The 118,814-nt window shown below is 37.3% G+C and overlaps 26 protein-coding genes, 2 long non-coding RNA genes and 1 pseudogene across 39 annotated transcripts; 13 read left to right on the top strand and 16 right to left on the bottom strand.

Annotated features, from left to right (window-relative positions):
• The first annotated feature begins 607 nt into the window (after positions 1 to 607).
• On the top strand, positions 608 to 1,523 carry LOC103861552 (zinc finger A20 and AN1 domain-containing stress-associated protein 10). The gene has a single exon (XM_009139270.3). The coding sequence runs from the start codon at positions 667 to 669 to the stop codon at positions 1,060 to 1,062; it is 396 nt and encodes a 131-aa protein (XP_009137518.1). The 5' UTR covers positions 608 to 666; the 3' UTR covers positions 1,063 to 1,523.
• Positions 1,280 to 3,295, bottom strand: LOC103861553 (ATP-dependent Clp protease ATP-binding subunit CLPT1, chloroplastic). Its single transcript, XM_009139272.3, has 6 exons — positions 3,002 to 3,295; positions 2,861 to 2,896; positions 2,677 to 2,786; positions 1,839 to 2,018; positions 1,614 to 1,741; positions 1,280 to 1,539 (listed from the first exon to the last, which is right to left on the bottom strand). The coding sequence occupies exons 1-6, from the start codon at positions 3,208 to 3,210 to the stop codon at positions 1,495 to 1,497; spliced, it is 708 nt and encodes a 235-aa protein (XP_009137520.1). The 5' UTR covers positions 3,211 to 3,295; the 3' UTR covers positions 1,280 to 1,494.
• A 938-nt stretch (positions 3,296 to 4,233) lies between these two features.
• Positions 4,234 to 6,414, top strand: LOC103861551 (annotated as a pseudogene).
• On the bottom strand, positions 6,398 to 10,580 carry LOC103861550 (protein trichome birefringence-like 18). Of its 3 annotated transcripts, none has more exons than XR_004456150.1 (4): positions 10,028 to 10,580; positions 7,752 to 8,026; positions 6,729 to 7,682; positions 6,398 to 6,613 (listed from the first exon to the last, which is right to left on the bottom strand). XR_004456150.1 is itself a non-coding variant. In XM_033287087.1 (3 exons), the coding sequence occupies exons 1-3, from the start codon at positions 10,518 to 10,520 to the stop codon at positions 6,861 to 6,863; spliced, it is 1,590 nt and encodes a 529-aa protein (XP_033142978.1). In that variant the 5' UTR covers positions 10,521 to 10,580; the 3' UTR covers positions 6,615 to 6,860. The 3 variants fall into 3 exon arrangements, 1 of the variants encoding a protein (XP_033142978.1); XR_004456151.1 differs by having other exon boundaries at positions 6,477 to 6,609; XM_033287087.1 differs by lacking the exon at positions 6,398 to 6,613 and having other exon boundaries at positions 6,615 to 7,682.
• Positions 10,581 to 11,001: 421 nt separating this feature from the next.
• Positions 11,002 to 13,714, top strand: LOC103861548 (peptidyl-prolyl cis-trans isomerase FKBP53). Its single transcript, XM_009139268.3, has 11 exons — positions 11,002 to 11,141; positions 11,227 to 11,300; positions 11,364 to 11,617; positions 11,700 to 11,842; positions 12,013 to 12,298; positions 12,405 to 12,575; positions 12,763 to 12,946; positions 13,034 to 13,115; positions 13,199 to 13,240; positions 13,334 to 13,382; positions 13,459 to 13,714. The coding sequence occupies exons 1-11, from the start codon at positions 11,129 to 11,131 to the stop codon at positions 13,538 to 13,540; spliced, it is 1,380 nt and encodes a 459-aa protein (XP_009137516.1). The 5' UTR covers positions 11,002 to 11,128; the 3' UTR covers positions 13,541 to 13,714.
• A 678-nt stretch (positions 13,715 to 14,392) lies between these two features.
• LOC103861547 lies at positions 14,393 to 18,514 on the bottom strand. 2 transcript variants are annotated; one of them, XM_009139267.3, is made up of 4 exons: positions 18,243 to 18,514; positions 15,088 to 15,555; positions 14,795 to 15,008; positions 14,393 to 14,715 (listed from the first exon to the last, which is right to left on the bottom strand). In XM_009139267.3, exons 1-4 carry the CDS (start codon positions 18,279 to 18,281, stop codon positions 14,621 to 14,623), a joined length of 816 nt encoding a protein of 271 aa, XP_009137515.1. In that variant the 5' UTR covers positions 18,282 to 18,514; the 3' UTR covers positions 14,393 to 14,620. The 2 variants fall into 2 exon arrangements, with proteins under 2 accessions (XP_009137515.1, XP_033142990.1); XM_033287099.1 differs by lacking the exon at positions 18,243 to 18,514 and adding an exon at positions 16,355 to 16,461.
• Positions 18,515 to 18,766: 252 nt separating this feature from the next.
• Positions 18,767 to 22,322, bottom strand: LOC103861546 (AT-hook motif nuclear-localized protein 3). The gene is made up of 5 exons (XM_009139266.3): positions 20,245 to 22,322; positions 19,898 to 19,992; positions 19,696 to 19,827; positions 19,459 to 19,620; positions 18,767 to 19,385 (listed from the first exon to the last, which is right to left on the bottom strand). Exons 1-5 carry the CDS (start codon positions 20,663 to 20,665, stop codon positions 19,005 to 19,007), a joined length of 1,191 nt encoding a protein of 396 aa, XP_009137514.1. The 5' UTR covers positions 20,666 to 22,322; the 3' UTR covers positions 18,767 to 19,004.
• Positions 22,323 to 34,265: 11,943 nt separating this feature from the next.
• Positions 34,266 to 36,033, top strand: LOC103861544 (uncharacterized protein C227.17c). Its single transcript, XM_009139265.3, has 3 exons — positions 34,266 to 34,487; positions 35,195 to 35,313; positions 35,633 to 36,033. Exons 1-3 carry the CDS (start codon positions 34,403 to 34,405, stop codon positions 35,753 to 35,755), a joined length of 327 nt encoding a protein of 108 aa, XP_009137513.1. The 5' UTR covers positions 34,266 to 34,402; the 3' UTR covers positions 35,756 to 36,033.
• A 130-nt stretch (positions 36,034 to 36,163) lies between these two features.
• LOC103861543 (protein SRG1) lies at positions 36,164 to 37,729 on the bottom strand. Its single transcript, XM_009139264.3, has 4 exons — positions 37,392 to 37,729; positions 37,071 to 37,318; positions 36,657 to 36,987; positions 36,164 to 36,582 (listed from the first exon to the last, which is right to left on the bottom strand). The coding sequence occupies exons 1-4, from the start codon at positions 37,647 to 37,649 to the stop codon at positions 36,340 to 36,342; spliced, it is 1,080 nt and encodes a 359-aa protein (XP_009137512.1). The 5' UTR covers positions 37,650 to 37,729; the 3' UTR covers positions 36,164 to 36,339.
• Positions 37,730 to 38,128: 399 nt separating this feature from the next.
• LOC103861773 lies at positions 38,129 to 39,016 on the bottom strand. The gene has a single exon (XM_009139478.2). It carries the CDS (start codon positions 39,014 to 39,016, stop codon positions 38,129 to 38,131), a length of 888 nt encoding a protein of 295 aa, XP_009137726.2.
• Positions 39,017 to 40,668: 1,652 nt separating this feature from the next.
• Positions 40,669 to 44,103, top strand: LOC103861542. Its single transcript, XM_009139263.3, is given in 14 exon segments — positions 40,669 to 41,012; positions 41,098 to 41,231; positions 41,288 to 41,437; positions 41,515 to 41,626; positions 41,707 to 41,986; positions 42,062 to 42,275; positions 42,350 to 42,439; positions 42,518 to 42,773; positions 42,873 to 42,985; positions 43,082 to 43,180; positions 43,257 to 43,304; positions 43,405 to 43,515; positions 43,610 to 43,792; positions 43,794 to 44,103. Coding segments are annotated over 14 exon segments (2,070 nt in total). The 5' UTR covers positions 40,669 to 40,774; the 3' UTR covers positions 43,836 to 44,103.
• A 1,390-nt stretch (positions 44,104 to 45,493) lies between these two features.
• LOC103861541 (pectinesterase inhibitor 7) lies at positions 45,494 to 46,483 on the top strand. The gene has a single exon (XM_009139260.3). The coding sequence runs from the start codon at positions 45,640 to 45,642 to the stop codon at positions 46,243 to 46,245; it is 606 nt and encodes a 201-aa protein (XP_009137508.1). The 5' UTR covers positions 45,494 to 45,639; the 3' UTR covers positions 46,246 to 46,483.
• On the bottom strand, positions 46,223 to 50,202 carry LOC103861540 (pectinesterase inhibitor 4-like). The gene has a single exon (XM_033287131.1). The coding sequence runs from the start codon at positions 48,770 to 48,772 to the stop codon at positions 48,173 to 48,175; it is 600 nt and encodes a 199-aa protein (XP_033143022.1). The 5' UTR covers positions 48,773 to 50,202; the 3' UTR covers positions 46,223 to 48,172.
• Positions 50,203 to 52,622: 2,420 nt separating this feature from the next.
• LOC117132534 lies at positions 52,623 to 54,026 on the top strand. Its single transcript, XM_033287128.1, has 2 exons — positions 52,623 to 52,706; positions 53,097 to 54,026. The coding sequence occupies exon 2, from the start codon at positions 53,100 to 53,102 to the stop codon at positions 53,799 to 53,801; it is 702 nt and encodes a 233-aa protein (XP_033143019.1). The 5' UTR covers positions 52,623 to 52,706; positions 53,097 to 53,099; the 3' UTR covers positions 53,802 to 54,026.
• Positions 54,027 to 54,409: 383 nt separating this feature from the next.
• On the bottom strand, positions 54,410 to 56,611 carry LOC103849309. Its single transcript, XM_033287419.1, has 2 exons — positions 56,462 to 56,611; positions 54,410 to 56,320 (listed from the first exon to the last, which is right to left on the bottom strand). The coding sequence occupies exons 1-2, from the start codon at positions 56,609 to 56,611 to the stop codon at positions 54,410 to 54,412; spliced, it is 2,061 nt and encodes a 686-aa protein (XP_033143310.1).
• A 3,666-nt stretch (positions 56,612 to 60,277) lies between these two features.
• On the bottom strand, positions 60,278 to 64,717 carry LOC103861538 (E3 ubiquitin protein ligase RIN2). 2 transcript variants are annotated; one of them, XM_009139258.3, is made up of 13 exons: positions 64,423 to 64,717; positions 63,717 to 64,027; positions 63,192 to 63,269; positions 62,845 to 62,931; positions 62,620 to 62,741; positions 62,410 to 62,506; positions 62,202 to 62,307; positions 61,971 to 62,128; positions 61,739 to 61,876; positions 61,597 to 61,664; positions 61,295 to 61,513; positions 60,799 to 61,159; positions 60,278 to 60,667 (listed from the first exon to the last, which is right to left on the bottom strand). In XM_009139258.3, exons 2-13 carry the CDS (start codon positions 63,942 to 63,944, stop codon positions 60,611 to 60,613), a joined length of 1,719 nt encoding a protein of 572 aa, XP_009137506.1. In that variant the 5' UTR covers positions 63,945 to 64,027; positions 64,423 to 64,717; the 3' UTR covers positions 60,278 to 60,610. The 2 variants fall into 2 exon arrangements, with proteins under 2 accessions (XP_009137506.1, XP_009137505.1); XM_009139257.3 differs by having other exon boundaries at positions 64,459 to 64,676.
• A 281-nt stretch (positions 64,718 to 64,998) lies between these two features.
• On the top strand, positions 64,999 to 65,492 carry LOC103861537. Its single transcript, XM_009139256.3, has one exon. The coding sequence runs from the start codon at positions 65,136 to 65,138 to the stop codon at positions 65,304 to 65,306; it is 171 nt and encodes a 56-aa protein (XP_009137504.1). The 5' UTR covers positions 64,999 to 65,135; the 3' UTR covers positions 65,307 to 65,492.
• A 266-nt stretch (positions 65,493 to 65,758) lies between these two features.
• On the bottom strand, positions 65,759 to 67,148 carry LOC103861536 (GLABROUS1 enhancer-binding protein-like). The gene has a single exon (XM_009139255.3). It carries the CDS (start codon positions 67,010 to 67,012, stop codon positions 65,912 to 65,914), a length of 1,101 nt encoding a protein of 366 aa, XP_009137503.1. The 5' UTR covers positions 67,013 to 67,148; the 3' UTR covers positions 65,759 to 65,911.
• Positions 67,149 to 67,394: 246 nt separating this feature from the next.
• On the top strand, positions 67,395 to 71,712 carry LOC103861535 (QWRF motif-containing protein 7-like). 3 transcript variants are annotated; one of them, XR_004456156.1, is made up of 6 exons: positions 67,395 to 69,070; positions 69,167 to 69,403; positions 69,526 to 69,615; positions 69,709 to 69,819; positions 69,950 to 70,260; positions 70,372 to 71,712. XR_004456156.1 is itself a non-coding variant. In XM_033287093.1 (5 exons), the coding sequence occupies exons 1-5, from the start codon at positions 68,384 to 68,386 to the stop codon at positions 70,019 to 70,021; spliced, it is 1,194 nt and encodes a 397-aa protein (XP_033142984.1). In that variant the 5' UTR covers positions 67,395 to 68,383; the 3' UTR covers positions 70,022 to 71,712. The 3 variants fall into 3 exon arrangements, 2 of the variants coding, with proteins under 2 accessions (XP_033142984.1, XP_033142983.1); XM_033287093.1 differs by having other exon boundaries at positions 69,712 to 69,819; positions 69,950 to 71,712; XM_033287092.1 differs by having other exon boundaries at positions 69,950 to 71,712.
• Positions 71,713 to 71,956: 244 nt separating this feature from the next.
• On the bottom strand, positions 71,957 to 73,640 carry LOC103861534. Of its 4 annotated transcripts, none has more exons than XR_631566.3 (3): positions 72,913 to 73,640; positions 72,721 to 72,845; positions 71,957 to 72,567 (listed from the first exon to the last, which is right to left on the bottom strand). It is a non-coding gene; the product is annotated as an uncharacterized LOC103861534 (long non-coding RNA). The 4 variants fall into 4 exon arrangements; XR_631567.3 differs by having other exon boundaries at positions 73,235 to 73,639; XR_004456160.1 differs by having other exon boundaries at positions 71,957 to 72,351; positions 72,423 to 72,567; positions 72,721 to 73,637.
• Positions 73,641 to 74,870: 1,230 nt separating this feature from the next.
• LOC103861533 (U-box domain-containing protein 35-like) lies at positions 74,871 to 79,476 on the top strand. The gene is made up of 8 exons (XM_033287418.1): positions 74,871 to 75,060; positions 75,158 to 75,279; positions 75,495 to 75,616; positions 75,696 to 75,856; positions 75,949 to 76,307; positions 76,380 to 76,481; positions 76,542 to 76,979; positions 77,579 to 79,476. The coding sequence occupies exons 1-8, from the start codon at positions 74,871 to 74,873 to the stop codon at positions 78,392 to 78,394; spliced, it is 2,310 nt and encodes a 769-aa protein (XP_033143309.1). The 3' UTR covers positions 78,395 to 79,476.
• Positions 79,299 to 81,351, bottom strand: LOC103861532 (oleosin 18.5 kDa-like). Its single transcript, XM_009139251.3, has 2 exons — positions 80,932 to 81,351; positions 79,299 to 79,793 (listed from the first exon to the last, which is right to left on the bottom strand). Exons 1-2 carry the CDS (start codon positions 81,297 to 81,299, stop codon positions 79,607 to 79,609), a joined length of 555 nt encoding a protein of 184 aa, XP_009137499.1. The 5' UTR covers positions 81,300 to 81,351; the 3' UTR covers positions 79,299 to 79,606.
• A 1,829-nt stretch (positions 81,352 to 83,180) lies between these two features.
• On the top strand, positions 83,181 to 84,537 carry LOC103861530 (peptide methionine sulfoxide reductase A4, chloroplastic). The gene is made up of 2 exons (XM_009139249.3): positions 83,181 to 83,823; positions 84,062 to 84,537. Exons 1-2 carry the CDS (start codon positions 83,311 to 83,313, stop codon positions 84,311 to 84,313), a joined length of 765 nt encoding a protein of 254 aa, XP_009137497.1. The 5' UTR covers positions 83,181 to 83,310; the 3' UTR covers positions 84,314 to 84,537.
• Positions 84,512 to 92,149, bottom strand: LOC103861531 (ATP-dependent DNA helicase SRS2-like protein At4g25120). The gene is made up of 29 exons (XM_009139250.3): positions 91,908 to 92,149; positions 91,000 to 91,786; positions 90,878 to 90,919; positions 90,597 to 90,760; positions 90,016 to 90,229; positions 89,846 to 89,902; positions 89,657 to 89,762; positions 89,438 to 89,571; positions 89,284 to 89,358; positions 89,031 to 89,156; positions 88,824 to 88,955; positions 88,643 to 88,726; positions 88,363 to 88,476; positions 88,135 to 88,235; positions 87,726 to 87,792; positions 87,554 to 87,604; positions 87,135 to 87,212; positions 86,834 to 87,040; positions 86,682 to 86,720; positions 86,472 to 86,543; positions 86,283 to 86,369; positions 86,161 to 86,211; positions 85,869 to 86,074; positions 85,683 to 85,776; positions 85,525 to 85,575; positions 85,288 to 85,350; positions 85,130 to 85,189; positions 84,988 to 85,050; positions 84,512 to 84,885 (listed from the first exon to the last, which is right to left on the bottom strand). Exons 1-29 carry the CDS (start codon positions 92,039 to 92,041, stop codon positions 84,796 to 84,798), a joined length of 3,549 nt encoding a protein of 1,182 aa, XP_009137498.1. The 5' UTR covers positions 92,042 to 92,149; the 3' UTR covers positions 84,512 to 84,795.
• Positions 92,150 to 94,005: 1,856 nt separating this feature from the next.
• Positions 94,006 to 100,118, top strand: LOC103861528 (putative respiratory burst oxidase homolog protein G). Of its 2 annotated transcripts, none has more exons than XM_009139248.3 (11): positions 94,006 to 95,060; positions 95,153 to 95,309; positions 95,406 to 95,454; positions 95,742 to 95,855; positions 95,947 to 96,378; positions 96,598 to 96,990; positions 97,076 to 97,287; positions 97,371 to 97,473; positions 97,577 to 97,632; positions 98,126 to 98,655; positions 98,809 to 100,118. In XM_009139248.3, exons 1-11 carry the CDS (start codon positions 94,727 to 94,729, stop codon positions 98,916 to 98,918), a joined length of 2,490 nt encoding a protein of 829 aa, XP_009137496.2. In that variant the 5' UTR covers positions 94,006 to 94,726; the 3' UTR covers positions 98,919 to 100,118. The 2 variants fall into 2 exon arrangements, with proteins under 2 accessions (XP_009137496.2, XP_033145004.1); XM_033289113.1 differs by having other exon boundaries at positions 97,371 to 97,526; positions 97,579 to 97,632.
• LOC117133069 lies at positions 99,733 to 102,002 on the bottom strand. Its single transcript, XR_004456908.1, has 2 exons — positions 101,906 to 102,002; positions 99,733 to 100,353 (listed from the first exon to the last, which is right to left on the bottom strand). It is a non-coding gene; the product is annotated as an uncharacterized LOC117133069 (long non-coding RNA).
• Positions 102,003 to 104,776: 2,774 nt separating this feature from the next.
• Positions 104,777 to 110,535, top strand: LOC103861526 (putative respiratory burst oxidase homolog protein G). The gene is made up of 11 exons (XM_009139245.3): positions 104,777 to 105,185; positions 105,277 to 105,433; positions 105,595 to 105,643; positions 105,937 to 106,050; positions 106,135 to 106,560; positions 107,869 to 108,261; positions 108,347 to 108,558; positions 108,638 to 108,740; positions 108,835 to 108,890; positions 109,133 to 109,659; positions 109,806 to 110,535. Exons 1-11 carry the CDS (start codon positions 104,831 to 104,833, stop codon positions 109,913 to 109,915), a joined length of 2,502 nt encoding a protein of 833 aa, XP_009137493.2. The 5' UTR covers positions 104,777 to 104,830; the 3' UTR covers positions 109,916 to 110,535.
• LOC103861527 (magnesium protoporphyrin IX methyltransferase, chloroplastic) lies at positions 110,244 to 111,687 on the bottom strand. Its single transcript, XM_009139247.3, has 2 exons — positions 111,064 to 111,687; positions 110,244 to 110,719 (listed from the first exon to the last, which is right to left on the bottom strand). The coding sequence occupies exons 1-2, from the start codon at positions 111,616 to 111,618 to the stop codon at positions 110,336 to 110,338; spliced, it is 939 nt and encodes a 312-aa protein (XP_009137495.2). The 5' UTR covers positions 111,619 to 111,687; the 3' UTR covers positions 110,244 to 110,335.
• A 526-nt stretch (positions 111,688 to 112,213) lies between these two features.
• LOC103861525 (acyl carrier protein 4, chloroplastic) lies at positions 112,214 to 113,425 on the bottom strand. Of its 2 annotated transcripts, none has more exons than XM_033289112.1 (4): positions 113,166 to 113,425; positions 112,960 to 113,046; positions 112,745 to 112,867; positions 112,214 to 112,637 (listed from the first exon to the last, which is right to left on the bottom strand). In XM_033289112.1, exons 1-4 carry the CDS (start codon positions 113,232 to 113,234, stop codon positions 112,557 to 112,559), a joined length of 360 nt encoding a protein of 119 aa, XP_033145003.1. In that variant the 5' UTR covers positions 113,235 to 113,425; the 3' UTR covers positions 112,214 to 112,556. The 2 variants fall into 2 exon arrangements, with proteins under 2 accessions (XP_033145003.1, XP_009137492.1); XM_009139244.3 differs by having other exon boundaries at positions 112,217 to 112,591; positions 113,166 to 113,424.
• Between the last annotated feature and the right edge of the window lie 5,389 nt (positions 113,426 to 118,814).

Below are 118,814 nucleotides of genomic sequence, written 5' to 3'. Positions count from 1 at the left end.
TAATGTTACGTCGCTTTTGACTGACATAAGAGAGATCATTTAATTAGTAACGTTAAATGGGAGATTAAAGAGGTGGTGGTGGCATTCACGTGGGGAGGCCGTGGGGTAATCAAAGATCACCATGTGGAATTTGTCTAATTAGGTTACTTAATTTAATTAATTACTAACATATTCAAAACGGCACGCAACGTTTATTGTATTTGAGAAAACAGACCGACTTCTCAGAAACCACACGGAACCTGCTGTTATTTTTTCCAGCTTTCGTCTTCATTAGATTTAAAAACTTTGTTTATTGCTAAAATCTAATTGGATAATTGTATTACGTGTGTATTTACTTTCTCCTTAAAAAAAAAAACTTAAAGTCAACACTATTTTAAAGTCAACTTTATGCTGTTCGAAGATAAAACACGCCTTCTTATGAATTTTCCTTTTTTGCGTCAACTCTCTTAACGGATCTTTCCCCCTTTTTTTTTATAAAAGAGAATGTCCACAAGAAAGGCAAGCACTAATAATTTACTTATCAGATTACATACCAAAAACGGAAACTTAACATTTGAATGCACAACTGAAATCCTCTATATATATAGGACTAGTAGAATCACTCACAGAACACACAATTGAATTGCCAACTAGAAGAACAAGAAGAGAAGAATTATTTTTGAGAAGATGATGCATGCCAACGAAACAGAAGCATTACCGTGCGCTGGAGGTTGTGGACTCTTCGGGACACGAACGAACAATAATCTCTGCTCCCTTTGCTACAAAAAGAGTGTTCTTGAACAGTTGGCCACTCTCAAACTTGAGTCCAAGCCCGAGCCATCAACAGTTCCCACGAGAAGTCCAACAGTTGCCGTACAAGAACCGGTTAGAAAACATAGATGCGAAACGTGTCATAGGAAAATAGGGATGACAGGATTCAGCTGCAGATGCGGACACATGTTTTGTGGGTCACATCGGTATCCCGAGGAGCATTCTTGTCCTTTTGATTACAAACAATCTGGACGCCTCGCATTGGCCAAGCAGTTGCCTTTGACTAGAGCTGAGAAGTTGCATAGGTTTTAGTCATAGTTTGTCTTAGATATTGAAAACAAAATTTGTTGTTATTTTTAAATCTTTAAATGATCAGTATACACTTTTTTATTTCCAAGATTCCGAGATCCAACTAGAAAAGCTGAATCGAAGTTGTCCTTTTTTGTTCAAGTAGCAAAAAAATGTCATAAAGTAGCCAACGGGAAAATAAACTAAAAATTTGTATTTAATAGAAATAACATAAACCAGACCGGGAAGCAAAAGCAACTGAATTATATTTTGGAGTTGTGAAGAACTTGTGATAAGATGCACAATAGCTGTATAATGCAAAAATAAATAAAACTTAAACAACCAAATACTGAAATGCTAATAAAGAGTGAGACTGGTTTGTCTTGAATCAGGAGTTGGTTTTTGCTACTCCATACAGTTGCATAAGCTTTGCTGATTGTAATAAAACCTCCATCACTATTGACTTTGTTTCTTGAAGCTCAAATCTACATCTTCATTCATCTGAAACCAAACCAAAACACTTCAACACATGCCACTTAGCATAAGCCCTCCTTATTCAGGTATTCAAAACTTACCGCTTCAGCAACTTGTTTGGCTTTATCTTCGTTAAACCCGAGCGCCTCCAAAATCTGGCGGCCTGCTGAGTCCTTTTGAGACCAAACCCCAAGAAGCAAGTAGGCAGTGGTTAGTTCCCCATCCACACCTGTGACAAATCAGTTTTTTTCAGTTGGCTAATAATGGATGGGAAACAAACAGAAAGGTATTTAGAAAATGATTAAGATGGTGTTGTTAATGCACACCAGATTTCTTCTTCTCATCAATAGCCCAGTCAACGGCCTTGCGAGCGGGTTCGGTTAGAGGAGGATGCTCAGGGCTGAAGAAGTACATATCTGATTTCCCTAGCAGCTTTATAATCTCATCTCTCACCTTAAAAAGTGTGATTCCATTCGCCCTCAGGAACTTAGCAGCTGTACTAGTACCTGAAATGAAAAACAGACAACAACAAGGATAGCAAACATCAGTTAAACACAGAATCCAATCCAAAACGATTTACCATCACTATCTTTTGACCAACAGAAACAAAAAAAATAAAATGATTCTACCCTCCCTTGTTTTTTAAGCACGATCAAACAGCATCCACAACTGAATTTGTAAGAGTTTCCGTTTTTCTATGGTTAAGAAACAAAAAGGATAGAAGCAAAACCTCTCTTCCCACATGTATATAGGACCAAGACCAAACAAGCCTACGCTCCGACTCAGTTAGTCGGCTGAACTCAAGCAAAAAGCGAGTGGCATACAACTCTTTCTGATACGGATCTTTCAAAACTAAATTAAAGACTTTTTTTCAGTCAACCAACATAAGGCATTCCACAGCTCAAGCTATTATGATCAAGAAACACAATGACAGAAGCAAATATATATCAAACAACCAACGATAAGAAGCCTTGCTTATACATATGCTTGGATTAAGAAAAAAAAGCACACAATGAGGACGAGAAATCTTCACTAGCATTGTTACTTACGATTCATCCAAAGAAAAAACGTAAGCTTCACCAAGAAGCCACAAACTAAAAAGTAGAAGACACAGCAAATAGAACAAGCTGAAGCAAACATGGGTCTGGCTGGAAACACACAAACCTTCGACCAAAATTCCCATGAGAATGGCTTCGCTTCCGGTAGTTGGATACTTGAGCTTCCTAGCCTCCAATTCCCCCATCGCCAGTGATTTTATCGCTCTCGCCGACCATCTAACATCAAAACGGATAAACCACTCAACAATTCAGAAAAAAAAAACATAGAGGAAGCTCTCAAAGAGACTCACTTTGGGATCTTGTCCGAAGAACCATTCTCCGGCTGCCTGCAAGAAAATCCAACATAACAAACAACCTTAAGCTTCCACTTTCATTGTGTGAACAAAACAACACCACAGAAACTATAATTGCCTGTCAAATCAAAAACTCACGCAGTTGGGACGCTAAAGACCGTGCTGGCCGACGTCAAGCACCGGTGCTTCTTGGAGACGAAGTGGCGGCGCGACGGTTGTGTCACCAGAAGCTTCTTACCTAGCAGAGACGGAGGAGGAATCAGGGAAGAAGAAGGCGAGGGAGATGCACTCCGCCGCGAAACGACGACCGTCATAGGGATAAAGGAAAGCGTGTACGACGAAGCCATTTTCACTCCGACAAGAAGACAAAAGCCTTTTGGGTGAGAGCTTAGCGATGATCTTTCTTTACTCAGCAGCTACTTGTGTCTTCTTTGCACATCAACCCCCAAATCCATACAATAATTTTTATTTTTAGTCCAAGTTTTACACAATTAAAATAGAAGCACATACTTTTACTAAAATTCAATTTTACCCCGTCATCAATGAATTTAAAGACACACAAGCGAACCTAAAAACGTATAGTGGAACAATTAGGGTCCTAATACTAACCCTCACCGTGGTGGTACAAATCTACAAGTGAGACTTCATACTTCACTAATCAAGAATCAGTTGAACAGGTACAAAATCCTGTAATATCCTCTGGTAGATATATGTATCATTTGGACAAATGGGTTCCATAGAGTTAGAAGTCTCTTGGTTGTGTTCTTGAGCAACAATGGTTTTGTTGCAAAGTAGTTGAGAAAGGACATGTAATTTTCCTCATTGCTATGTACTTTACTACTTATTGATGGATATAAAATTCTATTCCTTAGACTATATTTGTGAAGTGATTTATACACATGTTCTCACTACAATCATTATCGATGAAAAAAAAAGATGACATGACACTTAAAATAGAAGACATGAATTTAGAAAAGAGTGACATGATATCATATTAATTGTGAGATGTAAAATTTTCTTATAAAAGTTTAAAGTTTTTTGCAAGGATTTTAAATATGATAATAAAAATAACTCATATATCATCATTAATGTCAATTTTCCATATAAATATTTATTTATGGTAAACTATTAAATATATTAATAATTCATATATCACAATTAAAATAATAATAGATATGTATATATGTATCTCACATTAATAAAAATAAACTAAATAAAGTAACACTAAATCAAAAAAAAATTTGATAGCTAAATATTTAAACATTATTTAAATTTATCTATTCATCTTCATCATTTAAATTAACAAAAAGATTTTTCAGTTTAACTAAAACAAACAAAGTCTCAAATTTATTAGAATTTATATTTATATGTAAATATATATATATATATATTGAAAATAAATAATCATTAAACACAATAATATAATTAAAACTATTTTTATAAAATCTAATTTTATCTTTATTAAAATTTAAATAAAATCAAATTTAAATACGTTATACCAAATCAAAAGAAATAAGATTACAAAAATACGTTTATGATTTTTTATAACTATTGAAGTTAAAATATAAATTAATAATGTTGAAATATAAATCAAAATTTTATTTTGAAATAAAAAATGTTATGTTAAAAATTACTATATATTTGAATGGATACAAGATTCTATTACTGGTGATATAACACCTTAACTTAACTTAACTTGTGAAAGCCTGGCCTATTTTAATTTAAACCCATATCATATGTTATATATAATCTAGGGTTTCTTGGATCCTCTGCTGAGAAACTTATTAACTTTAATTTTATTTGATTAGGATCAAAACTCTTCTGACCATCCTGCTCGTGAATCATCCCATCTCCTTGCTGTTCTGGTCAAATCTTCTCATCTTAGAAGTTTCCGTAAGGGACAACAAGGGCTAGCTCCAAACAAACAACTGTGAGTTTTGTTGTGTTCACCATAACTGTTGTTTTATTTTTCCTTTCTCCAGTACGGTTTATGAACCCCTTAGGTTTCTCCAATATGCAGACTTACCGTAGACTAGTTTCTACATGGACGACAACATCAGTCATCTTCCGGATGACTTGCTCTTGCGAATATTGTCACTCAACAAGACAAAACTTGTTATGGCCACAAGTCTTTTGTCCAAAAGATGGCGTTCTCTTTGGAGTTTAGTTCCAGGACTTAAATACGTCGACGACACCAATCGCGATGCTGATTACGAGCGCTTCATGCAGTTTGTTGACAGGTCTTTCCTATCAAACAAGGTACCAGTTCTAGAACATTTGCATCTGAATCTTGGCCATGCCTGTCCCTTTGTAGATATTGGACTATGGATCAAGCTTGCACTTAGTCGCCATGTGCGTGAGCTGCATATTCATATACGTTCCTCCAAAAAAGGGTCTCTTACTTTGCCGAGTAGTCTATATACCTCTGAAACACTTCACAGTTTGACACTCATCAAGTGCGTTTCTCTGGATGTTCCTGTCCACGTTCGTCTCCCCCGTCTCTCAAAACTCTGAGCCTTAAGTTTGTCACCTACTCCGCAAACACGTCTCTACAAAGACTTTTATACGGTTGTCCAAATCTTGAAGCATTGTCTGTGGAACATCGTTCCGAAGACTCACCAATGGATGTCACTGTCGTCCTGCCTTCCTTACAAAGGCTACATATGTCCAACAACAAAACACATGGGACGTATGTGCTAAACGTCCCTTCTTTGAAGTACCTTAAATGTAGTGGGATGGCAAGTAGTAACCTCCTTCAAATTAAAAACATGCCTGAGCTGGTAACGGCACATTTTATCTTCTGTGGTACCCACAAGTTTCTGAAAGCTCTCACTTCTGTCCGTCGTCTTAAGCTATGGATAACCCCTCCACAGGTAAATATATCAAACTATAGAAAAAACATCTAAATCGTCCTGTCAGTATATTTATTTATAGAGTATTACTTATGTAGCTGCATATGAAACAGGTTATGAATCCTTCTGGTATGATCTTCAACCAGCTTGTCCATCTAGACTTGTGTTTATTTAGGGAAGGGTGGTGGGATCTACTTATTTGTATGCTCCAAGGATCTCCCAAAACTACGATTTCTCAAACTCATTAATGTATGTGTTCTCTTTAAATACATTTTTTGTCCGGTTTAAGTTTTTCCAATATTGTGTCTTTGTCGGATGAATAATGTTGTTGATTTGTTATATATGTCCATGGTCTTAAAATCTTGATTGCGGCGACATATTCAGTAACTCTGGCAGAAAAATCCCAACTGGTTGGAAGCTGCCCAGTTCTGTTCCAGAGTGTTTACTGCACAGTCTTGAGGCTTTTGAGTGGTTCGGGTACAGAGGAAGACATGGAGATAAAGAGATGGCAGCTTATGTACTTGAGAATGCTACTTGTTTAAAGACGGCTACATTCTATCCAAAATCAACTCACCTGGGAAAGAGGAACCGAATGATCGAGTTGGCATCTAAGCTTTTTGACTGAAAAATCATAACACACATTTTAATGTTCTTGATCTCTCTTCTTATACAACTCTCTTTCTGTCTTTCAAAATACGACTAAATAATAAATATATATTAGGGAGAATACATTATACATATATTTGTGCATGTGGCGTTCATAGCAATAATCATGTTGAGCTGTAATGGATTAAGATAGATTCAGTCTCAGTTACCAAAAGCTTCGGACCAGAATCTCTCCCGAGACTGACTCGGTCTAGAGATGAGATCATCGGAGGAACCAAAATCTAAGGCCTGCCTTTCAAATAGAATCACAGACTTTTATTAATATTCAAATTTATGTAATGAAATAAAAAGACACAAGCTAACCCAAAAAAAGTACATAGTGGAACGAGTAGGGTCCTAATACTAACCTTCACCGTGGTGGTGGACATGTGGTACAAATCTACAAGTGAGACTTCATAGCTGGTTTATATCACTAATCAAGAATCAGATTAGTACGTGTAAGATCCTGTAATATTCTCTCCCTTGAGTTCAAAACCAAATCAAGATGATGAGTCTCTCATTTTCTTGCCCTCAAAGTCTCTCCTTATGAGCTCCAAAACCATCTCGTTCCATATATCGACCGGTCCCGGCATGCACCAGTGCAAGCAATCCTGAGGCGGAGGTCGTCCATCAGGTCCCCTTTTAGTGATCTTGTTTGGGTCGAGACTCCTGTACGGCCCCGGATGACCATCATGGCGATACCCGAAAGCCTCTGTAATATCCATCAGCTTTAACTTCACCTTTGAGCTATCCTCAACTCCATCCACTGCTCGGTTAAACCCTGTCGCTTGCTTCTCGTGCATTATCTCCGTGAACCCGTTTTTCACTAGCTTCCCGGGTAGAATAGGTTCTTCTTTCCCCGTGCATGAGCCTCCTGTGTTCCAAGCACCACCCTCGTAGTGATCAGGCGACCATGTTCTCACGATGGTCAACCCTGTGAAGTTCTGGTGCGTAGCTATGGACTTTAGGATTGTTTCTACTGAGATTCCGAATGCTTCCACGTTATTGACTTTCATGGGCTTTGATTTGTCTGGCCACCACAACTGCCCTCCAACGATCTCGCCCTTTGATATGTAGACAGACTGCTTTGCAAACCAGTGACCTGATGACAGGACTACCACGTCGAAACTCGGAAGAGCTTCTATGATGCGCTCATCAGGAACGTCCAGGTTAAGTTTAATGACACCTTCAGGAGCATAGTCGAATTTTTCGTTGAACTGATGGACAAGCCAAGATGACCAGATACGGACAATCGTCACCGATGTTGAGTTGAAAAACCATCTCTGCATCTTTTTATTCCCACGATTCTCCGGTGTTTCGACCTGAAAACATCAATCTACGTTAATATAGTACAAACAGTTTCATGAAGGAAACAAAGGTTTGAATCTTGCCTGCCAAAGAAGACACAACATGGACTCCATCTGATTTCGAGCTACTGAATCACCTATATAGGCCAATGTCTTGCCTCTCATTAGCTCGAGAAATTTCTTGGCATCAAACCGAGGAAGGTCACACTGTGACGGTTTCCATCTCCAGTTCTCATATCCCTTATCAGGTCTTCCGTTGCCCTGGCAGTTCTGCATCTGCGTCAGGACGGGGCAAGAGTTGTTCGTGTACAGAGGTCCTCCCGGATCATAAAACCAGCTACCTTGATACAAATCACACTCTACAAGCAATCCAAAGTAGGAGTGATCAACAAATTAACAACAGAATAAGAAAACATGGAACAGCTAAAATACTGAGAAGCAGGGAACTGAAGTGTAACTATCAAGTGAAACTGACATGAACAAAAGCTATGAAAATGCTTTTTTTCATTCCTATTCACCAAACCAGAGAGAGAATTCTCAACAAAATGCCCAAGCAAAGCCTAGAGCATCCACCTTCTAAAACAATATATATGCGAATACATCCTTTCAAGCTAATTGCTCTCTCACCAACTCCACTCAAAACAACTCTAATCATCTACAGTCAATCCTAAGGCTATATACAGTAGACTTATAGCTAACCACCTCTTTAATAAGCTTATCAGACACTTAAGCAATTTTCCATAACTCAACGAATGCCATTATTCTTTGTTTCTTGAAAACAAGCACTTTAGGTAAATGGAAACAGTACCTGTTATTAGACTACATTCCAAAAGCCCAAATCTATATTATGAAAGTCCATAAGCCCAAGTGTTTTAGGGTTCTAAGCTAGCAGTGACTATATATATTGTTGTTATGAAAGTCTTGTAAGCAACCTTGCTGCTCATAGAAGCAGCCTCCATTAAAGACTTTATGAAATCAAACATTTGTTTTAGTTCTTGAAGACAAACACAAAGCTTCTCCCTTTCTTTATTTCTTTGCACAATAAAGCTCTTTGAGCTATGTCTTTCTCTCTTTAGTTTGTGTCTCAATAAGTTCTTCTAAAACACAAATCTCTCTTATTCTCAAATGTTATCATGGTATCAGAGCACCAGGGAGTAGATCTTTGGATCTATGGGTTCTTTCTTTCACAAGCTTTCAACATACGACAGTTTCTACACTAAAGCTTCAAACTTTCCAAGTTTTCTCGTTTCAAGCAGTCAAACAAGACAGGGCTCGTCAACTACAAGCTTCGTTCAGAAAAAAAGTTGAAGACATCAACGACTGAATATGAAGAGAATCCGACAACAGCAACAACATATGAAGAGGTGAAGAAGGTTTCTGTAGAAGATGTTCCAGAAGTTGTCTCTCAGTGAAAACCCATGTCTGCAAATCAGCTATGTGGTGGTGAGAGCAACGTCCATTCAAAGAAAATCAGAGATTGTGGAAGGTAACGCATCTGGTTTCTCTTCTAAGACAGAAACTGAAGTAGTTTGTTGAGTTGTTGGCATGGCTTGAGAAAAAAAAAAAAAAAAAAAAAAAAAAAAAAGAAGGGGTTTTAGTGGGGTATAGAATCATGAAGCAAAATGAATTAGGATATACTTTGGTTTGATTATGCTGGGTTTGTGGCTTATAGATTCTGGTCTAGCTGAATGCACACAAGATGTTTGCTAAAATGCCAAAGAGAACAATTGATTGTCAAAGTGCCGTGGTTTGGTTTTTGATGGGAGAGAGTGAGTGAAGGTTTATAATTTGTGGGAAGCAAGTTCTCTAAGCCAAGAGATAGCTTAGTTGAGTTAGGAGGAAAAGAAAACCCCAACTCATTGTGAGACAAATAGGTCAAAAGAACCTGAAGATGTTCTCACACTAATGTCTAGTCCAAACTTTAGAGTAATCTCAGCCTACTGCATATGGTTCCTTGACTGCTCATGCTCCTGCCATCCTCATTTGCGGTTCAAACTTGGTTTCTTAGCTTCACCCGACACCAAGTTTGCGGGGGGATATTAGACTACATTCCAAAAGCCCAAATCTATATTATGAAAGTCCATAAGCCCAAGTGTTTTAGGGTTCTAAGCTAGCAGTGACTATATATATTGTTGTTATGAAAGTCTTGTAAGCAACCTTGCTGCTCATAGAAGCAGCCTCCATTAAAGACTTTATGAAATCAAACATTTGTTTTAGTTCTTGAAGACAAACACAAAGCTTCTCCCTTTCTTTATTTCTTTGCACAATAAAGCTCTTTGAGCTATGTCTTTCTCTCTTTAGTTTGTGTCTCAATAAGTTCTTCTAAAACACAAATCTCTCTTATTCTCAAATGTTATCACCTGTTTCTGCTGAAGTAGTTTCAGAGGCATCATGTGAAGGAGATGATACAATTGGAGTGTCTCCAGCCTTGGAAACATTGGTTTCACCTTCACCTGATCCAACACCAGTCGTACTCGTATCCAAAGAAGACACTGTATCCCCTTTCTCTTGCTGCATCAAAGGTTTCTCCAAATCTGGCGGTGATATATCTGAACTAACAAGATCGGGAGAGCCTGAGCTAGACTGAGAAGTCAGGTTCTTATCTGACTTATAGATGTCGTCGTTACTCGTGTAAAGGCCTTGTACGGTATTGTTGCTCAAAGACGAAGGGATCTCAACTTGTTGAGGATTCGCATTGCCATAAAACACCCCACTAACTGAGGAACTGATTGGATCAAGCACCAATCCGAAAACAAAGAAGGATACCAATCCCCCTACAGCAATCGCAACTGTAGACACCTTCCGAGGAAATCCAGCAACCAAAATGGAAACTTCATGAGAACCCAAAGCCATGGAAGAAACAGAGCTTATAAGTGATAAGCCACTATCAACAACATTCTTCGAAATGATTTCGCCTTCTTCAGGATCTGGAAACCTGTGGAACCAGCTCAGATTCAGTATATTGCATTACGTATTCACCATCAGGGAATCAAAACAAAGACTAACTAATTCACGAAACAAAGAGAATCATCTATTAAACCTTGAAAACTCAAGGAGGACTTTCTTTTTGCCTTAGTATGCTTGTCGTCAAGCGAGCTCAGAGATTGAGAGATTCTCAGAAGAGTGAGTGATGATGGATAACAAATTTTCGAAATTTAATTTAATGAAATGATTATATAATAATAATCTGTGTGTTTCTTCTTCTGCGATCGCATCGGCTGGTTGGAGTACGAAACCAATAAATTTTAGTTTGACACCTCATTTGGGCCTCTACTGAAGCCCACGAAGGCCCAACCCAATAACCGAGAACGGTTACGAATTTTCTCGACTAACCGAGATCTCATCCTCTCATAAATAAAGAAGAGTCTGCAAAAACCCTCTCCCCTCCTTCTCTAGGGTTTTAGTCTCTTCTTCCTCTCAAACAAGTCAGCCGTCTCAATTCCAACGACTTTGAGCTCAAAATGGTGTTCTGGGGTTAGTCTATGCCCCTATAATATCTAATCTCCTCGCCGTTTCTTTGATTGGTTCTGATTGTGTGTTCAATCTCAACTTTTCGCAGGAATCGAAGTGAAGCCTGGGAAGCCTCAAGCTTACAATCCCGAAAACGAGCAAGGGACGCTACACCTCACCCAGGTATATAGCATTGTGTGTATAGCTCGTTGAGACTAGTTTATAACTGTAATTGCTACGATACAGGCAACTCTAGGTGCTGGTTTAGGCAAAGAGAAGAGTGTGATCCAATGCTCCATAGGAGGAAACGCACCTGTTTACTTGTGTTCGTTGTTGCCTAACAAATCCGAATGTTGCCCTCTGAATCTTGAGTTTGACGATAACGACGAGGCGGTTGAGTTCTCCGTGACTGGTGACAGAAGCATCCACCTTTCTGGATTCTTGCAGGCTTATGATGAGGAGGAGGAGGAGTGTGGGGTGGATGATTATGAAGATGATTCGTATCCTTTCTTGTTTTTTTTTTGGTTTGTGTAATTCATCTGCTTAATAGTCTTTTAAAGTTTTCGTTGCGACGTTTGTTAGAGATGGTATTGATATTGGTGACACTGAGTCTGGAGAGTCTGAGTTTGATAGTGAAGAGGATGAGGATCATATGGATGAATTTGAGGATTTCATTGATCACAATCTTGATATGTATCGGCAATCTTCTGTCCCAAACAGTGGAGGTACTTTTTCTATTGAAGTATGTTTAAAGTGTTGTTCTTGTCTTATACCTGCATGATTTCAAAACGATATTGATAAAAGTGATGTAGCTTTACAGCTTAAAACGTGTTGCTTGATTTTTGTTTTTTTTTTTCTTGTAATGGTGAAACTAATTGAATTGTATTTTTGCTAGTTGTAATTGAGGAGATAGAAGATGAGGAGAAGCCCGCCACAGATGATAAGACAAAGCGGTCCAAGAAGAAGAGTAAAGCTAGCAAAGATGAGAGCGCAAATAAGCAAATCGTTGTCAAGGAGAGCGCCCATGCTCCAGTTCTGGAAAGCGAAGATGAAGATGGTTTACCTATTCTTAAAGAGAAAACACCTGAAACAGAGAAGAAGTCTGCTGCGAAGATGGACGTAGATGATGTCGAACAAGGTAGCAACAAAAAACGCAAGGCCAAGGCTCCTGAGCAAGAAAGGTACCCTTCTCTTTGATCTCTGACGCTTAGGCATATTGTACATAATACATATCATATGTTAGCAAGTATTGTAGGAATATTAAGTTGTTTCTATAATTTATTTTAGTGTAAACAAGAACAAAAAGAAGAAAAATCAGAAAGAGAAGAAGAATGAGGAAAGTGCCTCGAAAGGGGAAGCTGATGAAAAAGCTGAGACGGAAGATGTGCTGAAAAAGGAGGAGACGAGCCAAAGTTCTTCAAACCCAAAAGCTCAAAATGGAGCTGCTAACAATGCCATGTGAGAATTCTTATATCTTTAGTTGAGAATATAACGCATACATGTCGTTTGTCTTAATATATTAGAAATTTGAGTTATTATTCATATAATCATTTTGTCACAAAGTAAAGAAGGCTTTGTGTCATGTATACAACGGTTCTTTCAGACCTTTCTCATCTAACAAATTTCTATACTTGTGGAATTGCAGGAGTGAAAACTCCAAGACTCCAGTTGAATCTGCTGAGAAGAAAAAGAAAAAGAAAAAGAAGTCAAATGAGGAAGCTAAAGAAGAGAGCAAAGCTATTTCTAGTAGGACATACCCAAATGGACTCGTTGTTGAGGAGATACGCATGGGCAAACCCAACGGCAAGAAAGCTACTCCTGGAAAGCAGGTATACCTATAATCATGATTGTATGATATTATGTGATTACTGCTTTCCTAGATTTTTTAGACCTCATTCTAGCGTCTCTGAGTGCAGGTTAGTGTCTGCTACACAGGAAAACTTCAGAAGAATGGGGAGGTCTTCGATTCCAATAAAAATGGTTTTAAGTTCCGTCTAGGTTGGTATTTTAATTAAGATGCAAAAGAAATTAGTCGAGAATTACAGTCTTGTGATACTTATTCGTTTGTTGTAAACATGTAGGTGTTGGACAGGTCATTAAGGGATGGGATGTTGGTGTTAACGGTAACCTTAATATCTAACTGGTTTTTTTCACTTTGTTCAAAATGGTGCATCATGTGGTTTTTGATCTTTAAGTTTTTGTTTTGAATTCCACAGGAATGAGGATTGGTGACAAAAGAAAGCTTACAATTCCACCATCAATGGGGTAAATAAATCTTGTTCCTACTGAGCTTGTTTTCTTGATTGTGTCTAAAACCTTTTTGATGGGATGTGGTTCACAGGTACGGTGCTAAGGGTGCTGGTGGCGATATTCCTCCTAATGCTTGGTTGACGTTTGACGTCGAACTGTTGGATGTTAAGTAAAACCTCCCTGAGTTCGTAGATACCTTTAAAGTGGGGTTGGAATCCAAAAATTGAATTTTCTCAAAATGATTTGTGTTTTTTTTTTGACAAGGCTATAACGTTTGTTTTAAGTTGTCTTAGTATTGTTATTCTACTCAGAATTGATGTCAATTAGTTGCTCCATCCTTTGCTTTTTTTTTTCCTTGCTTGAAAAACCAAATTGATTCCGTGCTAAACATGATCTTTAATAAGAAACGAACTTACCCAACATTAGTTGTGTACAAACGTACAAGTATATCTGATTTATCATTTGCTGCATTTTCCTGCACTTTATAGCTATATACTTAGTCTGTACGATCATGACACCATGTGCAAACACCATAGTCTATTTTTGATCAATAGACATCAATTGACTATGGTGCTATCAGAAATGACTTTGACCAGACTAGTTTCTTGTGCTACAAGTCCTTCTGACAGTATTAATAGCATCTTTTGACTGTTTTTTTCTTTCAAATTAATAACTACTATATTTTACAAGTAAAATTGATGATACGTATACGTCACAATCGTTCTCTGTCGCAAGAACAGTACTCGCATTTGCTTTCTGGTCAGACCTCTGATTTCTAAAAACCACAGTTTAAACTTTTGAAACTTAGGTTTTCCTTCGCCGGCTTGTTCACAATTTCAAGTGATCTTTGGATCTGCATTTGCTAATATTCAATATAAATGGTTGTTTTGAACTTGTCATTTCTCTCTTTCGGTATTGTCTAAGTTAGTGTGTGTAGTTTGCGAATGAAACTATAAGTTTTTTTTTTTTTTTGAACAAAAAAAAAAAAAAAAAAAAAAAAAAACTATAAGCTTTTTATGACAAGGTTAATCTAATGTTCATCAACGATTCAAGCTTTTTAGAGCCAACGGGTGCAAGAATCAGGATGTTCTACAAGAGCTTTTCAGCATAGATAGTAAGAGTTTCAAAACAAGGACTAAAACAAGTGATACCCTTAAAGGGTTTACATAGTTATCTACCGAACCATTTTAAGAGATAACGAAACCACACATAGTTTTCAAATGTTTGCTAAGCCACAAAAGCTAGTTATCCGTTTAACCTTGATTCTCTGGAACAGATGGATCTAAGTTGTGGTCTCGAATAGCAGAAGTGACCTTCTTAAGTATCTTTTGCCACTCTGTTTCTTTTCCTGTTTAAATTTTCACTAATAGTTAACATAAAATTTTTTTAAGACAAACAAAAAACAATGTGATGAATTTTATAATTACCTTGGGGAGCTTCTCCAAGAAGCTGCCTCCTAGCTTCTTTCAAGAAAGTGACAACTTTCGGCTTCATTCGTTTATCTTCCTGAACAAGACAAATGTCACCAACTTTTGCAGACGTAACATTGTTAACGAAAGGACCTTGGTTCCAGTATAGTTTGTAATCACATCCACACACTTCGTTCCCTTCCTCGTCCACACCATGCTTCTCCCTCGACACCTACACCAAAAAAACAAAAACATAGAATAATCTCAAGTCTCAAAACTAAAAGGCGTTTTCAAGGTTTGGGGTTTCTCACGTTAACGACGATGGCGTCGTAGAACTTGACTTCCCCGGCGACGGAAGGACACGTGGCGCAGACCTTCGTGCCTTGCGCGAGCGTCGCGCACTCGGTGTCTTGCATCTGAACGGAGCAAGCACGGAACCTCTCTTCGAACTTTTTTAACTCGTCGGAGTTCTTGAAATCGTCCGGCGAGTACACCTCGTCGTACTCGAAGGAGAAGCCGTTGAAGGTGACCACCAGAGAGTCGCACAATTCCCACACGTCCACACCGTACCATGCCTCGTCCTCCGGTGACCGGAACTCAATCTCCGGCCAGTTTTCGTTAGCCGCGTCGTCGTCGGAGAAATCGGCGATGATGAACGTCGGACTTCCACTCTCGTCAGACATTGTTGTTACTCTTGGTGACTGGTGGTGGTGGGATGTTGAGAGATGAGAGACGATGTCAATGCAGCTGCTGCTACTTTTAAAGACCCAAAAGTAGTTCTGTAATAAAAAATTGTCAATTTCTTTTTCAAACCATTCTTCGGTAGATAAAATGTTTAAAGTTACGTTTTTGTTCCTGTTTTCACTTTAGATGTTTAAAACCCTAGTGATTTTGTAAGAGATAAACGCCTCAAAAATTACAAAACTCAACTACAAAAAAATATTAAGTATCTTTAAAATAGAAAATGTCCGTTTGTGTATTTTGTTAAGTTATTTATGACGTGTTTATTGTTTGTATAGAAAAAATGGTCAAATAAATGATTAGAAGAATCCGTAAATGCCTCAGCTTCCAAGTTTAGCAGCTTAGAGAGCAATTCAAATGGGAGTTTTCTTTACCAATGGAATTATCAACTTTCAATTAAGTATGTATATACTATAACAATTATTATTTAATTAAGAGTATTTTAAAAAATTTAGAAACTCAATCAATAATATATCAAATGAGATATTATTGATTAGATTCCCAAAAAAAAATTAAGATGTTCACCTATTAATTTATAATATTTTTATATATTTTTATATCTTTTAATATAACATTTGATTAGATACTCCCAATAAAATGTTCTAACAACATTATCGAATAAATGAGGTGTGTGATTATGGATTTTAAAATTTTAATGATGTACCGCTTAAGACCTTTCAGTTAAAAAAAAAACTGAAGAAATGTAGAAAAGGCAGCACCAAAAATAAGATTCACAGCACATGTTAGATGCAAAGGGATAACGTCTAACGTTGGACCTTTGTTCCTCATTAATTATAGAGTCGAGTTGGTTCTAGTATAGGTTTAGGAGATCCCCACCTGAGGATCTTATTCGTGGACGTTGGACATGTCACTTCTATCTAGCAAAAGAAAAGCTAGATTTTGTGCTTACAAATACCTCTAGAGATTTTTTCTTTTCCTTTTTTTTCAAAAGGATGTACTTAAGATAGATGAGATGTTTGCTCATGTCTTCTTGATTATTTGAAATTGCTGGTGAATCGAATATAAATCTAGAGGCCATTACTTTTTTATAAAGATTATTTAGAGATTGTCTAACATTAGACCAATTATCTAATGATAATCTATTTCCTATGTTGAAAACTAAAATGTTTGTTCATGTGTGTGTTTTCTGTTTAATGTGTGTTTGTTTTTTATGTTTTAATAATACGCATTTGTTTCTTTCTGTTTTAATAATGTGTGTTTGTTAAAAAAAAAAAAAAATGTGTGTTTGTTTTACTTTTTTAATGTGTATATATTTCTGTTTTAATAATGTTGGTTTTTATGCAATCCGTGATATTTAGCTTTTGTGTGAAAATCCAAATGTTATATATTAGTATCTATATTAACTTAATGTTCGTTTAGAGTAAAGAAATTTCTTTTTTTTCACTAAAAAATTAATGGCTAAAATCGCAACAAACCAAAAGATACAAGAAGAAGTCCAAAGGCTCAGCCAAATAGCACGATAGAAAAAAACCAAAGAAGTCTAAAATGGCCCAAACCAAAAAAAAAAATCCAGAAGAAAGCGGTGTTTGCTTCATCGGGAAAACACGTGTTATACGTCGAAGCTAGGAAGGGACACGCGTCGCCGAGACACCACACGTCTTCATGGTCGAAAAATCATCGCCGGAGCATCTCTACGACATCCACCGGATACACCGGAAACATTACACTTAAGAGAAAAACCGTCGGGACGACTTCTAGAAAGGAGATGAGCCAAACGTCACAACCAAGACATCGAAGCACCAACAACTGGAAAACATCAATCGACAGAAGCCGAGAGTAAATCCATCAATCGGAGCCACACAAAGACGCCAAGCTGAAGCCATATCCTCTGCTTATAACAAGGTTTCAGTCCAAACACCGACACAGAAACCAATTCTCTTAATAATGAACTCAGACATCTTTAAAGATAAAGAGAAGAGGGAAGATGTAAAAACCCAATCCAAAGGAAGGAGAAAAACATCAGAATCTTAGGAATTGAAACCGAAAGAAATCTGAAGCGGATGAGAAGAGATCTGGATGAACCGGAGATAAAGCCACTATCTTCACCGAAGAGAAAGGTGGAGATGGCGGAGCCAAGTGTCGGTAACTCTACCGGAAGGAAAGGTAAGTCACCGGAGCTAAAAGTCAGCCAAGCGATGTTGAGAAAGCCACTGATGCCAGAAAAGGAGCCCAATCACGGGTTGACGACGCTGGTTAGTACACGGCGGAACTATCTCTGAAAGATATAGATAGATAGAAGAGAGAGAGAAGCTCTGGAGTAGAGAAATTTCAACTACTCATTTTTTTTTATAAATGGAGTCTCATTTTTTTTTTTTTTTTTTTTGGAGTCTCATTTTTCATAGTTGTATTCCAGTGATATTGTAACGACACACGTCTTCTTGATAAAGACAAAAACAAGTCCAGATATGCATAGACCAGTGCATGTAGAAAGAGAAATTGAACTCATAATTAGTCAACCCTAAAACCTAGATCAAATAAACGAAAAAGACTACGGTCGGACAATACACCAAAAGCCGAAGGTTTGTATCAATCGCCTTTACAATCACTCAAAAGTTGCAGAAAGAATGAACACATCAATTTTTTTTTAAAACATCCTAGATTTGAACTGATGTTGTATTATTTACCAGTGACACAAATATACCATAACCAAACTCAATTTCTCGGATAACTAATGTATACGACAATCTTACACAAAAGTTCATACCTGATATCGTTCTAGTGATGTAATTTGTCCAGAGTCCATCGCAAGACCGAGCTTGGAGTTTAGAAAAAAACATCACAAACAAAAAAATCAATCACTTATAGAAAAAAAATAAGAGAATAACATGGAAGTTAATGAGATGACAAAATAAATATTGATCGAGTTAGTGGGAAGTTAGTTACCACGATGACTTCCATTATATTCAACGAATGTTTTAACTTAAACAGATGTATAATCTAATAACTTCAGTGTGGAATTTTGATATTATTTTCGTTCTATGAAGATTGTAGTTTTAGAGTTTTCACACACCTTATAATTTAAGTTATAATTCCGAAAATAATTATATTTTAATAAATAATATTTTTAAAAAAATTATTTTATGCTTGTCATATAAAATAGATTTAAAACTATAAAATTACATTCAAAACAAAAAAAATATTATTTTTGTGAAATAAATTTTTTTTTTTAAAGAATTAGCATCTTCAGAAAAATGGAGTAGATAATACGACAGAAACACATACATCTACTTGAAACATTAACTGGAAAAACAAAGTAAGAACTGTTTTGAAGGAAGAGAGTTTTTGAAATCGTAAGTTTGTTTTCTAACATGGATACTACAACAAGCACAAGAGGATAGAGAGCCTAATGATAGCCAGCTTCTAAACATTCTCTGTTAACAAAAAAAAAAAAATCAACATCAACTTGAAAACCCATCCATCACCCCTAACAAATCTCTGAAAAAGAAACAGCAAAGATTCATCATCATCAGCTCGGAATCTCGTTGTCTGATTGGCTATCACCTCCAAACTCTCCGTCCTCATCACCTTCTAACTCATTGTCATCCTCTTCACCTTCTCCCTCCTCATGTCCTCCATCTCCTGGCATGGAAGAGAAAGGCTCCTTGACGTGGTTAACCGAGTTTGTGTAGTAACTGTGAACCGCGTTCGCTGTGTTCTCATGCTGATACGAAGGAGTTGGTGCAGCTATGGCGACAGAGTTGTTGAGCCTCTCGAATCTCGCCTTCCGTTCTTCAGCAGTGAAGTTAAAGGAGATGGAAGATGGTTGAGACCCGAATCTTTGCCGTCTTTCTTTTGCTAGCTGCAGCTGTGACTGCTCCTGACCCGCTATAAATGTCCCGACCATCACCTGAGTAATAAAAGTCGATGTCAAAAACACAAGAATGATACCACAACAAGATGTGGAAACATGAACCATTTACCTGGACAGGACCAGCAGCAAGAAAGAGACCAGCGAGTCCTCCACCAAAGACACGACCGTCTGGTCCTGCGAGACATACACTCATACCACCAGCTCTACTTCGAGTTCCTCCGGAGTCGTTTTGCATAAACGAACCCGTCAAAGAGAGAATCTCAAAACGACCCTGATCACACAATACAAACACAGTTGAAGCAAAACTTTTTTTTTAAGTGTGTATGAGAAGACGGAAGAAGTAGACCTCGTAAGTTAGGGTACCACCGGATGTAGTAGATTGACGCAGCGTAACATTGGAGATGGGACCGTTAGCTGAGAGGATGCATATAGCACGAGAACCTTGCTGAGAGAATGTCATTATCTTCATCGTCACATCCTGCACACATCCATGCGTGTGAGCTCCAGTGCCTAAAGACTATGTGACTATTGAAAACAAAAACACATACCTCTCCAGCGTTTACTGTGAGCACATACGGTGTAAAGTTTGCTCCCGCAAAATCTGCAGCGGCAGCAACTCCTGCACCTGTCAAATTGGTAACAACTGAAACAAAACAAGTCAAAATCAAACTTGAGACAATATATACACACACATAGACAATATAAAATGAGATGTTATTGATCCAATACTTTTTTTCACTACCTTATGACCTCTGACTCAAAAGTTCACTTCTTATTCATACAAGTCAAAACAAGCATAGATCCATATGAGTCACATAACTAACTAAGCTGCTACATTTCTAACTCTGAACAGACAACCATCGAAGGTTCCAAAGAGTTTAGACATTATTATTACCAGGACTCCTGTCGAACTGGAACATCTGGGACTTCTTGAGCCACCGACTAGACCTGCCACGTCCTCTTCCTCGCTTCCTAGGAGGAAACTCCGACGACAAAGGAACAGAGGAGGAGATTGGCATCGGAGAGAGAGTCACCGCGAGAGTCCCGTCGGGGTTATACTTTCTCGGCCTTCCCCTCTTCTTTTTCTGCTCGGAGGAGCCGGTCTCCGCCGCCGGCATTGTTAAGCTGAACTGAGGAGCCGCATTCTCCACAGCCGCGGCGGCGGAGGAAGAAGAAGTGATGGGTGGGGCGGAAAAGGGGTTCGGGTTATCGGGTCGTGGTGGGTCCATCGGGTAAGAAGAAGCAGCAGCTTCATGTTGTTGTTGTTGGTTCAGACCGAAGCTGGTGACGTTGTTGGTTCCTTCTCTCTCCTCCATTCGGACATAAAGATTTGGGAGAGATTCCGACAAAAGAGTATGGCCCAGACAGAACAAAAGAATCCCTCAGATCCCCTCTGAATCTTGGTGATCACGAAAGATTCAAGCTTGTTTTTTTTTGTACAAGCTCGATAAAGTTTTAAGATTTAGAGATAAGAGTGAAAATGAAAGGTGAAGTCTTTTGAGGGACTGAGCAGGGAAGAGATCAGTAGAAGCTACGAAAGAGATACAAACAGAGCTGAGCTTCCATGTGAGGATTCAATCTTAATTTCAGAAAGTTTGATCTAAAACATCGATAACTATAATCAAAAAAGTAAGATCTGATTTTTATTTTCTAGAGGGTGGTTTAAGTTTGGGGAGAAATTTCTTATGGTGAAGGTGAAATTAGGGTTTTGGGAATAAATAATAAATAAAAAATGGAATAAACCATATGGATATTATAATTTTATAATCAAGAAAAAGAAAAGAGATTGAAAACTGCAGATTTTAATAATATAAATGGGTATATATATTAAAAATCACGACTTGATTCGAAAACTAATTACATGGTTAAGTGAATGGTTTGGTATTTTTTCATTTCCCTTCAGTCAACTAATGGTTTTGAACTTACTTAAATTGAAATATTTTAAATTTGTGATGAATTAGAAAATAGGTAAAAATCACGACTTTATTCGGAAATTAATTACCTGGTTAAGTGAATAGTTTGTATTTGACATTTTTGTTCACGCACCTAATGGGTTTATATTTTTTTATTTGGGATAATATTGAAAATATGGAAAAGGCTGTAAAGCAAAACAGGAAACGTAACGTTTGAGCCATGCCAAATTGCCTTTTTTATTTTTCTAGTCTACACTCTACAGTAACATTACAGATATACATCTCTTTTGGTCTAATCTGGTTGACTGAGAACATACAAAACTTTGACTAATATTCCTCCCTAACTACCACAACTCTGTGTGGGCCTCTCCGGTGCTTTTTCTGAAATCCACGGTCTGGGCTTTGTCAGAATCCATTTTCACATGTCTAATAGTACATCATCGCACGTTTGACCTAGTTTTGAGAATTGTTATGTCACATAGATGACGACGGTATGCAAAAAGAGGGCCTATCCTCGAATGTTTTGCTAAGGAGGCGCTCATATGAACTAATGAACAGATTACATTATGAGTTGACCAAAAAAATACATTGTCATCATTGTATTTGCCAAGTAAGTATTTCTTAGATTTAATCTGTTGATCAAGTCTTCAATGTATTTGCCAAATAATTATTCTCAGCTTTAATCTATATATGAGATGTAAAAAGTTTTAAAATATAGTTTAACTTGTCCAATATTGTTGATAAAAAAATTAATCAATAGTTTGCTCTGTATAATACTGTGTTTGATTGCTAATATCACCATTGTTAATTAACAATCACAAAACGATATCAAAATCGTTTGATCCATTTTTTTTTGTATAGGTAATTTTTTTTCATTTTTTAATAATAATGTTTTTTTTTCCGCTAAAGCTTTATCCATTCGGGGAAGATGTTAATTTTTAATAATAGTTATTCCCATCATTTTTAACCTTTAGAAAATTTGTATCGTTTTTAGTATTAGTGAAAAATTCTCTAACGATCAAATTTTTCAGTTATAATTAATTAATTAATTTCTATCAGTTTTTTTATTATGAGCTCACAGAAATCTGTAAAAAAATTAAATGTATATATCTTATTACATAAAGAAGAAGGCAACTCTCTTTTTAGGCTGCCAGCGCAACAAATAGATGAAGTAATATTCGACACGTGTCCATTTAATTGAAAACGCACAGTTTCATTAACGGAAGCAGCAGAAGTGGGCCGTGTTATGTGTGTGGGCTTTATGTTTTGTCATGAAACCCATCCTGATAGCAAGTGACTAAGCTTCTCAACCCGCGTGTGCTCAGAATGTAGGGTTCATTATGTTTTTTCTTCTCCTCCGTTCGAAAGCTTGAGATGCTGGTGTCAATTGGATTGATCGGGATGATTAAGTGTTGTTTCGTCTCCTCTTCTTCTCCATTGGGACGTTAGAGTCTGAATTGATTCACTGCCATTAACAAGGTTCTTAACTCATTCGACCCACATCGACCACGATCTCTCATTCAATGCATCTCCCCTCTCTTCTAGGCGGTGCATCTAGAGCTATAAAGGTACGACTCCATACCGTAAACATAATCCTCACAAAACCTAATAACAATTGAAACTTCTTATTGCAGTGTAATGGTGAATGGATCTCTCTTCCTTGGTGATTCGAAGGCTGTGCGGTGCCAGGTGATCGGTGTTCTTCCTCCGTCGAGGTTCGACTTATGAGGTTTTGGGAAGCCATGAACGTCAAACGCGGTCGAAAGCTTATGGGTGTGGACATGATCCTCCTCGACGCCGAGGTAATTTCGGTGGAAAACTTATAAACATCATGTGCTTAAAAACAAAGGTTGTGTTAAAGTCGGAATAAACAGTCTTTTGATTCAACAATATTTCTTAACACATTCCGAAGATGTTTTTCATGCGTTTGATGATTTTTTTATGTTCATGTATTTATTATCAAATTATTATGTTATGTTCATGTATTGATTATCAAATTATTGTTTCTACAGCTTTCATTATGTTCAGAGCATCACACTGTCTCAGGAGGACTTTAAGTCGCTGAGTAAGAGAGCTCCAGTATTCCATAAGTTGGCGGAAAGAAAGTAGAGGAAACAGCGTTGAGAATTCTTGCAGAGACTGCGGCCAATATGTCTATTGAATCCTCACGGCAGAGACATATCCACAACAAATTGGAGAAACTGTATGAAAGAAAGTGCTTTTACTGAATCTAAGGGAATCTTTAATAGATAAGAATGAAGTGGAATGGTGTTCTCTTTATTATCCCCGGGAGAGAAACCCTTTTGATGTATCATTTCTTTTCAAGTTTAGACAACTCAGAAATTTGTGTTCTAAAGAAGGTTTTGTGGTCTGAGATTAGAGGCATGCTATGTTCTATAATGTGAAAAAACTAGGTTGTTCCTGGAAATTGGATAAACGCTATTTAGGTTGGTTTATTTTGTCTCCTTTTGATTGTGATAGCTGAGGATATTTACGCACCGTTCCTATTCTCCCTGATGGAATAATCTCCAGGTTATACGTTTGTGTGTTGTTGTTTTGTGCCATATGAATACTCTCTTCTTTTTAATGAATGTTCTCCAATCTTTTGATCCATATATGTTGTTTTTTTGTGTACTTTTTCTATAGTCAACGATCATAGCTTTTCTTCAAAACTTCAATAAAGAATGCATCCAATTTCCCAGACAATCAAAGTAAAAAGGGTTTCGAGAATCAAAGTTTTTTATACTCGATATCAGACATTTATTTCTATTGTGTAATTTAATACAATTAGGGAAGAAAATGCATTGAGATTGACTCATGGTTAATTTATACTAATATATTTTTAAGGTTTTACGAAATTGATACATTTTGTAAAGATGAATTTCTCATAAGGATGTAGTTACCCGTTTCTATAACAACACATTAGGAGTTTAATAACTGAGAAAATTTAATCAAAAAAATATGAACTTCCCTCAACAAGTTCTTAAATTTAATCTCTCATCTATCGAAGGCCTCAAGTTCGAGTTCGCTCAAAGTGTAACTAGACAAGGAGGAAAGTAGAAGAGCAGCATTCATTGCTCAAAGAACTTGTATGAAGTCTACCTGACTTGAATGGATCAAATTTTGCACTACTTATTACAAGTTATAACTTCACTAAACTCATCGAGCAATTTTTTCAAAACTAATTCTAAATATTACTATAGTTAAACTAAAACAAACATTTAAATAAAGCAAAATACTAATCTCCTATAAATTTTTTAATATTATTATGTTTATGATTTTTAAAATAAATAGACAACTTTTTTTAATAAAAAAATGAAAATTTTAATTTCAGTTAAAAAATAAGTTAAACATTTTAAGTAATTTATATTATTTGTTTATTCGTTTACCCGCCCGTAGGGCGGGACTACCCTAGTTATTAACTGAATTACTGAATAAAAATGCGATGCTTATCCATTTATTTTTATTTTGACAAGAGCACAATTATCTCTATAATCATTTGGGTGTATATACATAGATAAAGTGGTAATTAGGTAGATGGTTGTTTTTCAAAAGTATTTACAGAATCATGCAATGAGAGTATGTGAAATTACGACTCCACAACAACGTAGAGAGTAATAATCAAAAGAAGGTGAAGATACGATGAGGAAGATGATGTATACGAACTGCAACTTTGTTTATTGTTCAGATTTTCCTGATTTTCACAATTGGAAGATGAAAACAATTTAGAAAAATACCCTTTATCAGCAGAAAAGTAAAATAAACCAAAAATAAACTGTCACAAGTTGGGTCTCGATACATAGCTAATCTGGCTTGTGATAATAATTCTTGCGATTCGTTAGGTATTTGGTTCGATCGAGAAGTGTTGATTCGATCTTGCGTGGAAGAGAAGTAAAAGAGAATCTAGCTAATGAACACGACGAGATGTTATCCAGTTCGGACGCAAACCGCGATCCTACGTCTGGCCGAGGATCTCCTCGGAATTCACTAAGCTCAGTGAACAAACGCCGCCGTAACACTCACCGGAAAACCCCAAGAAAACAGAGAACTCTCACCCCCGTAGATTCCTCTCTAATCTCCCTAGTTTTCTCTCGTCTATCTCTTTTCTCTCTCACCGTGTTTCCCAAGCTCACCGCTCTCACACTCGACTCGATTACAACTTGTCACACGTCGAAGATAACAACCTCTAACGGCCTCTCCGCGTGGACTAATCTGTAACAACCTTTACAGACTTTTAAAGAAGAAGAACGAAGACTCGAACGACGACGTTTTACATTAAACATAAACCGACTTCTAAACCGAAATCGAATGTCTAATCATCAGACCCGGTTTCATACCGAAACCTTCTGGTTCTCCTGGAGTCTTTCAACCAATACTTCAACAAACTCCACCTTGGTTGTAAGACGACCAAACTGAGCTTAGATGAACTCCGATCCTCGTGTTTTTCCTCTGCTCCTCAGGCAGAGACTCCGAGTAGGCTTAACAGGTTTTTAAACCTACCTACTGGAGGAGTCTTGGTGAACACGTCTGCAGGATTTTCACTAGTATGAACCTTCAAAACCTGCAGCTTACCATCTTCAACATTCTCTCTTAAGAAGCCTAGCTTTGTAGCCATGTGCTTCGTCCTTTCATGGTGAACATTGTTCTTCGCTAAAGCTAGAGCACTTTGCGAATCACAAAACAGCTCCATAAGTTCTTGTTTGTAGCCAAACTCTGAACTCAGACCCTTCAACCATATAGCTTCTTTTCCCGCTTCAGTCATGGATAAGAACTCAGCTTCTGTGGTCGATAAGGCCACTACAGCTTGAAGGTTTGACTTCCAACTGATAGCTCCACCACTTGAAACAAACGTGTAACCTGATATAGACCTTCTCTTGTCTAAATCACCAGCATAATCAGAGTCGCAAAAGCCATATAGCCGGAACTCTGATCCTTTCTTGAACTTCAAGCATACATCAGTGCTTCCTTTAACATACCTCAAAATTTATTTTACTGCTTCCCAGTGTTCCTTTAATGGATTACTCATGAATCTGCTCACGAGACCAACAGCATAGGCAAGATCAGGTCTTGTACCGATCATACCATACATCAAACTTCCAACAGCATTACAGTATGGGATTGAATCGTCACATGCTTCACCGGCTTTAAGATCTTCTTCAGTTGCCGCTTTTAGTTTGAAATGACTTCCTATTGGAGTGTTCACAGACTTAGCACTCTCCATGTTGTAAGTCCTTAGAACCTTCTTCATATAGTCAGCTTGAGACAGTTTCAGGGTTCCATGAGCTCTATCTCGGATGATATCAATACCCAATATCTTCCTCGCTTCTCCTAAATCCTTCATTTCAAACCGAGAGTTCAGCTGATCCTTCAGAGCCTGTATCTGCTTCTTGTCTTTGCACGCCACTAACATATCATCGACGTACAAGAGCAGATAGATTTTCCCATCCGTAGTATACTTTATGTATACACACTGATCATGACAACTCCTCTGAAAACCAATCTCTTTCATGAACTGATCAAACTTTTGATTCCACTGTCTAGGACTCTGCTTCAATCCATAAAGAGACTTTCTCAACAAACACACCCAGTGTTCCTTTCCCTCAACTTCATAACCTTCAGGTTGGCTCATATATATTTCTTCTTCAAGGTCTCCGTGTAGAAATGCAGTTTTCACATCTAATTGTTCAAGCTCAAGATCTTCATTTACCACAATCGACATCAAGTATCTTATAGACACATGCTTAACAACTGGTGAGAAAATTTCATTGTAGTCTACACCTTCCTTTTGAGCATAACCTTTTGCTACCAGACGAGACTTGTATCTCGGTTTCCTCAACTCCATGAATCCCAGGCTTGCGTTTGTAAATCCATTTACATCCTATCACTGCTCTTCCTTTAGGTTTCTTCACTAAATCCCACGTATGGTTCTTGTTCAAAGAATCCATTTCATCATCAGAAGCCATAATCCACTTCTTCTTTTGTGGATCTTTCATAGCTGACTTGTAGTCAATCGGCTCCACACAATCACCATCTTCAGACACATACATTGCCAGATATACGTAGTCATCAAGTTTCTTCGGATGCTTTACTTCTCTACGGATTCTATCTCTGGCAAGTTGGTAAGAGTGTGGGTCATGACTTTCTGACGCTTCTCCTGTGTCATCGACACTCTCAGTTTGGGATTCTGATAGTACATCTCCACCCGAGTCATCATCCAGTTCACTTTCAGAGAGAACTAAATCCAAGAACATAGTGTTCTTCTCCTTCTTCTCTACTGAAACCTTTTCAAGATCTTTGTAACACTCTTCCTCATTGAATGTTACATTTCTGCTCACAACCGCTCTCTTATCCTCCAAAGACCACACTTTGTAGCCTTTAACTCCCCCAGGATAGCCAATGAAGATTCCCTTCTTGGCTCTAGGTTGTAGCTTTCCACTATCTGAATGATAGTAACATACGCAGCCAAATCTTCTCAGATGATCTAACTTTGGGACTGATTTAGACCAAACCTCTTCAGGTACTTTGTCACCAATCCCCGAGGCAGGAGATCTGTTTATCACATACACTGCTGTGTTAACCGTTTCAGCCCAAAACACCTTAGGTAAGCCACTCTCATTCAAAATGCTTCTCACTCTTTCAAGAATTGTTCTGTTCATTCTCTCCACAACACCGTTCTGTTGTGGAGTGTATGGAATGGTTTTATGTCTACCAATTCCATTCTCTGAGCAGAACTCATCAAACTCTTTGTTGCAGAACTCCAAACCGTTGTCAGTCCTTAGCTTCTTCACTTTTAAACCTGTTTGATTCTCGACTAGCAACTTCCATTCCACAAACTTCTCAAAAGCTTGATCTTTTGTCTTTAAGAAAAATACCCACACCTTTCTTGAGTAATCATCTATCAGACTCAAGAAGTAATGACATTTTCCAAGAGACGCAAGAACAGACGGTGATCCCCAAAAGTCTGCATGTATATAACCAAGGCAAACATCACTCGTGTGTTTACCAGTCGCAAAACTTACACGATGAGCTTTCCCAAGAATACAACTTTCGCAGAACTTGATGCTTGATACATTTGATTTGTCTAAGTATCCTTTCTTTATCAGTACATCCATTCCCTTCTGACCTATGTGTCCCAGTCTGCTATGCCAGAGATGCGTCTCATCTTGTACACTCACTGCATTCACTTCTCCTCTGTGACTATTTCCCTGTAAGTAGTACAGATTGCCTTCTCTAGTAGCTTTAAGAACTGTTCTGCATCCCTTCTTTACTCTGAGGACTCCATTTTCAGAGACAAATGTGCATCCATTACTCTCAAGAGCTCCAAGTGATATCAGGTTTCTTGAAAACTGAGGCACATATCTGACATTTTTCACTGAGATGTATTGACCCTCTGCCGTCTTCAAGGTTACAGTACCAATACCTTGTACTGATGATAAGCTGTTATTAGCCATCCTTACGGAACCTCCAGCACCTTCATCTAACTCAGTAAACAGGTCCTTTCTAGGTGTCATGTGAAATGTGCACCCAGTATCCAAAATCCAAATCTCATTGAAGTCTACTGTTGTTGCCAAGTTTGCTTCTGTAACAACTAACGACTCAATGTAGTCAACCCCGGTAACAGACGAAGATTCTCCAGACTCAGAGGTTTTTTCTTTTCCCTTATGACTACTTCTCTTAGGACAGTCTCTCTTGAAATGTCCCTCTTCGCCACACACCCAACAAGTTGGATTATTCCCTTTACCTTTTGACTTTGATCTGGACTTATCTTTGAACTTGTTCTGACCTTGAGTACGCTTGGTACTTCTCCCTCTAAAGCTTGAGCTAGAGTATAACACTTCTCCTTGATTCTTATTTCCTTTTCCATTCACACTGAATTCAAGCTGTTTTGAATGAATCGAGTTCATCACCTCATCCATAGTTACCATCTCTTTCCCATATCTCAAAGTATCTCTCAGTTGATCAAACTGCTTTGGCAGCGACATCAGCAGCAGTATAGCTTGATCTTCATCCGAGACTTCCACCATGACGTTTCCCAAATCAGTTATGATTCTTAGGAACTCATCAATGTTGCTCTCTATGGATATAGACTCATTCATTTTGAAACCATATAGTTTCTGCTTTAGGTACATACGGTTAGGCAGCGATAATGACATGTACTGAGCATCCAGAACCTTGAGCATTCCAGCAGCAGTCTTCTCCTTCAGGATCTTTCTCAAGATAGTATCAGTAACATTCATGATGATCGTGCTTCGTACCTTCCGTTGCTTCTCTGCAATCAGCGGATCAGGTTTCTTGGGTGATTCCGAATCAGTATCCCCGTCTTTGACTGATGGATCTTTCAGCTTGGATTCAGTTTTCCTCAGCTCTTCTTCCTGACTTTGAAGAGCATCTGTCAGACCTAGAAGATCGAGATTTGCCAGTAATCTCTCTCTCCACATGTTGTAATCAACCACTCCATCGAACTTCTCCATCTTGATCTTCGCGGACGTCATCGCGAGATCTGAGTTCGAATAGTACCAGATCTTCCACCACTCCTTCTTCGATCTGAACCAGTTACCAGAGAACCTGGCTCTGATACCACTTCTTGCGATTCGTTAGGTATTTGGTTCGATCGAGAAGTGTTGATTCGATCTTGCGTGGAAGAGAAGTAAAAGAGAATCTAGCTAATGAACACGACGAGATGTTATCCAGTTCGGACGCAAACCGCGATCCTACGTCTGGCCGAGGATCTCCTCGGAATTCACTAAGCTCAGTGAACAAACGCCGCCGTAACACTCACCGGAAAACCCCAAGAAAACAGAGAACTCTCACCCCCGTAGATTCCTCTCTAATCTCTCTAGTTTTCTCTCGTCTATCTCTTTTCTCTCTCACCGTGTTTCCCAAGCTCACCGCTCTCACACTCGACTCGATTACAACTTGTCACACGTCGAAGATAACAACCTCTAACGGCCTCTCTGCGTGGACTAATTTGTAACAACCTTTACAGACTTTTAAAGAAGAAGAACGAAGACTCGAACGACGACGTTTTACATTAAACATAAACCGACTTCTAAACCGAAATTGACTGTCTAATCATCAGACCCGGTTTCATGCCGAAACCTTCTGGTTCTCCTGGAGTCTTTCAACCAATACTTCAACAATAATATCTAGATATATATATCAATTTTTATAAATGTACTTTGAATGCCAATTGAAAAAGGGAAATTGGGGGCTATAGACATGAAAAAAATGATAATTCACACACTGGTGGTTTTACCTAACAGATATATAGACGGCGTCATATATACATAATAATACTATGCTACCCTTCTCAATTAACCGGCTAACCTTCTATCTCATAAAAAAAAATTTATTGTTCTAAGTTACTCGTGTCTTCTTCCCTTCCACACAACTTCTCCTTCTCACTTTCTTCATCGGGTGTTTCTGGAATTCTAAAACACCCTGCTGTTTATCTCCTCCTACGGCTTGCCTCTCACTGCACTCAAGTTTTCATCTCCGTCGTCTTCCCTTCTAATCGGCTTAGTTTTTACGGGCGTCGGTGGTTCGGTTTTGCGCGATGGTCTCGGCGGAGGGGAGTAACACCGCCGGCATCTCCAACTTGACAGAGTATCAGGTTTCTCAGATCTTTGACAACGATGTAAGTTCTTTCTCTTTCTCCTTTGTCTTTGTTTTTCTGATTTTATTTTAGATCTTGGCAAAATTAGGGGTTTTAATTGTTAAATCTGTATCATCATTTCTGTTGTAAACCAACAATTCTTCCGGTTACGAAATTCCGGCGTAGCATATCAGACTTTTTCAAATCAATATAGGGTTCGAGTTTTTCCGGGTTGCGTGAAGGTTTCTTAAATTTGAATTGTTTCATGTAGATGATGCAATCTATCTGGTATAGTAATCTATACGAAGATGTATAGAATATCATTGTTGAGATTTGGCTTGTCAGTACACATAATATGAAATTTTAGATATATTTCTATTTTGAATGTAATAGTATTCGTATCCAAATCAACCATTCCATGTAGGATAGTATCGGTTGTGATAATGTTTGATTTGTTTCGCTTTGTGTTTGGGGGTGCTTCAGACTGATGTCGTTAATCTACTTTATGCTTCATTTGGGCTTTTTGTCTTTGTTGTCCATAGTTCATGGTGTAGAAATATCGAATATTTTGTGGAATGCAATCTGCAACACATATATGTTAAGTCTATTACCGTATCTGTATATTTCGCCTGATGCGTCTCATATTAAGTGGAATAGTATTCGGTTCATCATATTTCATTCCACATGGAATGGTACATTCACATGATATACTGTTCCAGTCAGTTGTCGGTTCTTACTCACTTTACCTCATTATTCATTTCTATATTGCATATTACATTGTGAACCATCTTCACTCTTTGACTCTATTGCTTTTTGTTCTTCAGGTTTTGTATGGACGAATTAGAGCTTCCAAGTAGATTGTTTGAGACACGCTGCGAACCCACTGGCAAGAAAAGGCTGCAAACCCAATGGTAGGTGGGTTTAAGTTCCCCAATAGTTGGATTGCCAATTGATTAGGGTTTATATTTCCCTACTTTGGGTTTAGTTTTTTCTTTCACATGTTATCTTACCATTCCCATTACATTTGTATTTCATATTGCTCCATCCTTGCTGAACTATGGCAAAAGTAGCCTTGAAATTATGATGAATAAGGCAAATATGTACATAACAATACACCACATATCTAGTAATGGATTGTGTTTTATGTTTTCTTGCGGGGTTCAGTGTTTAATTTCAAGTGTTCTCTTACCATCCCCATTACATTTATATTGTATGTAAAATACTCTTATATGGAATATGAAAAATAGAAAATAACATAGTTTATATTATATGGAAAAAAAATTGTACGTGAGCTTCTCCCTACGTTTCCTATTACCAACGGATTTGGGGTTGCTTTGCCAATGGATTGGGGTTTATATTTCTCTAACTTGGGTTTAGTGTTTACTTCCAAATGATGTCTACTCATTCCTCTTAGCTTTGTATTGCATGTTGCCCAGTTGTGGATGAAATATACCTAGCATAGCATTTTAAAAAGGAATGTGTCTATAGGAAATTAACTGTCCTCGTAATGGACGGTGTAAATGTGTACGTAACACTATAACACATATCTAGTACTGTGATTGGGGTTTATATTTCCCTAGCTTGGGTTTAGTGTTGACTTTCAGGTGTTCTCTTGCCATCTTCCTTAATTTTAAATTTTATGAGTTTCTTCAGATGGACTTACATTGATAAATAGATGGAGTACAACATTTATTGATACAACTACTAATTTACACCACTTGTTTAACTTTATACAGTAAAAATATCTTTACTAACTCTACCTATTTATGTGGCTTCCTCCTACTCCTTAATATGGAGTAGCTGTAAGCCATTATTGGATATTTATTCCATTAATTATGTCACTGTATCTCCCCAACCATAGAAGTCATTGTCTTTGTTAGTGATTATATTGGTAAATTACATTCTAAGTTTATATTATATATTGTTCATGTGGCATGGAACGCACACTCATATAAATTTGATGGTTTGTTTCATGCTGTTGCATTCCAAGGGTTTTGGTTGACCATGCCCAAGCCTGACGTCGACGTTATTATATTAGAAATACCCCACGCTATATGTACCCGCCTCCTCATCCAACCCCATGTACCGTACTTTCTAACTCCCACGCAACTCTAGCTATGATATTGTTTTATACCATATGGAATAGTTCGTCTGTACAATAAATAGTAACAGCTGATTTTGCCTATCTGAAGTTGACAACATGAGTATTTGGCTTTATTTGGGTAAAGTACTACGTACTTTCCTTGTATCATACACATTTCAACTGTACCCAAAGTATTTACATGCTCTTTCAATTGTAACTACATTTATAGGGATACTATTCCCTTTATACTATGTAGTATAGACCTTCTGTAACTGCTATATAATACACTTGTTTCATCGTTGTCAATTCGCCGTTTGTTTCTGGTAAACTTATGATTCTTATCTACTCCTATATCTACATCTCCTTCCATAATGTGTTGAATACATCTCAGTTACGCGCTCCGTAAGTTTTTGTGATTGTCACGGTAAGACACAAACCCACCACGTAGTTTACTTTGTAATATAGAACTGGGAACCTGTTACTTTAAAGGGCATAACCGGATGGGAGGAAGCACAAAAGTCTGACAATGAAATATGTCAAAATCATCGCTACTTCCTTAATCTATCCCCAGAAAATGGTTATTTGGCCAATTAGCCCATTGAAAAAGTTAGGGTGGATTGAATGAGGTCTCTGAAAAAAAACAGTCATTTATTCAGAGAACATGCACGACCAATGAGGAACAAGAGAGACAAGAGAAAAAGAAATAAAAATGGTTATTTATTAATGGAAGAGGCAGAGAATTCCACAATCAAACGAAGAAGAAGAGGGATCAAAGTAAGAGAAATAGAAAAAAAAAAAAAGATACATGGCTTGTGTAGACCCAAGTTTACCTGAAGGGCTAAGTTTGGGTTTTATGAAAAAAGTACAGTGCTTTTCCATATACCTAATTAAACTTCTTTCTATAGTTATGGCGTGCAAATATTCTTATCTCTAACCGCATGATAAACCAAGAAAACTCACTAAAATGTAGCAAAATCGATTTACTTTAGAAAACTAAAATGTAGCAAAAACATTATTTGTCTTCTTTGTGCTTGTTTCGAAATAATAATAATAATAATAATAATAATCGATTTACTTTAGAAAGCTAAAATGTAGCAAATAAATTATTTGTCTTCTTTGTGCCTCAATATATACACACATAGACAGTATTTTTTTTAACTCGTTTAGTTGTGATACAGTTTAATAAAGGGGTTATTGTGTATAATTTTCACAATTCATATAACTTTTTTAGATCTATCAACTCTTAAAATTTACAAATTCTATACAAATTCAATTCTCAATAACCCCTTAAAATGTAGCAAAATCGATGTTCTTTAAATTATTTGTCTTCTTTGTGCCTGTTTCAAAAAAAGAAAAGAAATAATAATAAGTTTGGTGACTGAAAAACCCTAAACCCGAAAACCAAACCAACGACCTGACCCGTTTCCAGATCCATTTCTTCTTCCCGCACCGAGCAAACACGATGAGCACGGAGAAGGACGACTCTTCAGCTGTGCGGCGGCGCGTGTCCTGCACGAAATGCTTCGACGCTCTCTGGTTCTGCTACTGTACGTCTTGTTTCCCCCCCTTGTCTGCTCGCATTCTCTGATTCTACATCTCCGATCTGCTCTGCTACATAATCACATACCCTCTCTAGTAGTTGCAATCTGAATTTTTATTCATGTGGGTTTCTTCCGTAGGCAATAAAAATTGGAACTTGATTGAGATTTTGATCCATCCGTTAGAAAAAGTCTTCTCTTTGCATTTCGGAACTGTGTTCTTTGTCAACAAACTGATTTGTAGTTTTCGTGCTTGGTTTTGCCTGTTGTACACACAAAAAAAAACAACCTTCCTCAAAGTCTAGTAACGGTTTAGCTTTACGCCACCGATGGGAATGTTGGTAATTAAAAGATGTCTGAAACCATTTTCCGCAATGTATGTTCTGTTGAAGGGATGTCTAGATGGTCCAACATAACCAGCAATGTCAATGGGTCAGCACAAGGTTGGCTTTAAAAAAAATAAAGGATTAGTCTTAAAATGCTTAACAGCTTTGTAATCCGACAACTGTTTGATCTTTAAGGAGAGGGTAGTTTATGATTTTTGGATTTATCTGTAGTTATATACTTGCGTCTCTGTTTACTCTCGATATGTTTCGAGTGGTTCTCTTTTTGCATTATGTTTCAGGTGTTTATGTTGACTTCACTTTACTTGTAACGTTGTCTTAGCTCTAATGCTCTATTAACCTAAGGATTAACTCAAGACTCTCTCTTTGCAGCACCATTTTACCAAATGCAGCAGTACTACCGGGTTGGAAAACTTGATGATTGTACTAAGAAGTTCTCTGATCTCTTTGATTGTCTTTCATTAAAGACAAAAAGCTCTTCTGAAGCCGAGGTTTGTAGTTTTCTATCTTAAGGCTGGTTCATTCTTCATTACTTTTGTTTACTCAAGGGTTATTAAACATTAGCATCATGTATTGGAAATCAAATAGGCTAGATAACCTCAAATAGACTAGATAACCTCAGTTATGTGAATCATACTTCTTTTCAGTTATGGTGTAAAGTGTAAACTCAGTTACGTCAAAGTTAAGCGTAACATCGTTCTTTTGCACCATGTCGAATATTACACAAAACATTAACATTGGTGCAGTTTCCATTGTGTATCTGAAAGTGTATGTTATGTACCAAGATATTGATGGTTTTGACAATTGCAGAAAATTATGGAAGAGCAAGAGAAAGCAGATGCAGCAAAGCATATCTGGACTATGAGGACACAGGTAGAAGCTTCTAGTCACTGGAACGAGACGTTTGGGCATTTGGATGATCCAAATTACTAGAAGTGGAGTTTCACACTCTCTACTGGATTCTTGATGGACATTTTCACTTCAAGTAACTCAATTTTTTTGCTAGAGATCTGCAGATTGTTCTGCTGCCGGATAAGAAAAGTTTTTTGTCATCAGTTACCATGAAACATTATAAAGCTATTGCCTCAATCTTCCAAAGAAGCGCACCCTTGGAAATATGGAGGGATGTTGAGAGATCATTTGAATGTATTTGGTAACTACAGAAATGAAAATCCTATTCAATTAATAAAGTTGGAAATATTAAACATGTATCAATGTTTTCTTTCAAAACGAAACTTATATTTTACCAAGTTTAACAACTTTTATATTTGATCAGAGTGGTACCACTAGGCCGAGTATGTTTCTGTAAGTGTTTTAGTGTCTTTCCTTTGAAAGTATGTCTTTTGAGACTCCGAATGTTGCTTAATCAGAATGAGCTTTGCGCAACACACTTCAGGAATATGCTAATTCGTTATTTCCTGGTGATTGTCTTAAGTTTTGAAGCAGAGAGAGAGAGACATAGTACAACATATAATACAACAGGAATAGTCTGAGAAGACAAAGTTCATTGGGCCCCCTTAGATTCTCCAAACATCAAGGAAAGCTTTTCCATCAAGCTCTCGGGAGAAGAAAACCTTCAAAAACTCTTCAATGGTCACGCTTCTGAACAACGCACCCTTTTGTCTTTCCACAAGACTTCTCAGCGGACCAACCACTTTACCCATTCCCATATTGTGAAACGCCGCCACAGAAAGCCTCTCTTTCTCTGAGTTCACAACCCCACGATGCTCTATACTTTTGTATGTCCCATTCGTTATGATCTACAATGACAAAACCATAGTAAAAACCATTTACAAATACGTTACCCTCTCTCTGTAGTCCATATGATCTTTACCTCTAACATGTCTCCAATATTAACAACAAAAGCATTTGGGAGAGGTTTGACTGTAACCCACTTGCCATCTTTCTTGATCTGGAGACCTTCCACTTCATTAACCTGCAAGAGGATGGAGAGTCCCGTAGCATCTGAATGTGGAGTTACACCAATAACCTGATCAGGCTCTGGACAAGGTGGGTAGTAATTCATCTTCATTTTCTGTCCTAACTCATCGTCAAACAACTCTTCCAATATTTCCTCAGGTTTGATCTTCAAGGCTCTCGCCATGTTCGCTAACAAGATCTTAGCTACGCTTTTCACTTCAGTTGAATACCTCTCTAGTGTATCTCTGAAGAAAAAAACATAACCATGATTTAAAAATAGAGAGAAGAGTTTTGGATGTTTGGCAAGTACATTTTTTTGAAGGGAAACCTGAAGGGAAGAGGTAACTTGGGGAACAAGTGAGGCTTCCTTGATAGAACAGGTTGCATTGTGAGGTAGAACATGTCACTCCAGTCTAGTTTCTGCTCTTCTGAAACAACAAAAGATTGTCCAAACCCTTCGATCTCGCCGGGTTGTTGCCATAGCTTCTTCTTCTCTTCCATGGGAAGGTTGAAGTGATCTTGAATGTCCGACTTGACTTTGTCCAAGAACTTTGAGTCTATTCCGTGGTTTACAAGCTACAGATAAAAGCCACAATGATCAAAATTGAGATCTATATGGGTTTGAAATAGTGTCAAGTTTGAGACTTGCTTGGAAAAACCCCCACTCTTTGCAAGCCAAGTCAAGCTTGTCAATCTCAGAGGTCATGGAGGTTGAAGAACACAAAAGATTCAGGTCGATGATTGGGATCTCGGTTCTTGGACCAGAGTCATCTGTGATCTCGGCTTTGTCTAGATCGGACCGTATATACCTCTGAGGAACGGTCTTGATCATCTTCTCCTTGACCATCTCTTGTACAGAAGGAACTATTATGGAGTTGTACTGGTTTTCTCCCTTGGCTTCTTCCATGGACGCTTCTTCTTGATCGTTCTTATTGACTTTTTGTTAGCGAGTGTGGGAAGCACTGACAAAACGATAGATAAAAAAGTTGATATATTGTCCAAATTATGATGTCGTTAACCAAAACAAGAAAAAAATAATAAAAGTTAAGTAGTACGACGTCGTTTGGAGTGTTCGCTGTTTTGTCTTTGTGAGTACTGAGAGCATCCGCAATGGTGAGTCCCATTGCGGAGTCCTTAGGTAGTTAAATATTAATTTTTTTTTTTTTTTGTTTTTGTGTGAATAGTGAAGGATCCGAATCGAAATGGTGAGTCCAATGGTGAGTCTCATTCCGGAGTCCTTAGATATATAAATATATTATTAAAAAAAAAAGTTTAGATAGAAAATTTTTAATAAAACATGTCTAAATAAAAAGATGATTAAATATAAAAATACAACATGAGGTCTTATAAATAATTAAGATTATTAAATTTAAAAATACAACATGATTATGAATCACCAAATTTGTTCCAAATATTTTCTATTAAATCATATTTCAATCGATGATGTGCCTGGGTATCGCGAACATCGTTCCGCATGCCGATAATATTATGGATATTTGTAGGCATGTCGTTACCGACCCGTGAACTTCTTGGGCCGTCTTCTTCTTCAAATTCATAATCATCGTACCGAATGTAACCATCTCGTTCATTTTCGACTATCATATTGTGTAGTATAATACATGCTCTCATAATCTTCCCAATCTTCTGTTTGTCCAATGAAAGAGCCGGGTTCTTCACAATCGCAAATCGAGATTGCAATACTCCGAAAGCCCTTTCCACATCTTTCCGGGTTGCTTCTTGTTTTTTAGCAAATAATTCTGCCTTAGGGCCTTGAGGACTTGTGATAGATTGGATAAAGGTTGCCCATTTGGGATAGATACCGTCAGTGAGATAGTAAGCCAAGTTATAGTTGTGTCCGTTGACCACATACTCTACCGTGGGAGCTCGGCCTTCAAAAATGTCATCAAAGACAGGAGACCTATCCAAGACATTAATATCGTTTAAAGTACCTGGTGGACCGAAGAAAGCGTGCCAAATCCAAAGATCTTGTGAAGCCACAGCCTCTAAGACAATTGTCGGTTTTCCCACCAGGAGAGGGCTTGCGTTGTAGTAGTCAACGATACGGTTCCAGAAAGCATCAGCTTTCTGTTCAGTGCTCACCACAGGGTCCTTACTGGTGTTAAGCCACGCACCAATAAGGATTTTATCATCTGTGATAGTCCATTTCCTCCTAACCTTCTCACCAGGCTCATCGGGAACTTGGCTACCGGGTGATTCAAGGTCAATGGGGATTTGACTAGTTAGTAGGTTTACATACCCGGAAATGTTAGCCATGTTTACAAGTTGGTGTGAGACATTATTCTACCGACAAAGACCCTTAAGTAAGCTAACTTCCTACTAATTAAAGCCTATCAAATCAGAGCAGTTGGGTAGATGGAAAGCAAATAACTATCATTTAACACCAAAGCAAGGCGGAATTAATTCCTAACTATGTAATTAAAGCAATTCAAATCAGAGCAGATTGCAAGTTACAAGCAAACTAAAGTCTATTTCAAACACAACAAGAGTATTGACTTTTAAAAAAATATCATACCTTTACAGAAAATCCCGAGGACCGACACTCTCCTTTGAAACCTTTCCAATGATTCCTGGAAAAAAACATGAGATACAACATTAAAAGTTTTCAACAAAATTTAAGAAAATACAAAGAAACAGAGGAGAGAACTTGCCTCGCACAATCAATAACAGGAAACCTATTAAAACTAACAGCCAGACCGTTAGCTTAACTCCTGATTTGTTGTTGGAAAGCTCTTGTACCGTCTTCTCAAGGTGAAGGACCTTCTGCTCACTCTCATAACGTTGGACCTTAAGATCCCTAAGTTGTCTCTGAAACTCCATCATCTCCTCCATTACTGCCACTTCCCACCATTTCCAAATGTGGCAGTCTCCATCATCCGCATTGTCGCACGTAAAGTATCTTCTGTATGGGTTTTGAGACGTGTAAGAGCATCCCAGAACAGGCTGAGCTCCACAGTAACATGTCGTCGGAATTCCATCATCAGCCTCTGGTTGATGTGTGTACTGAAGCGGCAATGAATTGCAGTAGCCACTGTCAGCTTCATCCTTGTACATCGGACATTCGGCTTCAAGTAGAGAGGTTATGTCTAGAGACTCTGATGATGAAGAGGGCTGACTATAGCTGTAATCTTGTCCCATTTTGGATAACCTGAAAGAAATTAAGTACGAACATAGCTAGACATCAATAATCATCATCAAAAAACGATTTCAACGAGAACTAATAAGATAAAGTTACAAGAAGAGTGAACGACCTTACAAACAAATTAGGTAGAGGTTTGAATTCAACCAAAAACCCCAGTAGAAACCATATAATCATCAGCAAAAACTAAATATTAACGAGCTACTGTAACGGAATCAACGAACTACTCTATCCGGAATCAACGACCTAATCAAAGGGAATCAACTAGAAACGAAACAGAGAACATTGAACCAGCTCAAAACCCCAAATCATTTTATACCCAAATCGTTTTGAAACCCTAATTTTAACCCCATAACCCTAATCGTTAAACGAAAACGATTCAAACCCCGTAACCCAACCAGATTGAGACAAAGCAAGAAGATAACGTGTTGTGAATCGAAAAATCAGAGGAATCAAGAAGAAAACGGAGAGATCTACCTTCGTAAAGCACACGGAGAGGAATCGCCCTTCCTGTCGCCTTCTCTCGAGAGCCCCTTTTTTTTCTACGCAGTCGGTCGAAAATGAGTTAACCATTTTTGACCCAACGCAACACGAACGAAACCGGCCCACTCAACGCATGACACGTACACAAGGATCAAATCCTTAAAACCCTTCGCGACGGGTCAATCCTTAGCTTAAGTCGGATAATTAATATTATTATATTGTCACTAACCTAAGGATTACGCCTAAGGATCACACTTGGACCTCCGTTGCAGTAGCTCTGACACACCACACACTTGTAACGAGTCTTCTCCACCACAACTCTTGTCTCTCTCTGTTTGCTTCCAGTTTCATGGAAACTACTGATCGTGTGGTTCTGTTCTTCCGCCGTCCTCATGGCAACGCTCACTCTCTCGCATTTACTGCCTCACCGTCTCCGGCGGAATCATCTCCCCGCCGATCACCGGAGGAACCGATGCAGATGTTGTTTATCTTCCACAACGAATGAATCTTCCACGGCGGTTGTGTGGTTCAAGCAAGACCTTCGTGTTGATGATCACCCTGGCCTCATCGCCGCGTCCAAACACGGAGCCGTCATACCTCTCTACGTCCTCGATCGTCGCATTCTCTCGCGTAAGTTCAAGAAGTGTTTAGCTAGTATCACTCAGTTTCCAAGTGTTCGCTCTATTGGTTGTTTAATCCAATAGCTTATTTGTAGGATACACAACGGAGACTCTAGAGCTAGCTATCATAGCGTTGGAAGAGTTGAGAAGCTCCTTGAAGAAGCAAGGATCAGATCTTATGCTCAGATACGGGAATGCAGAGAATGTCATTGAAGATCTTGTCAAAGAGGTAACAGTTTTCAGACAAGATAAGTATTTGTTACAGCACTTACTGGACTGTAACAGGTTCGAGCTCCCTTTGTCTTTGTGGAAGAAGAGGTAGAACACCATCTCTGTGAGGTTGTGGAAGCTGTAAAGAAGAAAATGGACGGAGTTTCGTTTCCTGGAGAAACACCGAGGGTTGTTGTGTGGAGGACTTCTTTTTATGAGACTCAAGTAAATGTATTTGCTTCCCTTTGGAATGTTAGTTTCTGAACTTGAGTTACTTATGTGATATGTTTTTGGTTCTCTAGAGTTTGTCGGATCTGCCACACTCTTGGGAAGAGTTTAAGAAACTAACGCTGCCTGTCACTATGCCAGTTCCTGCAGTAAGATTATCATCTCCAGAAAGTGAACTGCAGTGGGGTATATAAGCTTTTTTCTTGCTTGAGTAGTTTCTTGAAACATCTGATTTGTGTGCTAATGGTAAACGAAACATGTTCAAGGTTCTGTGCCAACACTCGATGACCTGAAGGACTACATGAAGGAAAGCTTATGCGAGAAAGAAAACAGCTGGAGGGAAATGGCACGTGTATCCGCGGAAAGAATACTAATGGAAAGGAACTTGGAGCCAAATGTTGATGAAACTGTAGGGAAGAAGGTGAACAACTCTGCTTTTATCACCAGAAATAGAGATACTGTTGGAGGTGGAACTGAGGCTGTGCTGAACGCCTTAGCAGGATACTTGAGGTACTTGGAGGGTACAAGTCGAGACGACTGGCAAGAGTATGTGATGTCCATTAATAAGAAAGCTTGCTTATATAATGAATTTTGGTTAATCTTGGTTTTGATACTGACCAGGGTTCATGCAAGGCTACGTGATGCGGAGACTAGGCCCGGAGCTTCATTTTTCAAACTTTTTGGACCTGCGCTCTGTCTTGGTATTGTATCCAGAAGAAGAGTTCACTATGAAGCAATAGAGTACGAGAAAGAAAGAAACGCTGGATTTATTTCTCCATTTGGATACTCAGCTTCTACAGTGACTGCTGCAACCGATGCTGTGTGCTCTATGGAGGTACAAAGAGTCACATGAGTTACGCTTTTATGCTCTTTTTTCAAAATATTTGATCTTATTTTTTTTTGGGGCAGTGGTATTCACTTGTGGCTCTAAATAAAGAGACGACTGATGATAAAAGACGCTCTGTAAGGATTTGGAGATGGAAAGGCTATCTTATTCAGGTTTTGTGATCATTTACTCACACAACTCCAATGGCCTTTCATTGGTCATTATTTTGTAATCGCACTTCCTTGTTTCAGTACACAGTGGCTGGCAATGAAGGCCCTGCTGTTCTCCTCGTGCATGGGTTTGGTGCTTTTCTAGAGCATTACCGTGACAATGTAGACAGTATTGTAAACAGCAAAAACCGAGTATGGACCATCACAGTCTTGGGTTTTGGAAAATCAGAGAAGCCTAATATCATTTACACCGAGCTATTATGGTCAGAACTACTGCGGGATTTTATGATTGAAGTGGTTGATGAACCAGCGCATTGCGTAGGGAACTCAATCGGTGGTATGCAATGCACCCTTAGTTACTAAGCTGTACTATAAAGGGGCAAAAAATGTTTTGTGCCACTCATCTAGTTGTGTCCTTATGTTTTGCCTTTGTCAGGTTATTTCGTTTCATTAATGGCCTTTCTTTGGCCAGAGTTGGTTAAGTCCGTTATCCTTGTTAACAGTGCTGGCAATGTGATACCTGGATACTCTCCTCTCTCAGTCTCTAAGGTATATATCTCACTCATTACTGAAGAGTTTTGGCTCAGGAATGTCATTAAGTAATTATCTCTGTCTCTCACACACCCTAATGTTTTTTATTTTCAGGAAAGGCGAGTTCCATTTGGTGCACAGCTGGGTGCTAGACTTCTTATCCTCTTCCTACGATTCAATGTCAAAAAGCTATTAAAGGATTGCTATCCAGTTGTAAGTAATATGAAGATCTTGTTTATAGTTGCTCAAAGTTGTTTGGGGGTAACCCAATTGCTTGTTGGTGATGCAGAAACCTGAGAGAGCTGATGAGTTTTTGATCACTGAAATGCTAAGAGCAGTATCCTTTTTTTTTTAGCATTTTATTTGCATTAGTTTCTTCTTGTTCTACAGGTTAAAATATTGATGACTGTGACATTTTACCTTAACAAGCACAATAGTCCCAAGATCCAGGTGTGGTTATGGTCCTGGAAAGTATATTCGGCTTTGATCTTTCACTTCCTTTGAATTATCTCCTCAAAGGGTTTGAGGAGAGAACTCTAGTAATACAGGTATCAAGATGTCTAACATGTATTGAATCCTCATTCTAGCTTCTATCAGGGATTACATGATCAAAATATTCATTGGTCTCATTGATGTGTCTAGGGAATGAAAGATCCCATATCGGATCCGCGGAAGAAAGTGGCCTTACTGAAGGAGTTTTGTCCAGGTATGGAGATTAAAAAAGTCAATGCAGGTCATTGTCCCCACGACGAGATCCCAGAGGAGGTGAACCATATTATCTGCGAATGGATAGCCAAGGTCGATAATGATGAACAACAACAAGCACTTAAAAGCCTCATCCCAGCAGATTTACCACAATAATAATTAATCAAATCAAAGGATATGTAGTCAGCAGAAGAAAGCAATGTCTTTGTGGTACCGATAAGAGATCGTCCAGGGCCTTTAGAAAGAAAACTGTTTCGTCGATGTGATTAACTTAATTTTTTTCTATGTGCTCAATGCTCTTGTTGATATCGTATGCCAAGTGCGGCGACATTGTTGTTGGAATGAATGTTTTTGACATGATTCCTCACAAAGACTACGTTTCCTGGCTTGTTACATGAGGCAATGAACATTTTTTTTGTCTGATGGTTCAATATGGAGTTTAGGCCGGGGCGTTCGGGTTCGGGTAGGGGTGGTTCGGATTTTTGGGTTTTCGGATGTTAGAGATACAAAACCCGTTTGGGTTATTTTATACTTCGGATCGGGTTCGGGTTTTTAAGGTTCGGGTTATATCGGGTATAACTGAACTATGTAACAAATAAAAAATAATTCTATGTATCCTTGATTTGATTCTGTGAGACCAGAAACAATACTGTTGAAGTTAAAAGATCGAACAACTTAATATAAGATTTATGATCTTTCTGATTTGTTATTTCGTTGAAGAACACGAGCATGTATTCTTTTTCTTCGTACAATTTTTATTTGTATTATCTTGAATAGAAAATGGTAAAGAATTCATCTATTCATAAATCAAAATCAAAAAGACATTAAAATCAAACAGAAATCAAATCGGAATATTCCTGTTTGAGTTCTAGGCATGAAAAGCAAAGAGAAAACAAGTCGCAAATCCTACTTGTAATAAAAGATAAATCAAAATCGTAAAGTATATGAATCATGTAATCGGTCATAAAATAAGTTTGAGTATATATTACTAACCCTAAACTTACATATATATATTCGGGTACTTCGGGTAATTGGTTCGGATATCGGATATAACCAATTAGGTACGGGAATCCGGACTGGTTGAATCCTAAACCTGTTCAGGTTTTTTTTAACTTCGGTTCGGATTTTGCGGTCGGATTCGGGTTTCGGTTAATATGCCCACACCTAATGGGGTTGGTCTGATAAGGTTGCTATATCTAGTGTTCTAGGCTAGAGGCCTCGTGGCCCAATGAGTGAGATTGACGGACCAAAGCGAGTCCACGAATCATGCCAGAGGGAGGTAGAGGTACATACCATCACCGACTGAGCAACACATCAGATTTGCAATCACAGGTTTCAATTTTAGCATGCGCCTAACTGTAGGAGAGAACCGTTGAGCATCAGCGTCGGGAGTCCTCCAATAACTCTCTTTGAGGGGCCCTCGTGGCCCAATACAGAAAGGTAACTTGTTTGTTCACAGAGAAAAAGAAAGAACCACATGAGTGCGAACGCGTCGAATTGGTTAGCTGTAATTAGAAGTGCCTTTCAATGTCTATAGATCCTCGTGGGATGTCTTTTAGTAAGATTTGACTTCAAAACCAGTGTCAGATTAAACTTTTAAGCTGCATTATTCAATTGAAAAGCCAGATATATATATATCTCGTGACCAATGTTTCATATGGCTTAGTAACATGGGTTTAGTCATACCTCACGTGGTTTAGGACCCCACCACTGCCTATGTAGAAAGCTAGGTTCCAAAAGATAATGTGATGCAATAAAAACACTGTAGGTGAAGACAAACTTTTCCAGCTTATCCTCTCTTATTGATATCCCTCATTGCTTCACATTTATTAACTTTTCAACTAACTCCAGCTTTTGCTCTAGATTTTTTTTTTTATGTATCTGGAACATTCTTTAATCCTCCCTCTCTATAAATCCCTGAACCCTTTTGCTGCTACTCTCACTCATAGCTGTTAAAGGAACCTAAAATGGCGAAAGTTTTAGATCTTTCTCTGGTTCTCTTTGTTCTGTGTGTGTCCACTGCAGCAATAGCCATGGCAAGAAACCTTGGAGAGGAATCTAGTGATGATACAGAGTTCATCAAATCCTCTTGTGAGACAGCAACGTACCCGGAACTATGTTTTCAGTCTCTGTCTTCTTACGCAAGCGAGATCAAGAAGCGGCCCCTTCAGCTCGCCGAGACAGCGCTTGCTGTTAGCATGGCCCGAGCGAAGTCAGCCAAAACATATATCTCGGACATGACTGACTACAAAGGAATCACAAAGAGGCAGCACGAGGCCGTGTTGGACTGTGTTGAAGAGATGGGAGATACTGTTGATAGGTTGAGCAAGTCGCTGAAGGAGTTGAAGAATCTGGAGGAAGGAGAGAGCAAAGAAGACTTCTGGTTCTGTTTGAGCAATGTCCGGACGTGGACAAGCGCGGCGCTGACGGATGAGACCACGTGTCTTGATGGGTTTGGAGGGAAAGGCATGGATGGGGAGCTGAAAAGCTTAGTCAAAGCACACATTGTGCGTGTGGCGCAAGATACGAGTAATGCCTTGGCTTTGATCAATGTCTATGCTTCCAAGCATTGAATATATTGCAACGGTTTGGTCATGAGGACTTGAGCTTTTTATACTTTTGGATTTGGTTTGTATTGTGTTTTCAAGAAATGTGTTTTGGTTTGGTTCTGAGTCATATCAGTTTCTCTTGCCACATTGTTATATCATCTACGGTCTATATAGTTTGAAGCTTTTCATTTTGATGTTTGATTAGTGATATAGTTTTGTAAGCCATGAAGAGTATTTTGAAATATCCTCTTTCAAACCCACAGGTTTTGATATTCATTCATCTGAGTTAGTGATATTAAACTAATATTACATAATGTGGTCTCGGACCTAAAAGGATTATGGGTTTGACCCGAACCTTCTAATATTCAAATAAATATATAATATAAATATAAATATAAATATAAATATATATATATATATATATATAGGCCTGAAGGACATATGCGTATGGCCCAACAATGTCTTCAGAAAGAGATAAGAAATTTTGGAATAACGATCTCACCAGGGATTTTGTCCGAACCGAACCAGCCGAACTGAACCAAAATTTTTGGTTTTCGGTTTAGTTACAGATTTGAGTTCGGTAAAATTTTTAAAAATAATTCGGTTTTCGGTTCGGTTCAGTTTGTTTTTTCGTTTAAAAAAAAATATTTTAAAAAAATCGAAAATAATTGAAAATAACCAAAAAAACAAACCGAAAAAACTGAAAATAACCGAATTTAACCAAAATAACCAAGTTTAACTGAAATATCTTAATGTTTTTAGAAATTAACATAAAATAAAATATCGGTTAATTTTTCGGAAATAAAAGTAAAATTCCAAAATAACCGACGACATTTAATTCAGTTAATTTCGGAATTAGTCTTCACAATTTCGGTTAACCAAAAACCGACGGTTCGGTTCGGTTTCGGAAAACCAAAATCGCAGGCCTAGATCTCACCTAAAAAGAAGTAAACGAAACAAACCTAAATAAATCATCTCGAATCATAAGTTAACAAAATAGCTTTATAAAAGTTTTTGGACAAAGATTTTCTATAGAAAGAAGTATTATGGGGCAATGAAGAACGCATCCTTTGTCGGGAGTTTGAGTCCGGTAGCTCCAAGTTGATCAACATGTCAGATTCCTATCGAGCGATTAGTTTAGATTATAGACTCATGCTTGCTGATAATTAGGAGTATCTACGAGATCCTTTCTCGTAATTAATAGCAAAAGTCCTAAGGTCAACGGCGAATGGCCCAATTGGAACCGTCCATCATGGGATATGGAACAGGAATCCTTCTAACATGTTGATCCATAAACTAAGTATATAGTCAAGCCTCGGTACTATATATTATATGAAATTTCTAAATATCAATCGTCTTTTCTAGTCCAGTATTTATAGTCTTATAGATGCCTCTTTCTTGTCTTTTTTTTCACTCAGAAGACATTGCATAAAAAGTCCACCGTTTGTTATTATTTTATGACTGTCATAACGAATTTAACAGTAGCCAGTAGGAATGAAGCACGTCTGAGACCTGCCATGTGAACACACAATGCCATGTTAACACACGAATAAAGTAACAAATGCACCACTATATACAAGAAATGGGATGTTACACAAAACTTTAAATATATATTTTGACACTGCCATATAACACATAAAATTTTAATCCTTTTTTTAAAGCAAAACAATAATCTTCTTGAAAAGTTTTGGTACTTCAAATGCACATTGTGGAAAGAAAAATACATGTCAAGTAATTCTGAAAAGTTATACATGCAATGCGAAAATTTAGAATTTATTTGATGTCCAATATATATATATATATATATATTTGCTAAATTGATGTCCAATATATATGACATAGAAAGGAAACGAAAGCGTACACATGCTCACATCAATATATATGACATAGAAAGGAAACGAAAGCGTACACATGCACATGCAAAGAGATGAAGTTGAATATAACGTTTAATTTAGAAACGTAGATAATTGGTTATAAGGGCCAAAGTATTGCTTGTAGTCTTTGAAAGTTCAGAAACAGCCTTCTCCACCTTCTTCTTCGTCTCCTCATTCACTTCCTCTTCCTCGAACTCGCCCGTACACGTAGTATCGTCGGTCAACGCCGCGCTCACCCACGTCTTCACGTTCTTTAGATGCTCCTCCTTTGAGATTCCTCCGCCGTTGAGATTCTTCAACTCGGCCATTGCTTGCTTGAGCTCGTCGACAGTGTCCTTCATCTCCTCCACGCAGTCCTTGAGGACCGGGACCTCAGGGCTGGAGGTGGACTTAGCCTTTTTGAGAAGGTTTGAGACGACTAACGTGGCGTTTTTGGCGTATTTGAGGTTGACGTTGAGGGACGTTGTGCAGAGTTTGATTGGGTCAGCTTTGATGGTGGAGGAGTAGGAGGACAATGAGTTGTAGCACATTGTAGGATATGTTGTTGAGTTGCATGCGGTTTTTACGAACGTTTTGTAGTTTTGGTATCTGGAGGGTGGAGTTGCTGCTGTTTTAGGGATGTTTGATGAGTTGATGAGAGCAACAAGAGTTAGAGAGAGTATCACGAAACGCAACATGTTTGTAGTTAAGTGTTTTGTTATTCTTTCGGGTTTGAGAGAATACAGATGCTAACTTTTTGGCGAGTTGTGAAACTATGCAGTATGCTGTATATTATATACACAACACAGATTGGAATCATTGGATTATGATTGCAGTTAAATTATTGAGGAAATAATCGCACTATAATATAACAAATATATTTGACCAATCATAAATAATAAATCTTTTTATTTTGAAAAACGGCATAGCTATTAGTTTTGATTTGAACGGTGAGCGTAGTTCTTTCTTTTTTTTTTTTAATTTAATAAGCTTAGTTCTTGTTTTAGTTGATTATTCGACTCATGTGACATCTGATTCTTGATTCTGTTTGTTCGGTTTCTCCATCATTTAGGGCATCTGTATTAATTAGAAGTCTATCAAAAAAAAATCTCTTACCAAATATAACAATATTTTAATACGAATTTCCAAAATTTTGAAAGTCATGTCATAATCTCTAAAATGAAAATCTTTCACATGAATCTATTGGAGAGAAGATCCTACATCGGATATATGAAAGGGATTTGAATAATATATAAGGAACTTGGTCCAATCTATTAATTGCCAATTGATTTTAAGTTGAAAGCCCAAAAATCTATTATGGTATCAGAGCCAGATTTATTATTATTATTATTTTTGGTGAAATTGTTTCTTTAAAATGTTCTTAATGCGAATGACCTTATAACCACGTATGTATCTCATTTCTCTCTAGTTTCTTTTAGAACTTCTCGTCAATATTATGTTGTAGTTAGGTTGTAGTGTAGACAATTATAACTTTTTTTTTGTTTTGAAAAAACGGTTTTTTAGATAATTATAACTTAATAATAAAAAGCTATCATACCTTGCAAAACATGGCTGTTTCAAGATCACATGACCATCATATAATAATTTGCAAACCCTGGAGTCTCTAATTAACTAATACTAAATCAACAATCAGGAAGTTTTTCTTTTGGTGTCAAAATAAAATTAGAAAGATGAATACAAACTTTATTCCGGTGTTTAAGCAAGGTGGCACGTGATGTGATATGAAGCATATGATGGGCATGTAATATGGACGTGAACCAGATCTTCTGTATAATTATTAAGCCAGACAGATCAACGTATCATTTTTGTACGGGAAATGATATTCGAATTGATCTTCGATGCATGATTTATACGTAGGTGTATATTTGCTGGGATTTGCACATAGTTTATTGGAGTTTTTGCCAAAACTAACCCACAACTTGATTTTAATCCCAAACCTATACCCAAACTTGAATCAAATGCAAAACTAACCTAAAAGTCTAGTGAAATTACAGCTCAGCCCCTTTTGACCAAACAAAAAAACAGAAGCCATTTTTACGAATATAGCCTCAATAAATCGTCTGAGTCGTCTGAATTGTTGGAAGTCGTCTAGACGACTGAAGTTTCAGTCGTCTGGTACCAGCTTATTTTAAAAATAATTTATAAATCTTGTAAAAAATATTTTGATGCGTGAAAAATAAAAATCAAGTAATTATAAACAGTTTTAAGTGATATAAATTAAGATATGATAAAATTGATTTGTTTTGAAGATAGATGAGTGGAAGTAGTGTATTATTATATTCTTTGGTTTAGGAGTTTGGCAAACATATGTTGTAGTATTGTATGTATTGTTAGGGTTAGATCTTGGAAAACTAAAATGTTTTTTTCAAAAATTAGCTTTCACCAATATGTGTTTATTTCTGTGTATAGTAAACACTTTTCAAGTTTGATTTGATTTTATGAAGTGTTTAATTAGATAAATAAGTTTAGGGGTTATGTTTAGGGTGTGGACGACTTATATTTCAGTCGTCTGTTGAATAATTTACACGGACGACGTATATTTCAGTCGTCCACATCGTACCGAACCTTTAATTTTACCAATGTACGTTTTAACCTAACCGGATCATTTACCGGACATATAAAAGCTATTTTTTTCACTATTTCACAATTTTACGAAACCCTAGCGCCGTTTCTCTCCAACAGCGATTTCGAAGGCGATAAGACGAAAACCCTACCGTGGTCGTGTTCCGCCGTTATCTTCGCCGATAATCTCTCCGATTACGACGAATCTCGTTTCTCCTTCATGCCGTAGAGTATTTTCGTAGTTTAAACTGACCGTCCGCTTCTTTTTTTCAGATCTGAAATCTCGTTTGCCAAACTCCGCCGCCGGTATGTTATTTCTCATGTATTAAGGCGTTTAGCCGCCGGAAAAACCCTAAATATTTTAGTATTGATTCTTCTTTTCCCTTCGATTTGCAGATCTGTAACGGCTTGGGGCCACATCTTCTCCGACCATATCTTCTCGGACAATATATTCTCCAACTGTAAGTCATTCGTCTTTTGTTTAAAAGATTTTGAGATTGTTGTAGTCTTTTGCTGAAAGATTACTCAGACGACTTCCAGGAAGTGAGAAGACTACTCAGACGACTTCCAGACGACTTAACTTTAAGTTGTCTGAGAACAAAATACTTCTCAGACGACTTAACTTTAAGTAGTCTGAGAACAAAATACTTCTCAGACGACTTAACTAAGTTTATATCTTTTATTTATTGCAGACTATCGTGAAGAACTTCGTTCAGAAGGATTTTGATGAAATGTTTCCAAAATGGGACGGAGACGTAGATGACCCTGCCGCGGATAACATAATTAAAGTCATGTTTAATGATCCTGGATGGGAGTGGACCATGGAATGCTGGCCAGTCACCGGTACTGGCAAGGTTGTGAAGATGGAAGTGATTCCAGTGAAGAATGAAGTGATCAGTCCCGTGAAGTCAGAGAGTGTTGTGAATGAAGAAAGTAGCAGACCTCGGAAGAAAGCTCGTAAAGGGTCTTCTGTTTCTGCTGAGACACCTGCGGCGGGTAGTGAAGGGATGACGCATCAGCAGATTGAAAAGTTCTTGAAGGACATATCTGATGCCATTAATCTTGGCTTTGGGACGTGTCTTAAGGAGCTCAAGTTACTGGCGGATAGGATGGAAGCTGTGGAGAAGAAGGTGGGAATCACCAACAGAGGGGGTTCATCTGATGATCGTCAACTTACAACCACTTCAAATCCACCAAAACCTGTTGACGAACCCGGAGTTAGTACCAAAACCTCTCCCAAAATTGCAGAGAAGAGAGTCACTAGGCAATGTGTTAGGAAGAGTCAGGACTGATGTGATTTGTTTCTTGTGTGCTTTGATGAACATGTGTGCTTTGTTTCTAGTGTGCTTTGATGAACCACTGTATGCCTTGATTCTGAACATGTGTGCTTTGTTTCTAGTGTGAATTTGATCTTTGCTGTAAGGGCTTTTGTTAATAGTTTTTAAACACACTGTGAACTCGAAATTGCAGAGTGAAAGTGTGAATGGGGCGAAAGCAGGACAGAAGGAAGCCAAAGAACCGAGTCTTACTACAGAACCGAGTTCCTCGAGAGAGCTCTGTCTTGTGAGTCCTGCAGACGACTTACCGAGTGATGATCCTAGCCTTCTTATATTGGACAAACAAGTTTCCACCGCTTCAGATTTACTCGTTGAAGAAGCTAGAAGGCAGACAAAGAAGGAGACTGCTTTGGTGAATCTCCGTAAAAAAAGTGTGCGAGAAAGGAAGCTTGCTCCCACACAGCAAACTCCTTTTAAGGGAAACAGCACTGCCAAACAGATCATTCCAAACAAATAGGTTGGCAGAGGCTATGATCCTTTTGCACCCTATGACAAGATGAAGTCGAAGGAGCTCACTGCATGGGTGCAAAAAGATCTGTAAGTTGCTGTTACAAATATGCTTATTTATATTTGATTAAAAAAAGCTTCCATTTGATTATTTACATTTTGTGGTTGCAGTTCTCATAAACTGCCTCTGAAAAAAAAACCACGTAGATGTCCAAGTCGATTTTATCAGGTCCTCCGAACCCCCTTAGAATGGCTGACAGACCATGTAAGTCTTCTGCTATTTTCTTACTCTTATATAAGTCGTCTGTGAGTCGTCTGTGAGTCGTCTAGGAGTCGTCTAAGTCGTCTGGTAGTTATCTTACGTAAGTCGTCTGTAGCTCGTCTCTAAATCTTCTCTAAGTCGTCTCTAAGTCGTCTGTAAGTCGTCTGGTAGTTATCTTACGTAAGTCGTCTGTAAGTCGTCTCTAAGTCTTCTCTAAGTCGTCTCTAAGTCGTCTCTAAGTCGTCTGTAAGTCGTCTGGTAGTTATCTTACGTAAGTCGTCTGTAAGTCGTCTCTAAGTCTTCTCTAAGTCGTCTCTAAGTTGTCTCTAAGTCGTCTGTAAGTCGTCTGTAAGTCGTCTGGTAGTTTTTTGACTTGTATTGTTTTATATGCAGCAAATGGATGCTTTTATTAATCTACTGAGGCAACGGTACCAAAACCATCCAGAACATTTCAGGAGCGACAGAATGTGCTTTCTTGATCATGTATTTTCTCGGCAGTGGAGGGCCTCCTACCCTGATTTTAAGAGCGACGCTCCTGATGCCAACGGTTTAGGAAGAAGACTCCCTGGTGGGGCGTGGAATTATCATGCAGGCTTGATACCTTCTTTTTGTCAATCTAAGAAGGTTTGGGGGGTGGATGTGGATGATATCTATGCACCTGTGAACTTCAAGAACCAGCATTGGATTGCTATATGGATATCGATCCCTAAGAGGCACATCGTCGTCTGGGACAACATTGTCTCTCATATTAGCCCTAAAGAACTCGATGAGGTAATGGAGCCTTTTGTCACAATGGTCCCTTATCTGCTTGTTGAGTGCGCGCTCTCTGACGAACAAAAGGTTCAATACACATTGGAGCCATACACATATGCGAGACAAACCGTTGGAGTACCTCAGTGCCGAGCTGGAGATTGTGGCACCTTCACTCTGAAGTACATCGAATGTCATGCTCTTGGGATAGAATTTCCCACCGCGTTTGACAAAAAACACGGGAAGACCATCATGGAGAAGATGGCTCTGGATATATTTCGAGAGCTTCCTATGTGCCATGAATGGGAAAACCAAGACAATGATGAGAACCTGGCAACGTATGATTAGATTGTGTGCTGTTGCGATTGTATTTGAACTTGATGCTTTTGTGTACTGTTGTTAGGTAGATTAGGGGATGTTAACAGGGTCAGGATAGGATGATGTTTTTTGTAACCTATCCTCGTACCAAACTAGAATTCCGTAGGAAATTAGTTTGGTAGTGCAGTAACCTTTCGGAATATGTAATGTTTAACTTGTCTTTTTTAAATGCACTGTTGGAATTAGTTTGGACGATTTAACATAGAAGGTTTGCAAAGAAAAGTTCATAAAACATATAAATTCATAACATAGAGTCTACATAGAAGTTCATAAAACATAGAAAATCATTGTGGACGACTACAAAGAAGTTCATAAAACATAGAAAATCATTGTGGACGACTTACTTAAAGGTCTTCTGGACGACTAACCAGAAGAAAATTCTAGTTAAGACGTTGGACGACTAACCAGAAGGTCTTCTGGACGACTTACTTAAAGGTCTTCTGGACGACTAACCAGAAGTTCTTATGGACGACTTACTTAAAGGTCTTCTGGACGACTAACCAGAAGAAAATTCAAGTTAAGACGTTGGACGACTTACTTAAAGGTCTTCTGGACGACTTACTTAAAGGTCTTCCACGTCAGTTCTTACATTGTGAACGCTTATGGCCAGTTTCTTTGCAGACTGAGCACCTATAAACCCTGTGCTGCTTCCGGGGTTTGCGTCCTCTCATCCTGGATAGCTCCAACCAAGATTGCCATCTTGATTTCTTCTGTCTCCCCGGACCACGCTTTACTTCCGGAGGAAAGCATGTGCGTGCCTCAACAAGTTGTCCAACACAAGGATATATATTCTCTGAGTATCCTGCAAACAAAGTATCCTTTGAGTAGACCGGCCACACAAGTGTGGAGATATGCACACCAGCTGCTGTTCCAGCTGCTATAGCATGAGAGCAAGGTATTTTCTCGACTTGATAGACACCACAATCACACTTTTGAAGTTCCAGATCAACATTACAGTCCCTATTTCCACCTTTCACAAAGAACTTCCATCCATCAATTTGTTGGACTCTCAGAGTATACGCGTTCTCCTCTCGGACAGCAAGCAAGTGTTCAACACCCCGACTATGTTGTGTTGTAAGACTCAAAGCATCTCCTCTCCTTTTCCAGTACCACCTTCCTAGCTTCTCCCTTATGAACTCCAGCAGGAACTGAATAGGAAATCCTCTTGCTCGCTTCAGTGCGGAGTTAATTGATTCAGCGATATTGCTCGTTTTTAAGTTGTACCTGTCTCCCTGACAATGAACCCTAGACCATAGGGTCACATCGGCTTCCTCTAGATACTCAGCAAGATCCGGATTTGCACTCCGTATCTCATCCATGTACCGATCAAAATCGTAAAGTGTATGAGCATAAGCAGCACCTTTCACCAAGTACAAGAGATGCTTCCCTTTATACTTTTTGACAATATTCTCTTGAAGGTGATAATAACATATTCCTCGGGTTGCCCAAGGAAACACCTTTTCACACGCATTTATAATGGAGGCGTGCCTGTCGGAGACTATCACCAGAGGATACTCATCAGATACACAGCTCGCCAATTTTGTGAAAAACCATTCCCAAGATTCATCATTCTCACCATCTACGATCCCAAAAGCCAATGGATATATCTGAAAATTACCGTCTTGTGCGGCTGCAACCAACATAGTACCCCCATACTTCCCACTTAGGTGAGTCCCATCTACCACAATGACCCTTCTCTGATACTTAAATCCTCTGATCAAAGCTCCAAAAGCAAGAAATAGATACTTAAATCTATTCAGAGAATCGAGTTCTATAGCTGTGATAGAACCCGGATTTGCTGCCTTGATTTGCTCCAAATATGAAGGCAGTCGCTCATACCCGTCTTCCGCTGATCCTCTCACCATTTCTTGCGCATATAACAATGCTCTGTATGAAGTGGTGTAATCAAGTGTCATGCCAAACATGTTCTTCATTGCATCTTTGATATGCTGCGGATTCAACCCATCAATGATTCCAACTCGATCTATGAAAAGTCGACCAATGTACTTCGGAGTACAACGTTTCCGCTGAGCGATTCTGTTTGGGATGGAACATGTATGAGTTGCCAAATACTTGGTTACCCAAAACGTTTTAGTCCCATGTTTCACACTTGCTCGGACCTTCCATTGACAACCACTAACACGACATGTTGCCACAAACAGAGTTTTCGTTGACTTGAATATTCTGAAGGAGAACCTACGCCTCACCGCTGTCAACCGCAACTCTGAAAGCAGTGCATCCTTACTAGCAAAACTCTGGTTGACATAGATTCTGTCTGCAGATGATCCTTTTCCTTCACAACCATATGCCCCTTTGTAATCATCAAAACAGATTTCATCATCTTCTTCCTCATCCTCATCTTTAACCTTTCCATACTCACTATAATCCTCAGCATCAGCAACAACAGGGATGTCAGCATCCTCCTCCCCATCATGATCCTCAGCTTCATCCCCCTCTTCAGCTTCATGCCCCTCCTCAGCTTCATCCCCCTCCTCAGCTTCATCCCCCTCTTCATCTTCATCGCTCACATCAGCTTCATCCCCCTCCTCAGCTTCATCCCCCACATGATCTTCATCCCTTTCCTCTGAAACCGATCTCATCTTGCTAAAGCTTGATACACAAAGACGTACTTCATGCGTTTTAGTTATCTCGAGCAAGTTCCGAACTTGTCTATCACTTGTAACATGAATAGGAGGAAGGTCTGGAGCCATCTGTTGTAATGAGTAGGTTAACTCCACAGACTCTGTGTTCATGTCCAGGTTATAATCTTCTTGAGCCATTGCAACAAGATCAGCATGTGTCGAACTTTCATTCAAAAATAACATTCTCGCTCCTTTGAAATGATCAACCACAAAATTCCAACATCCATCTTTCAACAACCATTCTCCATACACTGCATGTAACTGACGCATCATCTGAAAAAGTCAAAATATAACACATTAGCAAACTTAGAACAAAGAAAACGAAAGTTTATTAAAGACTGACGCGGACGACTTCAATCTAAGTTGTCTAGACGACTAAACTATATGTCGTCTGGTCAACGCAGAGGTTATTTTTGCAATTGACTTTGAAATCTGTTATTTCGGACGACTGAAAGTTAAGTCGTCTACTATTGTTTGGTTAAAAAAAAAACTCCAAAAAAGCTAGACGACTTACATTTCAGTCGTCAGAGGTTAGTTTTGCATTTGACTGGATTATTTCAAAGTTTGACTTTTTGGACGACTTACATTTCAGTCGTCTAGTGAAAATTAAAATAATAATATTTTTTTAAAAGTAGACGACTTACAGTTAAGTCGTCATAGGTTAGTTTTGCAATTGAAAAAAAAAACTTCAAGATTTAATTATATACAGACGACTTATAATTCAGTCGTCCACGAGACGACTGAAATGTAAGTCGTCCAGGATTTACGAGGTTTGACCAGAATCTCGGAAAAAAGTCCTGGACGACTTACAATTAAGTCGTCTGGTGGACGACTGAATTATAAGTCGTCTGTGTATAATTAAATCTTGAAGTTTTTTTTTTCAATTGCAAAACTAACCTATGACTACTTAATTGTAAGTCGTTTACTTTAAAAAAAATATTATTATTTTAATTTTCGCCAGACGACTGAAATGTAAGTCGTCTGGGGAAGTCAAACTTCTGAAATTATCCAGTCAAATGCAAAACTAACCTATGACGACTGAAATGTAAGTAGTCTAGGTTTTTTGGAATTTTTTTTGAAACCAAACAATAGTAGACGACTTAACTTTCAGTCGTCTCAGGTTACAGATTTCAAAGTCAATTGCAAAAATAACCTCTGCGTTGACCAGACGACTTCCAGGTAAGTCGTCTACAGCCAGACGACTGAAAGGTAAGTCGTCTACAGCGAGACGACTTCCCAAGTAAGTCGTCTGACGAACAAATCTGGAAAAAAACTCGATGTCATACCTTAAATTGGTGAGATAAGTTCCTTAGCATACATAAGGCTTCTCCAAGCACACAGAATCACAAACGAAAGTCACCCACCCATAATCGTTAGCTTCTATGACGTTATGAACCATAAAAATTTTAGAATCAAAATCTTGGGTTTTTTTAGCTCATTGTGGAGAGAAAGTGAGAGATATGTTGTGTTTAGTTCACAAGAATGGAAAAAGAAGAAGGGTAAATCGATTTTGGGAGCATTAAGAGCTTCAAATTGGTTGTTCATGGTGGTTGTGGTATTGATGACAATGACAATCTTGTAATTACTTGAAGATGATGAGGATGAGAGAGTAAAAATGTCATTTTCGAAAAAAAAAAAAAAAATTGATGGCATTTTCGTAAATTATATGAACTTCTGGGGTGAATAGGGCAAAACCAATTTTCAAAAAAAAGGGAGGTTAGTTTTGTGTTTGACTTTAAGTTGTAGGTCAATTTTGCAAAAAGCACTAGTTTATTTATTCTTTTATCATTTAATATATAAATTAAACAACTTAAAGCAATTTAAATAATCAATTAAGGTTTAGAAAGGATATAACTTAATTTACAAAGCCTATCGAATATATGATTTTCTTTTTTTTTTGAAGAGTAGAAGTTTTTTCTCTAACTGCACTACTACGTACTGACCAATTAAGGTTTGATCATTGCGATATCATTTCCTTCCATTGAGAGAAAGTTTAAGTTCCTATCATGATCAATGATACCTTAACATTTTCAAATGCATTTATTTACTTATCTTCATTGTCCTGTCTAGACCTGGGCGTTCGTTTCTGTAACGGTTCGATTTTCCCGATTTTTTTTTATTCTAAAAATATATGAACTGTTCAGTTATTTATGAAATCCAGTTCGGTTATTTTGGTTTTCGGTTCAGTTCAGATCTATACTATTAAAGCAGGATCCTATTTGCATTTTTACCTTAGCCTGCCCTTTCTTTTTTGGTGTTTTCTTACATTTCAAAGATTAAAAAAAGATATTTCCGTAAACAATACAAAAACACGTTTTTTCAAATTTTTTAAAGTGGCCCTACGTGGAAAACAAGCCCAAACGAATTACTCCTAACCGATTTTCTAAAATGGCCCAAGGCAAGCATATAGAAATCAAATTCGGTAACTATCAAACATATCTTAACAGTATACAATTCTCTAACGATTTTTTATTTAATGAATCAGAATATACTAGCTTGCCCATGAAGCATACGTAATAACTACCCAAATATTTGTTTCATTTAATTCCTTTATGTTAAAAAGATATCTAAACTAACAGAATTATTAATATTGTTAAGATATGTAAACAATCACACAAAAAATCGATATCTAAATATTTTTTCTTGATCAATACTCTAAACGGTTTCCTATAGACCACTAAGAATATACCAGAGATATTTTTTTACCAGACATTTATAACCATCGATTAACCCAAATATTTGTTTCATTTAATTTCTTTATGTTAAAAAGATATCTAAACTAACAGAATTGTAAATATTGTTAAGATATGTAAACAACCACAAACAAAATCGAGCTCTAAATATTTTTTCTTGATCAATACTCTTAACGTTTTCCTATAGAGAACTAAGAATATACCAGCAATATTTTTTTACCAGACATTTACAACCATCGATTAACCTACTACTATTATAAATCTTTATTTAAAAATTTATATAAAATATATAACTAATTGCAAAATTGAACTTAATGTCATTACAAAAAAAAATTCATGAGAGAACAAAATTAACCATATAATACATTTATTTTCTTATTGTCTTGCCAATTTAATTCATTAAAATATCAAATTTTATTTTATAAACATAAATAGTCATTTAAAATCATACACGATAAATAAAAATAAAATGTTTAAGTTTTCTATAACATTAAACACAAATGTAAGAAAATATTAAATTTACTAAATATTTGTAAATTTTAAATTAAAAAATCAGAAAATAAACCCGCGCTTTTAAAGCGCGGGTCAAAATCTAGTAACACTATTAAAACTGGATAATATCCGATTAAATTTTGGTTTCAAATTTTCTAATAATTTTGGAGAATATAGGGTCATTTGGATAAATTTAAATATTTAAAATTGTTCAAATTATTTAAGTAATCCAGATAATTTAAATATTTGAATAATTTTCCTCTCTAATTGGTTGATAAAGAGTATTTTTAAAAGATTTGGTAATTGTAAAACTAAATATAATTAATATTGTTATATATATAAACTATATTTTAGATATTTTGATATCTATTCAGTTCTCGGTTCGGTTTTGGCTTCTTCGATTCCAAAGATATAAAACTATGTTATCTGTGAACATTTGTTGATTTCGGGTTTGGTTTTCCGGTTTATATTCCCAGGCGTACTCATGCTAGCCTCAAAGATGATGTAGGGGTCGACATGGATGTCGTCTTTGGTTGCTCAAAGCTGGGGTTTCTTAACACGCAACTAGAGGAACATATGTCAGTACAGCTAGCAAAAATTTCCGGAACCAACATCCAAGTAACCTCAAAAGTCAAAACATGATGATATACTACATAACAGGGTATTGGATCAATAACAACAGTACTCTTTAATTAACTTCATTTTATCGTAAATTACATATTCTTATACATGAGCCATAGCAACATAACACCTTGTGTACATATCCAAACTTTATTTTCTGCAAGAGAGCAATGAACAGAAGCTATACACTAGAGACTCTTCTTCTCTATATGCACAACGCCTCCTATTTACAGCGGGTGAAGCTTGGAATGTTGAGCGGTGTATAAACGTAAACGTAAAGTAATCTATACTTAAGGTTGAAATAGAAGTGCAGCAAGTGGTCAAACTATCATCACATCTGGAGAAGATTGTTCACTGTAATAGCAACAGAGTTTGTTCTCTGCAAGTCCTGCAAAAAAAGTGAAACGCAACATGTTCTAGTATCAAGTCACTAGAATCTTAGAACTTTGACAATTTGGTACAACACCCATCACTTAAGGATCAATCACAGAGAGCACCCAATATGCACTTAAAGGTTACCTGGAAAATAATTTCATCTGGCAAATGTGGCATGACTTCCCTCACTGTCTCGGCCATAGCTAGTATATTTGCCAAGCTTTCATTCGTCCCACTTGATACAGTTCTTAAATGCAGACCACCTGTCCTTCCAGGACGCAAGGTTGTAGAAGAAGTGGATGCTTGTGAAGGGTTCATTGGCCATACACTCCAAGCAGCATCCTCAAGTGCAGTTTGAGCATAACTTTCCCCAACAGATGCAAGATGCCTCATCATCATCTGAACCCTCCCCAGTCCAACGGACCTAGACGCGGTAGAGGGACCAGCAACATCAACACCCTGACTTGACCATGTCTGTAGCCAGCTTGGATCCAATCCTAAGTTCCTATTTTGTGAAACAAAAGGGTGAGAATTTGTACAATCAAACAAATCGAAGATTTAGTTTGAATATTGTTTTAAATTAAGTTATAAGCAAATGAAGTAGTTAATAAGTAAATGATAAAAGGAGAATGAACTGAACCTTGAAGGATCACTTTCAATGGAGTTTGGCATCTCATGAGGAAACAATCCAGTGGCTAATGGATGCTCAGGAATGTTTTCTCTTTCAAGCTGACGGGCTAGCTGCTCATCACTTGAGACTTCCACTGTTCGAGTGTTCACCTCAGTTTCAGTTCTACCGACAAACAGAGGTTTACGACATGTAGGACAAGAGTAAACCTCATTTAGACCTTGATCCAACCTGCCAGCATCAAAGCATCATCATCAGGATCAGCAGTTTCAGTCATAAAATACTTGAGGCTGTCGGTATCTAGCTAAGCGCACCAGGATCGCAGGCATCCAAGGTGGAAAAGGTGGTTGCAGTGAAGCCTTTTAGCTTTAGCCATAGGTTCCTGCCATTCACAATTTATCCAAAAGTTTGAGGTATTGAAACGGTATGGAGAATGACTCTACAGCAGAAGCATACCCGGCATATAGCACATTCATCATCATATGCCCGTAACTCTTCAGAAGTTGCATCAGGAAGGGCCGCATGGAGAGAGCCCAGAGCTATTCTCAGTTTGATGTATCCTTTCATTCGTTTCAAAATTGCACTGAGCAATGCCTGCCAAACCATAAAAAAAAAAAAAAAAAAACAGGTATAAAGATGCAACAATTTGAATGTTGTGCCTAACAGTGAGGGCGACACTGTTACTTACACGTATGTTGAGAAACAAAACTGCATCCGCTAGATGAAAGGAAAGGCCATGCAGCCACCAGATGTGCAAATAATGACCTAGTGCCATTACCAAAGTAGCCATGTCCAGAAAGAAACCAAGGTTTCGGTTGAGGAGGCCCTTCCACTCCAACAGTGAGCCTATCCAAAACAGTGAAGATTAAGATGTGGAGTTCGAATCGATCCAAAATATCCAAAACAGAAAAGAAAAGACCTGCTGTCATGGAATCGAGAAACTTAGATCTTTGGCAGTCCGAGTTGCTCGCTGCTAAGTGGTTGATCCACATATCAAGCAGTTGAAACCCATGAATTAACAGCGCCTGCAAATCAATCCGATCAGCTCTCTATTTTGTTGACCATGGCTACAAAGGAAAGACAACAAGTAGGAAAAAGAAGACAACTGCTATTGCTTAAGTAAGTACCTGTAAGGTCTCAAAAGCTATACTGCATGGCTCAAAAAGTAACAACAGATACACAGAAGAGCCAGTTGTATTGTATGTCATAAGGGAAAGCTTTATCCTGCAAAAATAGGAGGAACAAAATATTACTTGGAAATATCATTCAGACATGAAGGGTAACAACATTACTCAAGAGTGTTGGCCATGTAGGTTAATAAATATGAGACAATATACCACAAAATATCAACAGAGAGAACCAAGAACAGCACTGAATACACACGAAAGTATGTCCACGGTGTAGAAGAAGGAGATGCATTCAATCGTTCAAGCCGGTCTCTGGCCAAAGCTTGAAACATCTATTAAATGACATTACAATATTCTCATTAGGAGGAGGGTGTCTAAAAATAATATAATTCAGAATTTTGGTTACCGTCGTCAATCAAGAACAGCCTACCATACCTTTAAAGTGCATAGAACAGTAAGCCAAACTGTCCACAGTACACCCTGAAATATTGTTGCGGGAATCACCAGCGGCAGAAATATTCCCTGGGAGGAAAGGAGGATTAAAAGGGGATTGGATTCAATCTATTAATCCCTACATTTTATGGATACAACTCAAAAGCACTAAACAAAGATGCAAAGCGCACGAGTAAATGAAGGAAAAGGATCTCTCTAAGTATTATTTTTTTAATAAAAGAACCTTGCAGCTGCTAAGATTTTGAAGTCATGAAAGACACCAAGAATCTCATACAAAACACAGAACGTAGTAGGTTATGGTATGTCGCAGTCAAAGGAAGAACAGCTACCTTGTAAATGATGTAATTGGCAAGTCGTTCCACCAACTTTTTAGTTTCAACGCCATATAGATCTCCAAAAAATAGATTCTGCAAAAGACGCTTAAAAGACATTATAACCAGATAAAAATAACAAAAAGGCATGACCAGAAACCATTAAAGATTAACAACACATCCTTCCTCTGCTGCTGATAATTTTAGCCGCAGGTGTAAACTAATTGAACATTTTCACTTGTAACCATACTAAGAACTGTATTTTGAACTCTTTCCAACATAAGAGAAAAATCAGTGGTGAGAGGTCGATACATTAGAATAGCACCCAAAGCAGCAAGGAAAACCGTTAAGAGTAAGAGTAACAAATAATGAGACACCTAAGTAGAAGTGACGCAAAAACAAAAAAAATGCTCAGTCTGAAAACTATAAGAAAGTTTGAAAGTAAAATTTCATCTGTTTGAAGGGAGCCTACTATTACATATAAAGTTTACGAAAACGCATTGCTTTATATTGGAAAAACCGTGGTATAAATGTTACTCTTACCTTGAGAGCAAGTAGGAGAAGAATATACACATTAAGCACAAAATTTGTCAGCAGCGCGATTGTAAAGTAAGAACCCAAAAGCAGGTCAAGCGCATGCTCGGAGTCTCCTAAAGAAATGTTCTTGGCATCCGCTCTAAGTCTATCCAGAGACAACTCTGTCCAGACTTGAAGCCCCACAAAGCTCAGAGCAGTTGATGCGACCGAGACGTGCAAGTACCTTATCCCCATTAGGAACTATAACAGCCTCGCCACTTTTTAAACTTAGTCCCCACCAGATTCTCAACAACTTAATCATACTAGCATGATGCCATCTGCAGCAAGTAACAACATGATCTCACATCAGTATCTAAAGACGTGGACAAGACAAACAAAGACAAGCCAAGTGAGAGCAAAACAATGAACACCATGATCACAAAAGCTCAACTTGGTATACGATTTTTTTAAAACTAAATTGACCATTTTGCATCAGAAAGACAGAAAATTGAGCTGAAAACCAAATAAAAAAGGATTCTTTCAGAATTGAGTACAGCTCTCATAATTCAACAGAGGGGAAAAGGACATGATCCCAGATTGAAACCCATTAAGAAACATCAATTAAAAATTATAAAAATCGAAGAAAGCTGAAATAAAAATTGAAGGAAACAGAGACAGGAAAGGACAAAACGGGAGATTCAATGGAGAAAGCAAGCAAAGCAAGAGATCATACATAGTTCAACAAAATCAATCGAATCAGCACAAAAACCTGAATCCGAGAAGCTGTCGATTGGATATTCACTTTTAGCACAGGCCTCTCTGCATCTCTCTTCTTCTTCTTCTTCTTACAAGAACAAAATCAATCTCTCTTCTTACAGAAAGAAAAGTATTATTATTACAAAAGTGTACGAAACAGAAAAAAAAAAGAAAAAGCGATACGGTCAACACTGACCTTTTTGGGTTAATTTTCACTTTTCAACATTATTAGAACATTAAATAAGAAAAGAATTTAATCATATCTATATACGGTTTTGGTGAAACCAAAAGCTCTACTTATATTGTTTTCTCAATCTCAACATTATTATTGTGTAACTATATGTTAACGTATGTTAACTGCTAAGCGAAGATAAATTTATTTTATTTTCTAAAGAAATCATATAAATCTGATTTGACACCTGAACAGATTTGAGTTTGACCCAATTAATCTGATTTTTTTACAGTTTACGAATAAATAGCCAACACGAGCCCATGTAAGTTTAAACTATGTTTGGGCCAACAACTCTACAGGCCCATTTATTGATCCTCGATAACTATTCATTATGTTCCAGAAAATTCTCAAGACCTTCTTCGCCACGCCAATCTCCGATCAATCTCGTCGCCAATTCAAAAACCCTTTCCCGATCTAGGTAGGTTACACGCTCAGAGGAGGAGAAAAAGAAGAAGAAGATGGGAATAATAAGGAGCAGCTTCACATTCCTGACGGGAACAGTGTGCGGGATCTACATCGCTCAGAACTACAACGTTCCTAACATCAAAACCCTTGGTCGTTGCGCCGTCTCAAAGGCCAAGGAAATTGAGGAGATTTATCGCAAGCCCAAGACCAGAGACGACGCTTGACTGATTCCACTTTTGCTTCTCCCGCGAGAGATATCTCTTGTTCTTTGTTTAATTTTTATTTTTCCTTTCTTTTGCCAAGGTTTTGTGTGTGGGATTATTGATTTATAAAATTCAAATTATATTCGACAATCACATAGAAGAACAAATTAAAAATTATTTTCTCAGATTGCTGCAGTTTTCACCTGATTTGATCTGTTTAATAGTTGCTATTATGTTATTTGGTTTTGAAGATTTTGCAACCATGGTTGAGTAGCATAGAACGAAGGTAGTTCTATGCGTTACTTTGTTGTGTCATACAAACCCTTAGATCATGAACATCTTCAGAGTTCATACATTATTATTTTGCAGAGATATCTCGTAGCAGTTATCGTTGGATGATAGCCTCAGGAGTAACTTTCTTGACTGATAGAAGAAACAAAGCATTTGATCACATGTTTTGTTGGTTTAGCATATAACAATAGAAACAATAATTCATTTATAAAGGGTCTTATACCCAAAACCAAAACCAAAGCATCCAACATAGAGACATAAAAGACTTGCGATAGGGATTATTAGCTCAACAAGCTAAAAAAAAAAAGTAAAAAAAAACAAACCATCAAAATAGCTCAACATGAAGAGGAGGAGGATGCATTGTTTTTGAATATCATCTTTGCAGTGTAGTCCACGAGTGCAGTTCTCTGCAAACACAGCTCCATCTGCTTAGCCTTTAGCTTCTTCAGCTTCTCCTCCATCTCCCTCTTCTTCGGCCCATCCTCAACCATATCCCAAACCCCACTTACACTAGACTCATCCAAACCCAAAACACTCCCATTCTCCGCCTTGAAGAACAAAGCCATCTCTCTACTCTCCGAGAGATGATGATTCTCCACAACGCTCACCTTCTTCTGCGTTTCCACCTCTGCTTTTTTCTTGGGCGTTGAAACTACCTCAACCTCTTTCGACTTCTTCCTCGGTTTAGCAGGAAGCACACCATCACTCCCCCAAATCTTTCTCGACAACTCGAAGGTTCTCTGCTCAAGATCTTTAGCATACGTGATCTGATCTTCAGTCTTCCCTCTCTTGAGCGAGTTCTTCACTATATTCACAAACTTCTTCTTACACCTCTGGAGCTTCGTAACGATCTGAGCTTTGGAGGCGTTGAAGTCGATCAACGTCTTGACGTAATCGCAGAAGGCGTCCATGTTCTCGGAAGGGTCTCCTTTAGTGGAAGTGAAGTCAAGAAAGCCTTGAAGCATCGCGATTTCGTCAGTCTCGCTGAACAGCCTCTGAAACATCTTCTTGGCTTCTTCTCCTGATATCTTCTTGACCTCTTCATCAGCTCCTGAAGGCTTCTTCTTGGCTTGCTCGGTGGTGGTTGATGTCTTCGCCTTCTTCTTAGGCTCGTTATCCGCTTGCTTCAGAGAGCGCTTCGCCGTAGAGCTCTCAGGTGGGATCGGTTTGGTCACGACAGCGTTGAGAGGCTTAGTTTTGGTCGCGGGCTCGGAGTCTGAGTCGGATTCTGATTCTTCTTCGGAGTCGGATTCAGGCTTCTTGGCAGCAGGAGGAGGGGCAACAGGTTTCTGAGTGAGTTTGGACTGGACATCGCCGGCTTCGTCATCGGAAGAGTTGGATTCTTCTACAGATGAACCAGACTCTTCTTCTTCTTCTTCTTCCTCTTCGCTGGAAGATGCAACGGGAGGGTTCGCGATCTTGTCCTTCGGTGCCATCGAGCAAAAGTAGAAGAGAGAGAGAGAGAGAGAGAGAGAGAGAGATCTGCGGTCTGAAAGACTACTACTCTTCTTAAAGTTCTTTACCCTGTCGCCGTCGATTTGGTATGCTTTTAGGTTTGTTAAGAGTTTAGGTATCGTTAGGATTTGGTTACAAAAGCTACATTTGTTGGACCTTCGCCAAGGCCCATGTGACCAACCGTAAGTTGATTATGCACTTTCGGTCCTGAGATTATTTGAGTTTAACGAATCCTGTAACGGGTCCTATGGAAGAAACACCGTGGTTTTTCCTAATAATCCACATAAGGTTTGTCTTGGTCTATATACAAGATTTACTATTAGATTTTCATTTTTTTAACCTTACAAAAATATATATATATTTTTTAAAGGAATTATACAAGATATCATGGCCATCACCAAAATAGGTCCAGATTAGCCACGTGTTAGCAACCAACGTTTTCGACCCATATATCGTTTCGTGTCTTTGGCTTTGCTGAAATTTTAATTCTTCAGTGGCCGTGACTGACTTCACCTGACTTGGAGTGTGTCATCTTTACACAATCATAGTTCTGAATAACTAATGATGAATTTTACGATTATTTTAAAAATCTCTAATGATATATATCCACATTACATTAATAACAACGAGCGTTGGCGGGACAGTGGCGAGCAGCAGGCAGCTACCAACCACCGGACGTGGGGGGTTCTATTGAGAAAGAGAATTTGTTCGTATTACAATTTTAAAATAAAAGCAAAAATTATTTGGATATTGGTGCCGGCAGATTAGTATTCATGGAGGTTAAGAGTTTGAAGTTATTTTTAATTTTTTTCTTGCAAAGAGTCTGACGCTACTAAAGGTTTGATATATTCATTTTAGACTAGATACCTTGGGGGCATTTTCAGTTTGACGTTTATGTTTATTTTATTTAACCACCATGTTGTTTAATTGCTCAAAATACAACAATAGAATATATTACAAAAGATAATCTTGATAAATTTCAACGTCCCCCCTTTGTATAATTTGACTGCAAAACAAATAAGACAGAGAAAAATAATCAGATGAAGACGTGCCTCTAGCTAAGCTGACCTTCGTATACATATATTATAGTTTTTTCTCCAAAAATAACAAATAACACTCGAGTTTATAATATATTTGAGTATGTAGACCCACTTATATGCAGAAGTGTTCTTACCTGCCTCTAACGTGCTGTCAACTCCTACCGTCCTACGAACCCCCAAGCGTTACTACAAACCCTAATAATATGTTATATAACATAAAGTTGTACAATCCAATGCATATAGTCCGACTTTAATACAAGTCTTGCATGATCAATCAACTGAAAAAAATACCAAAGAACTTTACCAAAGAAAATGGCAACCACCACCACCACTAGTCGCAGAGTTCGGCCTCCGTCGCCGAATGTTTACCGGAGCAGGAGTACAACCTCGTCGATCTCTCTTCCGGTGTCTTTAAATGCGTCAGTCTCGTCTTCTGGTTCATCCTCTACTTCCTCCTCTCCTTCCAATACAAGCAAACGTGTGATGATAAGCAGATCACAATCCACAACAAGATCTTCCAGACCCAACCCGGAATCAAGAGAGATGATCCCGGCGAGAAACAGCGAGTCAAGAACTCACGAGGTGAACAACGGTAGAACCAGAGAGGCGTTTGCTCGCTACTTGGAGCAACGTGAGCGTGGTAGTCCTCGTAATAACGCTTCAGGGAAAGGTGTAAAACCGGGAGCTAACTCACCATCGGCGTGGGCACTGTCCCCAGGGAGAGTTTCGACGATGAAAACTTCTTCGTCCAGTTCATCTCCGGCGACTTCAATGTGCCACACGCCGCCTGAGTCACCGGTAAGCGCGGCCAAGATGAGAACCAGTGGCCGTGGAGCCGTGGCAGGAGTTTTGAAATACTTTAAGGCTCAGAAGAAAGTATCGCCGGTTCAAGAGGAGGAGTATCACCGGTTTAGGCTTCTCCACAATAGATTAATTCAGTTAAGGTTTATTAATGCAAGAACAGAAGCTACTATGGCTAACCTTAAGGTCAATGTTGAGGTACAATTTAAATTGTTAATTTCATTTGTAAATGTATCAAAATGTATAATATGCATAGAATTGATAAATTAGATTGTTTTGTATGAATTATTTCAGGATCAATTGTTTTGGGTTTGGCTTAGGATAAACAAAATGAGGAACTACGTCGTTGAAAATTTAATTGAAGTTCAAAGGCTACGTCAGGAAATCAAACTACGTCAAGTTCTGAGCCTTCAAATGCCTTTACTTAATGAGTGGTCCAAGCTGGATGCAAAAAACTTCGAAGCGTTGAGCAAGCTAACTCGAAAACTGCATGCTTTGTCTGTTCGTTTACCCCTCCTACATGGTGCAACGGTAAGATAATTTTCTTTCTTTGAGTAAAACAATTGTATAAGATAACCATTTTGTGTAAATAATAACGGTCAAAACATGTAAGTTTTGTTAAGAAAACAGAAATAATAGTGTGGAAGTTACAGGTAGATGTGGTGGCCATACATGAAGAAATGGTCACAGCTATAGAAGTCATGGATGAGATAGAAGACATTGTCATCAAGTTTCTCCCACGAGTAATTCCAATTTATTTATTGAGATATTTTTCTATTAATTTTTTATATTGAATAAGGAATTAGTTTAACAATTTTTATGTGATTAAATATCAGCAGGTTGAAATAATCCTATATGAGATGACAGAATTGCTTAGCATGTTCAAACAAGAACTGTCATATTTTGAAGAGTTGGAGAAGAGCCTTTTCCTTATTCCTGTCTTTGCGGTAAATCATATATTATGGTTGACCAGCCCGGTTTAATCCATTACTTGAGTGACTGGAATAGTCATCGGTCAGAAGTTGTTTGGTTTTGAAAGCTCTAAAAGCTTAAGTGGTGAATTTTTGGTTTCAACAGGCGAAGGAAAGTAGCTTAAAGGTCCATGTTCTCCAGAAGATTGAAGAAGAGAGAAAATCTTTGCAACATTGATAATAGCGTTTCTCTAGTGACTCAAAATGTTAATTACATTATACATTGTGCAAACTGGTGACTCTAGTCTATAAAATGAGGTAATTTAATAGAAATACCACTTTTTATAAAGATCTAGACGATGTTTGATCTAAAGATCTAGAAGATGTTTGGTCGTTGGAGAAGAAGGGCATGTGTATGTAGGTTTCAGAGTGGAAATTGTGTCTTTAAAACTCTGCCTCAGACATGCAAACAGATAAGTGAGGGTTCTTCTAGAAATAGCCGGTCTTGTTTGTTGAAGCTATCATTTTATATTACAAAGAAAGATGTAACTAAAGACAAAGTAACAAAAGATTTGTTGGGGCTGTCAGATGATTGAAGCTCTAGGAGCTCATGCTCTCCGCTACCGGTGGTTGCTCGAGGCTCGAGCTGCAGCGACTAGGATGGCAAAGCTGCGTGTGGATAAAAACCAATAATTTGGAGCAGCGCTGCGGGCAAGCCAAATTCTACCAAGGCTGTCTCATAGGTTATCAAAGGCTTTCTTCCCATGCGGCAATGCTTCGTGTCAAGTTTAGACTCTGTCCAAGCTAATGAACCTTTTGTTAAATATGGTAGTGACCGATGTTTCAGTTGGGTTTGCTTCTTCTTTTTCTCTGGTGTTGTTTTAGATTTATAATTTTTCATTCCGCTACTTGTGTTCTATGTAACTTCTGTCACAAAGAAAATTCGGTATAAAATTTAACATTTACATCCAAAAAAATGTAGCAAAAGATCATCGTGCAAAACAAGAAACAAAAAAGTTGGTATGTCGTGTAAAGAAACGACCAGTTAATATACAACAGACAACATACTATATTAACTTTTACTAAGAAGATTTACTATTGATTTATTGTGTTAGTATTGAATAAAAAAGAAATATTTATGAGAAGTATTGAGAACCAAAGACTTGGTTAAAGGTTAAAACAGCATGCCGTGTATTAGAACCCAATGTAATGGGGGTAGGAGAATCACAATGCAATATTTAGAAATCCAAAGAAATGTGGTTTCCTTGTTATGTGACTTAGTCTTGTAACATTGGTTGCCACTAAGATAATTTTTTGTTCTAATCCTCATTATGAGGTTAATCGAATTTTTAATTTTTGTTGACAAATCACAAGCATCTTCTTTCTCTTTTATAATTGCTTCTAAGTTCTAAGTAAATTTCTATGAGCTATTGCTGTTTTCTATCCTTTTTATCAAGCTCTTTGAGCATGAATAAGCTTGGTTGTGTTACAAAAAAAAGAAAAAAAGAATAAGCTTGGTTTGATTCTATTACACCGTGGACCTAGCACTATGCATTATATATCCATTATAAAACTAACCAAGACTTTTATTTATTGAAAACAAATAGTAACGAATGTCGATTTGCTCAAAAATAAAAGAAAAAGAATGTCGATATATGACCGGGTGATTGTGGTCGAGTGGTAAGGAGACGGGGCTGAGACACCAACATGTTTCAGGTTCGATCCACCTGCTGCGCGAAACTAAGTCACAATTATCCTGGTCACCCAACACGAATATGGGCCCATACTTTAGGGCCCATTTGAATACCCGGAGAGAGGGTCTATCCGTGGGCTGCACCTCCCCTTGGGGATTAGTCTGGGCCTCTCCATGGGCCTGGGATACCCCCAGGTTAATCAAAAAAAAAAAAAAAAAAAAAAAAAAAAAAAAAATTCAAAAAAAAAGAATGTCGATATATATATTATTAGTTTTGTTAGGAAAGGTCGGCAAGAAAAACTCTCTCTTGTATAATGGAGAAGGTGCATACTATATAAGCTTCCGTAATTAATATGTCTCCTAGGAAGGGGCTTAGAGCATATGCAATGGTGTTACTCTAATTAGAGTCCTTAGCATTATTAAAACATTAAAAAATTTTGGTTTTTTTTTTTTGAATAGTTAAGGACTTAATCAAAAGAATCAAGTCCAATGGTGTTACTTGAATTAGAGTCCTTAGCGTTTTGTATTCATGAAGTTCAAAAAAAAAGAAAGAGTTTATGTTTCATTGGTCAAGGAAAGAGCCAACTTTACTAGGAAACTAACTTTCAAAGAAAGAGCCAATGTTTAAGTACCGAAACTCAAAGTAATTGAAACATGACTTGATTACCAGCAGCAGCAGCCATTGTTCCAGAAGGAAGCATAAACTACACAGAACCGAGTCCTTGGTGATGTGGTTTAAGATCAAACTTACACATCAACAAGACCAGGCATGATGACAGATTCGCCATAGTCAATCACTTTCACTCGGCTCCTCTGCTTCTTAAACCAATCTTCCTCCTTCACCACCGACACAATAATCCCTCCATTCACTTCCACTGCATCCGTAACGTTCCGACGTTATTGGGATCCACGACATAAACTCAAAAGTATATTTTGTTTACTCAACCTAAGGCCTAACGGTGAAGCGAGCTCCTCTACGAGAATGTGAATTACGGGACTGTCCCATTACAAGTGACAAGAAGGGCAAGGAGCCATGTGAAAACATACTCGACTGTGAAGCTCCCAAACAATTTATTTGGCTGATGCAACTGCTGAAGGTTATATCAAAATAAAGACAACTTCATTAGCCTCTCAGATACATGAAACTTTACAAAGCAGTAAGACTAAACACTTTACAGCAATTATATGCAATGGGAAGAAGCAATCTCAACAAATTAAGGCATGGTAAAGTTAAAGACTCTTACTTGTCATGGTGAGATTCCAATCTGGTTGGATAAAAAGAAGCTTTGACTGCAACATGAGGACGACGAATCCCCCACTGAGCAGCAACACATGAGCTTCCAAATTGATAAGAGCCATTTCACTTCCCCTGCCAGACACAAACAAGTCATTTAAAAAAAAAAAACCTTAGCAAAAATTCTAATTTCTTTAACAACCTAACTTCAAGGAACAACACATAAAAGATTCAAGCTTTTTCAAACACCTAATAAGATTTATGCAATTTCATTTCATGAGATTTTTGACTGATAACAGAATCCAGATAAAACAGAAAAAGAGCTTCACGTTCACCATAGAAAGGACAAAACTTTATGAAGAGAAAACAAAGCAAGACTACGTATGAAAATTTCAACCAAAGTCAGAGTACCCTCCTGCCAATTCAACACACACAAAACACGATATCCCCAATAGCATAGCTAAAAATCCTAACTTCAATGCAGTATCTAGTGCAGAGAAAGGGAAAGAGAACTCTTCCAGCACCAATTTAAGTAGCTACACAACCCACGTCATGATTGCAGTAACACCAAAACAAACTCACAAATATGATTGAAGAGGAATTGTAGGATCCATTGATACGGGGAAAAAACGAAAAGGGAGAAGAGGAATTATAAAACAGGCGGTGACAAATCTCGACTGGCAATTTGCAGTGTCCGAGTGAGAGAAATGAAGTAAAGAGAGAGAGAGAGAGATAGGATCATGGTGGGAGATGATGGAGCAAGGAGAGATCGAGAGAGAGAGCGTGGGAGGAGAGATAGAGAGAGACACGTGTGTTAAGGATTGAGTCCTTCCAATCCTTCTTGAAGGATTGATCCCTAGCTAATTAAACCAAAATAATAATATTATATTGAAATAATGCTAAGGATTAATGGTAAGGACTCATCTAAAATCACCGTTGCAGTTGCTCTTATTGTATTCGGTAACTTTTTTTTTTTAAACCATTCGGTAGCCTCTTACTCTTTAAATTTTGTTTTGTTGCACGAGTAGATTTGCTCGTCTCCAAAGTCCAAACCAAGAAGATGGACTTTGTTGATCATCATCTAATGGAAATAATAACTTCGATAAAGACAGTTGTTTCATCACACATATGTGAAGATTACAAACATTTGTTGCAATAAACAAACGACCAATTAATATAAACTTGACATTTAGAAAAACGTTGGCAAATGATAACATACTTATATATAATTTTTTTTATTTATTTATTATGGTACCACTGTGACCGCAGCACATAAAGTGCAACACCAAACATAGTTTCTTATCTTTCTACATAAATTTATGCATAAAAGGGAGGCAAAAAAAGACGTGAGGAAGGTACAGGTTCATGGGTGCAACTATGAGCAAACAAATAAAATAACAATAATTTAATGTTTTATAATGGAGATGAGGAACTAATTTTATTAGTTAATATAAAATAAATAGCAATTAAGAGAGAAAACATGATTAAAATAATGCTACATAAACTTCATTCTTTTAACTTTTTTTTTGTGAAACCATTCTTTTAACCTACACTCTCCCCTCTGTCACTATGATAAGAAAATTTCTGGCGAGAACAAAAGAGTATATACCAGGAGTGATCCATGGCATTTGACTTATTATTTCCATCCATTGTTTTTGACATAAGAAAGATTCTGTGATTATAAGAAGCCATTGATTGTATCCGAGATTGCCAGCACGAACTTGGTTCTTCTTATTCTCCTTCTTCAGCTGCTCTTTTCTTGTTCAGTGCCTCATTAACAAGCATAACTTTTCTCTTCTATCGATTTCTCTCTTGGGTTTTGAGTAAAGTCTCATATCCTTTATTCACCAGGTAGGTTCAGTATTTGGGTTAAGACTGACTTGCTTTATGTTTCATAGTCTCTGCAGTTGCAATGTTCTAAGAGTTTACATTTTTCTTGGAAAGTTTGAGATATTTAGCTTCTATGGTTGTTTGGTGTTGCTTTCTGATCCGTTCCAATTTAGACGCTGAGACAATTTGACTATTAAACCCAAGATCTTGTCTATTTGTTCGTGTTTTATGAACAGTATACTTTTTTTACGTCATTGTGTGTCGCAATTTCTGAAATGCTTAGAGTGTGCAGGGTAAAAAGCAACAACAAGATAAACATTGAGTAGCTCAATGGAATATCTCGCCCTTCCTCTTCTTCCTCCTCCTCCTTCTTCGTTTCCTACGGTCTTCGTGGCTCTTAGTGGGAGCAGGAAAAGCAAATATGTGGTTACATGGGCGCTCGAAAAATTTGGTCCAGAAGGAAATGTTGGCTTCAAGCTACTTCATATCCATCCAAGGATTACTTGTGTACCTACACCTAGTAAAGCTCCAACTTAGACTCCTACTTGTGTTTCTTTCTTGCACTTAATTCAGACTTCTTGTGTAGACTTTATTGTGACTGATGTCAATTTCTTAAGTGGGAAATACAATCCCTATTTCCGAGGTACGAGAGGATGTCGTAACTGCGTACAGACAGGAAATACTGTGCCAGTCTGAACTAGTGCTTACACCTTTCAAGAAAATGTTCGAGAAGAGAAAGGTATTGTCTTTGGTATATGTTAATGAATGAAGTCCACATTGGTAGTTAGAGAATTAATGAATGAAGACCAATCTATTTAGCGCCAATTAGTTCTAAGTTGGAAGCTAATGATAAGCCTGAACTTAAATTCTGATACCGTTACAAGATATCTTATGTTTTGCTTTGTATACTAAAGATCAAAACCTAAATTTTTCATGAATTACCTTAAACTAAAGGTTGCAGTAGAAGTTCTTGTGATCGAGTCAAATAATGTGGCAGCCGCTATAGCTGAAGAAGTTATTCGGAATTCAACAGAAAGACTTGTCATTGGAAGCTCATCCCGAAGATTTTTCTCAAGGTAAACACGACAGATCAGTGAGCTGCTATCTTTGAACCTATTATTTTTTCTACTAATGAATCTGCTTTGAAAATTCCAGGAGAGTTGATCTGTGCTCAGCAATATCAGCATTGATGCCAAACTTTTGTACAGTCTATGTTGTTTCAAAAGGAAAATTGTCAAGCGTCCGGCCAGGATACTTAGACGCAAATGCAAGTATAAGAGATGATACCTCTAGCAGTTCTTCCCGTCCCATCTCAGGTCATTGACTCACCATCAATGTACTTGTGTGATAATGCTCTACCAAAAAATGGTGTGTAGGTCTAATTGTTCTACCCTCATTTCTCTTCTAGAATCAACAGATGGAACTTCAAGTGCACGTGACTCTTCCTCTAGTTCTATATCCCTTCCGGTAAGGAGATTGCAACATTTAACGACTGCTGCAAGACAAGCTTCAGCTCAAATGGAAACGAATTCTGTTGGCTCGGAAGTAACCATGTGCATGTCTATGGATGTTTCACGTACCAATAAAAGCAGCATGGATACTAAATCACCTTCGACTCCAGGGTTGAGAGATAATGAGGAAAGAAAAAAGCCAATGAGTTCTTCTTCTAGCAACCTTGAATATGGGAACGCCACTCACTCTCGTTCTTCTCAACAAGCTTCCAGCATGTGTGATAATATAAGTGAACAATCTTATACAAGTAACCAGGTATTAAAATGGAGTTCTAATTTTGATCACCGCCTTGTGAAATGGAATAATAATAACATGTTTTTTTTTCAGGTAAACCTAAGCTTTGAGGTTGATAAGTTGAAAGCTGAGCTTAGACACATTCAAGAAATGTATACCGTTGCTCAAACCGAAATCTTTGATGCTTCTCGAACGGTAAGGCTCACATAGCTTTTCATTTGATGAAACCTATTAACTTGTGCTCATTTTTAAATTTTGTTTCAGCTTGGTGAGCTTAACCAACGCCGGTTAGAAGAAGCCAGAAAGCTTGAAGAGATAAAGCTAAAGGAGTACGAAGCTCAAGAGTTAGCAGAAAAGGAGAAGCAGAACTTTGAAAAGGCGAAGCGAGATGTAGAGAGCATGAGAGAAAAAGTGGAGAAAGAAATTGCACAGAGAAGAGAAGCTGAGAGGAAAGCCACTCGTGATGCTCAAGAGAAAGAGAAGCTTGAAGGCACACTTGGGACTCCCCAGCTGCAATATCAACACTTCACTTGGGAGGAAATTGTGGCGGCTACTTCATCTTTCTCAGACGAGATGAAGATCGGAATGGGAGCTTGTGGAGCTGTTTACAAGTGTAACATGCATCATACAACCGCAGCTGTCAAAGTTCTGCATTCCCCTGAAAGTCGTCTGTCCAAAGAATTCCAACAAGAGGTATGGATTATGGAACTAGGCTTAAGTACCGGTTCTGTCTTGGTGCCTAGGCCTATGAATTCGGTTTTTAGGTTTTAAAACTATAAGAGTCATTCAGTTATTTATGAAATTTGATTTAATTCCGGTTTGATTATTTTGGTTCTCGGTTTCATTCAGAATAACAAGTTTGGAATCAACTAATATGTGACAAAATTTTGGATTCAATTCGGTTTTGGGTTTTTGGATAATTTCCAATAATTTGGATATTTGGAATGAAATATTGGATAATTCTGATAAATTTAAGCATTTTGGATTAAAAATTATTGAGATAATTCGATTCTTTCGGATAATTCGAGTAATTTCAAAATATTTGGATTAAAAATATTTGGTAATTTTAAAACTAAATATAATTTCTATATTTAGGTGTATAAACTCTATTTGGATATTTCTGAACACTGGTTCGGTTTCAAGTTAAGTTTTTCTTGTTCAGTTTTTGTTTCTTGGTTTATATACACATGCCTATTGGTGCCCATACTTAAGGGAAGATGTCTGGTTTTAACATAGAAGTCTTCTCTTTTCTAAGTACCTACATGTATCTCTCTGGTCTCTATGCTTTGCAGCTCGAAATCTTGAGTAAGATTCGGCACCCGCACTTGGTTCTCCTTCTAGGAGCATGCCCAGAGCAAGGAGCTTTAGTTTATGAGTACATGGAAAACGGTAACTTGGAGGACAGGCTATTCCAGGTCAACAACACTCCACCACTCCCCTGGTTTGAGCGGGTTAGGATCGCTTGGGAAGTCGCATCGGCTCTTGTCTTCCTCCACAAATCAAAGCCTAAACCCATCATTCACCGCGATCTAAAACCCGCAAACATCTTACTTGATCACAACTTTGTCAGCAAAGTTGGGGACGTTGGACTCTCAACGATGGTTCAAGTCGACCATTTATCAACTAAGTACACTATATACAAACAAACAAGCCCTGTAGGGACGATAAGTTATATGGATCCTGAGTATCAACGTACAGGAATGATATCATCTAAGTCAGATGTTTATTCGTTTGGAATAATACTCCTTCAGCTTCTCACAGCAAAGCCGCCTATGGCTTTGACACATTTTGTTGAGAGTGCGATGGATACTAACGATGGGTTTCTCAAGATCTTAGATCGAAAAGCGGGTAACTGGCCAGTTGAAGAGACCCGTGAGTTGACAGCATTGGCTTTGTGTTGCACAGAGCTACGAGCGAAAGATAGGCCTGATTTAAGAGATCAGGTTCTTCCGGCGCTCGAGAGCATGAAAAGAGTAGCTGAGAAGGCAAGACATTCAATCTCCGAGGTCCCAACACAGCCTCCAACTCATTTCCTTTGCCCCTTACTTAAGGTAACCCTACATAATCTTTGTTCTTTGTTATTGGTTACTTGCAAGTCAAGTAACTAGTAGTGTTTTTTTATTGCCTAAGCTGGAAGTGGTTGTGAACTTGTGATGAACATGTGAGAGCTTGTTCTATACAATGCAGGACGTGATGAATGAGCCTTGCGTTGCAGCTGATGGATACACATATGACCGTCATGCGATAGAAAAGTGGTTTGAGGGGCACAACACGTCGCCGATGACTGATTCACCCTTAAATAACAAGGACCTTTTGCCCAACTATACTCTTTATACAGCCATCATGGAGTGGAGGTGTAGACTGAAGTAAAAGCAATAACTGTGTAGCGTTTTTTTTAATGTTCTCAGACATTTCCTTCTGCATATCCATATCTTGATGTGTCGGATGTAAGGAAACTGTACTGATACGTTTCCATATTGTCTGAAAACGATGTGGCACGGATCTTACATTAAAAACAGAAACCGCTGGCCTTATATATTTTTGTTAATTATATTTATCTATGGCCATTACTATACGTAGCTCGATCATTGTCTATCGTCTCTTTCTTGATTACACAAAAAGAAACCGTACCTTTTTCTCTTTGATACAAAAACAAAAAGACTTGAGGGAAAAGTATACTCTTCCCGCGCGAATGCAATGTATTGTATCCCTTGAAGTGGAAGAAATCCGAGGCAAGGTGACCTACTGTTTTTCAAGTTTGGCTGCCGTGTAATTGCTTTGCTATATATATGTATCAATGACTGCATCAGTACTATCCATGTTAAAGAGTTCATTCCAGCAGAACTATATAAAGATACAAAGCACATAGCTACCTCTACTTCAAGTCATAGAGTTGTTCGTTGAATGGCATGAAAAGACTCACTAGTGAACATAACAAAAGATGAACATGCAGTGCAGATTAAAGTCCTCTATCCAAATAGAGAGAGAGAAAAAAAAGCAAGATCGAACGTATAGTCTCACGAAACAAGACATTTTCTATATAGACGTTACTACATAAAATGATACAAACAAGGGAAAGAACGTACAAAAAAATGAACGTACAACATAAGGTGAGAACACAAAAAAACATGGTACCATGTGACAAGAGCACAACACACTTGCACATTATTTATGACAAAGGAAAAAAAAACTAATGGGAATGTGAGATAGGCTTCCCCCTTTTATTATCCACCCTGAACAAATTCTAAACACCTTATTTCTCATAAACTGGACTCCCACATCAGAGTTGCTGGACTATAATGATATAGTCATGGCGTGCTTTAAGTAGTGTTTCCACGGGTGCGGTCACGGTCGGTGTTGCGGTAGTCGGTGTTGACGTGTTCCCCACCTGTATGCTGTTGTCCATAGTAGTGAGCTCTGTCCTTCATATCCTGAGCCTTGCTTCCCAGCTTCATCCTTGCACTGTCCAACTTATCTGACCCCTTTGGGTGCTCTCCCGTTGCATACCTGTTATAAACACAAACACACACATAAAAAGAAAAGAAAAAACACAAACACGCATATGCATATGCATCATACAACGGACAGATTTTTACATTTAAATAATCATATAATATCATAACAAGCTACAGGCCCGTGCCTTCCATAAGGCTGATGAAGCAAGAGCTTCAGGCCACAAAACAAAATTATAATTTTTGAGGCCACATTTTCAAAATATAAATATAGTTGAATGGTTAAAAATATTGGTTTTGACTTTTTAGTTTAAGTATTTTCTTTTCTGTATTGTGATTTTTCTTATACTTTTAAATGTCTCTGTTTTTATTTTATGTTCACATTGTATTTATCTTTTGTTTTGGACAACTGATTTGTTATTTCTTTTGTTTCTATTATCTTTGCTATTTATAACCATTTGTTATCATTGGGGGTTTTCTAATCTCCATCATTGCATATGAAATTATAGAAAGTACAGAAAAATGTAATGTGATTGAAAGTGTATGTGAGAAAGAAACTAATGTTAGAATATAATGGTTCAAAAATATTTTTCTCTAAAACCTTTTAACAAAAAATAATAATGGTTCAAGAAACTACTAAATGTGATTTATTATTTGTTAAAAACTCTAAAAAATATAAGTACAATATCAATTAATAGTCTACTATTCATCTAAATTTTTTATGCAGGACTAAACAAAAATATGTTTCTCTTAAAAATAAAATATTGTTATATTATATATAGTATGTTGATAAAAATATCATTAAATATCATAAGCCACTATTTATAATTATGCTTTAGACCACAAAATATATTGGGACGGCACTGACAAGCTAGTTAATCATATAATATCATAACAAGCTAGTCAAGTAAAGCGGTGGCCAAAAATGATTTTGTAAGACGGGTATTTGATGTAATATCTTATATCCCACACAAAGTTTTTGATCCAAATGTATACTGCACTGCACACATAAGGATACAACGTTTTATATATATACTAAATGTTTATTTGTATTGTCTTACCTCTCAAGGCATTATGGTTAAGATGTTATCATTTCATTAATACATTAGCCATTGGGAAAACACATTTTTGTATCGGTCATGCAAATAAACACACATACTACAGATGTAAAAACATAATAAATGACTACTTACTTGTAGATCCAAGAGAAGACAGTTATAGCTGCAATACCAAACCCACCAGAGGAGAGAAAACCGGTGATGAGCAGTGCGACGGTGATAAGAGCAGGGACAAGGATTGGGCTAAAGATAACAAGCAGTGGAGTGGCAACAATCAATGCAATGACCGTTCCCACAAGGGTGAGACTGGAGAGAACAAGGAGAGATCCACCAGCGGTGACTGCAGTGGCAGCTTTAGCAATCTGCCTAGACTTGGAGTAATCTTGGCCGTACCCTTGGTATTGGTCCCGGCCAATTATCGCATACTGGTCTCGGTCTCGGCCCATCATAGGATACGGGTCCCGAGTGGTGATATCGTGATGGGTTCTAGCTGTATCCGTCATTTTGCTCTTGTTGATTAGGAAAAGAAGACGTTGAATATGTGTATAATAGATAGAGTGTTGAATTGATTAGATATATGAAGAAGGGAAGGGAAGGGAAGAGAGTAACGCGTCGATGGTTTCATCATGCATCGTACACCACGTGTTAATGGCGACACCATGCAGCCATTGATGTGTAAACGAGAGAGGTTTACTTGTAGACACGTTGGTTTGTTGTCTCGAATCCTATGAATTTGGCGTCGTCATTGAACCGAATGTTAAACTCAGAACTGATCATTGGGCTCGTTTAATTTGTGTTCGGGCCTTCTATGAAGTCCTTCTAAACGGCCTACCTAGGTAGCACAGAAGCTTTGTGGGACGTGCACTATTAAGGGGGATATGTATCTCACATTGGAAAATCAATGGGACATTAAGTAATATATAAAGGGTTAGGGCCAATCCACTAATTGCCAATTGGTTTTGAGTTGGAAGCCCATAATAAACCCAAATCTAACATGGTATCAGAGCCCAGATCTTAATAAGTTAAACCCCTAATTAATATTAATCCTACCCGACCGGGTATATAGGTCGTAATTGACTCGCTCGACCGAGTATAACTGTCTTACAAAGTTTCCGAGATTTCTGGCCGATAAGAGCCATCATCTCGAGGAGGAGTATTAAGGGATATGTATCACATATTGGAAAATCAATGAGACATTAAGTAATATATAAAGGGTTAGGACCAATCCAATAATTGCCAATTGGTTTTGAGTTGGAAGCCCATAATAAAGACAAATCTAACATGCACTTCCCCATTCAGAACCGGAATTAGAATTTGAAGTTTTGAAAGTTTTTGAAATCTCGATTCCAAAATACTACCAAAAATACACATTTAAAAATACGTTGAAATCTTATACTTCTGTTTAGAAATTATGTTTCTATTTTTAAAACTCAGTATCATAAATAGATAAAAAAATTATGTTTTTAGTCTATATAAAATTCAAAATTAATAGTATCAAAACCTATACAATAAATCATCTTTGTGCATAATAATTTTTATAAGAGATTTTCCATATATATTCAGATATACTGTGACATAAAATTTTAATTATTAAAAATAATTAATTTGATAATATTTTTTATAAGCTTAACATGTTAGTATTTTTATAATTAAAATATGTATCTACTAATAATAGCAATCCCAATTAATTCTAAAGGTTGTGAGTCCACTTATGTTGAAAGGTTGTGTCTTTTGAAAAAGAAGTGTAAAGGGTTGTGTCTTTTCTAAAAGTTCTATGTTGGAAGGTTGTGTTTTTTCCAATTAATTTCTAAGGTTGTGAATCCACTTATGTTTAAAGGTTGTGTCTTTTGAAAAAGTAGTATAAAGGGTTGTGTCTTTTCTAAAAGTTCTATGTAGTAAGGATGTGTCTTTTCCAATTAATTCCTAAGGTTGTGAACTTCAATTATGTTGAAAGGTTGTGTCTTTTGAAAAATATGTGTAGAGGGTTGTGTCTTTTCTAAAAGTTATATGTTGTAAGGTTGTGTCCTTCTAAAAATAGTCTAAAAGTTGTGACTATTCACTAGTTTAACTAAATGGAATAAAATTATTAAAGATGAATAAGTAATTTTTATTTTGAATCATATATTTTTAGTTATAAGTTTTATAAAAACATTCATATTATTTATATATATATATATATATTTGGATATAAGCTTTTAATACGTGTCCATTTTCTAATTTAAAAAAAAAGAATTCGCTGCTAGGCTTTCAGCTACCACATATTTCATGTAACATAGCCTACCAGCAACATGTTAAAAATATAAATATTTTCTGAACTAATAATAGTTTTTTATATATATTTTATTTAATCTTTTATATTTCCTTACATCTTAAATTTGAATATATGAAATATTATGAGTGGAATTCTAGAAAGTGAAGGAACAGTCTAGTACAAACTTGGATAGAAACATTCAAGCCGTACAACTCTGAAGTTCCCATATATCCACGTCACTCCACTCTCCCTTCCCTTCGATAATGCCAGCTCTCGTCGCCTCTTCACCGGTTATCTCCGCCGCTTCTCTCTCTAAACATCTACATTCTCTCTCTAAAGCCGCAGCACTACCTCTATTCAAACCCGTTTGCCCTTTCCCCAAAACCACTCGTTCCATCTCCATCTACAAACCCCCTATGAACAACCTCTTCAACAGGCTCGGATACGGGTCTCGTTCCCAACAAGACCCGTCTTCCGCCGCAATAGCCGAAGGACCCGACGATGATGTTCCTTCGCCAGGTCAGCAGTTCGCGCAGTTCGGCGCGGGTTGCTTTTGGGGACTGGAGTTGGCTTACCAGAGAGTCCCTGGCGTGACGAGAACAGAGGTTGGGTATAGCCATGGGTTTGTGCACGATCCGATATACGAGGACGTATGTACGGGCATGACGGGACATAACGAGGTTGTTAGAGTTCAGTACGATCCTAAAGAGTGCAGCTTTGAGCACTTGCTTGATGTTTTCTGGAACCGCCATGATCCCACCACCTTGAATCGTCAGGTCATTAGCTTTGTCTTGAATAAAGATCGAGACTTTTTTTTATTTTTTGACTAAAAAAAGCTTGATTTTATTGCATGCATTACATTACATCATGTTGTTAGCTGAAACAGAACATGTTCTTTTTGCATGTTGGGTTTATGTGGAAGTGACATTGCCAATATGTTGAAACAGAACATTTTCTTTGTACATCATACTGACTTTTGCGTGCTGAGTTGTTTTTTTTTTCTTGATCGAGTAGGGGAATGATGTGGGGACGCAGTATCGATCAGGCATATACTACTACACAGACGAGCAAGAGAAGTTAGCTCGTGAATCTTTGGAGAAGCAGGAGAAGATCTTGAACAAGAAGGTTGTGACTGAGATACTTCCCGCCAAGAAATTCTACAGAGCAGAGGAATACCATCAGCAATACCTGGCTAAAGGCGGTAGCATGGGTCGCAGACAATCACCTGAGAAAGGTTGCACCGATCCAATCCGATGTTATGGTTAAAGAGACTAGTCAGTCGTTCAAGCACATAAGAAAAAAAAGAGTTATTTCGTGTCTTGTCTTGGTAAATATTGTACTATGATACTATCAATTGTGATTATACATCACATACTGCTATAAATGTGTGATACTGTATTAGTTACAACCAAAGTGGTGTATCTAAGCATTTTCTCTTCATCAAAATGTAATGGTGTCCAGATCTAGTATATAAATAAAATCTTCTACGATTTTCGAGTAACATTCACATCTTATCCAAAAAAAGGAGTCCTCTCTCACAAACACGTTCAAATGTGGCATTTAGAAGAGATGCATACAACATACTCAAAGATATTAGCTAGAGTTACATCAGTAACTGTTTGTTTCTGACTTCCAACCAATGGGAGAATGAAAATCACTATATACCTTCCTCCCATCAGGAAATCGAGATCATTTCCAGTCACCATAATTTTATAATATGCACGTGTTGAAGCTATGCACCAAGAATCTCACAGAGATTTGTACTGCTCGATCAAACGGGAGGCATGGAGACGTGATGTTGGGACTACTGTGCATCCTAGACTATGTAGAAATGCGATCTGCAAATCCCAAAAGCATTAACAACAATTGTAGGTTGGCCAAAGTGCAAGCTATACTAAAGTTTTGTGCAGTGCGTTGGATGTATAGCACTTCTTCTTTACCTGTTTACTCGTTGCTTCCGATGTGCCCATTGAATTTTCAATTCTGAGTTTCTGGAAATGCTCCTGAAAAACCAAATTTTCCCAAGTGTAAGGAGTGAGTTGATTTCTAGTTTCTTGCTTTCTCCAAACAAAGACAAACTACCTGTTTCTCTCGCATTATATGAGCCCGTGTGTCTGCAGGAAGTTGTTCCCACCTAAGTACCTGACATCCCCAAAATACACAAGAACAGGGCACCACAACCTCAGTTAATTGTATCATCAAATAATAGTGTGACAGTCTTGTCTGGATAACATGCTTACATGTTCTGCGTATTGAAACGCTTCATCGGAAGTCAATGATGATTTAAGTGCTCGCAAGACATCCTAACAATATAGTGCAGCATCTCGTTAGTCACCAAAGCATATTCCACACTCTATATGGCTTAGTAGGCTTTAAGCAGTAAGTTTCATAACTAAGCTCACAAGAAAACGACTGTATTGGTTTGTTTATGAAAAGATATCTAGATGAGACCAAACGAAATGAGAGAGATATACAACCTTGTGTTTCTCCTTCTTGATGGCCAAACGTTCACCAATCACAAACCTTACCTGCACGTACAAAAATATTGACATGAAATGTAAGCTAAGAACATTGCTTGGCGCTTACGTCAAATGGTAGAGAACTGTTGCAGACAAATTGAGTATGGAATACTGACTTTGTCAATCAGCCTCTTCGGGTCCTGGAATGCTTGTTTCTTAGCCCAGTTGTGAAATAAGTGGGAGACAACTGATCTAGCCTCCACATCAAACCTGTTGAGGAAAAAAGGTTCCACACCTTTGAATGATGAACCAGAAGAAAAACTGCCAAATAATATAGTTATGATGGTATTAAAGCAGGTAACCTCTTAAGGAAATTGTTCCCATTGAGTGCACACGCGGCTTCTAATGACTCCTCGGTAGCATCATCTACTGGAATGTTCATCATATTTTTATCAGTTGGTTTATTATCTTCATGCTTTAATTCTGTTCCAAAATCGGACACACTCTGCTCAGTCTTATTTGGAAGGTTTTGATGAACTTGTCTGCAGTCATTTATGCTCAGATCTCCCTACAAAAAAGAAGTAAAAAAACTCTTACTAGCGCTTTCACATTTTCATGCATAAATTTGCTAACAAACTGAGTTCTGATCTGAACCTGTAGAAGATGGCTCGGTATCTCTTTAAGAAACCGTGAGGGTTGGAGCACCTAGATGGAAGATCATTAGTCAGAAACGAAGTTCGAGAGGAAAATTTCTCAAATCATGTGTAGCTACTAACCTGCCAGTTCGAATCCACAGTCACGTACAAGAAAAATAATTTCTTTCGAGCACGAGTCATAGCAACATACAGAAGGCGACGCTCTTCCTACAATTTAAACAAACAATGCGCGAATTCAAGATTTTTAGAGTTCTCAGAGGTGGAAAGTGGGTAGATCGTTATGAGAACTTCAGGAAAAGGCAGTGATACCTCAAGTGATGCTCCACCCTCCGATGCAGTACCGTTAGACTCATGCAATAGGGGAATCTCGTTATCATTAGCCTGTTCAGTAAAACTAGGATTCAAACTGGGCCAAGGAATTTTTTGTTTCATTGATTCTAAAAAGATTTGTATTTGATATCATGCTACGTCCATATCTGTCAACAGCTCGGTCAAAAAAAAAAGAGAGATGTTATATACCTTGATTATGAAAACTACGTCCCATTCCAAACCTTTAGACTGCATAACGACAAACAAGAGACATAAGCCAATATTTCCATTACTACCTGAAGTAACTAATTCTATAACTAACGGATTCTAAACTGTAAACTGCTCGAGTGGATGACAAAAACCTGATGAATGGTGGTTAATGTGACAGAATTTTGATTGTCATGTCTTCTTAAACGAAAATTTTCAGTTTCACGCTCAGAGATGTAGTTGATAAATGAATTAAGTTGATTGCAGCCTTTCTTTTTTTTTATTGCATCCACTTCTTCTCCAGTTGTGGTGCAATGAGTGGAAAGAAACTCAGCTACATCATCCATTAAGTACTGGAGTACCTACAAAACAGGAAATCATACCCCAAAACATTTTTAAAACATGCATACGGAAAAAAAAAGTGTTTTAAAATTTTGAAGAGCAAAAGCCACTAACAGATCTAAGATCGTTGTCTTCATTAAGCAGTTTCCCTCCATCGTTATCCACAACTGCTCGTTGCTCGAGAAGGTATTTCTGGAAGTTGAAACAACATGAGCAGGTAAGCGTGATCAAGAAAAGAAACAGAATGACATTATACAGAAAGTTTGTAAGGAAAGACGGTAAAATCTTCAAAGCAAAGTCGCATGTTCATAAACTATTTTCAAGTGAGTCTTACCTTAAGCATATAATTTTTATGATATCTAATATCTTTCAGAAGGAAATTGGATAGTCAAGCATGAGTCCATATTTATCTCAATCCCAACGTCGCATATCAAGAGAATTTATATGTCTTGCATGTTTTTATAACTCTAGAGATGACGGTCCAGGGTAATAGCTATAAGCATGCCATCACTCAAGACAGAAAACTAATTTACCTGCGGTATCATATTTGCCACACATGTTACTACAGCTGAAAGTGATTGTTCCTGCAAATAATTAAGATGTAAGGTATAAATAGTGCTAAGTTGAAATATGCATGATCACTTCAACTAATGAGTAATGATTGATGCGTTCATTATATTTAAAGGACCGGGAACAAATATTTACCCTATCAACCAGCTTTGCTACCATGTCAAGAGTTTGAAACACTTTACGTCCCTGGGTAAGCTGGTTCCTGGGTTAATCAAACGAACATAATAAGTTTTACAGGACACATGAATCAAGGTAACAGGACTCTGAGGGGATATAATTTACAGCATCTCATTCTTAGAATCTGGATATACACATTAAAATATATATATATAAACAAATATACACACAGTGTCACCTAAAACTGGGTGATAAAACAGCCTATATCCATCAAACTAGTATGCATCATGAAAAACAGAAGCATGCACATTTATATGAGAAAACTTGTATATATGTCCTAGTACGTAAACCTAGAAGTAATTGGTATTTTACATTCAAAATAAAAAATGTATTCAATAGCTTTTTTAATGTATTCATCAAGCAATACCTCTTGAAGGTACCAGAAATTTTGGCACTGAAAATATCATTTGCGGCTATAATGAAGCTGCATTTCCTACTAGTGGAGATTTTGTCAATATGATCTATAACCTGCAAACGGTAGTAATTAAATTATTTTACTAACAGCCTATATCCTGATAACCAAAGCTGAGGAAGAAAAGGTATATCACAGATAATCATACAAATAAAGCAAAACAAGAGTAAATGAGGTACAAACCCTTTTCTTTTCCTCTTTCTCAAATGGAAGTAATGCCTTAAACACTCGCCGATACGAAGTATCATCACATTCGGAAAATGTTGTTCTCAGCATAGCCAAAATGACCCGGACAACCTAACGTCGAAAAAAAATTATATTTATTCTCTATATTAGATGGAGCTTATTGTCTGAAATATGCAAAGGTAAGGTAGTCATGCGGAGGAGCTGTCAATGTCAAGCATTGAGATACATGGAGATCATGCAACAATTAAAAAGATGAGCTACTTATGAGGCAATCTACCTTTTTCCTGTAGAAAGCGACACCATGAACGTTGAATGGTATTTTCCTCTGCCGGAATGCATTTTGGAAGACTTTACCTGACACCTGAATATCAGCACATCGTCACTTACCAACACATAAATATGTTAAAGAGCTTTTTACATTATGACAACATGTCACTGAGGAAAAGAAAAGGACTGACCTGCCTCCTATACAAGATGGCAATATCTCCATGGGAGCAACAAGGTGCTGAGGCATCATTCGTGATTTCAATTATTTTGTCAATAACAAATGCACACTGTGCTTCCTCGTTATGGCATTCCTTGACAGTAATCTATACTAGGTTGAAACATCAAAAATTTAGCCGTAGCGATTAACACAATTACCCATAGAGATAAGTTCAACTTGCCTTAGATCCCTGAGAGTTTTCTGACGAAATGCTTTTTGATTTGCACCGCTTCGTATTGTTTTTTATAATAGAAGATGCAGCTTCCACAATATGGCGAGAGGAGCGATAGTTTTTTATCAGCCGGACCTGAATCAAAAGCAGTAAGATGAATTTTCTGTATACCGCAATTCAGTGACGTAAGCCTTTTGTTTTAAAGCTTGTGCATCATATGTGGTATAGTCTTTAAGAATTAATTCAGATGGAGAAGCCAAACCTCTTTGTAATTTGGGAAATCTCGGCGAAATGAATCGAATCCTGAACTGTCCGCCCCGTTAAAACCGAAGATGGACTGCGAGAAAAGAACCGTCATGCTTCCAATTTTAAATAACCAAACAAAGAGCAGTCAGTTATGTTTGCAAATAAGGTACCTGATCATCATCACCAACAATAGTTATGTGATTATGAGATCCTAACATTCGTAGAAGCTTGTACTGCATTGTGCTAGTGTCCTGGAATTCATCAACTATGATGGCTTTCCAGGTATCTTGGCATTCCTTAAATACTTTCATTGCAAATACACGTAAGCACAAGGAAATATCGAGGGTCATACATCTTAAAGCCAGAAAATTTTATTTATGTGGCTTTACCTTCAGGAAAGTCGGAGAGCAGGGTGACCGAACAACTAATCAAATCATGATAGTCCAGAGCATCACAAGCTTTAAGGATATCACTGTAGTTTCCAAGAATTTTTGCCTGTATCAGCACAGGTAGACTATTCATATCGTATGGTCTAATTCATAGTATAGATGCTTGAAAGAAAAATCTAGCTGACTTACTCCTATCTCATTGCCCATCTTACGGCACTCCTCCGGAGTTCTACCGGAAGCCTTTGCCTAAAATGCAGAAAAAGTTGAAAATAACTAATGTTAAGAGAAACTAAATGTGAAAGACAGCATACACGCGCTAACAGACAATAAAGTAGATTATTTAGTTCAGGATTGTAAACCTGGGTCACATATTTTTGCCATTTCTTTGATCTATCCTTGGCATATTCCGGACACACTGCTCCAGCACCGGCTCCACTATGACCTTCCGCAGATTCACATGCAGCGGATGTACTGCTTCCGTTCTTCCCCTCCTCATATAAACGCACTGCTTCAATAATTGCTCTTCTTTGTTGCCCATGTCCATACACTGAAAATTCAGATGTACGTTGTAACCTGTGACGGTAGGAAAGGTATAAGGTACATGAATCCATGAATCTATAACCTTAAATGTGTCAATGAGTGTCATGTAACTAACAACTACAAACGAACAGTAATACAGAATTAGTGAAATCACCAAACCTGCAAAGCAGATAATTATACTAACAAGTAGAGATTTATCACCTAAACTTGTTTTCTAATATTACTTCCGTTTCCTGGCGTTATAAGTTAAGTCACCAAGTTAATGACATACGAAGTTGAAATTTTCAGTGTTAGAAGAAAATAAAACGTTTCACGACCTCTACCTACATTTTGACTCAAGATTAACCACCAAAGGAAGATCTAACAAATTTACCAAGCAATTTAAAACTCATATTCTCACTTGTCTGCATGCATCCGGCAAAGCTGCAAGGAAAATGAATGGAATGTGCTGATTGTTATTTCTTTGGCTGCTTTCTTTCCAGCAGATTTTCCTATGCGCTCTCTCATCTCAGCAGTTGCCGCTGTAGTGAAAGTCATTGCAAGGATATTTGATGGCTGTAAACCCTATTTAAGTTAAAAAGAACACAAAACGTGTAAAGACAGTTTCAAATCTAATTTCATAAATAAGATCTCAAGTACGGAAGATGTTTCAAATCATTAACAGGCGATAACTGATCGTACCTCATTGAGCAACACTAAGACACGGCCAACCATGGTGGACGTCTAGCATGAAAAAAGGAATAATTAGCACTGACAAAAAAAAGTCTTCCCTCATAGGAAAAGTAGAGTAATTAGATACTGACCTTTCCACTTCCAGGACCAGCAATAACCATTAAAGGAGTGGAAATATCACTACAGGCAGCATCACGCTGTCTATCATTCAAAGACTGCATATATTTTGAACACTCCTCAGGCATGCTAGTGATCAATGCAGGATCAGCAGCAACACTAGTCTCTTTATTGAACTCTAACTTGACATTGGAGTCTGGCTTAAACATTTTAACACCCCTAGAATCCAATCCACCCTCGAGGTCACTGCTCTTATTATCTTTAGACGGTGTCTGAGTCATGCTGGTGGTACTTGGAGTTTGACATGCTATTTTCCTCGCTGACTCTTCACAGATAGCGTCAATCTCCTCTAAAACGGAATCATCAATGTCATCATCAAGAAGTGAAGAACTGCTCTGATAATCTCTGGAAGGAGTCTCAGTCATGCTGGTGTTTGGAGTTTGACACGCTGCTTTTCTCACTGACTGCTCACAGATAGCGTCAATCTCTTCCAAAATGGAATCATCAATCTCATCATCAAGAAGCGAAGAAGTAGAGCAACCACCACCATAGCTTAGTGAAACTCTTACTGACTCGTCTTTCAGAGGAGTAACAAATGGGTCTGATGAAACTCTGTCATCCGCAGAAACCTCCTTATCCAGACTAAAATCAGGAGCAGGGATGCACATACCAACACGAGATGACTCGAACCCTGGTTTAAAGCGTTTGTGAGGAGGTGTATTCGCTGATAACTCCATAAGAGGGGTCCTTTTGAAGCTAGAACGGTGAGAAATGGATTCAGTACCCATCGATTCCTTGCTTCTGCAACGCCAAGTAGATAAATTTATCACATTTTAGACAAAATCCGATGAACCCAATTCCACTGATTTGACAAAGGAATGAAATAACTCGAATCAGTTGAAAAGAGAAGAAAAAATCGAACCTTTTAGGAAAAGGAGTGGGGGAGTTAGCTGCATTCTCAGATGGCCTTTTCGCGATCCTGAAGCACTGAGAGATCCGAGTCGTATGACTTTGCTCTTGATTCCACATTCCTCTGTTCGGCGGATGATTCTCCATTTTCCTTTTCCCCAAGAGAAAGAGAGGGAAAATTTCGAACCCTAGGGAGGTAGAGAGAACGAGACGCCGTGTTCCGCCGGGGACTACCTTTTCCGGTCAATAGATATCTCTATTGGGCCTCACCTGTAATGGGCCCTTTAGTAGATATATTATTTGGGCTTTTCCCATATTTTTACCTTCTCATTTTAATTTAGATAATTTTAGATAGGATGGAAACTATAGTAATAAACCGTCCGGTTAGGTCACGAGCATCTTTTAGGGAATCTCTGACCGACTAATCCTCCAAGAGCATCTTTTACCCATAGACCTATCTAGGATGTTTATTTTTTTGACTTATTAAAAAAAAAATTTAAAAACGAATCAATCGTAGACCGCCACGTGTTAATGGAACCTGCGAAACAGTGCAAGTCTTGGAGTTCTTGGCAACGTTTCTTAGTATATTATGGTGAAACCCACCCCTAAGCAGCTTCTTAAACACTCTCGGTGCTCTAAGGTCTATTCATGCACCAGACAGATCCAGTTGTTTACAATGAAAAATTGATATTCATATTATCTAACCACGCAACTGGATAAATTTGAAAAATTTCGAACCTACAATGTTAACACTTTTCTTTTTTTTTTTTTGAACAAATTTTTTAAAGGGGTGCAACACGAGGACTTTCCGGGACAAATTTTTTTTTGAACAAATTTTTTAAAGGGGTGCAACCGTTTTATTACTCGACCATGTTTATGTGGTTATTTGTCTCTGGTTTTTGATGCGTTGGAATGTACTTGCGCGTTGTGATGATGAGATTTGGTATTCGGTCTTTTTTTTTAAGTTTAGTATTTGGTCTTTGCAAAATAGTTAATCTTATATATTAAAACAGAAGTCACAACCTTGATTCATGTGTGATTTTTTTAAAAATGGACCTAATGGAATTATTCATAGAATTTCATATTACATTTTAGTTCACACTAATAATAAATACAATTTTTAAAATATTTTAATCATAATATCTTTTGATATCTTTTCAATTTAAATATAAATATATTTATTTTAAAATTCTAACAAATCTGTTTAAAAAAGATTTTTACAAGATCTTCATTTTCGAAATTATATTTAAATATTTTTGCTAATTTTGAAATTAGTTTAAAATATTATTAAACATTAATATATTCAGTTATATAAAATTAAAAATAAAAAAAATCTATAATATTTTATTTATTATATAATCATAATCAATCATATTAAAATAAAATTATTATATTGAGCTAAATATAATAAAATTGTATTAAATTTATATATTTATTTATTTTATTTTCGTAATTATAAAATATTTATGTTCAAAAATAAAATCTAATATGTTGGTAAGATAGGTTAACATTATAAAAATATATAATACATGTATAAAAATTAACATGTATTTCTTTAAAGTTAATAATATAAAATCTTTGTAACTGCTTTAATCATAATATATTTTCATTTTAAATATAATATATATTTATATATTATATTCTAAAAATTCTAATAAATCTGTGTAAAAATATTTAAACAATAACTTAATGTATTTTAACTTATCGTTTAAAAATAAAAATAAATAAATTATATCATATTTTATCTACTTTATAGTCATGATCATGTTAAAATATAATTATTATACTAAAATAAATATGATAAAATTATATTCAATTGATAAATTTATAAATTTTATTTTCATAAATATAAATTATTTATTTAAAATATAATATGATGATAGAACAGCTTAAAATTAACAAACTATATAATACATGTCTAAAAATTAACATATCTTAGACTTTTATATATAAAATAATAAATTATCTAATATTGGTAAAAAGAAATCCAGTTTTGAAAGACGGGTCAAAATTTAGCATAAAATAAATACAAAATAATTTTTAAATATATTTTCTCATTAATATATTAATTTGCTTAATAACTAAATACAAATACAATAAGATAAATATAGAATAAGAAGTGGTAAATACATACGGTTTAAACAATTAATTAATTATAACATGTAAATTATAAAATTATTGTATTTGAAATAGTTATATAAATATTTAAATATATGATTAACATTAAAAATATATACCACTTATGTTCTAAAACAATAATTTATGTATAGAAAAGTGAAAACAAACACCCGTGCGGTTGCACGGGTCAAAATCTAGTATGTCTTAAAAACAAAGATTTGGTAGCCGGTCTTTAAATATACAGATCAAAGATGAGTTGACCAAGAAAATAGCAAATAACAACAAATCGCGGGCCCAGGCCGGTCCACGTCTCTAATACTTTTATTTCTTTGAATTTTTTCGTATCAGTTTCCAGTTTCATGCAACCTCTAGATTTCGTATCAGTTTTGGTGGACTATATTTTCTGCCTAATCTAATCTTTTTTTGTGCTTTATCTAATCTACTCGTCGTTGAATAGTGACGGACGCCATTTTTTATACTCCTACTAGTATATAACAAGAAGCCCATAGCATAACGCATTATGCGACTATCTAGTGTTGTCTCATATGACATGCTAGAGAGTTTCATAATAAGATCTTTAAGAGCATTGACTTGAGATGCAAGAAAGAAATTATTCTGTTTAATCATCCGTTTTTCTTGGTCCGTTTTTGTTTCCCGTTAAAATCTTCACTTAGGGAGGGGAGGAATCTGTGCATAGTGTAAGCTTTGAAGTAAATGACTATGACTTCTGACACAGAAGAAGAGAACAGCAGCGACATAACCGCCCACAATCCGGTGATGGAAAACGTTGGAGGTGCGGTCGGGTCCAGCGTAAGGGAGAATCCGGAGACGAGACAGAACGGCCTTATGAACGAGATCAAGCGCTTTGCAGGGAAGCCAGCTCGGTTGGACCGATCGAAGTCAACGACCGGTCAGGCCTTGAGAGGGCTCAAGTTCATCAGTAAGGCTGATGGTGCAGATGGCTGGACCGCCGTGGAGGAGAGGTTTGAAACGATCACGAAAACTACTGAGGGATTGCTGATTAGGTCCAAGTTCGGTGAATGCATAGGTAAAAATCTGCATGTAAAATCAAAGAGTCGTACCGAAATCTAACTCTGGAAATGATATGCTAATTTAATTAGAGATACTGATATGTTGTAGGGATGAAGTCAAAGGACTTTGCCTTGGTATTGTTTGACGCATTAGCTAGAAGAAAGCATATGACAGGGGATGTGATTGATAAGGAGATGTTAAAGGAATTCTGGGAACAAATAAGTGATCAAAATTTTGATTCCAGGCTTATGATATTCTTTGACATGTAATTTTTTGATCATTACCTATATATTTTCCCTGCTCCACAAGTTATTCTGGTAATTAGTATAAAGTTTGAGCCAAAGGGTTTAATGAAATGCAGGATGGATAAAGATGGCGATGGTAGATTAACCGAAGACGAAGTTAGACAGGTAATTAAATGTGTTTAGACCAATGAGGTCTTGATTGTTTCAGATGTTAATATCTGCATTCACATGAGAAAAGTTTTAATATATTTTCATATTTGATCTTTTCTGTGTGTGTATGTGAAATTTAAACACAAATTTATTCTAAAAGTTGTAAGGTCATTTAGAAAATACACAATTAACTTTAAAACAAACAATCAAAATCTTAGTAATTTTCTTTGGAAAATCTGAGATTGTTTAATGGGTGGGAGATTAAATTGTTGACTCTGCTCTTTTTTTTTTGTGTTTCGAAGATCATCAATCTTAGTTCGTCTACCAACAATCTGTCAGCCATCCAGAAAAGGTCAGCTGGATATGCAGCAATGATAATGGAAGAGCTTGACCCACATAAAACAGGATATATCATGGTAAACTTTCTTGATGATTTTCCAAACCTATTTTTCTTTTGCCTTTATATTTTGCTGCTATATGTTGGTAACGCTAGTGAATTTATAACAGGTAGACAACCTTAAAATTTTGCTTATGCAAGCAGAAACACTACCTGAAATCACAAATAGTGAAGAAAGAAGGCAGCCGGTTGAAAAGATAACTAAGAAGTTTAATGATACGCCTTATCCTAGCCCGTCGAGGACAATGTACCGTCGACTGCGATTCTTTGTTCTAGATAGCTGGCAGAGAATTTGGGTGATAGCGCTATGGCTCACTATTACTGCCATCCTCTTCACATACAAATATATTCAATACAAAAATAGAGCAGTCTATGAAGTGTTGGGCCACTGCGTGTGCTTTGCTAAAGGTTCAGCAGAAACGTTGAAGCTGAATATGGCGTTGGTTCTGTTACCTGTATGCAGAAATACCATCACATGGCTTAGAAATAAGACTAGGTTTGGTGTTTTAGTCCCTTTTGATGACAACATCAACTTTCATAAGGTAAAACCAAACTTTTTATAGAATATGTATAACCAACTTTATATGGTAGTGGGTGGTTGAGAAATACTTTATAATTAACGATATGAATCAGAGATCATCGACTGCACTTTGATGTTGTTTAATATACATGTTGTATACTTGCCAGGTTATAAAAATCATACCAGTTTAGATGCTATAATATCTGACATTTATAGTTACATTACACTTAACCCTATACAGGTTATAGCAGTGGGAATTACGATAGGAGTAGGCATACACTCGATCGCTCACTTGGCTTGCGATTTTCCACGGCTGATCGCAGCAACTCCAGAGGAATACAAGCCTTTAGGAAAGTACTTTGGAGAGGAGCAACCCAAGAGATACTCACATTTTGTGAAGTCAACAGAAGGTATAACAGGACTCCTAATGGTTCTCTTGATGGCAATTGCTTTTACACTAGCGCTGCCTTGGTTTAGACGAGGGAAGCTAGAGAAAAAGCTTCCAAAGCCACTAAAAAAACTCGCTAGCTTCAATGCCTTCTGGTACACTCATCACTTGTTCATTGTAGTCTACATTCTCCTTATTGTCCACGGATACTACCTGTATCTCACTAAAGAATGGTACAAGAAAACGGTGAGTATTTCAAGGTTTCAACATTATTCAGTTGTAATCTCAGCGACGAAGAATGTCACTAATTAATTCAAGGGTATTTTTGTAGACGTGGATGTATTTAGCAGTGCCAATAGCTCTATATGCATGCGAGAGACTGATACGAGCATTCAGATCCAGCATCAGGATGGTAAAAGTTGTTAACGCTGCGGTTTATCCTGGAAACGTATTGACTTTGAAAATGTCAAGGCCTAAACACTTCAAATACAAAAGCGGTCAATACATGTTTGTAAACTGCCCAAAAGTCTCACCATTTGAGTGGTACGTTAAAAACCCACTCTTAAGAATCAAGAACCATAAACCCATTTTAATGTTGATTCATGTGATGATATATATCACTGCAGGCATCCATTTTCAATAACTTCTGCACCACATGACGGCTATCTGAGCGTGCATATAAAATCAGTAGGAGATTGGACAAATGCTATTAAAGAAGTTTTCTCTGAGGTCTTACTTACTTCCAAATCACTCAAAATTAGATATTCTATGCTCTTATTTCAAAAAAAAAGTTTATATCTTTTTGGTCTTTAAGTGTGGGAAAATGTCTCAGGTGATGTCTAAACCACCTCCGGTTAGAGATACGTCGCATGGTGCAAATAATCCCGAGTAAGTACTTTCAAACTATCCTATAAAAATGATTCAAAGCATATGTAAGAAAAATATGCAAATTGTTTTTTTCTAAACGTAAATGAGAACTATTATTATGTTTCAAACGTCTGTAGTGAAAATCATATATAAAAAAATAAGAATACCATATATAAAAACTAAGAATTATAAAAGAGTCAAAGAGAATTAGAGAAGTAGTTGTAATAAAAAATAAAAAAAAAAGTAGTTGTAAATACTAGTCAAAGACTAAAAGAAAAGTCGTTATATTTCTAGAAGCTTGGTAGGTATCATAATTAATTTCCACTATGAAAGCAGCTTTCAGTTTTAAAAACCACATATCGAGTTTCATTATATTGATCATATGTAGAATAATAATTCCTAGCTAACTATATATTGTTATTCAAAAGACTAGAAAACATGATTATGATTAGATAATCATGTATGTTCCCACTTGTTATCTTTGTTATAACGACGACCAACTACTATTCCACAGTTACCCCAAAATCATGATTGATGGTCCATATGGCACCTCAGCACAAGACTACAAGAAGTACGATGTGATTCTACTGATCGGTCTTGGGATTGGTGCCACTCGAATGATCAGCATTATCAAGGACATTGTCAACAATATGTATGCCATGGAAAATGCTCAACTTCGCCAAATGGAGAATGGATTGAAACACGTGCCACAAGATAAGACAGAAAATTTCAAGACGAAAAGAGCTTACTTCTACTGGGTAACGAGGGAGCAGGGCCCGTATGATTGGTTCATGGACATCATGAACGAAATCGCAGCACGGGATGTTAACAAAATCATAGAACTACATAACTATTGCACTAATGTATTCGAAGAAGATGACGGCGCCCGCTCCGCGCTCATACGTATGCTTCAGTCTATAGCTTATGCCAAGAGTGGTAAGGACATTGTCTCTGAGACAAGGGTCATGTCTCACTTCGCCAGACCTAACTTGGAACACGTCTATAGAAAGGTAGCCATGGATCATCCAGCTGGTACTAATGTTGGTAAGTTATCTCTCTCTCAAGCACACATCAAATCAAGCACTAAGCTACAGCTATTCTTCATATGACACTAGCATTTATCATCATGTGATTTAAGTAATGATTATGAAGAAGCGAATATGATATAAACATGGAATTGTATATATAATCGTGCAGGAGTTTTCTATTGTGGAACACCATTATTGGCAAAGGAGCTAAGGCGTCTCGCTTTGAAATTTACACACAAGACGAAGATTAGATTCTCCTTCCACAATGAGAACTTGTAATTAATGACACTGAAGGTTATACCCACAATGCTGATTAAGCATGATGAGCAAAAAGAAAGTGTAATATTATTAGTGGAGACTGGAAAGCAAGTGTGTTACGTTTGTTGTTTAAAATTTGAATTTGTGTGGTTGTTTTTTCTTCTTTTCTGAGTATAAAACGTGTGTGGTGTGATTTGGTGAAGAACGAAATGTGTATTTAAGAGCTTTATTGTCTAATTAAAATATCTAATATTTTAAACTAAAATGTTAAACTAGTCATCTCTATTTAGTTTGTGTACTTTTTCTTGGACAAATACAACCAATAATCTTTTTGTCATTTGAAAAAGAGAATAAAAACTACACAAAAATACTATTGCATCTTTTTTTTTTGTCAAAATATGAAATTCAATAACATTTTGGGTAAAATGAAATTCAATATTTAGTAAGAGGTGATGAATGTTTCACAACTCATAAGTCCAGAGTATCTTGGTATGGAGAATTTTCATCTGATTTTTAGTTTTCGGTTCTGGCTTCTTGCAGCTCATCTTTCTGACTTTCTGGTGTGGGACCAAAGCAAGGTCCTTACGAGTTTAAGCCGGCAATGTCATCGTCAAGCGCCAACAACAATGTGTTCTCTCCTTTGAATATATTTCCTCAATCTACCCTTGATAAACCAATTAAAGGATCCTTCATCTTGCAGGAGTAGGTAGATGTTTTGCCCGCTTCCGTGTAATCTTTCTCTGTAATTCTCTACTGTCATGGCAAGCAAAATTCACTTGCGTATCATTAGTAAGTCTAAATGAGACAGTCCAACATTTGTTTAAGACCTTCAATATGATTGCAGCAAATCTTCTGTAGAGTTTTGAGCCTGCAGTAAAGTTACATATTACATTGATTACAATAAACAGCGAAAGAACTATGAACTGGCCCTGAAGAAGGGCATGCTTGAAGAAACCACCTTCGGAATGCAGGAAGAGTTATGATAATCTTGTCGGCCGCTATTGCATTGATGGTATAGTTCTTATTCATCAGTAAAGAATCATCAGCATATGAACAAGAATGACCTACATGGGAACAGCTTCGATGAGCCTGGAAAAGTAGAACTAGGTGGTAATGAGTCCTCTCTTGGACTCTTGCTGATTCTACAGCCAACCTTACGCAATGCTCTTTCTACATCCGCCTCCGCGTGTAGATAAGCCCTTGTAGCCTTTGAAGGACCTGAGAAAAGCTCTCCGATCCTCTTTAAGATATCATAGTAGAAAGTCTTTGGTGCAAAACTCAGAATCACTCTCTTCTCTGCTAAGGAAGCAAGGTGTGCAATCATCCCGTCTGCTTTGTTCTGAGGGTAATGTATCAGCACGTCTAGGCATACGACTGTGTTGTACTTCCCGCTTAGGCTCTATAAATCATCCACTTCAAATCTTGGTAGATTCTCTCCTCCTAGCTGCTGCTTTGCCTGTGCATATATATTGAAATCAGTTAATAAACAATAAGAAGGATTCACAACCGAGAATGTAGTTCCTTAACAACTCTATCTTGAATCCAAAGAATCTTAAATTATCTGAATTACTAATTTTTTTTTTATCTGAATCCTTCTTATTGTTACTAGGTAAAGCACCCGTGCGATACCGCACGGGAACTCATTTTATAAAAACAATTAAATCATACTTTATTATTCTAAATTTTACCACTATGAATAGTTCCAAAGATTTATCATAGTTGTAATAATTAATCTCTAAAGAATACTATCTCTAATAGTTCGAATGATTTATACATATATAATATTATAAAATAACTAAATTATCCAAAATTAGATTATCTAAATATTTTTAGCCAATTTAAATATTTTTTAAATGCATATAAAATAGATATAAAAATGAACTAAAAGATAACTCATTAACACTTTATGCCAATTTTAGGATTAAATATATATCCTAAGACATTTTGAGAATTCTTTATAAACTTTCTCTTAAAACTCAATATAATTTTTAACATAAAAAGATACATCTTATACAAAGGCATCTCTTGCTTGCACCAGAGTTGTTGGATTTTTAATCGTAGTACTTAAATTTTTTGGAATTTATTAATTTTTAAAATACAGTGAGGAAGTATATTAAAATAGGAAAATATAACATAACTCTTTCTTAGTGCTAATCTAAAACCGATGGGGCTGTACTTCATTGACATAAAGTAGTTGAAATTTTAGGGATGTGTTTTCTTAGGCTGTAAGTTGTGTCTTTTCATTTTTCTAAATGCAATGCTACTTAATAACTTTTAATTAGTTAAAATGTGTCTCATCATTCTAAATACGTGTCAAAAAAAATTCAGCATTTTTTTCTTGCTATTATATATAGATATGTTTTCATATTAGTAATTTATGATAAATTGTTAATACATCTTTTACAGAAATATTAGTTCGAAATAAGTAGTCATATTATTAAAATAATTATTATCACACTTTTTACAATTTAAGCATCTTTTACAAAGAGTCTATTTTAATTTTATAAAAGGATGTTGACAGATTAAATATAGACGACTTGTGTAGAGATAAAATTTAAGAAATTGAGACTCTTAAAATTTTTTGGGGGTTTTCAATCATTTAGAAAAGCATTGTTATGTTTATGTAAATAATTTGTCGAGTCATAGACAAATATAAAAATGTATTCCTCTGTCTTCCGATCTTTTATTTTTTCTCTATGTTAATTGGCGTCTCTTCTTCTTATTTTCTTCTGTTCTACGTAAGAGTTTTTTTCCTATGGTAATTTTGTTTTTCTCATAACTACTACCATCTCTATTTTTGTCTGGGGTATTTATTGTCAGTTACTAAATTTTCTCTTTTCAACACTGCAATGGTTAATATGAGAGATTATCTGCGTAAACGTGTACATGATCTCCATCCAGTGTTCAAAATTCATAACACAATTAGAAATTGTGCCTACAATATTCAACTAAACATATATACATTTCCTCTTAAATGCCAGACCCCATTATTCGATCGTGAAAAGTACCAAGATGCCATTGTTATCCCATTCTGATGATCACTCTCTCCTTCCCTATCTTCATCTCCGGCTTTGATGGGGTTAAAGGAAGTGCCACCATTGTCGTCACCAGACACCACTACCACAGGAAAGGCGTGCCATCGAAAGCCACCATTATTGGTCTTATTGGAGTTACGTAATGGATTCGAGAGATGGAGACTTGGAGGAGCGACGAGCAACCGGAGGCACTATGTTCATCACAGGGTAAGATGCTCCATAACTCTCTTCTTTCTTTCTCTACTTCTCAAAAGCATTAAAAACCCCAGTAAAAAAACACCGTATGGATTACAATTATATATCTACAGGTCAATAATGAAGCTCTGAGTTCGACTGAAGAGAGAAGAAGAAGGACGTTACGTAGTGCATTCGAGAGATGAAAACTTGGAGAAGTGACAAGCAACCGAAGCCGCCAAATACATTTTCTTCATTTCTCTAATTCTCGAAAATCCTTAAAAAAACGAGTTATAAAACTCACCGTATTGATTCCAATTTTCAAAAGATAGAAAATTAGATGGGTGAAGCATATAGACGCAGAGAAGGAATAAGAGCTATATAAAAAGAGAAAATAAAATAAGTAAAAATTTATGCTGTAAAAATTTCAATATATAAGATCTTGAAAAAGTGTGTTGTTTGAAAAAGAGACTCTTCAAAGGAAAGGGTTGCGAGAAGACGTAAAACATTTCGTGAGTCTTCACTTAAAATTGGTTTATTTTTTATGAAAATACACAATTTTTATAATGAAAAGATACAACTTTTAAACTAAGTGATTTTAATTTTTTATGAAACACACAGAACCTTTGGATTTTTAAAATCTATTTGAATAGTCACAACTCTTCAATCTGAATGGTCGCATTATCCCAATAGTCACAACTTTCCACTTTTTAAAATATACTTATGAATAGTCACAACTTTTAGACAATTTTTAGAGAAGACACAACTTTACAACATATAACTTTTAGAAAAGACACAACCCTTTACACATCTTTTTCAAAAGACACAACCTTTCAACATAAGTCGGATTCACAACCTTTGAAATTAATCAGGATTCCTATTATTAGTAGATTAACCGATTCGAAAAACCAAATCTGATGGTACAAAATTAACATGCATCATAGCTGAAGATACACTCCGAACATGTGTCTAAACTTGGCTGTCATAGTATTCTTTGCTTTTGATATATGTTGAATTACTTAATAGTTAGAATTCCTTTATAGGTTTAGTGAAAGTCTAGTTAATTATTGTATAGATACCATTTTCACTAATGAAAGTTATCTGTTGTAAACACTATCTCCAAAATATATAGGATCTTCATGCACTTCATATCTCATATCAACACATCACATTTTACATGTACTGATGACAAACTTCTTTGGATATTTATAGCCCCATAATATAATCTTTTGAGTTCCTCTTGCTGCAAAATTATCCTTAACTTGAAAAATATCTTGCTCTATTTCTAGGTTCCATCAATAAAACATCTGATATTTCTTGAAGTTTGAATCAACTTGATAGAAATATTATCCTCAAGGATTTTTAAATCATCAATTTTTACTTCAACTCATATTGAACTTTTTATTTTCGTTACACCCCAAATCTCATCTTGGATTTTCAGTTATGTTTTTAAAGATTTTATTATTCCGATTTTCTAAATATACCACAAGAGAATAATTAAAGCCTTAAAAGTTAAAAGCATGTCATAAAATTAGTTATAATTGACTTCTGAATTTTATAAGAACATGGATTATTTGTCGTAGATAATTTCAAAAGAACAAGGCTTTAATTTATTCATTAAACTAATTTTGAAGGCTTTACTGTGCTACTTATGTGGGCTTAAATCTGGTAATTACATTTATTGCATTTTTTCGGTTTCTAAACAAACCTTTTTTATTTTCTTTTAACATCTCAACCAATATTTGTCTTTTCTTAGTATTTACTTTTTAATATTTTCTTCCATTTTTAGTATTTCACTAGATCAATAATTTAGATTTTAATTGACATTGATTAATTTTTCTATTTTTATTCAGTTTCCGTCGATTTTAGTTAAAAAAATTACCTTTCTTTGAATTTATATAATTAAAATAAATTCATAAAAATACAATATTTTATATAATATACAATTGTATGTTAATAGCATTAAAATAATACTTACTAATTATACAAATGCTTTAATTTTAGTTTTATTTATATATTTTAGAATATGACTAAATTATAGTAATTTGTGTAACATAAAATCATCGGTTTTTGCCCACTATATAGATTTGTTTTGTGGGTCCGCCTCTAGTTGTAACGCGTTGAAATATACTTTGTGTGTTATAATATATAAGATATACTCGACAGTGAAATCAGTGACTTGTGATTATGAGTTTGGGTATTTGGTCTTTGAAAAAAAAAAGAAGAGTTTTTATTTGGTCTTTTTTTAAAATAGTTTTCAGTCTCAAGAACAAAGCATTTGGTATCCTGTCTTCAATTAATGCGGATCAAAGATGAGTTGGCTGAGAAAATAGCAAATAACAACAAAACGTGGGCCCAAACCGGTCCACGTCTCTCTTATTTTTTTACTTATCTGAATTCCGCGTATCCCGTTCAACCTAGGTTTCGACGTGTTGTTGGAATATATTTTGTGCATTTTATAATATACTCGTCGTTGAATACTGACCAACGCCATTTTATATATGACAAGAAGCCCATAAGATAAAGCATTATGCGAACATCTCGAGTTGTCTCATACGACGTCGCAAAGAGTTTCACAATAAGATCTTCAGAGCATTGACTTGAGATGCAAGAAATATATTAGTCTGTTTAGTCATCTTTTTTCTTGGTCCTGTTTTGTTTCCAGTTGAAATCGTCACTTACGTGAGTTTTCTTTGCATAGAGTGAGCTTTGAAGTTAAGAACTATGACTTCTGACACAGAGGAAAAGAACAGCAGCGACATAGTTCCCCTAAGCGGATCATTTCAGTCGACCGATCACAATCCTGTGATGGAAAACGCTGGAGACACGGACGGATCCAGCGTAAGGGATAAACGGGAGAAGAAACGGAACGGCCTGGTGAACCAGATCAAGCGGTTTGCAGGGAAGCCAGCTCGGTTGAACCGGTCGAAGTCAACGACCGGTCAGGCCTTGAAAGGGCTCATGTTCATCAGTAAATCTGACGGTGGGGATGGCTGGACCGCCGTGGAGGAGAGGTTTGAAACGATCACGAAAACTACTGAGGGATTGCTGATTAGGTCAAAGTTCGGTGAATGTATAGGTAAAAATCTGCATGTGAAATCAAGGAGTTGTATTGTTTAAAAACATTGATATATGAAACTAAATTAATTAGAAATATTGATATGTTGCAGGGATGAAGTCAAAGGACTTTGCCTTGGTATTGTTTGACGCATTAGCTAGAAGAAAGAATATGACAGGGGATGTGATTGATAAGGAGATATTAAAGGAATTCTGGGAACAAATAAGTGATCAGAATTTTGATTCAAGGCTTATGATATTCTTTGACATGTAAGTTTTTTTATCATTACTTCTTTATCAAAAAAAAAGTTTTTTTTATCATTACTTAGTTTGATCTTTTGTTAATACATATTCCCCTGGATCGACGGTCTCCACAAGTTTTTTTCTGGTAATGAATCTAAAGTTTGAGACAAAGGGTTTCTGAAATGCAGGATGGATAAAGACGGTGATGGTAGACTAACTGAAGACGAAGTTAAACAGGTAAATGTGTTTAGAATTAGATCAATGAGGTCTTGATTGTTTTAGACGTTAATATCTATCTGCATTCACATGCGAAAAGTTTATAACATTTTCATGATCTTATATTTTCTGTCTGTGTGTGTGTGTGAAATTTAAAAACAAATTTATGCTAAATGTTGTAAGGTCATTTGATATGTAAAAAAAAAGAAGAAGACATGATTAACATAAAAGAAAAAAAACGAACAATTAAAATTTAATAATTTTCTTTGAAAATATTTAATTATTGACTGTGCTCTGTCTTTTTATGTTTGAAGGTCATTAATCTTAGTTCGTCAACCAACAATCTGTCGGCCATCCAGAAAAAGGCAGATGAATATGCAGCAATGATCATGGAAGAGCTTGACCCAAATAATATAGGATACATCATGGTAAACATTCTTGATGATGATCCAAACTGATTTTCAAAAATATTTTGCTGCTAAATATCTATAACTCTGCTGAATTTAAAACAGGTAGAAAGTCTTAAAAATTTGCTTATGAAAGCAGAAACAGAAACACTAGCTGAAATCACAAGTAGTCAAGATCCAAAGCAACTCATTGAGAAGCTTAAACATACGCCAGACCCTAACCCGTTACGCAGATGGTACCGTGGTCTCAGATTCTTTGTTCTAGATAGTTGGCAGAGATTTTGGGTGATAGCGCTATGGCTCAGCATTATGACCATCCTCTTCACATACAAATATATTCAATACAAAAATAGAGCAGTCTATGAAGTGTTGGGGCATTGTGTGTGCTTTGCTAAAGGTTCAGCCGAGACGTTGAAGCTGAATATGGCCTTGATTCTGTTACCTGTATGCAGAAATACCATCACATGGCTTAGAAATAAGACTAGAGTTGGTGTTTTGGTCCCTTTTGATGACAACATCAACTTTCATAAGGTAAAACCAACATTTTTGTTATAAAATATGTTTGACAACCTTTATATGGTAGTGGGGTGGTTGAGAAATAGTCTTATAATTAAGGATATGATAATCAGATGTTATCCCATTGCACTTTGATGTTGTTTAATATCAATACTATTAAAAGAGAAAAAGTCATAAAAAATCTACTTATACAAAGTTATTGCACCTATTTATTTTTTAGTCCAACATATTGTATACAACTAAATATTATTAACTATCTCCTATTATATAGCAACCAAATAATATCTTCTAACATTTAAATAAATCTCACCCACTTTAATAAAATCATGACTATCAACTTTTGAAATATAAATTAGCCATTTAACATATATATATATTTGATATGAAAGGTCTAGGGTTGTTGGACCATTTGGGTTCGGATCGGTTTCTTTCGGATCTGGATAGTTTCGACTCCATAATTTAAATACCTATTAAATATATGTTATTTTTTTTATGTAACGGGTATGGATCCGTTCAGATATTTAGGACTCAAATAAAACTCTATAAACATAAATATACTCGAAACACGAAAAAATTTCCAAAATCTAAACAAATACCTGAAAATCAGAAAATACTCAAAAGACCTAAAATTATACTTGAAATCTGACCTGAGGAACCAAAAAATACCCAAAATTTTATCTGAATACCCAAATATATTTTTTAAAATTTGATTTTTTACTCGAAATCCAAAACTATAACCGGAAATTCAAACCAAAACTTAAAAATATATATATACCAAAAAAATATCCAAAATACACAAATATATATAATTTACACAAACATTTTGGGTACTTTGGCTTCCAAACGGGTTTCAGGTAGGTCTCAGACGCGAACAGAGACACACATTTTAAAAAAAAATACGTATTTTTCTCTGGACCCGATGCGAACCGAACCAGAATTTTCGAGTTGATTTTGGTTTGGTTTTTCGGGGTCCATGTAAAATACCCATGCGTAAGAGAGAATTATATAAAATTTATACAGAATTCCAAATAAAGTAATTCATGAATTATATAATATTTTTAAAAATTATTTCTTTTATATAATTCGACTTTGTAACATAATAATGTAAAACAATCACACAATACTAATTCATATCAAAATTTGTTATAACAAAAGAATCCGCGCTTTCAAGCGCGGGTCAAAATCTAGTACACGTTTTAAATGGACAGAAAAATAGTTCTTTACATTAGTTTAAACTCATGTTTAATACTTACCTAGTTATAAAATCATTCTTTTAAATTCTATAGTCTCCCATTTATAGTAACTTGACGCCTAAACCTACAGGTTATAGCAGTGGGAATTACGATAGGAGTAAGCATACACTCGATTGCCCACTTGGCTTGCGATTTTCCACGGCTGATCGCAGCAACTCCAGAGGAATACAAGCCTCTAGGAAAATACTTTGGAGAAGAGCAACCTAAGAGATACTCACAGTTTGTGAAATCAACTGAAGGTATAACAGGACTCGTAATGGTTTTCTTGATGGCTATTGCTTTTACACTAGCACTGCCTTGGTTTAGACGAGGGAAGCTAGAGAAAACGCTTCCCGGGCCACTAAAGAAACTTGCTAGCTTCAATGCCTTCTGGTACACTCATCATTTCTTCATTGTAGTCTACATTCTCCTTATCGTTCATGGGTACTATTTGTATCTCAGTAAGGAATGGTACAAGAAAACGGTGAGTATTTCGAGGTTTCAACATTATTCAGTTGTAATCTCAGCGACGAAGAATGTCACTAATTAATTCAAGGGTATTTTCGTAGACGTGGATGTATTTAGCAGTGCCAATAGCTCTATATGCATGCGAGAGACTGAAACGAGCATTCAGATCCAGCATCAGGACGGTAAAAGTCGTGAACGCTGCGGTTTATCCTGGAAACGTATTGACTTTGAAAATGTCAAGGCCTAAACACTTCAAGTACAAAAGTGGTCAATACATGTTTATAAACTGCCCAAAAGTCTCACCATTTGAGTGGTACTAAGAAAGCACTCTTAAGAAGTAAGATTCATAATCATTTCAATATTGATTCATGTGATGATATATATCACTGCAGGCATCCATTTTCAATAACTTCTGCACCACAAGACGACTATTTGAGCTTACATATAAAAGTAAACGGAGATTGGACAAAGGCTATTAAAGGAGTTTTCTCTGAGGTCTTTTTTACTTCTATACCACTCAATATTATATATTTTGTAGATCTTTAACTGAGGAAAGATGGTTTGAGAATTATGTTGCGTTGTGTCTCAGGTGATCTCTAAACCACTTCCTGTTAAAGATACGTCGCATGGTGCACATAATCCCGAGTAAGTACTTTCCAACGATCCGATAATAATGATTGACAGTACAATTTTATACAGATACATCTAAACGTAAATGACTTAACTATTTTAATATTTAAACGTACCATTTGATTGGTGATAAACCACCTCCGGTTAGAGATACGTCGCATGTTGATTGTTTGTTTGTTTTTTTATTTTTGAAAACTAATCTACCTAGCAGAAGTTAATGTTGTTAATTTTGAAATTCCACGACCATTATTCCACAGTTACCCCAAGATTATGATTGATGGTCCGTACGGTGCACCAGCACAAGACTACAAGAAGTACGAGGTGGTTTTGCTGGTCGGTCTTGGGATCGGTGCCACTCCGATGATCAGTATTATTAAGGACATTATCAACAATATGTATGCCATGGAAAACGCTCAACTCCACCAAATGGAGAATGGATTGCAAAGGGAGCCACAAGACAAAAACGAAAATTTCAAGACGCGGAGAGCTTACTTCTACTGGGTAACGAGGGAGCAGGGCTCGTATGATTGGTTCAAGAACATCATGAACGAAATCGCAGAACGTGACGTAAACAAAATCATAGAACTACATAACTATTGCACTAGCGTATTTGAAAAAGATGACGCTCGTTCTGCCCTCATACGTATGCTTCAGTCTATAGCTTATGCCAAGAGTGGTAAGGACATTGTCTCTGAGACAAGGGTCAAGTCCCACTTCGCCAAACCTAATTGGGAAGAAGTGTACAACAAGATAGCCATGGATCATCCAGATGGCACTAATGTTGGTAAGTTCTCTCTCCCTCAAGCACACGTCAAATCAAGCACTAAGCTACATCTTATCTTCATATGGCACTAGCATATATCATCATGTGATTTAAGTAATGATTAAGAAGAAGAGAATAAACATGGATTTGTATATTTAATCGTGCAGGAGTGTTCTATTGTGGATCACCAGTATTGACAAAGGAGTTAAGGCGTCTAGCTTTGGAATTTACACAGAAGACAAAGATTAGATTCTCCTTCCACAAAGAGAACTTCTAATTAAGGACGATGAAGCATATGATGACCAACAAGATAATGAAATTATTGTGGAGAGTAAGTGTGTTACGTCTGTGTTTAAATTTAAATTTGTGTGATGCCAAATTTTTTTTTTTTTAATTTGTGTGGTTGGTTTTGTTCTTCTTTTCTGAATACAACGTTTATGGTGATTATGTGAAGAACAAAGTGTGTTTAACAGATTTTTTATTTAATTTAAAATATTCAGTATTCAAAACTAAGTTTAGACTAGTCATCTCTATTTTGTAAGAACTATGAACTGGGGTCTGAAGAAGTGCATCTTTGTAGTGACCACCCTCAGAGTGCAAGAAGATTGTGAAAATCTCTTGAGTAAGTTTTGCCCTGACGGCATAGTTCCTTATCCATCACTAAAGAATCATCAGCATATGAACAAGAATGACCTACCTACATGGGAACAGCTTCAATGAGCCTTGAAAAATAAAACTGGGTGGTAATGAGTCCTCTCTTGCTGATTTTCCAGCCAACCTTACCCAATGCTCTTTCTACATCCGCTTCTGCGTGTAGATAAGCCCTTGTAGCCTTTGAAGGACCTGGAAAAAGTTCTCCAATCCTCTTCAAGATATCATAGTAGAATGTCTTTGGTGCAAAACTCAGAATCACTCTCTTCTCTGCTAAAGAAGCCAGGTGTGCGATCATCCCGTCTGCTTTGTTCTGAGGGTAATGTATCAGCACGTCTAGGCACACCACTGTGTTATACTTCCCGCTAAGGCTCTCTAGATCATTCACTTCAAATCTTGGTAGATTCTCTCCTCCTAGCTGCTGCTTTGCCTGTACATATATTGAAATCGGTTAATAACAAGAAAAGGATCATAATCAAGAATGCAAAAAAATGGAAATTATCCGAATTACCTCGTATTTTTAATCGGAATAACCTGAATTATCCGATATTTTTAACTAAAAACCTGAATTATATTAACAGTTTTCTTCGAATTATCAAAAATTATTCAAAAACAGAATCAGAACCAAACAGGAACAGAGTTGGACTGAATTTTTTATAGATATTAGCCGGTTCTCAATCATGTTATCTGAACCAAACCGAAAGAAACAAAACTAAACCTAAACTGAATTGAATTTCATTAGACCGAATGCTCATAACTTAGACCAAAGCTCACCTTCATCTCAGCTTCTGCAACCATAGCTGCAGAAATATCACTAGCAGAGACGATCGCCCCTTCCTTAGCAAGCGGTATCGAGAGCAAACCGGTTCCACATCCAGCGTCGCACACCGTGACACCAGCCAACGATCCTTCCTCCGTAAGCATAAGCATCGTTTTCTCCACCGTCTTAGCGTGGCCGACTCGAATATCCTTCTGCACGCGGTTCACTTCGTCAGTCTCTCCGTAGATCTTCCTCCACCGCTCGAACCCCGTGCTGTTGAAATACTCCCTCACCACCTCCTTGTCTCCTCCTCCGACTTCCTCCGCCTGCAGCTTCCGCCTCCTCTCCGGATCCGTCAGCGAAACGATCGTCGCCAGAGCTGCGACGGATCCGCCTCCGAGTACGGCGATGGTCGTGCTGTCCACGCCGGCTAGGTCGGTGACGGATGACGCCACGACGGTGGCGACTCTGCTCCGGGAGGCTACATTGAGTCTAGTGGCGTTGGGGAGTCTAGGAAGAAAGTGAGAGACGGAGGAAGATGGTGATAACAAGGAAGGAGCAATCGGCATTCTAGAAGCAGAAGAAGTGTGGCCTTGCCTTGCTTACTCTGTTTGGCGCCTTTGGAGTGATGAGTGTTATCTTTATCCTTTGGACATGATTGGAGGAGGATCTACAGTTCGATTTTCACGGGGCCCACAGTTATGCGGGTGACTCACAGTCAAGTTTCTTTATTATTGACAATATATATGGTCACTGACTCCTTTGTGTCTTTTTTTTTTGGTTTTGTCTAAACCGAATCAAACATGTTTTAATAGATTTTGGGTTAAGGAAAGATAATGAAGAGTGTGGAACAAGTAAGATCATGAAGCCCAGAATAACCCCAACAAGAGGAACTAAAATTCATTTCAAAAGGTACAAGTCTAATTTTAATGGAAGCTCTATTCCAAAAGTATTAACCTTCATTCTCTGTGCCAAACTAAAATTCATGGTAGTTTTAAGTTTATTTTGAATAGACACTACTACATACCTTAGGTTATATTTGTTCCATATTCTCTATACTACCAAAGTCGGTACCCTAAATCAACTCTTCTTTTCAATCTTTGAGGAAAGCTAGATATAACTAACTGATAAAGCCATGTCATGTCTAGGAGTAGACAAGCTCAATTGTGAAAAAAAGACACATTATATATGCTTCATGAAAAGACCAATCACCACAAAGAATCAATCTCAACGTACCAAAGTTTTCTCATCATCAACATCCAATCTCAACTTCCAAAAGAAGAAAACAAAAAATAATAACACATGGTCTAATAAACCACAATAAAATGATCTGAAAACAAGAAAGCTCAGAAAGGAGGAGAAAAAAAAAAGGACAGCCGGTTTGTGTTAAACCGGGATAGTTTAGGAAGCTTAAGCCGCAGGTTTCTTCTGAGCAAGATCCTCAATCAAATCAGCTGCCTCTTGAATCGTCGTAATGTTTTGAGCATCAGCTTCCTCCACACTTATGTTAAACTTTTCCTCCAAAGCCATCACTATCTCCACCTGCATCCATATCCAACCCGCATAATATCAGCGAATGCGCATTTAACTAATAACAAACCATCACGTTACAAAACCGTTAGGTGTATTGTAATGGAAAAAAAACTTGGCTTAAACATCACGTTATTGTGAAAAGGGAGAGAGAGTATAACATACGGTGTCGAGAGAATCTGCGCCAAGAGCAGAGAACTTGGACTCGGCAGTGAGAGCAGTGTCGGCAGACAAAGCTAATTGTTCCCTGACAATGTCACTCACTTTCTGCACCGTCTCTGGTTTTGCCTGTATTTATTAAGCTAACACGTTACAATCCAACTTATTGCATTTCTCATATAATGAATTCAACTTTAGGTTCAAATAAATCTTTTACTTACAGCACAACTGATCTGAAGACGAAGGTTCTTTGAAGACTGAAAACGTCCAAAGGAGATAGGCTGGAAACTCAAGGGTTTTCTTAACACCTGATGATTAACAGTATTCAAGAATAATTGCGTTATTTGATTATGGCTTTTAAACATTATTGGTCACAATAGATATATATGTATAAACTAAAGATTGAGTTTACAGAGGAGAATGTCACCTGAGAAGTTCTGGTAGATTGTATGGAGGGAGCTTTGAAGCTTAGAGAACTGGTTGATAGGGAAGCCATTGAAGGAGATGTAGCTCGATACACAGCTCAGAGACACAAAGAAAATTTGGCTTCTCCTAATGCAACCAATAATTGGATAAGGTGTAATCTCTTCAAGAAGAAAAATATTTATTTTTTGGAAAGTAAAGGACGCGGATACAGTCGTTTTGCATAAGACGCAAGCAGAAGTCCCTCTGTTATGTGGCCGAGGTTAATTCTTGCGGATTCAGGCCTATCTTCGGCACATGTTGGTATGGGTCCTACATTTGTGAAGTGTATGATCGCACCCCTTTTTGGCAACTAAGATAGGCCCAAACTAAAATACAAGTTATTTCAACGGGCCCATATTGGTTCTTGGTCGTATCTTGTTAAATTTTTCCTTTGCGCCTTCTGTTCCCTCAAACTGTCTTTAATTGGTGACTCTGTAGAAGATGAAATGAATGAAAAAAAAGTTAGAACAAAATTTCATTTACTGAATTGAATTGAAAAAAAAATTGAATAAAGTGGAAAAATAAAAAAGAAGAATTGAACAAAAAGTAAACATGAATGGTAAAAAAAAGAGATGAACATGTGTTTTCATATTTTAAAGTGGAATATAACTAGTATTAAAATACACGCACAATGAAACCAAATTTTAAACTTCTAATACAAGTTAACTCCACTTTTGAAAACTGATCTTTGCTCACCACACAGTAAAACACAAAACGAATATTAAAACATAATAAAGAATTAACAACTATAGGCGTTGTGTACCACGTCTATTTGCACGCCATAACTGGTCAGCTATAGAAATTAACTTTTTCTAAAAGAAAATAGAGAGCATAAATCTATTACCTCTGCTTCTGCTTTCGTTAATGAGATTTTCTAAGGAGGAAGAATACTTAAGTATTTATAGAGTTAGTAGGATAATCATAATCTAGAAGATAAGTTCAAACTTTTTTTGTTTCTTCTTTTGGGGTATATGATGCAGTTAATTGATCTTGGATGGATGAGTTAATATTTTAGTAGTGTCTTGTGCCATTTTTTGAATTATCTATATTTTGTGTAGAGAGATGTGAAGGTTGTGTTATATTGATAAGAGAAAGGAGTACAATATATATACAAGAGAGAGGAGATCACGTAGGATCTCTAGAGCTTATCTACAGAGTATATACTCTAACCATATACAAGATCCTCCTATATACAAGGAGCTATAATGTTCCTATACTTATCTTCTATACGCCCCCGCAAGATGAGCGACCGGTAGAGAGCCCAATCTTGGAACTAAGTTGTTGTAGACGCAGACGTGGCAGCGGTTTAGTGAGAGCGTCAGCCAACTGATCTTTAGATGAGACATGAGTTACTCGAAGAAACTTGGACTGAACCATCTGACGAACGAAATGATAGTCAAGCGCGACATGCTTCATCCGTGAGTGAAAAACAGGGTTTGCCGCAAGATAGGTAGCTCCCACATTGTCACAAAAGATGACAGGTTGAGACGAAGATGTGATGCCCAATTCAGACATGAGATAAGACACCCAACAGACTTCAGCTGCGGTGTCTGCTACTGACCTGTACTCAGCCTCAGTGGAGGAACGGGCAACAGTCTTTTGTTTCTTAGAAGACCAGACCATCGGATGAGAGCCAAGATAAAAAATGTACGCTCCTGTTGACGTGTAATCGTCCCGATTGCCGGACCAGTCAGAGTCAGAGAAGGCATGAATGTTCGGAGTGTTGTTGCGTCGAAGAAATATGCCTTGATTGCGAGTGCCAGAGAGATAACGAAGAACACGTTTAGCTGCTATCCAGTGTTCATCCGTTGGTCGATGCATGAACTGTGACAGCTTGTTCACGGCAAAGGCGACATCTGGTCTGGTGAAGTGGAGATACTGCAGGCTTCCAACAAGGGTGCGGTACTCACGACCATCATCAAGAGGTGTTCCAGAGGTGAGTTGCAGGTGACAATTAGAAGCCATCGGAGTTGAAACTGGATTAGCGTCAAGCAAATTGTTGCAAGCCAACAAATCAATGATGTACTTCTGTTAAGTAAGGAGAAGTCCTTCACCAGTGCGATGCGCTTCAATTCCCAGAAAGTAGCTTAGAGAGCCTAAGTCCTTGAGAAAGAAACGAGCACCCAGACGTTGAATGAATGTTTCAACAGCTGCAGGTTGGTTACCGGTTACGACAATGTCGTCGACATAAACCAAAACGTAGAGTGTGACATCTGGATGTTTAAGGATGAATAAAGAGGCATCTGAAAGTGAGTTGGTGAAGCCAGAGTCAAGAAGAAAGGACCGAAGCTCCTGGTACCAAGCCCTTGGTGCCTGTTTAAGGCCATATAGAGCTTTACGCAGTTTGCAAACATGAGTTGGTTTATCAGAATCAACAAAGCCAGCGGGTTGAGCAATGTAGACCTCTTCTTCGAGTTTCCCCTGAAGGAAGGCATTGTTAATGTCCAATTGGCGAAGAACCCAGTCATTAGCAACAGCATGACCGAGAACAAGACGAACTGTACCAGCTTTGATTACTGGACTGAAGGTTTCTTCATAGTCGAGGCCAGGACGTTGATGATAACCTTTTGCGACAAATCTGGATTTGTACTGCTTGTTTCCATTGGGAAGTCTTTTGATTCGATGAACCCATCTGGTACCGACAAGTTTCTGAGATGGGTCTGGTGGAACCAAATCCCATGTTTGATGTTTGATCTGAGCATCATATTCAGAGCCCATAGCACGGCGCCACTTTTCATCTTTGAGAGCTTGAGCAATAGACGTTGGTTATGTTTCAAGATCAGAGCTTGCGAGCATGGCGAACTTTGGGTTAGGCTTGTTGATGTGATTTTTCGACCTTGTCACCATGGGATGTGTATTTGGTGGCGTGGGAAGCAAGGCAGATGAAGGAGCTGGGCACTGAGTGTCAGAACCTGACGTAGCGGGTGCGGAGTTAACAGGAGCTGATGACAGAGGCACTGCTTCTTGCTGTTGCGCTTGTGAAGGACCCGAGCCCGGGGGCAAGTGTACTGCTGACGATGGTGAATTCGAATGGCCAGAGGAAGTAAGAATTGGTGGACACCAAAGAGTGGAAGAGGACGAGGGAACATATGTCGAAGAGGAATTGAGAGTTTTGTAGGGAAATTCTGTTTCATGAAACTGAACATGACGAGAGATAAAAATTTTGGTGGAGGAGGGGTCAAGACAAAGGTAGGCACTTTGAGTTTGGGAGTAGCCTAAGAAGATACAAGGAGTGGAGCGAGGATCAAGTTTGTGGTTAGTGTATGGTCGAAGCCATGGGTAGCAAAGCCATCCAAAGACGCGCAGCTTGGTATAGTTTGGTGGGGAGAGATTGAGAAGTTCAAAAGGAGAAGAGTTGGAGAGAGTGGAAGTTGGGAGACGGTTTATCAGGTAAGCTGCTGCAGTGAGTGCATAGCTCCAATAGGAAATGGGTATGGAGGCGTGAGAGAGAAGAGCCAAGCCTGTTTCAACAAGATGGCGATGGCGTCTCTCTGCAAAGCCATTATGTTGGGGAGTGTGGGGTGGAGATGTAAGATGGGTGATGCCGTTTGTGGCAAGAAAATCTTTCATAGCATTGTATTCTCCCCCGTTATCTGAATAGAGAGTGATTATTTGGGTTTGAAATTTCTTTTCAACAAGTGTTTTGAAACGAGTGAAAACAGAAAGCACATCTGATTTTTTTCGTAATGGATAAAGCCAAACATAGTGGGTATAGTGGTCAACAAAAATGACATAGTACTTGAATCCATCGATGGAGTGAACCGGTGAGGTCCACACATCGGAGTATAGAAGTTCAAGTGGTTTTGTGGAAGAGAGGGAAGAAATGGAGAAAGGTATTTTGTGGCTCTTTGAGGTTGAACAAGCATTGCATAAGAGTGATGAATCTTTATTAGAACACGGTAAAGAATAAGAAGAAACAATGGTTTTTAAAGTAGCAACAGAGGGGTGTCCAAGCCGTGAATGCCAAATTGGCAAAGGACATTTTATTGAAGCGGAAAAAGCAAAAACAGGAGATTCATCAGAAGTTGGCCATTCATATCCACCATTAGTCGTCTTTCCTCGGATTAACTGGGCCCCCGAGCTGAGATCCTTCACCTGAAAAGATTGTGGAAAAAATTTCACAGACACAAGGTTGTCAGTACAGAGTTGTTTCACCGAAATCAAATTGCGAGCTATCTCAGGTACTGTAAGAACATTCTTAAGTGAGAGAGATGAGTGAGGAAGAGAAAGGGAACCCGTGTGAGTTATTTGAAGACCATCACCATTTCCAACGAGAACCTCTTCTGATCCTTTGTAAGGTGCGTGCAGTGCAAGGTTTGCGAGATCAGACGTTATGTGGTGAGTGGAACCACTGTCAAGAAGCCATGACGAGGGATCAGGAGGCATGATAGAGGTGTTGTAGGCACGCGGTATGCCATTTTGAGAACCCAGAGAAGAAGTTGCAGACTGCGAGGACTGTTGTTGCACAAGGCGAAACGTGGAACAGTATTTGGCACTGTGTCCCTGAGTTCCACAAGCTTGGCATTTACCAAGATACGGACGACGCCCTGAGTTGTTGTTGTTTTTGTTGAAGTTGGAGTTGTGGTGATTGTTTGAAGTCTGAGAGCGCCAGTCACGATTGGAGTTCTTTGAATTTTGAACGTAGTTTTCAGTCACCGGAAATGGAGACGGTTGTGGTTGAGCACTTGCGATAGCATTTTCACGGTTCAGAAGCTTCTCATGAAGTTCAGCAAATGAGATTGGAGTGTCACGTCCATGGATAGACTCGATGATAGATTTGTAATCATCAGTGAGTCCATCGAGAATGATGTCAGTGAGATCTTTGGCATCGACTGGGCTGCCGAGAAGAGCAAGAGCATCGGCTTTTGTTTTGATCAGCTGCATGTAGGCATCGATATCTTTGTTGCCTTTGACGCACAATTTGAGTTGTTGCTTGATGTGGCCCCGAGTAGGTTTGCCATACGTAAGAGAGAGTGTTCCAAGCCTCAAGAGTGGTCTTGGATGTAGCGATGAGTGGTTGAAGCGAGATCTCAATAGTGCCCATGAGTGCGCTAAAGAGAAGGTTGTCCTGTCGTTGCCAGGCAATGAGAGCAGGATTTAGCGTGTCAACGTCGTCGACTGTGATTGTTGCAGCAGGTAGAATGGTTGTGTTGTCAATGAACTTGACGAGATCGTAACCTCGAAGAAGAGATGTGATCTGCACACTCCAGGTTAGATAGTTTGTTGACGAGAGTTTGGTGATATTCACCATGTTGATCACCGTAATACGGTTTTGTGGATCAACGTTGATGGTGGCGTGAGTGGTGATTGAAGAGGATGAACTATCCATCTTAAGCATAAAGAAAGAAGAAAATTTTGAGAGGATCCGTTGATTTAACAAGATCGCTCTGATACCATGTAGAGAGATGTGAAGGTTGTGTTATATTGATAAGAGAAAGGAGTACAATATATATACAAGAGAGAAGAGATCACGTAGGATCTCTAGAGCTTATCTACAGAGTATATACTCTAACCATATACAAGATCCTCCTATATACAAGGAGCTATAATGTTCCTATACTTATCTCCTATATTTTGTTTTTGTTTTTTTTTTAATTTCTTTAATTATTGT

The sequence above is a fragment of the Brassica rapa genome, chromosome A03 (genome assembly GCF_000309985.2).
Source record: "Brassica rapa cultivar Chiifu-401-42 chromosome A03, CAAS_Brap_v3.01, whole genome shotgun sequence".
Taxonomy (NCBI): domain Eukaryota; kingdom Viridiplantae; phylum Streptophyta; class Magnoliopsida; order Brassicales; family Brassicaceae; genus Brassica; species Brassica rapa.
The sequence above is the reverse complement of the archived record's forward strand: the minus strand, read 5'-3'. Positions and strand labels throughout refer to the sequence as shown.

Bases quoted from the DNA above. Each gene is read 5' to 3' on its own strand.
- LOC103861547 (XM_009139267.3), bottom strand. From the start codon at position 18,281: ATGGACTCTGGACAAATTACATCACTAGAACGATATCAG. The intron at 15,009-15,087 runs GTGAGAAACCCC...TTTTTGGTGTAG, and splicing joins ACGACGCCATCGTCGTTAAC to GTGTCGAGGGAGAAGCATGG. The intron at 14,716-14,794 runs GTAATTATAAAA...AAATTTAAACAG, and splicing joins TCTTGGAGAAGCTCCCCAAG to GAAAAGAAACAGAGTGGCAA.
- LOC103861548 (XM_009139268.3), top strand. The intron at 11,618-11,699 runs GTATCCTTTCTT...GACGTTTGTTAG, and splicing joins GATGATTATGAAGATGATTC to AGATGGTATTGATATTGGTG. The intron at 13,383-13,458 runs GTAAATAAATCT...TGTGGTTCACAG, and splicing joins ACAATTCCACCATCAATGGG to GTACGGTGCTAAGGGTGCTG.
- LOC103849309 (XM_033287419.1), bottom strand. From the start codon at position 56,611: ATGGCTCAAGAAGATTATAACCTGGACATGAACACAGAGTCTGTGGAG. The intron at 56,321-56,461 runs GTACGTCTTTGT...GAAGCTGAGGAG, and splicing joins AGATAACTAAAACGCATGAA to GGGGATGAAGCTGAGGAGGG.
- LOC103861550 (XM_033287087.1), bottom strand. From the start codon at position 10,520: ATGGCTTTGGGTTCTCATGAAGTTTCCATTTTGGTTGCTGGATTTCCT. The intron at 8,027-10,027 runs GTGATAACATTT...GATTGCTTGTAG, and splicing joins AACTACTTCAGCAGAAACAG to AGTGTGATTTGTATCAAGGT. The intron at 7,683-7,751 runs GCAAGATTCAAA...TGATGTTTTCAG, and splicing joins TGTTGTGTCTTCTTTGGCAG to GTCGAAACACCGGAGAATCG.
- LOC103861532 (XM_009139251.3), bottom strand. From the start codon at position 81,299: ATGACGGATACAGCTAGAACCCATCACGATATCACCACTCGGGACCCG. The intron at 79,794-80,931 runs GTAAGTAGTCAT...TGTTTATAACAG, and splicing joins GTCTTCTCTTGGATCTACAA to GTATGCAACGGGAGAGCACC.
- LOC103861530 (XM_009139249.3), top strand. From the start codon at position 83,311: ATGCCAGCTCTCGTCGCCTCTTCACCGGTTATCTCCGCCGCTTCTCTC. The intron at 83,824-84,061 runs GTCATTAGCTTT...TTGATCGAGTAG, and splicing joins CCACCACCTTGAATCGTCAG to GGGAATGATGTGGGGACGCA.
- LOC103861541 (XM_009139260.3), top strand. From the start codon at position 45,640: ATGGCGAAAGTTTTAGATCTTTCTCTGGTTCTCTTTGTTCTGTGTGTG.
- LOC103861538 (XM_009139258.3), bottom strand. From the start codon at position 63,944: ATGGGGATAAGGTACTTGCACGTCTCGGTCGCATCAACTGCTCTGAGC. The intron at 63,270-63,716 runs GTAAGAGTAACA...CGTCTTTTGCAG, and splicing joins TTCTCCTACTTGCTCTCAAG to AATCTATTTTTTGGAGATCT. The intron at 62,129-62,201 runs GTCTTTTCTTTT...TGTTTTGGATAG, and splicing joins TCTCGATTCCATGACAGCAG to GCTCACTGTTGGAGTGGAAG.
- LOC103861535 (XM_033287092.1), top strand. From the start codon at position 68,384: ATGGCAACCACCACCACCACTAGTCGCAGAGTTCGGCCTCCGTCGCCG. The intron at 69,071-69,166 runs GTACAATTTAAA...GAATTATTTCAG, and splicing joins ACCTTAAGGTCAATGTTGAG to GATCAATTGTTTTGGGTTTG. The intron at 69,616-69,708 runs GTAATTCCAATT...ATTAAATATCAG, and splicing joins TCATCAAGTTTCTCCCACGA to CAGGTTGAAATAATCCTATA.
- LOC103861527 (XM_009139247.3), bottom strand. From the start codon at position 111,618: ATGCCGATTGCTCCTTCCTTGTTATCACCATCTTCCTCCGTCTCTCAC. The intron at 110,720-111,063 runs GTGAGCTTTGGT...ATATATGTACAG, and splicing joins TTGCAGAAGCTGAGATGAAG to GCAAAGCAGCAGCTAGGAGG.
- LOC103861528 (XM_033289113.1), top strand. From the start codon at position 94,727: ATGACTATGACTTCTGACACAGAAGAAGAGAACAGCAGCGACATAACC. The intron at 95,455-95,741 runs GTAATTAAATGT...TGTGTTTCGAAG, and splicing joins CCGAAGACGAAGTTAGACAG to ATCATCAATCTTAGTTCGTC. The intron at 96,991-97,075 runs GTGAGTATTTCA...GTATTTTTGTAG, and splicing joins AAGAATGGTACAAGAAAACG to ACGTGGATGTATTTAGCAGT.
- LOC103861526 (XM_009139245.3), top strand. From the start codon at position 104,831: ATGACTTCTGACACAGAGGAAAAGAACAGCAGCGACATAGTTCCCCTA. The intron at 108,262-108,346 runs GTGAGTATTTCG...GTATTTTCGTAG, and splicing joins AGGAATGGTACAAGAAAACG to ACGTGGATGTATTTAGCAGT. The intron at 109,660-109,805 runs GTAAGTTCTCTC...TTAATCGTGCAG, and splicing joins TCCAGATGGCACTAATGTTG to GAGTGTTCTATTGTGGATCA.
- LOC103861533 (XM_033287418.1), top strand. From the start codon at position 74,871: ATGGAATATCTCGCCCTTCCTCTTCTTCCTCCTCCTCCTTCTTCGTTT. The intron at 75,617-75,695 runs GTAAACACGACA...TGAAAATTCCAG, and splicing joins TCCCGAAGATTTTTCTCAAG to GAGAGTTGATCTGTGCTCAG. The intron at 76,482-76,541 runs GTAAGGCTCACA...CATTTTTAAATT, and splicing joins TCTTTGATGCTTCTCGAACG to TTGTTTCAGCTTGGTGAGCT.
- LOC103861543 (XM_009139264.3), bottom strand. From the start codon at position 37,649: ATGGAAGAAGCCAAGGGAGAAAACCAGTACAACTCCATAATAGTTCCT. The intron at 37,319-37,391 runs GCAAGTCTCAAA...TTTTATCTGTAG, and splicing joins AAGAGTGGGGGTTTTTCCAA to CTTGTAAACCACGGAATAGA. The intron at 36,988-37,070 runs GTTTCCCTTCAA...TTTTTTCTTCAG, and splicing joins AAGTTACCTCTTCCCTTCAG to AGATACACTAGAGAGGTATT.
- LOC103861531 (XM_009139250.3), bottom strand. From the start codon at position 92,041: ATGGAGAATCATCCGCCGAACAGAGGAATGTGGAATCAAGAGCAAAGT. The intron at 85,576-85,682 runs GTCAGTATTCCA...TTGTACGTGCAG, and splicing joins CGAAGAGGCTGATTGACAAA to GTAAGGTTTGTGATTGGTGA. The intron at 85,190-85,287 runs GTAAGCATGTTA...TGGGGATGTCAG, and splicing joins CGTTTCAATACGCAGAACAT to GTACTTAGGTGGGAACAACT.
- LOC103861544 (XM_009139265.3), top strand. From the start codon at position 34,403: ATGAGCACGGAGAAGGACGACTCTTCAGCTGTGCGGCGGCGCGTGTCC. The intron at 34,488-35,194 runs GTACGTCTTGTT...CTCTCTTTGCAG, and splicing joins CGCTCTCTGGTTCTGCTACT to CACCATTTTACCAAATGCAG. The intron at 35,314-35,632 runs GTTTGTAGTTTT...TGACAATTGCAG, and splicing joins AAAGCTCTTCTGAAGCCGAG to AAAATTATGGAAGAGCAAGA.
- LOC103861773 (XM_009139478.2), bottom strand. From the start codon at position 39,016: ATGGCTAACATTTCCGGGTATGTAAACCTACTAACTAGTCAAATCCCC.
- LOC103861540 (XM_033287131.1), bottom strand. From the start codon at position 48,772: ATGTTGCGTTTCGTGATACTCTCTCTAACTCTTGTTGCTCTCATCAAC.
- LOC103861546 (XM_009139266.3), bottom strand. From the start codon at position 20,665: ATGGAGGAGAGAGAAGGAACCAACAACGTCACCAGCTTCGGTCTGAAC. The intron at 19,993-20,244 runs GTAATAATAATG...GTTTTGTTTCAG, and splicing joins CCAGTTCGACAGGAGTCCTG to TTGTTACCAATTTGACAGGT. The intron at 19,386-19,458 runs GTAAATGGTTCA...TTTATTACTCAG, and splicing joins TTGCTGCTGGTCCTGTCCAG to GTGATGGTCGGGACATTTAT.
- LOC103861525 (XM_009139244.3), bottom strand. From the start codon at position 113,234: ATGGCTTCCCTATCAACCAGTTCTCTAAGCTTCAAAGCTCCCTCCATA. The intron at 113,047-113,165 runs GTGACATTCTCC...GTTAATCATCAG, and splicing joins AATCTACCAGAACTTCTCAG to GTGTTAAGAAAACCCTTGAG. The intron at 112,592-112,744 runs GTATGTTATACT...ATATGGATGCAG, and splicing joins GCGCAGATTCTCTCGACACC to GTGGAGATAGTGATGGCTTT.
- LOC103861536 (XM_009139255.3), bottom strand. From the start codon at position 67,012: ATGGCACCGAAGGACAAGATCGCGAACCCTCCCGTTGCATCTTCCAGC.
- LOC103861552 (XM_009139270.3), top strand. From the start codon at position 667: ATGATGCATGCCAACGAAACAGAAGCATTACCGTGCGCTGGAGGTTGT.
- LOC103861537 (XM_009139256.3), top strand. From the start codon at position 65,136: ATGGGAATAATAAGGAGCAGCTTCACATTCCTGACGGGAACAGTGTGC.
- LOC117132534 (XM_033287128.1), top strand. From the start codon at position 53,100: ATGGATGCTTTTATTAATCTACTGAGGCAACGGTACCAAAACCATCCA.
- LOC103861553 (XM_009139272.3), bottom strand. From the start codon at position 3,210: ATGGCTTCGTCGTACACGCTTTCCTTTATCCCTATGACGGTCGTCGTT. The intron at 2,787-2,860 runs GTGAGTCTCTTT...TTTTGATGTTAG, and splicing joins TCTTCGGACAAGATCCCAAA to ATGGTCGGCGAGAGCGATAA. The intron at 1,540-1,613 runs GTAAGTTTTGAA...GTTTGGTTTCAG, and splicing joins CCAAACAAGTTGCTGAAGCG to ATGAATGAAGATGTAGATTT.